The following is a 136,419-nucleotide window of genomic DNA, read 5'->3' as shown; positions in this document are numbered from 1 at the left end:
ACAATTTCACAGACCTTGAGATAACACTTCCACAGGTTCTGAGGTCACACTTCCACAGGTTCTGAGATCACAATTCCACAGACCTTGAGATCACAATTCCACAGACCTTGAGATCACACTTCCACAGATTCTGAGAGCACACTTCCACAGACCCTGAGATCACACTTCCACAGGCCCTGAGATCACATTTCCACAGGTTCTGAGATCACAATTCCACAGGCCCTGAGATCACAATTCTATAGACCCTGGGATCACACTTCCACAGACCCTGAGATCATAATTCCACGGGTTCTGAGATCACACTTCCACAGGTTCTGAGATCACAATTCCACAGACCCTGAGATCACACTTCCACAGGTTCTGAGATCACACTTCCACAGGTTCTGAGATCACAATTCCACAGACCCTGAGATCACACTTCCACAGGTTCTGAGATCACACTTCCACAGGTTCTGAGATCACAATTCCACAGGTTCTGAGATCACAATTCCACAGGCCCTGAGATCACAATTCCACAGGCCCTGAGATCACAATTCTATAGACCCTGGGATCACACTTCCACAGACCCTGAGATCATAATTCCACGGGTTCTGAGATCACACTTCCACAGGTTCTGAGGTCACAATTCCACAGGCCCTGGGATCACAATTCCATAGGCCCTGGGATCACAATTCCACAGCCTCCTGGGTCACAATTCCACAGGCCCTAAGATCACACTTCCACAGGCCCTGAGATCACAATTCCACAGACCCTGAGATCACACTTCCACAGACCCTGAGACCACAATTCCACAGGCCCTGAGATCACACTTCCACAGGCCCTGAGATCACAATTCCACAGACCCTGAGATCACACTTCCACAGACCCTGAGACCACAATTCCACAGGCCCTGAGACCACAATTCCACAGGCCCTGGGATCACAAGTCCACAGGTTCTGAGATCACAATTCCACAGGTTCTGAGATCACAATTCCACAGGCCCTGGGATCACAAGTCCACCTCCTGGGTCACAATTCCACAGATTCTGAGATAACACTGCCACAGACCCTGAGATCACAATTCCCCAAACCCTGAGATCACAATTCCACAGGCTCTGGAGTCACACTGGGTCAAATCATCAGTTCACAGGGAGATACTGGCCAAAAAGAAGAATATCACCTATACAAAGATGAATGGTTGTGCAGGTACCAGTGGCTCACACTTGTGATCCTAGCTACTCACGAGGCTAAATCTAAGGATCAGGGTTCAAAGCCAGATCAGGCAGCAAAGTCCATGAGACTCATCTCTAAATGCAGGAAATGGAGCTGTGGTCCAAGTTGTAGAGTGCCAGCCTGGAGTGAAAAAGCTAAGAGAGAGTCAAGGCCCTGAGTTTGAGCCCCAGGATCGGCGCGCACGCACACACATACACACAACACATACATGCGTGTGCCGGCCCAGCGTGCATGCTGATCCAGTCATGGCCCGCTGAGGGGCTCCAGTCTGCAGGGCTAGCTAGCTGAGTATGCTTCCCTCAGCCTTGCTGCAGCTGAGGTGGACACTCTCCATACCACTCACCCTGAATTCACGACCATCTGCCATCTCCCAGGGAGCAAAGGGCCCCCCCCCTACACACAGCCTCTCAGAACTCCTGCATTCTCCCTTCTGAGGATGACACAGGGTAATGTCCAGTATTACATCCTCTCAGCTGGCCCACCTAGCCCAGTCCAAACTGGAAAACAGAGGGAACCAGGGTCTGTGTTACCACGGCAGCAAGGCAGATATCAGCCACCTGTCCCCACATCCTAGGCCCACAGAGCTTACGTGCCTGCCCAAACTGGCCTCTGCCACCCCATCCCAGGTAGGCCCACCTACCAGGCCACAGCCATAGCCCCTCCATCAACAGTGGCAATCTTTGCTGCCACCCAGTGGCCACTGGAGAACTCACAAACAGAGCCACAGCAGGACCTCCAGGGACTGAGCAGGGAAAGCAGACCTATTGGCCTTGGACTGCCAGGGGCCAGGTCAACTCTGGGTCTGGCCAGGAAGGACAGGGTCACAGAAGCCAGGCTGAGTTCCGTTAACACGACTGCCAGCAGCAGCTCTCCGGAGCACCGCCTGCCTGGGCACTGCCTAGCTGGGCAGTCATGGTTCCCCAAGCTCCCAGTCCTGAGTGCAGGGGACAGCAGACTGCTGTCTGGGCAGAGCTCCTCACTTTCTGCTCAAGGCCCCAGACCAAAGCACGAGGATCGACCTGCAGATGGGGTTCACTGTATCCCCCATATCCCCTGTGGATGGGGTTCACTGTGTCCCCATGTCATCTGTGGATGGGGTTCACTGTGTCCCCATGTCATCTGTGGATGGGGTTCACTGTGTCCCCAGGTCCCCTGTGGATGGGGTTCACTGTGTCCCCCATGTCCCCTGTGGATGGGGTTCACTGTGTCCCCATGTCCTCTGTGGATGGGGTTCACTGTGTCTCCATGTCCCCTGTGGATGGGGTTCACTGTGTCCCCATGTCCTCTGTGGATGGGGTTCACTGTGTCCCCCATATCCCCTGTGGATGGGGTTCACTGTGTCCCCATGTCCCCTGTGGATGGGGTTCACTGTGTCCCCATGTCCTCTGTGGATGGGGTTCACTGTGTCCCCCATGTCCCCTGTGGATGGGGTTCACTGTGTCCCCATGTCCTCTGTGGATGGGGTTCACTGTGTCTCCATGTCCCCTGTGGATGGGGTTCACTGTGTCCCCATGTCATCTGTGGATGGGGTTCACTGTGTCCCCATGTCATCTGTGGATGGGGTTCACTGTGTCCCCATGTCCCCTGTGGATGGGGTTCACTGTGTCCCCATGTCATCTGTGGATGGGGTTCACTGTGTCCCCATGTCATCTGTGGATGGGGTTCACTGTGTCCCCATGTCCCCTGTGGATGGGGTTCACTGTGTCCCCATGTCATCTGTGGATGGGGTTCACTGTGTCCCCAGGTCCCCTGTGGATGGGGTTCACTGTGTCCCCCATGTCCCCTGTGGATGGGGTTCACTGTGTCCCCATGTCATCTGTGGATGGGGTTCACTGTGTCACCATGTCATCTGTGGATGGGGTTCACTGTGTCCCCAGGTCCCCTGTGGATGGGGTTCACTGTGTCCCCCATGTCCCCTGTGGATGGGGTTCACTGTGTCCCCATGTCCTCTGTGGATGGGGTTCACTGTGTCTCCATGTCCCCTGTGGATGGGGTTCACTGTGTCCCCATGTCCTCTGTGGATGGGGTTCACTGTGTCTCCATGTCATCTGTGGATGGGGTTCACTGTGTCCCCATGTCCTCTGTGGATGGGGTTCACTGTGTCCCCATGTCATCTGTGGATGGGGTTCACTGTGTCCCCATGTCATCTGTGGATGGGGTTCACTGTGTCCCCATGTCATCTGTGGATGGGGTTCACTGTGTCCCCATGTCCCCTGTGGATGGGGTTCACTGTGTCCCCATGTCATCTGTGGATGGGGTTCACTGTGTCCCCATGTCCCCTGTGGATGGGGTTCACTGTGTCCCCATGTCATCTGTGGATGGGGTTCACTGTGTCCCCATGTCCCCTGTGGATGGGGTTCACTGTGTCCCCATGTCCTCTGTGGATGGGGTTCACTGTGTCCCCATGTCCCCTGTGGATGGGGTTCACTGTGTCCCCATGTCATCTGTGGATGGGGTTCACTGTGTCCCCATGTCCTCTGTGGATGGGGTTCACTGTGTCTCCATGTCCCCTGTGGATGGGGTTCACTGTGTCCCCATGTCCTCTGTGGATGGGGTTCACTGTGTCTCCATGTCATCTGTGGATGGGGTTCACTGTGTCCCCATGTCCTCTGTGGATGGGGTTCACTGTGTCCCCATGTCATCTGTGGATGGGGTTCACTGTGTCCCCATGTCATCTGTGGATGGGGTTCACTGTGTCCCCATGTCATCTGTGGATGGGGTTCACTGTGTCCCCATGTCCCCTGTGGATGGGGTTCACTGTGTCCCCATGTCATCTGTGGATGGGGTTCACTGTGTCCCCATGTCCCCTGTGGATGGGGTTCACTGTGTCCCCATGTCCTCTGTGGATGGGGTTCACTGTGTCCCCCATGTCCTCTGTGGATGGGGTTCACTGTGTCCCCATGTCCCCTGTGGATGGGGTTCACTGTGTCCCCATGTCATCTGTGGATGGGGTTCACTGTGTCCCCATGTCCTCTGTGGATGGGGTTCACTGTGTCCCCATGTCCCCTGTGGATGGGGTTCACTGTGTCCCCATGTCCCCTGTGGATGGGGTTCACTGTGTCCCCATGTCCTCTGTGGATGGGGTTCACTGTGTCCCCCATGTCATCTGTGGATGGGGTTCACTGTGTCCCCATATCCCCTGTGGATGGGGTTCACTGTGTCCCCATGTCCTCTGTGGATGGGGTTCACTGTGTCCCCATGTCATCTGTGGATGGGGTTCACTGTGTCCCCATGTCCTCTGTGAATGGGGTTCACTGTGTCCCCATGTCATCTGTGGATGGGGTTCACTGTGTCCCCATGTCCTCTGTGGATGGGGTTCACTGTGTCCCCATGTCATCTGTAGATGGGGTTCACTGTGTCCCCATGTCATCTGTGGATGGGGTTCACTGTGTCCCCAGGTCCCCTGTGGATGGGGTTCACTGTGTCCCCCATGTCATCTGTGGATGGGGTTCACTGTGTCCCCAGGTCCCCTGTGGATGGGGTTCACTGTGTCCCCATGTCCTCTGTTTATGGGGTTCACTGTGTCCCCATGTCCTCTGTGGATGGGGTTCACTGTGTCCCCATGTCCTCTGTGGATGGGGTTCACTGTGTCCCCATGTCATCTGTGGATGGGGTTCACTGTGTCCCCATGTCCCCTGTGGATGGGGTTCACTGTGTCCCCATGTCCCCTGTGGATGGGGTTCACTGTGTCCCCATGTCATCTGTGGATGGGGTTCACTGTGTCCCTCATGTCCCCTGTAGATGGGGTTCACTGTGTCCCCATGTCCTCTGTGGATGGGGTTCACTGTGTCCCCATGTCCTCTGTGGATGGGGTTCACTGTGTCCCCATGTCCTCTGTGGATGGGGTTCACTGTGTCCCCAGGTCCCCTGTGGATGGGGTTCACTGTGTCCCCAGGTCCCCTGTGGATGGGGTTCACTGTGTCCCCATGTCCTCTGTGGATGGGGTTCACTGTGTCCCCATGTCCTCTGTGGATGGGGTTCACTGTGTCCCCAGGTCCCCTGTGGATGGGGTTCACTGTGTCCCCATGTCCCCTGTGGATGGGGTTCACTGTGTCCCCATGTCCCCTGTGGATGGGGTTCACTGTGTCCCCATGTCCTCTGTTTATGGGGTTCACTGTGTCCCCATGTCCTCTGTGGATGGGGTTCACTGTGTCCCCATGTCATCTGTGGATGGGGTTCACTGTGTCCCCATGTCCTCTGTGGATGGGGTTCACTGTGTCCCCATGTCCTCTGTGGATGGGGTTCACTGTGTCCCCATGTCATCTGTAGATGGGGTTCACTGTGTCCCCATGTCCTCTGTGGATGGGGTTCACTGTGTCCCCAGGTCCCCTGTGGATGGGGTTCACTGTGTCCCCATGTCCTCTGTTTATGGGGTTCACTGTGTCCCCAGGTCCCCTGTGGATGGGGTTCACTGTGTCCCCATGTCATCTGTGGATGGGGTTCACTGTGTCCCTCATGTCCCCTGTAGATGGGGTTCACTGTGTCCCCATGTCCTCTGTGGATGGGGTTCACTGTGTCCCCATGTCCTCTGTGGATGGGGTTCACTGTGTCCCCATGTCCTCTGTGGATGGGGTTCACTGTGTCCCCAGGTCCCCTGTAGATGGGGTTCACTGTGTCCCCAGGTCCCCTGTGGATGGGGTTCACTGTGTCCCCATGTCCTCTGTGGATGGGGTTCACTGTGTCCCCATGTCCTCTGTGGATGGGGTTCACTGTGTCCCCAGGTCCCCTGTGGATGGGGTTCACTGTGTCCCCATGTCCCCTGTGGATGGGGTTCACTGTGTCCCCATGTCCTCTGTGGATGGGGTTCACTGTGTCCCCATGTCATCTGTAGATGGGGTTCACTGTGTCCCCATGTCCTCTGTGGATGGGGTTCACTGTGTCCCCAGGTCCCCTGTGGATGGGGTTCACTGTGTCCACATGTCCTCTGTTTATGGGGTTCACTGTGTCCCCAGGTCCCCTGTGGATGGGGTTCACTGTGTCCCCATGTCATCTGTGGATGGGGTTCACTGTGTCCCTCATGTCCCCTGTAGATGGGGTTCACTGTGTGCCCATGTCCTCTGTGGATGGGGTTCACTGTGTCCCCATGTCCTCTGTGGATGGGGTTCACTGTGTCCCCATGTCCTCTGTGGATGGGGTTCACTGTGTCCCCAGGTCCCCTGTGGATGGGGTTCACTGTGTCCCCATGTCCTCTGTGGATGGGGTTCACTGTGTCCCCATGTCATCTGTGGATGGGGTTCACTGTGTCCCCATGTCCTCTGTGGATGGGGTTCACTGTGTCCCCATGTCCCCTGTGGATGGGGTTCACTGTGTCCCCCATGTCCCCTGTGGATGGGGTTCACTGTGTCCCCATGTCCCCTGTAGATGGGGTTCACTGTGTCCCCATGTCCTCTGTGGATGGGGTTCACTGTGTCCCCAGGTCCCCTGTGGATGGGGTTCACTGTGTCCTCCCTCTCCTCTGCTTATGGGGTTCACTGATCCCTCCGTGTCCCCTCCAGATGAGCGCTCACCTTCCTGCCACTACTGCAGATGAGCGCTGTCATCTCTTCCTCAGCCTTCTCCCCACTGGAGGTAGGAACTGCTGAGACCCGTTCTGTAGGTCCAGCCCTTCTCAACTTGACCCCACAGGGCCCCTGGCCTCCTCGTGCTCAGGGCAGTCCCAGGTCCGGCAGACGGGTACGACTCATGCTACAGAAGCCCCAAGTCCCACCTCAGGATGGTGTATTGGGGTCCCAGATACCCACCTGAAGGGGCACAGGACCGGCTGACATCCCCACCACACCTGGCCTGACCTCCGCAGCAGGACGTCCCTGCTCAGCTCTGGGACAGGGAGGGCCAGGCCTCAGCACATGCTGGCCCCTCGGGCTGAGAGCCAGCCACCGCTACCAGCTATGGGTTCATGCATGACCCTGGTTTAAATCCATGGCTTTCCTCAGGCAGGCAAGAAGGAGGTGAGAGCAGCGCTCGCCTCTGCCTTCCCTGCTGAGTGGCTGGAAGCCCTGGAAGGACCTGCTGAATGGACTCTTCCTCTCTTCCTGCCAACCTCCGCACAGGCGGCCCCAAGGACGAGGCCAGCTTCTCCCCTTCCCTCCCCACCCCCCCATCTGCCATCCCCTACCTGGCACCCTGGAGACGCCGACCCGGGTCCAGGGAGGGGGCTCCCCAGCTCACTGCCCATCCAGGCTGCCCCAGCCCCGCACCCTGACCCTGACAGCACCAGTTGTCCGCTTAGGAGCACCTGGTGGGCCTCGGGAGGAAAACCCACATTGCTCCCCCTGCTGGTGACTAAGAGAAGAGCAGTGGACACAGCCCAAGAGCTTAAGACCTTTGCTTTAAACAGCCCAGTCGTTTCGATATATAGTAACCTATAAAATTAATACCCCAATTCAGTAAGTTTCCTAGCACTAACAATAAAAAGTGTGTTTCTGACCTGTCATTGCAGCACTCCAATAGTAACAATAGTGGAAGAGGACCACATTGACTTGTGTCCCGTCCGTCCGTCCGTCCCCCCCCTCCCCCCGCCATGCTCCTGCATCAATTTCGCATGGGAGACCCTGAGGTGGGACATGATCTGCCTGCCCCTCTGGTGGAGGGATGAGGCAGCCAGAGGCTTCTCCTAAGAACACAGTCCAAGCACGCGGACTCAACGCAGTGGCCCACGAGGCACTTTCGGCAAAGTAGACTAACCAGAAGGTCCCATACCTGGCTCTGATCCAGTAATGATGGGGTCTCCAGCCTAAGACAATGGCAGGCACAGGAGCCTGGTTTAGACATATGGCCCACCCAGTGCAGGTACAGAAGCCCAGTTCAGACATGCTGCCCGCCCAGTGCAGCCTGGCTCAGGCCCACTGCCCACCCAGAGCAGGCGTGGGTGGCCCAGTGCAGGCATGTATGCATACACAGTGACAGGGGCTATGCATTCTTTACTTTGCAAGCAAAACAGTGAACTGGAGGCTACAAAGAACTGGAAAAGCTGGCTTCTAACAAGCCAGAGATGCCACTGGATCCATGCCTATGCTAGGCAAAGCATGGTGAACACCTGGCAGACTCTCCCTGACCCACTCATTGTGCTCAAAACCCAATACCCACATGCCTAGCACTGCTGCCACCCCCCCCCCCCGCAGAGCCCTGGCAGCGGCTCCGCCTGGGCAGGGTTGCTGTCTTATGGGATCTGTCCATCTCTTTCCAGCAGGTGCTCCCCCATCCAGAATCTTCACCCACCGCAGAACACCATTCCCTAGCCGCACTCATTAAGGAATTCCAGGCAGTCTGGGGCCCAGAAGGAAGATGTGAATAAATACAACAGAACAGCCGGCAGAAGGTTTGGGACAAGAGATGCTGGGGCTTTTTTTTTGTCAGTCATAGGGCTGAACTCTGGGCCTGGGCGCTGTCCCTCAGCTCTTCAGCTCAAGGCTAGCTCCCTATCACTTGAGCCACAGCACCACTTCTGGCTTTTTTCTGCTTATGTGGTGTTGAGGAATCAAACCCAGGGCCTCAAGCATGTGAGGCAAGCACTCTACCACTGAGCCAATTTCCCAGCCCTCTCTATTACTCTTGCAAATTTTTCTTTTGTTGGTTTATTTTTTCAAAATGAAAAAAGAGGCGGTTTTGCCTCCCTTTAAAGTTATTATTTCTAGCTAAGTGTCAGTGGCTCACACTTGTAATCCTAGCACTCAGGAGGTTGAAACCTGAAAATCATGGTTCAAAGCCAACCCCAGCTGGAACATCTGTGAGACCCTTATCTCCAATTAACCACCAAAAAGCCAGAAGTGGAGCTGTGGCTCAAGTGGCAGAGCACAAGCCTTGAGCAAAAAGTTCAGGGACAGCAACCAGGCCCTGAATTCAAGTCTTAGGGCACTCCATACACACACACACACACACACACACACACACACACACACACACACAGAGTTATTATTCCTAATTTTTCTATACTTGGCAATCTAGATTAAGCACCCTTCTTCACAATAACTGAACAATGTTCCTAAACACTAGTTACTTTGTTTACCTTTAACTACCTTCTCTCCAGCCCTTCCTCCCTCATTTCTTCCCTCACCCCTCCTCCTTACTTTTGCTACCTAATTTTTAACTCCTGTGCAAATACTTTTCTCTAACCCCCTAATATACCATGGAACAACAGTAGTCCCGTTCACACATACCACAGCTGGTAGTCAGGCAATGTCTCCAGGGGTTCTCCTTCTGTGCCAATTACTAGGGCTTGCACTCAGGGTCGGGCCACTGTCCCTTAGGCATTTTGTTCTGAGCCTGTGCTCTACCACATGAGTGAGTCATAGCTCCACTTTCAGCTTTGTGGTCCTTAATTGGAGATGGGAGTCTCAAAGACTTTACTACTTGGTCTGTCTTTGAACCTTGATCCTCAGACCTCAGCCTCTTGAGTAGCTGGGATTACAGGCTTGAGCCCCCTGCAGTAAGTTCCATGTAAACATTAGGTACAAAGGCTGGGCTCATGCCTATAATCCTAGCTACTCAGGAGGCTGAGATCTGAGGATCAAGGTTCAAAGACAACCGGGGCAGGAAAGTCCGTAAGGCTCTTATCTCTAATACAGTACTCAGAAAAGGCAGAAAACGGAGCTGTGGCTCAAGTGGAAGAGTGCTAGCCTTGAGCAAAGAAGCTCAAAGACAGTGCCCAGGCCCTGAGTTCTAGCTCCAGGACTGGTAAAAACAAACAAACATTAAGTACCCAGGCCAATGGTGAGAATTGGCATATCAACCCTGGATTACCCAGTCCCACGACACATGAAGAGTAACTCACTAAAAAACTTCAGTGACCAAAGCCCCCAACCAAAAACTTGACCTCAGACGAGCAAATCTCATCATGGAAACACACAAAACATGAACACAAAAGGCCACACAGCACCTTAAAAAGGCAACAATCAGATCACAAAGTATCAAAATACAATTAAAGAAATGAAATACCAGGGCTGGGAAGGTGGCTCAATGGTAGAGCACTTGCCTTGCATGCCTGAAGCCCTGGGTTCAATTCCTCAGCACCACATAAGCAAAAAAAGAAAAAACCCGGAAGTGGCGCTGTGGCTCAAGTGGTAGAGTGCTAGCTTTGAGCTAAAGAGCTGAGGTACAGCGCCCAGGCCCAGAGTTCAAGCCCCACTACCGGACCCAAGAAAAAAAAAAGAAGAAGAAGAAGAAATGAAATACCAAATTTTGAATTCAAAAAAGTTTAAAGAGGACGCACACAAGCACCTCAGTGAGATGAAGGCGAATACAAATGAACGGCTGAGTTCAAAGAGAACACAAACTAACACGAAATGAGCTCAAGCACAATATAACGAGACCACTAAAGGAACACTATAAAAGACAAGGTAATTCTAATAAAAGTTAAATAAAAAAGAATAACAATTCAATTTTTAAAAATTAGGTGACTGCCTCTGCAATAGACTTGATCAAATGGAAGACAGAACATCAGGACTTGAAGACAGGGTAAATAGAGTAGGAAAATCACATAAAAAAATAAAGGAAAGAGCTGGGCACTGGTGGCTTCTGCCTGTAATCCTAGCTACGCAGGAGGCTGAGATCTGAGGATCGTGGTTTAAAGCCAGTTCAGGCAGGAAAGTCCATGGAACTCTTATCTCCAATTAACCACCAGAAAACCAGACGTGGCTCTGTGGCTCAAATGATAGAAAGAGCTTGCCTTGAGCTGAAAAGCTGAGGGACAGCACCTAAGCCCAGAGTTCAAGCCCCACAACCGAGAAGAAAAAAGAAAGAGGGGGTTCAAATGCAGAAGCTTGAATTAGATATTCTAGGATGCCATGAAAAGACTAACCCTGTAAATCCTGAATATAGAAGATGAAGAAGAAGGGCAAGATAAAGGTATAAGAAACATTCAATATATAGCTGAATACTTGCAATCTCAAGAAAAAGGGCACCCATCCAGACACAGGAGGCCTTAAGGCCAGAAGAGAACATCCACATGTCATAGTGTACATAAAACATGAAATGTAGAAAACAAGGAAAGACCAGGAAAGCTGCAAGTGAGATTCTCCAAGTTGCCCATAAAGACAAACCCATCAGGATAGCAGCAGAATCCTCCTGGAAGTATGAAAACCAAGGAGGGCGTGGATTGATGCATTTCAAGCTCTGAAGAAAATAACTACCAACCAAGAATACTCTACCCAGCAAAGCTATGATTCATACGTAAGATGAAGTAAAAACTTTTCATGATAAACTAAAGCAATTTACGACCACTAAGCTAGCCCTGCTGAAGATAATTCAAAGGAATTCTACACAGAGAAGAGAAAGATAAAGGCAACCACAGAAATATGGGAAAAATAAATCTCACCAGACAAGCAGATAAGCAAATGAGAAGGGAAGACCCAAACACTCAAAAAAAAATTCAAAGAATCTAACACTTAAAAGCAAAAAATTCCAACACTCACAAACATACCTTTCTATAATAACGTTCAATAATGTTAACCATCTCAAAGACACAGGCTTCCAGGCTCTGTTGGCTCACAGCTATGAGCCTACTACTCAGAAGGCTGAAGGTTCAAAGCCAACCAGAGCAGAAAAGTCCATCAGAATTTTTATCTCCAATTAAACATCAAAAATCCAAAAGTGGAGGACTGGGAAGGTGGCTCAGTGGTAGAGCGCTTGCCTTGCATGCACGAGGCCCTGGGTTCGATTCCTCAGCACCACATAAGCAAAAAGAAAAAAGCCGGAAGTGGTGCTGTGGCTCAAGTGGTAGAGCGCTAGCCTTGAGCTGAAGAGCTGAGGGACAGTGGCCAGGCCCAGAGTTCAGGCCCCACGACGGGACAAAAAAAATCCAAAAGTGGAGCTGTGGCTCAAGTGGTAGAGCTTTATTTAGCCTTGAGCAAAAATGCTCAGGGATAATGCACAGGTCCTGAGTTCAAACCTCGCAGATTCTCACACACACACACACACACACACACACACACACACAAATAAATAAATAATAAAAACAGACTAGTGGACTAGTCTTAAAAACAAGACGCAATCATTTAGTGCCCATAAGTAACATACTTCACAGCTGGGTACTGGTGGCTCACACTTATAATCCTAGCTACCCAAGAGGCTAAGATCTGAGGATCACAGTTCAAAGCCAGCCTGGGCAAGAAAGTCTGTGAGACTCTTATCTCCAATGAACCACCAGAAAACCAGAGACGTAGTGCTATGGCTCAAAGTGGTAGAGTGCTAGTCATGAGCAATTAGCTCAGGATGGGGCTGGGAATGTGGCTCAGTGGTAGAGTGCTTGCCTTGAATGAGTGTTTGAGTAAAGCCCTGGGCTCGATTCCTCAGTACCACATAAACAGAAAACACTGGAAGTGGTACTATGGCTCAAGTGGTACCTTGCTAGCCTTGAGTAAAAGAAGCTCAGGGACAGTGCCAAGGTCCTAGATCTAAGCCCCGAGACTGAAGGAGAAACACACACACACACACACAAATCAAAATAACTTCCTGTATTTAGTTGGACCACAGTATGATAACACTAGAAATCACTAACAAGAGAAGCTACAGAACATATTTTAACATGTGGAAAGTGAATCCTAGGAACAAATGAAAATAAAAACCCAACCTACCAGAACCTTTGGAACACAACAAAGTGTTGAGAGTTTATAGCCATGAGCACCTACATTAAAAAGTTAGGCACCGGTAGCTCATGCCTGCAATCGTAGCTACTCAGAAAGCTAAAATCTGAGGATCATGGTTCAAAGCCAGCCTGGGCAGGAAAGTCTGTGAGACTCTTCTTCAATTAAGCACCCCCCAAAAAAAACAGAAGTGGAGCTGTGGCTCAAGTGGTAGAGTGCTTGCCTAGAGCTGAAGAGCTCAGGGACAGCGCCCAGGCCTGGAGTTCAAGCCTCATGACCGACCAAAAAAAAAGAATCCATCAGATTTGTCTTCCCAGGCTGACCTCAAACCAGGACCCTCAGATCTTAGCTCCTAAGTAGCTAAGATCACAGGTGTGAATCACAAGCACTCGGCATGGTTTCATATTTTTTTACATAATTGAAGATAGAGTCTGTTAGAATCCAGTGAAACCAGTAGAGTGGGTAATAAGCCACTATTACTCTGTCCATGCAGAAAGACGAAGTGAGAGTAGATACATAGAGGACAATTATGTGAAAACTTGGGGAGAAGATGCCATCACAGGCCACAGCGTGAGACCTGGGGGCGAGCAGAGGCCACTGCAGAAACCACGGAGTGAGACCTGGAGCAAGCGTCTCTGCTGTACTGAATCTCAGACTGCAGCTCCAGAGCTGCAACCTGAGAAGCTGCTACGGAAGCCTAGTTTACAGCATGTAGGGTGGCTGCCCACGCACAGAATAAAGGAGGAACATCATGACCATCACAATAAATAAGGCTATTTAAATTCCTCATCCACATATATAATCTTAGTTATTTGGGAGGCTGAGATTCAAGGATCAAGATTCAAAGCCAACTTAGACAAATCTGTGAGACGCTCACTCTAATTAATCAGCAAAAACCAGAACTGAAAGCATGGCTCAAGTGGTAGAACACTGCTGTGAACAAAAAGGCTGAGTGCAAGCACAAGGCACTGAGTTCAAGCCCCAGTGTCAGCACACACACACACACACACACACACACACCACGATCACCACCAAATTCCACATCCACTCATGATTTTACGTAGGAAACTCAGAATAGAACACTATGTACAAAAAGTCTCCCTAGGCCTTTTCCTAATTGCTTTTCACTCTTAGTGCATGGCTCCCTTTGAGGTTGGAGGGGCCAGGGGGCACAGGGCAAGCCCCCCTCCGATGCAGCTGATGCAAAAGACCCCAGATTCCCAGACAACCCCACAGTGCCAGCCCACTGATGTGCATAAAGGTGCCTTCACCTGACTTTAAGAGCAGCGTGGGCATGGGCACTGTGCACCAGGCAGCGTGGACATAGGCACTGGGCACTGGGCAGTGTGGGCATGGGCGCTGTGCACCGGGCAGTGTGGGCATGGGCACTGTGCACCGGGCAGCGTGGGCATGGGCACTGTGCACTGGGCAGCATGAGAATGGGCACTGTGCAATGGACAGCATGGGCATGGGCACTGTGCAATGGGCAGCATGGGCATGGGCACTGTGCACCGGACAGTGTGGGCATGGGCACTGGGCAATGGGTGGCATGGGCATGGGCACTGTGCACTGGGCAGCACGGGCATGGGCACTGTGCACCGGACAGTGTGAGCATGGGCACTGGGCAATGGGTGGCATGGGCATGGGCACTGTGCACCGGGCAGCATGAGAATGGGCACTGTGCACCGGGCAGCATGAGAATGGGCACTGTGCACTGGGCAGCGTGGGCATGGGCACTGTGCAATGGGCAGCATGGGCAGGGGCACTGTGCAATGGGCAGCATGGGCATGGGCACTGTGCAATGGGCAGCATGGGCATGGGCACTGTGCACCGGGCAGCGTGGGCATGGGCACTGGGCAATGGGCAGCATGGGCATGGGCACTGTGCACCGGGCAGCGTGGGCATGAGCACTGGGCACCAGGCAGCACATGGGCACTGTGCACCGGGCAGTGAGGGAATGGGCACTGTGCAATGGACAGCGTGGGCATGGGCGCTGTGCACCGGGCAGTGTGGGCATGGGCACTGTGCACTGGGCAGCGTGGGCATGGGCACTGTGCACCGGGCAGCATGGGCATGGGCACTGTGCACCGGGCAGCATGGGCACTGTGCACCGGGCAGCATGGGCATAGGCACTGTGCACCGGGCAGTGTGGGCATGGGCACTGTGCACCGGGCAGCATGGGCATAGGCACTGTGCACCGGGCAGCATGGGCATGGGCGCTGTGCACCGGGCACTGTGGGCATGGGCGCTGTGCACTGGGCAGCATGGGCACTGTCCACCGGGCAGTGTGGACAAGGGTACTGTGCACCGAGCAGCATGGGCATGGGCACTGTGCACTGGGCAGCGTGGGCATGGGCACTGTGCACTGGGCAGCGTGGGCATGGGCACTGTGCAATGGGCAGCGTGGACATGGGCACTGTCCACCGGGCAGCATGGGCATGGGCACTGTGCAATGGGAAGCGTAGACATGAGCACTGTGCACCGGGCAGCATGGGCATGGGCACTGTGCAATGGGAAGCGTAGGCATGAGCACTGTGCACCGGGCAGCATGGGCATGGGCACTGTGCAATGGGCAGCGTGGGCAGGGGCACTGTGCACCGGGCAGTGTGGGCATGGGCACTGTGCACCGGGCAGCGTGGTCATGGACACTGTGCAATGGGCAGCGTGGGCATGGGCACTGTGCACCGGGCAGCGTGGGCATGGGCACTGTGCACCGGGCAGCGTGGGCATGGGCACTGTGCAATGGGAAGCGTGGGCATGAGCACTGTGCACCGGGCAGCATGGGCATGGGCACTGTGCAATGGGAAGCGTAGGCATGAGCACTGTGCACCGGGCAGCATGGGCATGGGCACTGTGCAATGGGAAGCGTAGGCATGAGCACTGTGCACCGGGCAGCATGGGCATGGGCACTGTGCAATGGGCAGCGTGGGCAGGGGCACTGTGCACCGGGCAGTGTGGGCATGGGCACTGTGCACCGGGCAGCGTGGTCATGGACACTGTGCAATGGGCAGCGTGGGCATGGGCACTGTGCACCGGGCAGCGTGGGCATGGGCACTGTGCACCGGGCAGCGTGGGCATGGGCACTGTGCACCGGGCAGCGTGGGCATGGGCACTGTGCAATGGGAAGCATGGGCATGAGCACTGTGCACCGGGCAGCGTGGGCATGGGCACTGTCCACCGGGCAGCGTGGGCATGGGAACTGTGCACCGGGCAGCATGGGCATGGGCACTGTGCACCGGGCAGCGTGGGCAGGGACACTGTGCACCGGGCAGCGTGGGCATGGGCACTGTGCACCGGGCAGCGTGGGCATGGGAACTGTGCACCGGGCAGCGTGGGCATGGGCACTGTGCACCGGGCAGCGTGGGCAGGGGCACTGTGCACTGGGCAGTGTGGGCATGGGCACTGTCCACCGGGCAGCGTGGGCAGGGGCACTGTGCACCGGGCAGTGTGGGCATGGGCACTGTCCACCGGGCAGCGTGGGCATGGGCACTGTGCAATGGGCAGCGTGGGCATGGGCACTGTGCACCGGGCAGCGTGGGCATGGGCACTGTGCACCGGGCAGCGTGGGCATGGGCACTGTGCACCGGGCAGTGTGGACATGGGCACTGTGCACCGGGCAGTGTGGGCATGGGCACTGTGCAATGGGCAGCGTGGGCATGGGCACTGTGCAATGGGCAGCGTGGGAATGGGCACTGTGCACTGAGCAGTGTGGGCATGGGCACTGTGCACCGAGCAGCGTGGGCATGGGCACTGTGCACCGAGCAGTGTGGGCAGGGGCACTGTGCACTGGGCAGCGTGGGCAGGGGCACTGTGCACTGGGCAGTGTGGGCATGGGCGCTGTGCACCGGGCAGCGTGGTCATGGGCGCTGTGCACTGGGCAGCGTGGGCATGGGCACTGTCCACCGGGCAGCATGGGCATCGGCACTGTGCAATGGGAAGCGTAGGCATGAGCACTGTGCACCGGGCAGCGTGGGCATGGGCACTGTCCATCGGGCAGTGTGGGCATGGGCACTGTGCAATGGGCAGCGTGGGCATGGGCACTGTGCACTGGGCAGTGTGGACATGGGCACTGTGCACCGGGCAGCATGGGCATGGGCACTGTGCAATGGGCAGCGTGGGCATGGGCACTGTGCACCGGGCAGCGTGGGCATGGGAACTGTGCACCGGGCAGTGTGGGCATGGGCACTGTGCACCGGGCAGCGTGGGCATGGGCACTGTGCACCGGGCAGCGTGGGCAGGGGCAGTGTGCACTGGGCAGCATGGGCATGGGCACTGTGCAATGGGCAGCGTGGGCATGGGCACTGTGCACCGGGCAGCTTGGGCAGGGGCACTGTGCACTGGGCAGCATGGGCATGGGCACTGTGCACTCGGCAGCGTGGGCATGGGCACTGTGCACTGAGCAGTGTGGGCATGGGCACTGTGCACCGGGCAGCGTGGGCAGGGGCACTGTGCACCGGGCAGTGTGGCATGGGCACTGTCCACCGGGCAGCGTGGGCAGGGGCACTGTGCACTGGGCAGTGTGGACATGGGCACTGTGCACCGAGCAGCGTGGGCATGGGCACTGTGCACTGAGCAGCATGGGCATGGGCACTGTGCACTGAGCAGTGTGGGCATGGGCACTGTGCACCGGGCAGCGTGGGCAGGGGCACTGTGCACCGGGCAGTGTGGACATGGGCACTGTCCACCGGGCAGCGTGGGCAGGGGCACTGTGCACTGGGCAGCGTGGACATGGGCACTGTGCACCGAGCAGCGTGGGCATGGGCACTGTGCACCGGGCAGCGTGGGCATGGGCACTGTGCACCGAGCAGCGTGGGCATGGGCACTGTGCACCGGGCAGCGTGGGCATGGGCACTGTGCACCGGGCAGCGTGGGCATGGGCACTGTGCACCGGGCAGCGTGGGCATGGGCACTGTGCACCGGGCAGCGTGGGCAGGGGCACTGTGCACCGGGCAGCGTGGGCAGGGGCACTGTGCACCGGGCAGCGTGGGCAGGGGCACTGTGCACCGGGCAGCGTGGGCATGGGCACTGTGCAATGGGCAGCGTGGGCATGGGCACTGTGCACCGGGCAGCGTGGGCAGGTTACTGTGCACTGGGCAGCATGGGCATGGGCACTGTGCACTGGGCAGCGTGGGCATGGGCACTGTGCACCGAGCAGCGTGGGCATGGGCACTGTGCACCGGGCAGCGTGGGCAGGGGCACTGTGCACCGGGCAGCGTGGACATGGGCACTGTGCACCGAGCAGCGTGGGCATGGGCACTGTGCACTGGGCAGCATGGGCATGGGCACTGTGCACTGGGCAGCATGGGCATGGGCATTGGGCACTGGGCAGCGTGGGCATGGGCACTGTGCACTGAGCAGTGTGGGCATGGGCACTGTGCATCGGGCAGCGTGGGCAGGGGCACTGTGCACCAGGCAGTGTGGACATGGGCACTGTCTACCGGGCAGCGTGGGCAGGAGCACTGTGCACTGGGCAGTGTGGACATGGGCACTGTGCACCGAGCAGCGTGGGCATGGGCACTGTTCACCGAGCAGCGTGGGCATGGGCACTGTGTACCGAGCAGCGTGGGCATGGGCACTGTGCACTGAGCAGTGTGGGCATGGGCACTGTGCACCGGGCAGCGTGGGCATGGGCACTGTGCACTGAGCAGCGTGGGCATGGGCACTGTGCACCGGGCAGTGTGGGCAGGGGCACTGTGCACTGGGCAGCATGGGCATGGGCACTGTGCACTGGGCAGCGTGGGCATGGGCACTGTGCACTGAGCAGTGTGGGCATGGGCACTGTGCACCGAGCAGCGTGGGCATGGGCACTGTGCACCGGGCAGCGTGGGCATGGGCACTGTGCACCGGGCAGCGTGGGCATGGGCACTGTGCACTGAGCAGTGTGGGCATGGGCACTGTGCACTGAGCAGTGTGGGCATGGGCACTGTGCACCGGGCAGCGTGGGCATGGGCACTGTGCACCGGGCAGCATGGGCATGGGCACTGTGCACTGAGCAGTGTGGGCATGGGCACTGTGCACTGAGCAGTGTGGGCATGGGCACTGTGCACCGGGCAGTGTGGGCATGGGCACTGTGCACTGCTGGGACCCAGCTCTCTCTACAGGGATGGGCCTACCACTCCCTAGCAAAGCCCGGACCTGGCAGGCGCTGGTCAAGGGCCAAAGCTGGAATGAGTCTCTTCATCAGCATCCTCTACAGGCAGCTGTCTGTGTTCCCACAATGGAACACATGCCTGAAACCACGAAGTGTACACATGTATACTTGCATATGTGTGTATGCATTTACAGATGCACAGTACAGAGGCATACTTCCAAACCACATGTACACATGCAAGCACACAGATGCATGTGTGCACTTTTGTAGTCATGTGTACGTGTACAATGTAGACTTCTGTACAGACACAAGTAGGCTCATACACCCCATGCTTGCAGGTATAGCTGTGTACATTCGCATGTACACATGTGCAGGGTACGCGTGGTACACATGTGCACAGGTGTTGCTTGTGCATATGTGTGTAGGTACACTCCCGTGTACACACAAGCACACAGCTCTCTACATTCCAAAGTGTAAAATATTTACAAGCCTTTTATTTCAATGAATGCAAGGAAACAAAGTTCATAAACCGATGACTTGGAAATTCAGGGGTGTTGTCCTATCTAACTCCTAGCCCAGAGAGTTAATAAACACAGTGACAGGCAATTTTACAATTACACAAGAAGAGAAACTGCCCGTCCTCCAAGAGGCTTCGGGAGGCGCTGGCAGAGAATTCACGGCCTTAAATGTTTTTATTACTGAGCAAGAGCGACTGAAAATAAATGAACTAAGCATTCGACACAAGGAGGGAAAAACAGAACAATAAAGAAAATCCATGGGAGGCAGGAGGGGCAAAGATAAAGGCGGATTAATGAATTGGAAATGAGAAAAATGGGAGAGTCTGTCAGTAAATCCAAGTGCTGGTTCCTCTAAATAAATAAATAAGTAAAATAAACAAACCTCCAGCCAGTCTAATCAGCAGGGAGAAGAAAACACAAAGGCCCAGGAGGAAAGTCAGAGCAGCCAAGGAGATTGAAAGTGACAAGCAAATACATCTGATGTTCTTGATAAAACTGACAATTTTCTAAGACAACATAAATTACCCAAATTAACTTAAAGACATTTAAAAACCATACTCATAACTGCAGAAAAACAGGACAAGGTGTGTGAGCAGGGTTCTAGCTGGGACTCGCTTTCTGACAAACACCAGATGGAGCCCATGATCAAGGGCAGCTCAGAGACTCTGGGGCTCAGGAACCACTGGAGGACCCAGCAGAGAACCAGGAGGGGCCCAAGTGCAGGAGAGGCAAGGTGGGGTGGGGGCCAGGGAGAGGCTCTGACTAGGAGAGCTTGCAGCCTTCCCCCTGGCTGTCCAGAGCACTCACTGCAGGCTCTGCCTGCCTGTGGCCCCAGCCTTAGGAAGTAGAGGGAGGAGTCCTAGGCTTCTTCGTACAAACAGACAAGTAGAGAAAGAGCAAATGGACAGGGGTCATTGCTGAGATGACCAGCTGAGGCCAGTACCTCGAGTCCCAGTTCCCAGGGCCCCCACAGTCCAGATACCTGAAGGAGGCAGCCAGCCTCCTGACGTTGCTGGCAGGAGCCAATCCTGGTGACTTCAACAGCACAGCCTCCACCATCAGCCTCTTCTAAGCTGGTTTCACGATCAGATTGACTCACGCAGTCCTTTAAGGAGGGTCTTCATTTATCTGTATTATCAGAAACAACCTGTGAAAAGATTGGAACTTCCTCTGACATCTTATGACTTTGCCAATTAAGATCACCCAAGCCACTGCGCTTCTGGGCTGGAAGCCTTCAGTCTACCAATCTACTCTGTTGGTGGCTGTGGGGCGTCTATGGGCTCCTCTTGAGTCAGTTCTGGTGATATCTTTCCTTCCCCTCCGACCTGTGCCACGTTCTCTCGTGACTGCTTTGCCTCCCCAGCTCCGCCCTTCCCTCCATCCTCTTTCACTCAGCTGACTCTGGTTTGTTTCGTTAGTCTAGCGGTCAGAATTTGCAGGTTTTTTCACTGCTGCTTGACAATTAGTTTCACATATTTCTGCCCCCACTTTATTATCTTTCTCCCCTCCTCTTTGGTTTTCTTCTTTCTCTCCCCTTATTCAGGAAAGAAAATGACAGCTGGTGGATTAAGTTTCCTGCCTGTGTCCAGACAGAGCTAAGAGTGCTTTTTGCATTTTTTTTTTTTTTTTTGTCAGTCTGGGCCTGGGCGCTGTCCCTCAGCTCTTCAGCTCAAAGCAAGCGCTCTACCACTTGAGCCACAGCTCCACTTCCAGTTTTTCTGGTAGTTTATTGGAGATAAGAGTCTCACGGCCTTTCCTGCCTGGGCTGGCTTTGAACTGCAATCCTCAGATCTCAGCCTCCTGAGTAGCTAGAATTGCAAGCATAAGCCACCGGCGCCCAGGTGCTTTTCACATTTTTAAAGGGTCACGAAAAAACTGTCTCAGAGACTGTATGTGGCCCTCAAAAGCCATACCAGGTCCTGTGGCCATCCTTGCACTACTAGGACTTGGGGGTCTGAGACAGGAAGACTGCTAGGTAAAGGTCAGTCTGGGCTATTAAATAGCAAAATCCTGCCTTAAAAGCAAACAACAGGAGGTCTGATGATCATTGTTTAGAGATCAATCCAAGCAGAAATTCCATCTCCTAAATTACCAACAAAAAAGCAAGGCTGGAGATATGGCTTAAGAACAGAGTACCAGCCTAGTAAGCACGAGGCCTTTAGTTTAAACCTCAGTACAAAAACAGTAGCAACTAGGCAGTAGTCACAGGGAATCACCGATCTACCAGCCCAGGCAATGGAAAAGCAGCTGTGATTGGTGGTACTGCCTGTCATCCCATCTTTACAGGATGTATAATAGGCCGACCAAGGTCCAGGAGCATGTCTGGGCAGAATGTGAGATCCAGCGTTAAAAAGGAGATAGAGCCCGACGCCTGTAATCCTAGCTACTCAGGAGGCTGAGATCTGAGGATCACAGTTCAAAGCCAGCTTGAGCAGAGAAGTCCCCATGAGACTCTTATCTCCAATAAACCACTCAAAAACCAAGGTGGTACTCAAGTGGTAGAGCACTAGCCTTGAGCACAAAGAAGATTAGGGACAGCTCCCAGACTCTGAGTTCGAACCCCACAACAGACAAAAAAAGGACATGGAGGCATGGCTCAGGCACTTGGTTACCAAGTGTGAAGCTGAGTCCCCAAACACACACACGTTTCTTAAATTGGATGCTTAGCTCTTTTAGTTTTCCACTTTAATTCTAATAAATACGCCATCTAAGGTTATAAATAACTTTTTACGCACAACTATATGTTTTTTTCAGTTTCATGGTGTGTGTAGGGATTTGGACTTGAACTCAGGGCCCTGACATTGGCCCTTAGCATTTTCACTCAAAGCTGGTGCTCTACCACTTGAAACACACCTCCACTTCTGGCTTTTTGGTGGTTAATTTGGAGATTAAAGTCTCATGAACTTTTCTGCCAGGGCTGACTTTAAACTGCCCAGATCTCAGATCTCAGCCTCCTGAATAGTTACAATTATAAGTATAAACCACTGGCACCCAGATAAATTTCACAATTCTTTTTTTTTTTCTGTTGTTGTTGGTCATGGAACTGAACTCGGGAACTAGGTGCTATCCCTGAGCTTTTTTGTCAAGGCAAGCACTCTACCACTTGAGCCACAGCTCCACTTCCAGCTTTTCTGGTGATTAATTGGAGATAAGTCTCACAAACTTTCCTATACAGGCTGGCTTTGACCAGAGATCCTCGATCCTCAGATCTCAACTTCTTGAGCAGCTGGGATTATAGCTATGAACCACCAGTGCCTAACTCACAATTTGAGCTGGGAATGTGGCTCCAGTGGTAGAGTGCTTTCCTTACAAGAGTGAGGTACTGAGTTTAACACCGCAATCCTCTGCTAACACATGGAATTCTGATAACCATCCACTGCTAAGTATTTCCGGTTTGTATTTGCTTGGCTGGAAAGTGGACCCAGGGTCTTAGGGCTCCACCACTGGGGTTACCTAGCCAGCTCTAAGTATTTTCTCACTTCTTTTGACCTCTTCTTTGACCCACGCATTGAAGTGCATTTGTTTTGAATTTTCCAAACGTGTGAGGTCATGTTTGCTATCTGTGTGACTAAGATGTGGTCAGACAGGATCCTGGACAGTACTAGTTTCTGGAAAGTCATATTTACTTTCTCTCTTGCTCATTCACAGTGAAACCTTCATTTTCCAGCTGCTGTAATGACCTTACGCCAAGAAAATCCATGGAGGCACAGACAAAGGTGACAAACCTCAGACTTAGGAGCAGCTGCAACCTCCAGGGGGCGGGATTTTCTCTCTTCCTCCTTCTGCCCTCCCCACAGGCCTCCCCTTGTCCTTCCACCAGCCTCAGGCCTCACCTCAGGCCTTGCCTCTCCACCAGCCTTGCCTTTCTGCAGGTCCCAGCCAGACCCCAGCCAGGCCTCTCCTCAGGTCCCAGCCCTCTCCTCAGGTCCCAGGCCTCTCTGCAGGCCCACCTCTCCTCAGGTCCCAGCCCTCCCCTCCCTCAGGTCCCTGGCCTCCCCTCAGGTCCACCTCTCCTCAGGTCCCAGCCCTCCCCTCCCTCAGGTCCCAGGCCTCTCCGCAGGCCCACCTCTCCTCAGGTCCCAGCCCTCCCCTCAGGTCCCAGCCCTCCCCTCAGGTCCCAGGCCTCTCCGCAGGCCCACCTCTCCTCAGGTCCCAGCCCTCCCCTCAGGTCCCAGCCCTCCCCTCAGGTCCCAGGCCTCTCCGCAGGCCCACCTCTCCTCAGGCCTCACCTCAGGCTTCTGGCCTCTCGCACTGCGCTGCTCTCCCCTGTGGGCAACATCCCTCCTATATATACCAGGTGCCCCCAGCCCGCCCCGCCCCGCCTGCCCCGCCCCGCCCCGCCTGCCCCGCCCCGCCCCGCCCCGCCTGCCCCGCCCTGCCGGCCTCGCCCCACACACCCCACCCCCGGCCTCGCCCCGCCCCCGGCCTCACCCCACCCCCCCTGGCCTCGCCCCGCCCTGCCCCGCCCCGCCTGCCCCGCCCCACCCTGCCCCGTTGGCCTTGCCCCGCCCACACGCCCCGCCTCTAGCCTTGCCCCGCCCCACACGCCCCGCCCCCCGGCCTCGCCCCGCCCCACACGCCCCGCCCCCGGACTCGCCCCGCCCCGCGCATGGGCAGGGTGACCAGCGCAGGCCGGGACCTCCCGCCCACCACCAAGGGCATCGTCCCGGCAGCCAGCCGCTGAAGCTGGCGCACCCGAGGCCGCCGCTGTCCTCCCACGCCTGCGCTGAGGCGCTCCGTGGCTGGGTGGCCCGAGGGAGGCCAGGCTCCAGCCGGAGGGGCCTGCCTGGACCCCAGGCGCGCGGGCGGCGGCTTGGTGAAGCTCACAAGTAGGTCCTGGGACTTTCACCCCACTCACTCACAGCGTAATCTTTTTCCTTTCCTTTGTCGGCCGTGGGGCTTGAACTCGGGCCTGGGCGCTGTCCCTGCGCTCTTCAGCTCAAGGCGAGCGCGCTGCCGCTTGAGCCACAGCGCCACTTCCAGTTTTCTAGTGGTTTACTGGAGATAGGAGTCTCACGGACTTTCCTGCCCGGGCTGGCTTTGAACCGCGATCCTCAGATCTCAGCCTCCTTTGTAGCTAGGGTGACAGGCGTGAGCCACCAGTGCCCAGCCATTTTCATCTTTTTTTTTCACTTTATGATGGCTGAAATAATTTTTCCCATTTCATTTGGTCCACCAATCCCACGCCCTCCACACAAGCCGCCTTGCTGCTCCAACTCGTTTGCTCTTGCTGCAGGTCCTTTGCCCAAACACCAACTTGGGGGTCAAGATCAATGCACCGTGCCCAGGAAACAGCTGATCAACATCCACAGGACCAGCGAGCAAGCACACAGTGTCCTGGCTTCCGTTCTACAGCGGTGTCTGTGCCTCCCCTGCCAGGGTAGGCCAGGGCATGGGCTCAGGATCTGCACCCCCTTGTCTGCCCAATGAGCCCGCCCAGCCCTGAGGCCCCATGGAGACCCAAGACCCGGCCTGTGGCCGGCCTCCATGCTGCTGGGACACGGCACTAGCTCAGCCAAGCTCCTGGTGTCTGGGACTGAGGAGGTTCTTGGAGGGAAACTTGCGGCTGAGCAGGGTCTGGCAGGGGAATGAGCTCCCCAGGACATAATAGCATGGCGGCTGTGCTGTCCAGGAGTTCCCCGAAAACCAGAGCAGGTGGGCTCCGGCTGGACCAACAGCCAAGCAATTCTCTGTCCCTTTAGAGCAAAAAGAGCCACTGTGGCCTGGGGGCTAAACAGCCATCAGGCGCTGTGAAAAGCGGTGAGTGCTCGCTGCCACCCACAGCTCTGAGACTCACAGACAAGTGCTATGCGGTGCCCCTCATGTGAGGCACCCAAAACCCTCACCCAGGGCACAGGGCAGAGCAGGCGGGGGACAGGGGGCAGCAGGTATCAGCTTACACTCTGAAGACAGGACAGACCGCCACAGTGTCTCTAGAGGGAAGAGGAGGCCAGAAAACGGCCTGGAGGTGCTGGCCACATAGACACTGGCAGCCAGCACCTCATCCTGACCTTTCTCTCTCAATACTGGGGGATTGATCCCAGGGCTCCATGCTTAGCATTCTCCTGCTGAGCCACACACACCAGCTGTTTCGTGAGACAAGGTCTAGTTACCTTTGCCCAGGCTGGCCTCAAATTCAAGATCCTCCTACCTTGGCCTCCTGAACAGTTGGGATTACAGGCATCTACCACCATGACCAGATGTCCTGGCCTCCTCGAGGGAAGGTTTGTGGACACCTAGGGAAGGCAGGAGTGGGGACTTCAGGGAGGGGCCCAGGGCAAGGCACAGGCAGAGCAGCTCTTGAGCTCTAGCCTCAGGAGCACCCACAGCAGGGGGGCAGGGACAGCACCAACAATCTGAACCCCGGGAGGCAGGGCAGCCGGGGCCCAGAGCAGGACAATGGAGGCAGAGTGGTGGCATAGGCTGGAAGCCAGGCATGCAGAGGGGCTGCAAGTGGGACCCAGAAGCTTCTATGGGGACCATGCTTTGACCATGGACTAAGAATAGCCATTAGGGAGGGTCTGGAAGGTGGGAGGCTTAGGAGGGGACTCCTTATGCAGAGGCACCAGCCTGGCCATTGCTCAGGCCTGGGCTGAGTAGGCTGTGTGGAGCAGAACAAGGCGGCTGGTCCGTCTGTCCATTCAGAGGGATTTAGGAAGGCAACTATCCAGAGGGTGCTCCAAGCCTGTGTGGGGGTGGCTGCCAGCTGAGCGGCTGAGCTGGAAGCCAATGGGCCAGATCCTGAGAGGCCTGGAGGACACCGAGCAGCCCCGGTCTTCCTCTGCTACAGAGTGGGGCTTTGCCTAGACAGCGAGCAGTTCTCAGCACAGGTCTCCGGACCGGCCTGGCCTGGGGCAAGGATGTGTACCAATGCTCTTGGTCTCCCAGGCAATGCTCCCAAAACCGTCACCCCGTGACCCAGACAGGACACCAGCTGCTCAGCGGGTGCAGAGATGCAGACACAGTCCCATGGCTCAAGCCAGGCCCAGGAGGCATCCTGACCAGCCAGCCTCATGGGATATTGCTCGCAGTCAAGGTTGGAGTTGACCTCTGCAAGTATCAGGGCCTCCTGCAGCAGCCCAGGTTCTAGCAAAAAAAAAAAATATTCCCTGGACATGAATGAGAGTTACAGCCACATCGATCATGTGTATAAATACGTCAGCTCAGATGCCACTGGACATGGACACCCGTGGGTGCAAGCCACGTGCCGCCAGCCCACTGCCCAGCAGGGAGCCCCCTGGCCTCCAACCACCATGACCTGCACCCCAGACAGCCAGAAGATGGGGACTGAACCTATCACCTCTCACAAGGGTAGACTGAACTTGTCACCTCTCACAAGGGGGACCGGGAGGTCTGAGCTTGCCACTCTCACAGGGGGTTTTCTAGAGATGACTGCGTTGCCTGCTTCACACTCTCCTTCCTCCGCAGAGTGCTCCTTATGAGAGGTCTGGGAAGACTCCGTCGGCTGAAATGCGGCAAGCTGCCGGGCCCTCAGGCCTGGGAGTGAAGGGGAAGGGGTCAGTGCAGAGCACGGAGCTCACTGACAGGCACTGATGGTGCTGCTCTGGGTCACTCTGGGAGCCTCCTCGCAGCCCAGGGCAGAGCATGTGTTCCAGGGAACCTCCTGCACCAGCCCCTTGGTGCCACCATCACTGGAAAGCCTGGGGTTCAAGCCTGCAGGTCACCAGCACCATGTGACATAAGCCAAGGACAGAAAATGCCCCGAACACCAGGAACTCTCCGCAGGGGCAGGGAGTGGGGGTGGAGAGGCAAACACACCACTGGCGGCTGCAGCGTGCCACTCCTGCCAACTCTGGCAGAGTCGCATTTAATAGAATGCCCTTCTGAAAACTCATTCCAAAATAGAGACGCTCTCCCCAACTGTAAAAGCCATAAAAATGCAAAATACTTCTTTAGGAAAAATTGAATCAAAACGATGCCTCCACTGTACAAAATACCCAGGCTGCTCTGCCAGCCGGTCCTGGGCAGCGGGGGTCCTGGGCAGCGGGGGTCCTGGGCAGCGGGGGTCCTGGGCAGCGGGGGTCCTGGGCAGCGGGGGTCCTGGGCAGCGGGGGTCCTGGGCAGCGGGGGTCAGTTGTTCTCAATCTGCTCCAGATCCAGGTCACTGCCATCCCGAGGGAGGGCGCCCTCCTCCCCGGCACGGCCCCAGTCCCCGCTGCCCCTGCCCTCACGCTGGCCCGAGGACTGCTCCCTGGAGGCCCACGGGCTGGGGCTGGGGCTGGGCGTGACCAGGCCCACGAGGTCCTGCGAGTCACAGGGAGAGGACACGACAGTCTTTGCCTGGGGGTCGTCCTCATCGTCATCTTCGTAGTCCAGGGAGCAAAGGCTCATCGAGTTTTTCAAAGTCTGAAAGAGAAGAGCCATGGCTGAAAGCATTTCTAGTCACACAGGTGCCCCACACCCACCAGGGCACCCCCAGTCACAGAGCACCAGGCCTTGCCTGCATGTCAGCACTTGGCTGCTCACCTGCCCTCGGCCTTACCAGCACCAAGGCCCCCCGGGCCCCTCCAGTGCCAGCTAGGCCCGACAGAGGATGCCGTGTCTGTGGGTGCCTGATGCCTGGTGAGCCCCAGGCACACGGGGTCTGGCTGAGGGCCTCAGGCCAGAGCCTCCGTCTCGTCCTAGGCAAGTGGACAAGGCCGGGAGAGCCCTGCTCAGCGGCCCCCCACACCCACCAGGCCCACTCAGCGCTGTAGAGACCTCAGGCAGCTGGACCTCACCCTCCCGCACACCACGCCGCCAGGCTTGCTCCCTGCCCACCTCCTTCCTCACAGGCAGACGAGGACCACCTGACAGAAGAGCTCCCCCACCCCACCCCAATTCAGCCTGGTCCAGCCCTGTCCAGGGCCCAGGCCGCCTGGCACCCACAACACAGACAGTGCTCGGGACCTGCCCGGAGGCCACACTGGACAGATGGACGGATGCTGTCCTCTCTCTTTGCTCAGGCCCAGTCAGCTCAAGCTCCAATCCAACCCAGACAGAGCTCCCCGCTGACTGCAGACAGACCCCATCCACTCTAGCAACTCCTCCTGGTCCCTCCACGTCCACAGCACTTCATGGCTGCAGCCAGCCGTGAGCTTGGCCAGGCCTTGTGTCCCCATGCCGCTGAATGGCAGCCCTCACGCTCCCTTCGGCAACACCCACTCCCACTCACCATACCCCATATCTGCCTCTCTGCCACCTGCTCAGGGTCAGCCACGCTGGCCTGGGACATGGCCCCACATGGCTGTGGCCACCAGAGGGAGGGTGGCAACGGTGACACAGGTAACGGCACACAGACCGCACGTGTGGCAAGGCTGGATGGGAGCAACAGTGGCCACCTGGAGGACACGTGCTAACCAGCACTTATGACTGAACACTTCTCTAAGCAGCAAATGCCTCCCCTCATAGAAAATCTACTTCCTGGCTAGCTCTCCTGGAAACATCTCCACAGCAGATTGAGGTGAACAAATAGACACACCCCTGGCCAGGACCAGTGGCTCACACCTATAATCCTAGCTACACGGGAGGCTGAGATCTGAGCATCGCAGTTGGAAGCCGGCCCAAGCAGGAAAGACATGAGGCTCTTATCTCCAATTAAGGCCAGAAATGGAGCTGTGGCTCAAGTGGTAGAGTGCTAGCCTTGAACAAAAGAGCTCATGGCCAATGTTCAGGCCCTGGGTTCAAGTCCCAGCACCAGCACTCATGTGCCTACACTCTCTCTCTCTCTCTCTTCTCTTTCTCTCTCTCTCTCCCTCTCTGTCTCTCAAATAAACAGACATATCCCTTGGGACAGCAGATCTATTTGAAATTAGTACTTTGAAGGAAGTTTTTTTTGTCTCCACAGGACAAACTGACATGCATCTTGTATTTGTTGTCCAATTGTGAAAAGTAAATCTGGAGCCAGACAACAGTGCTCCAGCTCATAAGCCTAGCTACTCAGGAGCTGGAAGATTATGGTGCTCAAAGACAGCCCAGGCAGAAAAAGGCTCCATTTCCAATTAGTCAACAAAAAATACTGGGAATGTGGTAGAGTGCTTGCCCAGCATGCATGAAGCCCTGGGTTCAATTCCTCAGTACCACATAAACAGAAAAATCCGTAAGTGGTGCCGTGGCTCAAGTGTTAGAGCACTAGACTTGAATAAAAGAATATCAGGGACAGTGCCCAGGCCCTGAATTCAAACCCCAGGACTGGCAAAAAAAAAATAGACTGAGGGGCTGAGAAGGTAGTTCAGTGGTAGAGTGCATGCCTTGCAAGCATGAGGCCCTGGGTTCGATTCCTCAGCACCACATAAACAGAAAAAGCCGGAAGTGGCACTGTGGCTCCAGTGATAGAGCACTAGCCTTGAGCTGAAGAGCTGAGGGACAGCGCCCAGACCCAGAGTTCAGGCCCCATGACCGGCAAAAATAAATAAATAAATAATAGACTGAGGCATGACTCAAGTGGCAGAGTGCTCTTGGTAATCAGGAAAGCTAGTGAGTGCCAAACTGTGGCCCCATCCCGGGCACTAGAACAAATAAACAGATCTGGGCAGGCAGAGGGCTCAACACTCAGGAGGCCCAGCAGGAGGACTGCAGGGCTGAGACCAGTTACCTGACAAAACCCTGTCTCAAAACAGCAACAAAAATAAGTGACTCTGGGAAGAAATGTGCTAAAGAACCTATTTCTTAAAAATATGAGTGGCTGGGTACTGGTGGCTCACGCCTGTAATCCCAGCTATGAGGCTGAAATCTGAGGATCATCATTTGAAGACAGCCCCAGCAGGAAAGTTTGTGAGACTCTTTTTTTTTTTTGAATTGTACTTGAAAGGACTACCTAATGTGGTTCTTTAGTTATGTAGTCCCTGAAAGGAAACAGCATTTACCTACCTACTTTGTTTTTTCTGTCAGTCGTGGGGCCTGAACTCTGGGCCTGCGTGCTATCCCTGAGCTCTTCAGCTCAAGGTTAGTGCTCTACCACTTGAGTCACAGCACCACTTCTGGGTTTTTCTGCTTATGTGGTGGTGAGGAATTGAACTCAGGGCCTCATGCATGCAAGGCAAGCACTTTACCACTGAGCCACCGTCCCAGCCGGTTTGTGAGACTCTTATCTCCAATTAACTACTCAGAAAAAGCCAGAAGTGGCACTATGGCTCAAGTGGTAGAGCACTAGCCTGGAACCAAAGAAGCTCAGGGACAGAGTCTAGGCCCAGAGTTCAAGCCCCAGGTGGCCACATCTTGGTCAAACAGTGTTGTAATGTTGCCTCCTTGTAAGTCCGGGGCAGTGAGGGGAGGGGAAGTGCCCAGAATAAGGACCAGGGTGAGGAGGGACTGCACTGTACAATTCCTTTACCATCAGGCTTCACGACCCCCGGCAACGTCTCCCACACTGGGGGTCAGAGGTCAGCCTCAGGTGCTCCAGAGGGGTGCCAAGTCACAGGGTTCCGTGAACAACTCTCTCCCCCAAAATAAACCCTAAGGTTAAAAAGAGGGGTCACCTCTCACAGATACAGTACCTAAAACAAATGGAAAGTGAACCTGAAAACCCTCATCAATTTGCACAAACAGGTTTAAATCTGGGCCAGGCCCAGGTGGCCTTTTGGCAATTCCCCAAACATCCAGGGAACAGACAGACCCTGATTCCCGCTCACTGTAACACTGGGTGTCTGTCAGAAAGAGGCCCCACCCAGGGAGGATGAGTGGCGCTGAGACTAAAACCACACACGAGATGAAAGTGGTCAGCCAGCCTCACCATCACAGCACTAACGCCAGCACGGCTCACACTCGCAGCACACACACATGGCCCGCACACGCAGCACACAGAGCACACATGAGGAAAACAATGGAATCACGCCTGCCCCTATTCTGTAAGATCTGAATGCAGTGGAGCAAAGCGTGTGGTTGGCTGTGTGGGTGCAGACGGGCACCTGCGGGTGTCCCATGTGGAAACCAGTGTGCCATCCAGACAGCCCACCGCGAGAGGCGCTCCCCAGCAGGGAGGCGGCGGTGGAGATATCACACATCCCTGAGGACTCAGTGGGCCACACTCCAGCTGCTCCCTCCTGGAGCCACGGGGTGTGCCATTCACGGGAGGAGAGGCGCCTGGAGACATGGTGAGTGGTGGGAAGTCAGGGTACAGCCGCCTCCACCAGTCGCCAAGCAGACACACCCCGCTGCTTCCCCAACTCCAGCTCAGCCAGCTCCTCCCCCATCAACCCCGCGCGCTCCCCCAGCTCCTCTCTACTTCCCGGGACCCAGGCCAAAGCCACCCCCAGTCAGCGTGCAGGGCTCTGTCCAGGTGCAAGCGTGCCGAGGCCAGACCTGCCACACGCACTCCCACCTTCGTCCGCCTCGCCCCTCGCCCTGAGGCCCACCCCCTCTCCACCTGCTCCCCAGGCACTCAGAAAGCCCAGCGCAGCCTCACCCGCGTCATTTTGAGGAAGTCCAAGGACGGGCGTGTCCACCTGGCACCCTCCCGCTGCCTCTTGCGCCGGCTTCTCCTTCCGCTGAGCACACAGGGCTGCGAGCGGCACCGGGGCAGGCCGTGGCGCCGGCCTAGCTCAGGCGAGGAAGTTGGGGTGATGCTGGCAGAAAGCAGGTGAGCACCCGTATCTGCAAGGTGTTCCTGGGAGAGCGACAGGCGGCGCCTGGAGAGCCAGCCAGGCTGCTCAGGGCAGGGGGGGGCCAAGGCCGGGCCGCCCTCGCTGCTCTCGACCACGCCGCTGCTGGGAGAGGCAGGCCGGGGCACCAGGGGCGAGGTGGGGCTCCTGGGCAGGCCCAAGCTCCCAAGGCTGCCGCCTCCGCCGCGCCGCAGCGTGGCGCTCCCACCGCTGTTGCAGCGCCTCTTGGAGACTGGAGTCCAGACCTTGGAGCCACTGGGCCGCCATGGGGAGCGGCAGCGAGCCAGCTCCTCAGGCTCTGACAGGGACCGGCAGTGCCGCTTAGTCGGTGGTGCCACGGGGGGCCCTGTATTCTCACAGAGGTCCAAAGTGCTGCCCGGTCCTGGGCATGGGCCTGGCAACTCTGGCCTCCACTGGACACCGTCTGCATGAGCCACAGCACACGGGGCTGGCAGGAAAGGGCACGCAGAGCCTGTAGCCCCGGGGCTCCCAACAGGCGGTCCTCCACGCAAGGCTGGCCAGGGGCTCTTCTCTCCTAGGGAAACACAAGGGGCAGCAAAGGTAGCAGCTGGGGCCACCCCCCAGCCTGCAGGGCACCACGCACACAGCCCTGGCAGCCACACCGTGTGGCCGGGCACGGTGGCCGGGTCGACGCAGGGCGCAAGACACAGACGCGTCGGAGCCTTCCTGCCAAGCTGCTGTTGCGCTTGGCTCATCTTTGCAGAAAACCCCTGGTTTTAGGAGGTAAGTCAGCGCCTCCTCAGCAGAGCTGTTTCCTAAAAATAACAGCCCAACTCCTTCCCAAGACACCCTGAATCAGCAGACTGCTTCCCACCAGAGCCACTTCCTCAAACAGCCATGGTCCTTAGTGCGAGGGGAGGCGGCCTGGGCCTGGGCCAGAGAGGCCCGCAGAGACAGCAGCCTGCCCCGCCCACAGCCACACAGGGCCTGCGGACCAGGGCAGAGACACTGGCATCTCTAGTTTCCAACACTGGTGACGGCGGTTCTGTGGGACACTTGCCCCACAGTGTGAGCAGAGTGGATGGGGGAGCCCCCTCTGACCCCTGCAGCCCTGTGGGCATCTGAGCAGTAGCTCACAAGCCTCAGTGCCTCAAGCTCTGATCTCCCCATCCCCCATTACAGACCCACTTCCTCCCGTGTACCAGCTCTGGCACCCAGCCCAGCATTCACACCCCCTTGGTCAGGCTCTTGGTCATAAGGGCCCAATGTAGCTCTTTCAATGAGGATTCAATGATTTGATTCCAAGTACATAAAACCAGTAGGGGATGAGGTGAGGAAGCTGGGTGTGAGTGACTTCTTCCAGCCATCCTGGGCCCCTTGCTGAGTGGAGGGAGTTCTCCACCCAGTCCCAGACAGCCTAGAGGTGAGAGAGGCCACCCACTGAATGCAGATGCCTAGCTCTAGGTGAACTGGGGAGATCTGCTTCAGAGAAATACAGATGTCACTGCCTCAGGAAAGCCTCACATAGAGAATGCTCTGATTCTGCCTCTCCTTGAATGACTTGAATCACCCGCCTCTCAGAAGGCCTCTAAGACTTCCCCTATATGGAAGGTTGAGGCATGGCTTCCCTAGATGGAAAAGTTTGATTGGTACCTGAGCTTGTACCTGAGTGTGTCCCGATACGGTCTGATCTTGCTTAGCCCCCACCCCAAGCATGAGGTCTTTGTCTTTAAAGACTGTGTAAGCTGTGCAAGGCTGCAGATCTCTGAGGCAGGAGTCCCTCTGTAGTCGCCAGCCTCCAATAAAGACTCCAAATTTGATCTCTCAAAATGTGGCTTCTCTATGTTTTCCTGACCACGAAAGGCACTGTGGGAGACACCAGTCCACTCTGAGGAAAGGCACGTGCAAGAGCCCTGCTTGTGACCCAGTGGAAAGCAGGCGGGGACAAGGCGTCATGTGGAGGACAGGCCCAGGGTGCCAAGATGCAATGAGGAGGATGCAGAGCAGGAGCAGAGGATGGAGACCAGCTAGGGCCTCCCAGGGTGGAAATGGCAGCCAGCTCTGCATGGCGTGGGCACTGCGCACTGTACCAACCACTGCATCCGGGGCTGACAGGGGTGACCCGGTTCTCAGATGGGCTGGAGTGGGCGCACCACAAATTCCTCGGATGCCCCCTCTGAGTGGCGAGGGGAAGCCAGGGCGAGCATGGGCAGATCCGTGGTTGGCAAAGCTGCAGCACGGCAACAGGTGACTATCTCTAGCGGCTAAAGGATGCTACAAGCGTGGCCATTACCTCCAAGGAAAGTGGAGGCCGCCTTCTGGATGCTACAAGCGTGGCCATTACCTCCAAGGAAAGTGGAGGCCGCCTTCTGGATGCTACAAGCGTGGCCATTACCTCCAAGGAAAGTGGAGGCCGCCTTCTGGCTGCACCCCAACGCCAAACGGCCTCCAGCAGGGAAGGGTAAGGCCTTACTGGGGGCTGACCCTGGCCGGCCCTGCTCCAATGACTACATGCAAGACACACACACACACACACACACACACACACACACACACACACACACACACAAGCTTCCCCTGGGCCTAACCACCCTGCTCATCCATGTATTATCCAGCCCCAAAGACTTTGTCAGGACTTTTGAGACACTTACCACCAACCTCCAAAGGGAACAAATGGCCACTTCTGTTCAGTTTCTCAGCAGAATACTGAAAGTGGTAAGAGAGAGGTTTCAGTACTGCAGCTAACACAAGAATAGAAAGGAGAAATAGTCATATGCTTACATCACTACAATAAACTATTTCTCCCTACACTTCCTTTCTGAGAATTAATGCAAGGAGCATTGATATATGGAACACATTAACTGGGTGAAGATGCATTTTTTTGTGAGGGGGGGGGGGGCGCGGGGGGCGTCCGGTCGTGGGCCTGAACTCTGGGCCTGGGCGCTGTCCCTCAGCTCTTCAGCTCAAGGCGAGCGCTCTACCACTTGAGCCACAGCGCCACTTCTGGCTTTTTTTTCTCCTTATGTGGTGCTGAGGAATCGAACCCAGGGCCTCAGGCATACAAGGCAAGCGCTCTACCACTGAGCCACCTTCCCAGCCCTGAAGATGCATTTTGCTCCAAGCTGCAAGCCTGCTTCATTCGCAGCACTCTCCTGAAGCTCTGACATCTTTCCTCGGGGCAGCTCTGAGCTGCACTCATCTTTCAACCTCACCACTTCCTTACTTTTCAGCAAGAAGGTCCTGAGGCAGGCCCATGGGGCCCTTCCCACTTGTGATCCCTTCATCATGAGAAGGAGCCTCAGGTCGGAGTGCCCTGGTCTTAGAACGTGTAGCCACCACTGGACACACAGGCCAGACCAGAGTATGGGAGGTCAGAGTGCCCTGGTCTTAGAACGTGTAGCCACCACTGGACACACAGGCCAGACCAGAGTATGGGAGGTCACAGTGGCCCTGGTGGTGGAGAGGGTAGCCCCACTGGACACACAGGCCAGACCAGAGTATGGGAGGTCAGAATGCTCTGGTCTTGAAGAGGGTAGCCCCACTGGACACACAGGCCAGACCAGAGTACGGGAGGTCGGAGTGCTCTGGTGGTGGAGAGGGTAGCCCCACTGGACACACAGGCCAGACCAGAGTATGGGAGGTCAGAATGCTCTGGTCGTGGAGAGGGTAGCCCCACTGGACACACAGGCCAGACCAGAGTACGGGAGGTCGGAGTGCCCTGGTGGTGGAGAGGGTAGCCCCACTGGACACACAGGCCAGACCAGAGTATGGGAGGTCAGAGTGGCCCTGGTCTTGGAGAGGGTAGCCCCACTGGACACACAGGCCAGACCAGAGTACGGGAGGTCGGAGTGCCCTGGTGGTGGAGAGGGTAGCCCCACTGGACACACAGGCCAGACCAGAGTATGGGAGGTCAGAATGCTCTGGTCGTGGAGAGGGTAGCCCCACTGGACACACAGGCCAGACCAGAGTATGGGAGGTCAGAGTGGCCCTGGTCTTGGAGAGGGTAGCCCCACTGGACACACAGGCCAGACCAGAGTATGGGAGGTCGGAGTGCCCTGGTGGTGGAGAGGGTAGCCCCACTGGACACACAGGCAGGACTGGATGTGGTGGGGAGGCACTGTGGCAAGCTCCATGAAGTCTCAGGAACTGTGCGGTTTCCATAGAGAGAGGCCAAACCTGGGATCTCAGTACTCAGGAAAGTTGGTTTCTGGGGCCATGCCTGGGGATTCTAGCTGGCAGAGGCCAGCTTAGGGAAAGAAAGAAAATCCATAAATGGAGTAAATTGAAAGCTGGGGTTTGTGATCTCTAGAAAGATGCTTATCAACAGACAGGATGTCATATAAACAGAAAGTTCTGGGCACGGGCTGCACCCCTAATAGCACAGCTGGAAAACACATGTCCACAATGGACCTGGGGTCTTGCAAGAACCAGGAGGCAGAGCAGGAAGGGCCGGATGTGCCTCAGGCACAAGGTGTAAAACCAGGGCTTTAGGGAAGGGGCCTTGGGACTGGGGAAAGGGAACAAGGACAGGCTGCTGGGAGGAGCGGGGACCGGGAAGCTGGTGAAGACAGGGAAGACACAGTTCTTCTAGAGGATGTGGACCAGCAGGTGCAGGCAGCCTCGCCAGGCACACGTGAGTAATGGGTCCCGATAAACAGCACTGCCATCCCTGACAAAGACCCCGGCCCCGGTGCAGCCCCGGCACTTCCCAGCAGTCTGCCACACCTGAACCCCAGTGGCGGCACACCAGGTGCAAGGACCCTCAAGCTGCCCACCCAGCACCCAGCAGTGCGCAGGGGCTACACAAATGACACGGGCTGGCAGGCAATGTGGCTACAGCAATGGAGGCGCTAAATGTTTCATGACTTATAGTTTTAAGTTAAGTATTTAAATTTATTTTGAAAACTGATACTTCAATTACTCAATGATCTTTAAGGAAAGCTAGACACCAGTGGTATTTGCCAGTAATCCTACCTACTCGGGAGACTAAGCAGTTCAAAGCCTGAGCAGAAAAGTCTGTGAGAGACTCTTAACTCCAATTAACCAACAAAAACCTAAATGTAGAGCTATGGCTTAAATGGTAAGAGTGCCAGCTTTGAACAAAAAGCTGAGGGACAGGGTTCAGGCCCCAAGACCAGGCCCCAGCACCAGCACAAAAAATAAATCTTTAAGGGTGTGTGTTTAGGACAACTTCAATATGTGAATCTACATTTTCAAGTGTAATTTTTGTTTTTGTTAATTGTGAGGCTTGAACTCTGGGCCTGAGCACTGTCCCTGAGTCTCTTTTTTTTTTGTTTTTTTTTTAGTCAGTTGTAGGACCTGAACTTTGGTCCTGGGTACTGTCCTTCAGCTCTTTAGCTTAAGGCAAATGCTCTACCACTTGAGTCACAGCACCACTTCCGGTTTTCTGGTGGTTTATTGGAGATAAAGAGTTTCACAGATTTTCCTGCCTGGGCTGGCTTTGAACCACGATCCTCAGACCTCAGCCTCCTGAGTAGCTAGGATTACAGGCGTGAGCCACCGGTGCCCGGCTGGCAATTTCTTCAATGAAGATGCTCAAGGGAAAAGATCTGCCATCGTTAGTCACTAAGAGCTGCACATGAAAGTCACAGGGAGGTGCCTTCACACCAGGATGGCTGTGACCCTAACCCTGACAACAGTGCTCATGTGAATGGAGACATGAGTCCTCAGCCCTGCCAGAGAAGATAAAACAATGTGGTCTGGCTCTTCTCGATGTTGAACACAAGCTACTGTAAGACCCTGGCCCTCCCCCCTAGGTATACACCCACAGAACATCCACTCAGGTCTGCACAAAAACTCATGTGAGAATGTTCACAGCAGCATCATTCTGAGCACACAAAAGTCCAAGCAGCCCAAATGTCATCTGCTCAGGTGACAGGAGGGAAGCTCCGAGGACCCCACCCCACAAAGACCCTCCAAGCACGGTGCCTGTGCTGTGTGTTGGCTGGATGCTGGAGACCAGTCACTTCCTCCTGCACCGACAGCTTAACTGGCCAACGGGTCCTGAAGGTGACATGTCAAGTTCACTTTACCACGGTGGTGAGAAAATGAACGGGTCCACATCAAGTTCAGGTGTGGGGAAACTAATCTGGTGAGGAAAATCCAAGACAGACTCAACTGCCCTGATCCAAACGGATGACGCTCGTCCAGATGAGTGTGAAGATGACAGGCAACAGGTACACTTGCACTCACCACTCTCAAAGTCTCTGCAGGTCCCTTTCATCAAGCTGGGAGAAGCTGGGACTATAAGTACTCTGTGCTGGTCAGACACCCAGCCAGGCCGTCAGCTCATGACAGGAGGCTCCCCCTCTAGCACAGCCATCCCCCAGGACACCACAGTAGACAGTGCCCTGCTGTGGTCCCAAAGCTAACTTACGTACCGGGCCAGCCTGGAGGACCCTGCGGCTGAGGTCATCCAGCCTCTGGTTCTGCAGCTTCTCAGTGATGAGTGTGACCATGGTCAGAGCCTCTCTGTCCACACCAACAGGTGCTGGAGTTCCACAACATCAGATGTCAGAAGGCCCAGGCCATTGTGGGTCTGAGCTAAATCTCAGGGCTAGGTCTCCATTTTACAGATGAACAACCCATTTCTACAGGCTCCTCGGGGATGTGTGTCTCTGTAAAGAGAAATCACCATGTGACTGAAGGTAGATGTGGAGTCCCGTGTGCACAGACTGTTTCTGGTGTCTCTGACTGACCAACGCCGTCCCACATTCGAAACTACCAAGTACATTCTCTCCTAAAACCTCTAGTAATGGGATCTTTTGGATAATGGGCCAAGGGTGAGGTGCACATTAGAACTGGCCCCTTCCAGAGCCTGGTCTGAAACAGAAGGAAAATATCTCCAGGCCCTGCTCTCAAAAGGGCAATCAACTTGGGCAGAGCCAGTGACAGCGGGAAGTTCCAGCTGTGAGTTCCAGCCTCAGCAGAATGCCCTGGCCCCCAGCCCCATGCCTGCTCCAGTTACAGAGGCCCTTCCCTCCCATTCTGGCCCCTGAAGCTGGGGTTCCCACTGAGGGAGGTCAGGCAGGGAGAGCTCCGTGAGCTCTGCACCAGGCCAGCCAGATGCAAGCGGTCAGGCTGACAAAAGGGGATTCGTGGTCCTGGCTCTGCAGCCCAGCGAGGGCCCACACCCTTCACGCAGCTGCTGCCTACCTCCCACGCTCAGACCTCACTACTGAGGGTGAGCTGCTGCCCAGGGCTGCCAGTCAGGAAGCAAGAGAGGTGGGAAAACACAAGCGGCAAACCGGGGAAAACCAACATAAGACGGGAAACCCTCCACTTGTGGTGGGTCTTGCCCTCACCTGACAAGGTACACAAGACTGGAACAAGCATGTGAAAACAGAACTCTTGGATGCTCAGAGAGCCAAGAGAAGAACCACCACCGAAGCAAGTGGGGCTTATCCGTCCAGGCAAGGCAGGGGCACGCTAGGGCTCCTGGACACAAGCCCTGCCTCCATCCACTGAGGCAGCCTGAAAAGCGATCATGACTCATACCCACAGCACCACTTCTGGCTTTTTCTGTTTATGTGGTGCTGAGGAATCGAACCCAGGGCCTCATACATGCAAGGGAAGCCCTCTACCACTGAGCCACCTTCCCAGGCCAAGGTACATCCAACTTTACAAATCTGTCACCAAGGGCTGGGAAGGTGGCTCAGAGGCAGAGTGCTCACCTTGCATGCCTGAGGCCCTGGGTTCGATTCCTCAGCACCACATAAGCAAAAAGAAAAAAGCCGGAGGTGGCACTGTGGCTCAAGTGGTAGAGTGCTAGCCTTGAGCTGAAGAGCTGAGGGACAGTGCCCAGGCCCAGAGTTCAGGCCCCACGACCAGACCAAAACAAACAAACAAAAAAAAAATCTGTCACCAAAATAAGATCAACCGATCTAAGAAGAACATATGAACACTGTCATAGACGCCAGGATGATTTCAACAAGATTCAACACTTCTCATTCTTACATATATACAAAGCTGGGCGCCAAGTGACTCACACCTATAATCCTAGTTATTAAGGAGGCTGAGAATGGAGGATCTTGGTTCCAAGCCAGCCAGGGCAGAAAGTCCAGAAGACTTCTCTAACCAGCAAAAAGCTGGAACTGGGCGTAGGGCTCAAGTGGCAGAGCACTAGTTGTGAGTAGAAAAAGTTGAGCAAGAACAGGAGGCCCTGAGTTCAAGCATCTGGTCAGCTTATGCTCTAACACCTGAGCCAAGCCTGTAACTCAAAACACGTCTGAAAGTGGAGCACAGTGACATATGCTACTCAGGCCACTGGTGCAGGAGAACTGCAGAGTCCATGAGCAGGGGCGACCTGGACAACAGAAGGAGATATATGGTTTTTTTTTTCTCTAGTAGTGGAGATTGACTCCCAGGGCCTCATACATGCTATGCAAATCGCTCTACCACTAGAGCCATGCCCCAACTCATCCCTTAACTAAGTCACTTGACCAATGACTAATGCCCTGTCGCACATCAGTTATCGGCTATCAGTTATGAGCATGGTGTTGTCAGAACATACTTGAAAAGGCCATGACACTCCCCTCATGGGAGGATGCAATCTAATTCCCAACTTGGCAGTGAAAGGAAGGAAGCTGGGGACAGACTCCAGAGGAAACAATGCTGTAACTGCGTAAGTCTTCCAGGACACACCCCAGGTGTGCCAGGCCAGGCCCAGGATCCCCTACTGCTCTTGTGTGCAAAGCCCAAGGACCAGGCACAGCATGGACCACACTAGGCTGAGCTGCTTGAGAATTAGACCCCAGGAAGCATAAACAATAATAACTTGCCATTGCTGTTTGGAAAACAAAAACAAAAAATGATGGTGCTTCCAACTCCCATCCTTGGAGGTAATTAACTACACTGCTAATTGAGAACCCCAAGGGTACAGATCCGGAGAAGGGAGCCACATCCCTCCTTGCCACTGCTGGCGGCGGTCATCCCCCCTGCAGGAGGTAGAGGGTACTGCAGTGTCACACTCCACACACTGCAGGAAGACACATCCCACGACACTGATCGCTACTTAACTAGCAGGGAAAAAAGGCTCAAAGGTAGATGCCAAATGTGACAGAAAAAGCTAAGTAAGAGTGTAAGGCTCTGTGTTCAAGCCCAATACTACCAGCACAACATATGAAAATAAAAGATTTTATTTATACATATATAAAGGGTAAAGTCTGCTGTCAACTACAGACTTTGGGTGATAATGTTAGCAAAGATTCTCAGCCACAAAATGTACCACTCTGGTGGCTATGTCAGACAATGGGTGTGCAAGAGCAGGGGAAGGGGGAGTATTTCTATGCAATTTGTGGCAGGGCTAAAACTGCTCTCAAAAATAAAAGCGCTGTGGGCAATACCAACACTTGGGAGGCTGAGACAGGAGGATCCTAGTTTGAAGCCAGTCTGGGCTACATAATGAGATCTTGTCTCAAAAAAATAAATGCCCTTTATTTTTCTTTTTGGCAGTACTAGAGTTTGAACCTGAGGCCACACTTGCTAGGCAAGCACACTACTACTTCTTAACTTTTTAAGGTTTTCAATGTTTCAGAAAGAAAACTCGGACTGAGAATGTGGCTCAGCAGTAGAGTGTTTGCGTAGCACGCATGAAGCACTGGGTTCGATTCCTCAGTACCACACACACAGAAAAAGCCAGAATTGGCACTGTGGCTCAAGTGGTAGAGTGCTAGCCTTGAGCAAAAGAAGCTCAGGGACAGTGTCCAGGCCCTGAGTTTAAGCTCCAAGACTGGCAAAAAAAAAAAAAAAAAAGGAAAAAAAGAAAACTTTTAAAATACATATACATAAACCTAAGGTTTCCTGTTCTATGTACCAGTAGAATTGTTTTCTCTCAGACTGGCGTCTGTGCACACCACACGTATGTAAGCACATGTCTCTACAACTTGGAAGTTCCCAATGCATACACTCAAAAAAAAAAAACTTACTCTGGCATTTTCTCCATCTCCAATAAAACTTGTCCTTTCTGTGGTCCCCAAATCTAACCTGAATCAAGAAAGGTGGCGGTCCACTCGAGGGGCGCCCTGGCCTTGGCTGGCTGGTGGTCCGTTAGAGGGGCGCCCTGGCCTGGGCTGGCTGTCCACTCGAGGGGCAGCCTGGCCTGGCTGGCAGTCCACTCGAGGGGCTGCCTGGCCTGGTCTGAGTTGGCTGGCAGTCCACTCCAGGGGTGGCCTGGCCTGGACTGGCTGGCGGTCTGCTAGAGGGGCGGCCTGGCCTGGACTGGGCTGGCTGGCAGTCAGCTTGAGGGGTGGCCTGGCCTGGGCTGGGCTGGCTGGCGGTCCGCTCGAAGGGTGGCCTGGGCTGGGCTGGCTGGCAGTCAGTAGAGGGGTGGCCTGGCCTGGGCTGGCTGGCCGTCTGCTAGAGGAGCGGACTGGCCTGGGCTGGGCTGGGCTGGCGGTCCGCTCAAAGGGCGCCCTGGCCTGGGCTGGGCTGGCTGACAGTCCACTCAAGGGGCGCCCTGGGTTGGGCTGGGCTGGCTGGCGGTCCACTCGAGGGGCACCCTGGGCTGGGCTGGGCTGGGCTAGGCTAGGCTAGACTGGTGGTCTGCTCGAGGAGTGGGCTGGGCTGGGCTGGCTGGCGGTCCGCTGGAGGGGCGGCCTGGGCTGGGCTGGCTGGCTGGCTGGCAGTCCGCTCCAGGGGTGCTCTGGGCTTGGCTGGGCTGGACTGGCTGGCGGTCCGCTCGAAGGGCGCCCTGGCCTGGGCTGGGCTGGCTGACAGTCCACTCAAGGGGCGCCCTGGGTTGGGCTGGGCTGGCTGGCGGTCCACTTGACGGGCACCCTGGGCTGGGCTGGGCTAGGCTGGACTGGTGGTCTGCTCGAGGGGCGGGCTGGGCTGGGCTGGCTGGCGGTCCGCTCAAGGGGCACTCTGGGCTGGGCTGGGCTGGGCTGGCTGGCGGTCCGCTCGAGGGGTGGCCTGGGCTGGGCTGGGCTGGGCTGGGCTGGCTGGTGGTCTGCTCGAGGGGCGGCCTGGGCTGGGCTGGGCTAGGCTGGGCTGGGCTGGCTGGCGGTCCGCTCGAGGGGCGGCCTGGGCTAGGCTGGGCTGGGCTGGCTGGCGGTCCGCTCCAGGGGCGGCCTGGCCTGGGCTGGCTGGACTGGTGGTCTGCTCGAGGGGCGGCCTGGGCTGGGCTGGGCTGGCTGGCGGTCCGCTCAAGGGGCGCTCTGGGCTGGGCTGGGCTGGGCTGGCTGGCGATCCGCTCGAGGGGTGGCCTGGGCTGGGCTGGGCTGGCTGGCAGTCTGCTCAAGGGGCGGCCTGGGCTGGGCTGGGCTGGCTGGCGGTCTGCTCGAGGGGCGCCCGGGGCTGGGCTGGGCTGGCTGGTGGTCCGCTCGAGGGGCACTCTAGGCTGGGCTGGGCTGGCTGGCGGTCCGCTCGAGGGGTGCCCGGGGCTGGGCTGGGCTGGGCTGGCTGGTGGTCCGCTCGAGGGGCGGCCTAGGCTGGCTGGCGGTCCGCTCAAGGGGCGCTCTGGGCTGGGCTGGGCTGGGCTGGCTGGCGGTCCGCTCGAGGGGCGCTCTGGGCTGGGCTGGGCTGGGCTGGCTGGCGGTCCGCTCGAGGGGCGCTCTGGGCTGGGCTGGGCTGGGCTGGCTGGCGGTCCGCTCGAGGGGTGCCCGGGGCTGGGCTGGGCTGGGCTGGGCTGGCTGGCGGTCCGCTCGAGGGGTGCCCGGGGCTGGGCTGGGCTGGCTGGCGGTCCGCTCGAGGGGTGCCCGGGGCTGGGCTGGGCTGGGCTGGGCTGGCTGGCGGTCCGCTCGAGGGGTGCCCGGGGCTGGGCTGGGCTGGCTGGCGGTCCGCTCGAGGGGTGCCCGGGGCTGGGCTGGGCTGGGCTGGGCTGGCTGGCGGTCCGCTCGAGGGGCGGCCTGGGCTGGGCTGGGCTGGGCTGGCTGGCGGTCCGCTCAAGGGGCGCTCTGAGCTGGGCTGGCTGGCGGTCCGCTCGAGGGGTGCCCGGGGCTGGGCTGGGCTGGCTGGCGGTCCGCTCGAGGGGCGCTCTGGGCTGGGCTGGGCTGGGCTGGCTGGCGGTCCGCTCGAGGGGTGCCCGGGGCTGGGCTGGGCTGGGCTGGGCTGGCTGGCGGTCCGCTCGAGGGGCGCTCTGGGCTGGGCTGGGCTGGGCTGGCTGGCGGTCCGCTCGAGGGGTGCCCGGGGCTGGGCTGGGCTGGGCTGGGCTGGCTGGCGGTCCGCTCGAGGGGTGCCCGGGGCTGGGCTGGGCTGGGCTGGGCTGGCTGGCGGTCCGCTCGAGGGGCGGCGGCGCTGCGGGCCCTCCTGAGCAAGCCAGGGCACAGCAGCGGGCAGGCCGGGGAGGGCCGTCCAGCAGGCCGCGACGGCCGAGCGGGCTCCCAGCCCACAGCGGCCGGCACCCCGCGCGGCCCCTGCACCGACCCCCTAGAGAAAGCACTCCTCCTGCGCCTGTGCGGGGTCCACTTGGGACGGGAGCGTCCGCGGGCCTGGGTGCCCGCCCGGGGAGCCCGGGCCACGGAGGCCGCCGCGGCGCGGGGGGCGGCTCGGGTCCCGAGCTCTGGGAGGGCGAGGGCGAGACGAAGCCGGGCTCAACAGCGCGCGGAGCCCCAGCCGGGCCCCTCGGGCCGGGGCGGCCGAGCCGCGGGCCTGCCCTCGGCCGGGACTTACACCACCGCGGTCCACGCCGCTCCGGAGCCGGCTCCCGGGCGCGCGCCCGCCGCCCCGGCCCCCGGCGCCGCCCCGCCGGGCTCCCGGGCCCACGGGCGGCGGCGCGCGCCGGCGGGACGCGGCCCGGGCCGGGCGCGGGGGGCGCCGGGGCCTCGCGACGCGCGGAGGTCACGCGCGGGCGCTGACAGCGCGCGGCAACCGGGCCCCGCCGGCCCGAGGGCGCTCGCGGCCCCGCGCGTGGCGGGCGGGCGGACGCCGGGCTGGGTACCTGCGGCCGGGCGACAGGCTGAGGCCGGGCGGGGCGGGGGCGCCGGCCGCGCAGGCCGCGGTCCGCGCATGGGGACGCCGCGCCTCAGCCGCGGCGGAACAAAACCGCGGCCGCCGCCCCGCCCACCGCGACCGCCCTCATTGGCCGTCGCCGCGGCCGCCGTCGCCGCCGCGAGCCGTCAGCCGCCCGCCCTCCCGCGCGTCGCCGCCGCCGTCGCCGCCTGCGTACCTCGGCCGCGCAGCCGGGAGGGGCGACGCCGGCGGGTGGGAGGAGCGACGTCGGTGGGCGGGGAAACGCCTGCGTGGGGGCGGGCACGGGGGCGACGCCAGCGGGAGGAGCGACGCCGACCTAGGTCGGGCACGCGAGGGGCCTATTGAACCCCGCCCACTACCTGGGAGCGCGTGTCGTTGGGCCCGCCCTCCGCACAAGCCCCGCCCACGCGGAAGCGTGCTTGGGAGGCGCTAGGTGAGGGAAAACCCGGGCTCTGGGCTCGGGCCTAAGGGGACAAGAGTAGGGCTGGGAAGGTGGCTCCCGGGAGAGGGCTGGCCTGGCAGACATGAGGCCCTGGGTTCGATTCCTCGGTACCAGACACAGGAAAAGCTGGAAGTGGCTCCAGAGCGCTAGCCTTGAGCACAAGCAGCGCAGGGCCTCGGAGTTCAACCCCAGGACTGGCAACGAATAAACACACCATCATACTAGCAGCCGTCTGAAGATTGCCCACTCCCTTCAGAGCCCTCGAGCAAAAGTTAGCCACCAGCTCTTCTAATCCGCGGTATCGGCCTCTGGCTCCCCTGATGTTCCCCCTGGTCGGCCCCTCCCAAAGCCTGACCTCACATCACCCCTCACCCCAGGTGCGTGCTGGAATCTCAAAGTGTCGGCCTGTCTCTTGGCCACAAATACAGCCTTCCAAAGCTCAAGCTTTGGCCTGCTAGGGCGAGCAGGCTTCCTTCTGTCTTGGTAAGTCCTGGGAGGGCCGTGGGGTCCATTCCTGTTTCTCTCTTAGCACCTGGGACTGAGTTCGCCGAGTGAGCGTCCCACAGCCTACCTCCCACATCCCAGCGCCACTCGCACACCCGGTGTCCCGCAGAGTACCGCAGACGTGTTGCTCTCCGGTGCATGCCAGAAATCCTCTTCCTTTCCATGAAGGGCGCCCTGGGAACAGCCGGTGGGATCCTGAGGATCATTTCCCACTGCCCCTCAACCCCTGGGGTGTTTCTGCCCGTGTAACGTCCCAAAGCCTTGTCTGAGCCTTATGATGTTCATTCCTCAGGGCCACTCCCACCAAAACCTGCCTGCCCCTGTCTAAGCTTCAGGGGAGCCCTAGTGTTTACTAGGGCTCTTAGGCCCACCCTTAGCCCGAGTAGGGATCCTGGCTTCTTGGTAGACCTCCAGATTTTTTTTTTGGGGGGGGGGGTTGGTCATGGGACCTGAACTCTGGGCCTGGGCGCTGCCACTCAGCTCTTCAGCTCAAGGCTAGCGCTCTACTACCACTTGAGCCACAGCACCACTTCCGGCTTTTTCTGCTTATGTGGTGCTGAGGAATCGAACCCAGGGCCTCATGCAAGGAAAGCACTCTACCACTGAGCTACCTTTCCGGCCTGACCTCCAGATTTTATCTTTGCTTAAAACCCATTTCACTTCAGACTTACTTGATAATATTCAAACCCACTCCTGGCCTGCCTGTTCAGTAGTCTCACACCAGCATTCTAGAAAGAGCACAAAGCAGGATACTGTGCCTAGCCCAGAAAACGCTTGGCTTTATTACCCAGCTCCTCAAGCATTCACCAACCACTTCCTAGCCTCTTTAACATTTTAGGGCAGGCTGGAAACTACTCGAACATAGCCGCCAGTCTACCTCCTGCAAAAAACAAACATCACTTTCCAAGTCAGTGACAGGTGGTCATGGCGGTGGGTTAGTTCTATCATGTCTGTGGACAGAGCTGCCAGAGTCCAAGGGCCCAGCCAGGGAGGGCAGGCTATGGACAGAACGTCCCTCAAGACTCAGCCCATGGCTGGGTCTCCATTCTCTGTCACCCCAAGTGCTGATGAATAAGGATCAGACCTCAGTCCAGTCGGCATCTGTGCTGTCAGTCTGCTGAGCACCCAAAGCAGCCAGGCTATACAGTGATACATAACCAGGCTGCTGAGTCAAGGGTCCTCCCACGATGTGGTGGGCAAGAACTAAGACTGATGGTGTCTGTGCCTATCCACCACTTAACATCTCCAGACACAACTGTCACCAAAGCCCACACCTCCCCAAGGCTGTATGTGTCAGGAGCTAGAGAAAGAGGCTTACTGAATCACCCCACATGTCCCATCTACCAACAGTACAAATCAGTTACAGAAGGTGCTTTTTATTTTTTTCAACATCATTCCATACAAAAGCAATAGAAATGCAAGTTTTGACAAGTTTACAATTGAATACCTGAACAGAAAATCTATACACATTATCATTTACAGCAATTTTACATGGTAAATTAACTGAAATATGTTCTAAATATGATCTAAATGCCTTAACTCTTGATATTAAGATCTTGCAACTATTTACAAGTTCCAAATTAAGACTGCATAGCTAATATAAAACCCACTAATTTAACAATTCGATTTAACTGACTTTTCAGAGCTCTGTAAGGGGGAGGGGGGATTACAAGGCCAGAAAATAGTCTTCAAAATCACTGTAACTGTCTGACTCAGAATTGTCAGATACCTGTAAAAGAAACTGACTCCAGACTGGTCCCATGAATACATGGTTGAATCAGCAAGCAACCATATGACAAGAGACAACTTGAAATCTAAGACACTTAAGGAAACCAGATGAAGCACGCTTGGCAGTCTGACTTGGACAACATTAGCATTAGATTTGTTGCAATATTAGTTCCTGGTTCGATTCTTCTTGGCTTTAACTCCATTTACAATTTAAAACATGCAAAACATACTATAAATAAAAATTAACATTTCTTAAAAAAATAAGGCAAAAATAACAAGTGATCATGAGATAATGAACTATTAACAGACCATTAAGTACAAATGCACAGCACATGCTTCTCCAGCCTTGACCTGGCCAGGGGGAGGAAACTTTCTCATGGTGGCTGCCAGATGGCAGTTAGCTCATGGCTGAGAATTCTTTCAAGGGTTCAGTTAAACAAGCTTCCAAATCAAATTCATCCTCCACTTGACAGTCCAGATGTCTAACTTTGGTAGGTGTGCCAGAATACACATCCTAGAAAACAGAAGCATGGGTCATGTCTATATCCATCAGATACACAGGTTTTTTCTGTATGTGTTTGTGTGTATAGGCATTCATGCATGTGTCAGTTCTGGAGCTTGAACTCAGGGCCTGAACACTGTTCCTGAGCTTTTTGCTCAAGGTGAGCACTCTACCACTTGAGCCACAGCTCCTCTGCCTACTCTTTGGTGATTAACTGGAATTAGGAGTTTTGTGGATTTTCCTGCCTAGACTGGCTTCTAATTGGGATCCTCAGATGGCAGCCTCCTGAGTAGCTAGTATTACAGGCGTGAACTACCAGCACCTGGCTTCTACATTTGCTTTTAATGATGCTTAGCCCAGGTTGACTCTCTTGCCTGAGGGACTTCAGTACATGTTTAGGTATCCAAGAATATGGCAGGGCCCAAACAAACTGATCATGACCAATGACAGTCCCATGAACACAAAAATATAACAAAACAGTTCAAAATATTAGCTAACTGATGCTCATGCCTGGAGGTTTCAAATTCCTACTTACGTTAACTAAGTAGGAATTAACCCTGTCAATTACAAACTAGCAAGCATAGATGGCTCAAATCTATAATCCTAGCTACTTAGGAGGCTGAGATCTGAGGATCAAGGTTCTGAAGCCAGCCCAGTCAGGAAAGTCTGTGAGACTCATCTCCAATTAACCACCAAAAACAAAGCCAGAAGTGGAGTTGTGGCTCGAATGGTAGAGCAACTAGCCTTAAGTGGAAAAGGCTAAATAAAGGACAGAACCTGGCCCAGAGTTCAATCCCTAATACTAGCACAACAAAAAACAGTTACAGAGCATGAACACCAATAGAGGACAATACAGTGTTGGCAGCACTGCAGACTCACTCAGAGCAGTTTCAGTGCCCACACATGTGTGCTGATATGAAGGCTTGAATTCAGAGCTTTGCACTCTCAGCCTTTTCTGGTCAAGGCTGGCATATTGCTACTTACAGCCACATTTCTACTCCTGGCTTTCTGCTGGCTAATTAGGTAAGGGCCTAGATTGGATTTGTTTCCCTGGATTGGCTTCAAACTTGATCCTCAGATCTCAGCCTTCTGAGTAGCCAAGATTATAGAAGTGAGCCTCCAGTGTCCAGTAGTCTTTTTCCCATCCCACAGTGAAGAATGATCCCAGGACTTGCACAAGACTTCTCACACTGAGCTACAACCCTTAGCTCTTTCTATCTTCAGAGGGTCTTACAAGTTGCCAGATAGGCCTCAAACTTGTCAATTACCTCTCAGCCTCCTAAGTAGCTAGAATTACAAGTGTATTAGCACCATGACCAACAACTTACCAGTCTTCACAACATGAAGAGGCAGGCACATTCCTTAAGAGATAAGCATCTTGCTATTCCTACACTGGACATTCGTTTAACACTGCCACAACAGTTGACACTGCCACAACAGTGGCATGCAAATGTCAACAAGCCTAAATGACAAGCACTGGGTTCCCCAAGAGTAATACAGTGGGAAGAAAAGTTCAGATATGATTCAGGAACTTACAGACAGCACTAACAACAACAAAGACTTATGCTTTTTAGTCTTTTTACCTGCTTTTTCACTTATGCTTAGATATGCCCACATGGAAATACTGTATTGTTTCCCTTATAAAATAGCAAGTTTTTCATTATAAACTGCACACATATATAAGTCTTAAAGAATGTGTTCCTGGACACTAACTACAGAATTAAAGAGATGAGGCAATTTTTTTTGGGGGGGGGGGGGGGGGGGGAGGTCAGTCATGGGGGCTGAACTCTGGACATGGGCACTGTCGCTGAGCTCTTCAGCTCAAGGAAAGAGCTCTACAGCACCACTTCCAGTTTTCTGCCCAGGCTGGCTTCGAACTGCAATCCTCAGATCTCAGCCTCCTGAGTAGCTAGGATTACAGGTGTGAGCCACCAACACCCAACTTTCCTCGAGACTCCTATCTCCAATTAAGCACCAGAAAACCAGAAGTGGCGCTATGGCTCTAGTGGTAGAGTGCTAGTGGAGCTGAAAAGCTCAGGGACAGCGCCCAGGCCCCAGAATTCAAGACCCATGACCACCACCACCAACAACAAAAAAAGGTTCCTACACCACCAGCCCACCAGAACGAACCATGCATGGCTTACAAGTGGGCACTAATAAGTGGATATGGAGGTGATAGATGCAGGAAAAAGGCCTTTTACTACCAAATGAAAATGTTGGAGACTCACTAGTTGGGCTGAATCAAATGCCAAACTAAAAGTCACTCTCTCAGAATTCAATCTTAGGATCAACCTGATATCACAATGATGGGAAACAGAACCCCTTTTCCATAAGCATCAGTATCAGAATCTAACATCAGTATGTTAAGTGGCATATGCTCCCAACAATTAATTTGCCTAAAACATCCAGGCTGAGAAATATAACAAGAACTACTTACAAAGTTATCCTGTGAGCTTGTTTGGGATTCAGAGCTGCTTTCTATGGATTCTGTCTCCATTTCTCCGAGGTCTACAGGGTGTCTGTGAAAATCCAACAGGCATCAAAGTTACCAGAGTTTGAAAGCCAAGAAACCCAGAGAGTAGTGAGACTCTTCCCAATACAAGCCTTCTCACTGAAAACAACCTGATCTACAAAGTGCTGCAGAGACCTCTAAGTTCCCCAGAGTCAGTCTTCAGTGCTTCCTGACCCCTACACTCCACCCTGCTCAATCAATCCAACACAGAAAGCAGACAGTAATCAAAGGCAAAGATTTGCCTATCACAGTATGCCAAGATCTGCCATTCTCAACAGTGGTGGAATCGTATGTTCACATCCACAAGTAGTATCGATATCACAAGCCCAATTTTGGAGAAGGAATCAAACACTTCAACAAATCTTATTACATATACTTTTCCAATTTCCCTTTCAGATAATGGTACAATAGTGTGCATATTGGGCAGGAGGGAATCCGTGAAGCCAATCTTGGAAAGCCATGTTAAAACATTAATTCCAGCACACAGGTTTCTAATAAATTTCCCAGCACAAAGGTACTCAAATATGTGCTCAATGAATGTGTCTGAGGAAGCAAAAGGTCTGGACCAGAAGTTGCCAGGAGATTAAAAAAAAACAGAAGAGCAGAGAATCATACTACTCTCACTTCCAGTTGAGTACCAATTCTGAACATGTAGCAAAAGTTCAGATATATGGTATTTTCAACTAGGCACATGTTTAAAACCCAATGGGAAAGCCAGTGGCTCACACCCTAATCCTAGCTTCTCAGGAGCCTGACATCTGAGGATCAAGATTTTGTATTTTTTTTTTTTGTCAGTCATGGGGAAGATCATGATTCTAAGCCTGAGCAGTCAAGTCTGTGAGACTCTTGTCTCCAATTAACCATCAAAAAAGCCATTAAAGCCAGGTGCCAGTGACTCACGCCTGTAATCTTGGCTACTCAGGAGGCTGAGATCTGAGGACACAGTTCAAAACCAGCCCGGGCAGAAAAGTCCATGAGACTCTTATCTCCAATAAACCACTAGAAAACCAGAAGTGGCGCTGTGGCTCAAGTGGTAGAGCACTTGCCTTGAGCTGAAGAACTGAGGGATAGCGCCCAAGCCCAGAGTTCAAGCCCCACGACCGACCAAAAAAAAAAAAAAAGCCATTAAATGGAATGTGGTTTAAATGGCAAGAGCACTAGCCTTGAGCAAAAAAGTACAGGGACAATGCCCATGCCCTAAGTTCAAGCCCCAAGACCAGCATACACGTGCCTGAGTGCACACACATGCATGTGCATACACAAAGGGAAATAGATTAAAAAAAAAAAAAAGCAAGCCCTCCTTTTCATTAAAATTGGACCTTTTCAGCCCGGCACCAGTGCCTATAATCCTAGCTACTCAGGAGGCTGATAAGGATCATGGTTGGAAGCCTGCCTAGGCAATATGTGAGACTCCTGTTTTCTACTTAGCCACCAAAAAACCTGAAAGTGGACCTATGGCTCAAGTGTTTCAACGCCTTGAGCAAAAAAACTCAGGGACACCACCCAGGGCCTGAGATCAAGTCCCAGGACCGCCATTTAGAAAAGTCTCATAGTTAACTATAAGTGACTCAAATACTTTTCAGGATATTTATCTTTCAGGGTTTTTTTCCTTATTCAAGTCCTAGACTTGAACTCAGGACTTAGGTGCTGTCCCTGAGCTTTGCTCAAGACTAGAGCTCTAACACGGGCCACAGCTCCACTTCCTGCTTCTTGGCAGTTAATTGGAGCTAAGAGTCTCACAGACTAGTAGCTAGGATTACAGATATGACCAACACCAGGTGGCTTACGATGTTTATCTTTTAAACCAAGTAAGCTAAGCCAGTTGCCAGTGGCTCATGCTTGTAAATCTATTTACTTGGGAAGCTGAGATTGGGAAGATTTCTGTGCAAGGAGAGCCTAGGCAGAAAAGTTCTTGAGACCCCTTTTCTCAACCCATAGCTAGACATGGTGGCACATGCCTGTGATCCCAATAATGACAAGGTAGATTATAGCTCAAATTATCTGTGAAAAACAGGGCTGGAGGCATAGTTCAGCAGTTTCATGCCAGCTTATCAACTTATCAACTGCAAAGCAAAGCTGTGAATTCAACCTCCTGGTACTACCTGCGCCCCAACCCCCCCCCACCCACCCACACCCACACCCACACACACGTCATCCTAACTATCTTGAGAAGGCAGAGATAGGAGATCAAGGCTCAATACAGCCCAGGCAAAAGTCTGAGATTCCATCTCAACCAAGGGCAGACCAAATGTGGTAGCACATGCTTTAGAAATCCCAGTGGTGATGGTGGGGGGAGGCGAGGACTGCAGTTTGAAGACAAGCCTGGCTTGGTCTGGCAGTAAAGTCTGTGAGATTCTCATCTCCAAAAAGGCCAAAATAAAACCAGAAATGCAACTGTGGCTCAATTCAAGTCTGTGAGGCCCTTATTTCCAATTAACTACCAAAAAAGCCATTAAGTGGAGCCTTGAGCTCAAAGCTAAAGGACAGTGTTCAGGCCCTGAGTTAAAGCCCCAATACTGGCACAAGGAAAAACACACACACACACACACACAAAACAAACCAGGGCTCACAGAATGGCTCAAGTGGTAGATCACCTGCCTTACAAGAGGCCCCAAATTCAACCTTACTACTACCACCTTAGACAAAACCATTATGACACTGAGCTCTCTACTGAACTGTAGACTTACTGAGCTCTCTTTTCTAGCTCCAGAAGGTAAATCTAACCCAGAATTCCCCCACCATCCTACATATGTGTGTGCACCTACCTCTGCACACATACACGTAATACACATATACACACATACACACACAAAACCAAGAGCTGGCTGCTGTTTCTGATAACTTCTAGTATGACCTGTTACAAGTGACACACAGTTGTTTCAATATGTCAACAAGAGAAGAATGAAAATAAACACATACATGTCTTGCAAATCACATCCTTCTTCAGCTGGAGGGTCCCAAAAATGCAGTGCCACCTTCCAGAGTTTGATCTGCTGGTCCCAAGACCGCCGGGAATACTTCTTAAATTTGTTGGGAGTCTTAGGATGGACACCAGGTTGTCGAAGGTGTCTATAAGAAAAGAGCAGGATCAGTAGTTAGAAGGCTAAGCAATCTAGAACTATGGCTCAAGTGGTAGAGTGCCAGCCTTGAGTAAAAAAGATAAAGAGACAGAGCTCAGGCCTTGAATTCAAGCCCCAGTACTGGCACAAAAAAGAGGGAAGGGTTGACATTGTCTAAAATGACATATACTCTCTACATGACTTATGTAATTGTAACCCTTCTGTACATCACCCTTATAATAATTTAAAAAGTTAAAGAAAAAAATTTTAGGGGCTGGGAAGGTGGCTTAGTGGTAGAGCGCTTGCCTTGCATGCATGAGGCCCTGGGCTCGATTCCTCAGCACCACATAAGCAAAAAGAAAAAAAGCCAGAAGTGGCGCTGTGGCTCAAGTGGTAGAGCACTAGCCTTGAGCTGAGGGACAGCGACCAGGCCCAGAGTTCAGGCCCCATGACCGGACCCAAAAAAAAAAAAAAAGAAAAGAGCAAAGAAAAAAATTTTCATCAGTGACAGTCTCCAAAATGAAAACGACTTCTTCAGGGCTACAGGCATTGCTCATGTAGGTGCCAAGCCCTGGGTTCAAGGTCCAAAACTACTCCACAAAAAATAATTAAAATCAATGCCACTTCACCAGTAATGGCATGTCTACAAACCCAGAATTCAGTAGGCTGAAGCAAGAAGACCATTAGTTTTGAGGCAGCCTGGGCTAAGACCCTAACTTAAGGACGCTCTATGTTTGAACCTTACCCTTCTTTTACAGTCTGTGCGCTCAATCTTGCAAAGCAGTAAGATCCAGAAAATGATCCTCAGATCTCAGCCTTCTAAGTAGCTAGGATTACAGGCATTGAGCCACCAGTGCCACCTCCTGAGATTCTTATCTCCAATTAATCACCAGAAAACTGGAGGTAGAGCTATGGACACAGGAAAATGGTAAACTGCTAGCCTTGAGCAAAAAAAGCTCAGGGACAGGCCCTGAGTTCAAGCCCCAAAACACTACAACCCCCATACCTCCACCCCCAACACACACACACACACAAACACACACACACACACACACACACACACACACACACACACACAAAAGGTGACACCAATTTTCTTTCCAATTATCTTTAAGGTTCTTTTGCTGTGTATTTTGGTAACTGTATATAATTGTTGTGTCCTACGAATGAAATGTTAAGCCGGGCGCTGGTAGCTCACGCCTGTAATCCTAGCTACTCAGGAGGCTGAGATCTGAGGATCATGGTTCAAAGCCAGCCCGGGCAGGAGAGACCGTGAGACTCCCATCTCCAATAAACCACCAGAAAACCGGAAGTAGTGCTGTAGCTCAAGTGCTCCACCACTTGAGCCTCATGACCAACCAAAAAAAAAGAATGAAATGTTATATAACACCTAAGATTATAAACATGACTTTTTTTTACTGGCATTAATGGCTCATTCATGTAATTCTAGCTACTCAGAAGACTGAGTTCTAAGGATGGGGGTTCAGAGCCACCAAGAAAGCCCATCAGACTTATCTCTAATTAATCAACAAAAAGCATTAAGTAGAGCTGTGGTAAAGTGATAGAACACTCAGCTTGAGCAAAAAAGCTCAGAGACAACACACAAAACCCTGAGTTCAAAACCTAAAACGGGCATGCACACAAGCAGGAATACACTATTTATCTTCACATCTGATTTTGCAGACACTCTTGTCTTGTTTTGCACTTAAGCTCCTGTGAGTCTCTAATAAATTAAGATACTTCCTGACAGGTTTGTCTCATATAAACAACTCCGCACAAGTGCAATGCCACAGGGTTGGTTCAGAACATCCAGTGAGATGCTACCTGGGGACCGCTTTAATATAGCGATCATAGGCAATGGTGTTTTTTCCATAGTTGATTTGCTTCTGTCTTCTCATCAAGACACATTCATCTGTCTCAACATCAGCCGGAACTGCAGACGTGGACTCCTTTGAATCAGAACTGCAAAATCCAATATACAACAAATACAATTATTTCAAGTCAGTGAAGAACAGACTAACCAATAAATGCTACTGGGATAATCAGATTTCTCAATCACAATTTCTCTCATTAGCAAATTACAAAGAAATATTTGCACAGCAGATACCTTCCTGATGATGATTTTCTCTCTCTCCCAAAGTCATTGATGAGGAGTTTTCTTTTATATCTGAGAACAAAATAATTGCTGTTTTTAAAAACATTAAAAAAAAAAACAAACACAATGTTTCCAAGAGCTAAAAGCTGACAGGAATGAATGCTTTTGTTTTGTTTTGTTTTTGTCGGTCGCGGGGTTGAACTCTGGGCTTGGGCGCTGTCCCTCAGCTCTTCAGCTCAAGGCAAGCGCTCTACCACTTGAGCCAAAGCGCCACTTCCAGTTTTCTAGTGGTTTATTGGAGATGAGTCTGACGGACTTTCTTGCCCGGGCCGGCTTTGAACCGTGATCCTCAGATCTCAGCCTCCTGAATAGCTAGGATTACAGGCGTGAGCCACCGGCGCCCGGCTAGGAATGAAGGCTTTTTGAGTACTGTGGTTTGGGTTATTTTTAACAACTCCCAAATTGTTTTATTTTTATAAAAGATTATTTGCCAAGATCGTAATAGCCTGTTTAAAGCAAACCAGTTAGGAGCAAACTGCTTTTGTGCCTTCATACACCACATCTTATGTCCTAGAAAGATTCCTCAGGGAAGAAGAAATCCTAAGAATGCTAGGAGACCTAAATATCTAAGAGGACAGCTAATCCTGCTTCCCTTAATACCATGAGGAACAGGAATTGATAAAGAGATCTTGTGCCATCTGCCAGCCACTTGACAACTACAGAAAAGTTCCTGACTAGCATATGTGAAGGAGGGGGGAAGTTAAAGACAGAAAAGAGGGGTCAAGCAAGCAAGCAAACCAGCACCCTGATAGGTCTCTGCATTCCATGGCACCACTTCTAACCTAACTCCACTGAAGGATTGTCCCTAAGGGTAGTCCTCAAACTGAGAACAGACTCACTTGGAAGGCTTAGAAGGATGACTAGGCCCCACTCACAGGGAGCACCTTCTTCCCAAGAGGTACTGATGCTACTAGTCTGGTTTTTATCCCCCATGAGGGACTAGACATCAAATTCAAAGCTAATGCACTGCAGACAAATACTCTACCACTGAACTACAACCTCTGATCCTAGAGACCATTTTTTTCTTTTTAATCATTAAGACAAAACTAGGATTTAGTACGTAATTGGGGCATTGGGGAAGGAACCAAAAAATCAGAAAACATTTCAAGGTGGTCCAAAATGGGTACCTTGCAATTTCTTTGTTAACTCTGGTCCTCATTTCATCTTCTTCAACTGCACCTGCCCAGTCTGAACATCTAGTATGGGGCTTAGGGCCTTCAGGAGTGGTAAAGCTACAATAAAGTAAAAATGCACATTTGAACCATCCATCGGATTACTTTCAGTTTCCTTTCAAATCATTTAGAAAATAATCACAAACTGTTTAAGCAAATACCAAGGAAGTAGACTTTGCTTCACACTTTTTCTTTTAACTTCACTGAGTTTGGGCATTCTTAAAGCCTTTCTGACTTCATTAGACAACCTCTACTCACCTGCCCCGGTTCAGTCTCATTAATCAGGGACACAGCCCACTGACTACAACTAGTTCTGTTTTTTCAGGATTTACAAGATTTTTAACACAGGATTAGTATAAAGAACAGTGACCAACATACAGTGGCCCCAGGGTTTACCTCTTAGATGCTCAAAAGTCAGAACATGGGCTATATTCATCACAACTACCATAAAGATGTAAAAAAAAAAAAAAAAAAGATGTGAATGCCGCGTCAAGTGTCCTTGCTGCATTACAAAGCATAATGGTACATCCCCTACAGCTAGGCTAAATTTCAGTCTAATCCAGGAATTTAGTTCTACTTCAAAGTCAAGCAACTGTTTGAGGGTTTTTTGGGGGGAGGGGGGTAGGTATGGGATTTGAACTCCACCTGGGTGCTATCTACCACTTTGAGCCACAGCTCCCCTTCCAGTTTTTTGGTGATTAATATGAGTCTCATAGACATTCCTGCCCAGACTGGCATCACACTGTGATCCTCAGATCTCAGCCTCCAGAATAGCTAGGATTATAGGCGTGAGCCACCAGCACTCAGCTGAAAAAATCTTTAGCCACAATCAAGCAATTTAGCCACAGGTGATGTCATACACTTGCAACCTCAGCACTCAAGAGGCTGAGGCAGGCTGGACTTCAGTGGCTCAAGCGTGTAATCCTAGCTACCCAGGGGTCTGGATCTGAGGATTATGGTTCAAACCCAGCCCAAGCAGGAAAGTACGTCAGACTCTTATCTCCAATCAACTATCAAAAAGCCAGAAATGGCGCTGTGGCAGAATATTTACTCTGAGCACAAAAGCTCAGAGACAACGCCCAGGCCCTGAGTTCAAGGCCCTGACAAAGACTGAGTCAGGAGGATCATGAGTTTGAGGCCAGCATGGGTTACTTAATAAGGGATGGGAAGGTGGCTCAGTGGTAGAGTGCTTGCCTTGCATGCATGAGGCCCTGGGTTCGATTCCTTAGCACCACATAAACAGAAAAAAAAGCCAGAAGTGGCACTGTGGCTAAGGGACAGTGCCGAGGCCCAGAACTCAGACTCCACTACTGGACAAAAATATAAATGAGTAAATAAATGAGACAACAAGTTTTTTAAAAGAAAAATAAAAGTTATTCCCACTACTTGAAAACTCAGAACTTCAGGTCAGGACTGGGAAGGTGGCTCAGTGGTAGAGTGCTTGCCTAGCATGCATCAAGCCCTAGGTTCAATTCCTCAATACCACATACACAGAAAAAGCCAGAAGGAACGCTGTGGCTCAAGTGGTAGAGTGCTAGTTTAAGCAAAAGAAGCTCAAGGACAGTGCCCAGGCCCTGAGTTCGAGCCCCAGGGATGGAGAAAAAGAAAAAGCCAACTTGAGGCCAAAACTTCTGGCAATTAAAATTGCTAACCTGATTTCTGCTTGCAGACTAGATGTAAATACATGTAGATTGCATTATTCCTCACCATTTTCCTATTAGACACCACCGGTCCATCAAAACTAAATTCACTACAACAAATAAACAACTTTATGTATTCTAACTGACTCAAATGGTGTGCTTTGAAAACACAGGTGCAGTAACAAATGAATAAATACTTGTAACTTTGTTCCTTCAGACATAGCACACAGAAACATACACTTGATTTCTAAAGTAAATTTCAAGGTAATTGTAGTGGTGCAACTCTAATCCCTGCTCTATGGAGGCCGAAGCAGTAGGATCAAGAAGGTGGCCTGCACTGCAAAGACCTTGTCCCAGTAAGCCAAAAAAAAAAGTTGGTGTTTTTTTTTTGGGTCCGGTTGTGGGGCCTGAACTCTGGGTCTGGGCGCTGTCCCTCAGCTCTTCAGCTCAAGGATAGCGCTCTACCATGAGCCACAGCGCCACTTCCGGCTTTTTTCTTTTTGCTTATGTGGTGCTGAGGAATAGAACCCAGGGCCTCATGCATGCAAGGCAAGCGCTCTACCACTGAGCCACCTTCCCAGCCCCCAAAAAAAGTATTTTAAAGTAAGCTTTATATGAAATCTTTAAAAGTAAAGCTGATCCAACAATTGTGTAACCAGTGGAGAGTGAAGCCATGGAGCTGGGAATGTGGCTTAGGGGTAGAGCGCTTGCCTAGCATGTAGGAAGCCCTGGGCTTGAGTCCTCACTACTATATAAACAGAAAAAGCCAGAAATGGTGCCGTGGCTCAAGGGGCACAGAGTGCTAGCCTTGAGCAAAAGAAGTCCATTGACAGTGCCCAGGCCATGAGTTCAAGCCCCAGAGTTTCCCCCTGCCCCCCCCCCCCCGAAAAGTGGAGCCACAAGAAAGTGTAGCCAGGACTGGAGCACCCCACTCGGCACCAGAAGTTCTGCTCTAGACCTCCTCACAACAGAGGCCGGCCTACTTCTACTTTGACAACCTGTTTCTTAGGCACTTGCAGCGTTCCTGCCTCTTCACAGTCGGCACGAACATGTGCAGATACGGAGGGTTCAGGTCAGCAAGCTCCCTGCACCCCACCAGGCACAGGCAAGGACAAAGCCCGGAGCAGAAGCGCTCCTGCCATAAAGGAATGAGGCTGGGGCACCAGCTGTGAGAGAGCTGCGCCCAGTCGAGGCCCTTCCACTCTCAGTCCGCGTCTCTACCGCAGCCCGCAGCCCGCAGCCGATCCTCTCCACGGTCGGCACCGGGGCCCCCAACTGCCCACAAGCCCTGCGCCCCAAACCTTGAGTGGCCCACGTCCTCAGCGGCCCCGTCTGGCTAGGCCCGCCCGCCGTCCACGGAGCCCGGCGACAGCCACTCAGAACCAGCGCTGGCTAGCCCGTCCTCCTCTCAGCCTCCACTAGGGCCCGCACGATGGTCAGCCGACTCCCGCCCCGCCCCGGCCTCGCCGGCCTCGCCGCGCTCTCCCCTCCGCCGCGGCCCCGGCGCCCCTGCACCCACCCGCGGGCCCCGCGCCCCCCGCTCCCGAGTGCCCGCCGCGCCCCGGGTCCCCTCAGCCCCGGATCCCCTCAGCACGGTCCCCGCCGCGCCCCGGGTCCCCTCAGCCCGGGTCCCCTCAGCCCCGGATCCCCTCAGCCAGGGTCCCCTCAGCCCGGTCCCCTCAGCCCGGGTCCCCTCAGCCCGGTCCCCTCAGCCCTGGGTCCCCGCCGCGCCCCGGGTCCCCTCAGCCCGGGTCCCCTCAGCCCCGGATCCCCTCAGCCCGGGTCCCCTCAGCCCGGGTCCCCTCAGCCCGGGTCCCCTCAGCCCGGGTCCCCTCAGCCCCGGATCCCCTCAGCCCGGGTCCCCTCAGCCCGGATCCCCTCAGCCCCGGGTCCCCTCAGCCCCGGTCCCCTCAGCCAGGGTCCCCTCAGCCCCGGGTCCCCTCAGCCCCGGTCCCCTCAGCCAGGGTCCCCTCAGCCCCGGGTCCCCTCAGCCAGGGTCCCCTCAGCCAGGGTCCCCTCCGCCCGGGTCCCCTCCGCGCCCCGGGTCCCCTCAGCCCGGATCCCCTCAGCCCGGTCCCCTCAGCCCCGGATCCCCTCAGCCCCGGATCCCCTCAGCCCGGGTCCCCTCCGCGCCTCTCGCCACGCCCCGCCCCGCCCCGGCGGCCCCTCCCGGACCCACCTCTGGGGTCTGCGGTCCGCGGCCGGGAGTTCGCCCTCCTCGGCGTCTTCGGGCCTGCGGTGCCTCCCGTCGGCCCTGCGCTTGCGTCCAAGGCTCCATCTCCCGGAAGACAGCGGACTGCGAAGAGACGGCGGTGAGCGGGCGGACCCCGGCGCGAGGCCCCCGCCCGGCCCGGGCCTGCCCCTCGCACGCCCGCCCCGCGAACCCCGCCGCGGGCGCCCCACAGGACGACGACGGCCGCGTGGCCGGCTCACCTGGCACCGCCTTCGCGGCGGCTCTCAAACCGGGGCGGGCTTCGCGGCCGGCAGGCCATGGCGGCGGCGTCAGGAAGGACGACGACGGCGGAAGGAGACGCGGACACCTCGGCGCGGTGCTGACGGCTGCGCGCGCGCCCCGCCCTAACCGCCCTTAAGTAGGCGGCGGCCACGCCCCCAACCGCCTTAGGCGGGCGGAGGCCACGCCCCCGGAGCTCCCGCGCGCGGGACGGGCTAGGCGGGGGCGGGGCGCGGCCTGGCTGCGCGCGCCTCGCGGGCGAGGAGAGGGGAAGGGGAGACTGGCGGACGTGTCAGGCCTTAACCCAGGGACGGCGCCGTTCAGATCTGCCACCTGCGCTGCGGTCCGACGTCGTCAGCTCCGCGGCGGGAGGCATAAGGACCGGAACCCCCTCCGCCACGAGGGGGGATGGGGGGGAAGGAGAGGGCCGCCGCGGCCACTCAGCGCTGATTGGCTGCACGCTCCCAGGCAGCGTGTGTTGGCGGGAGTTTCTGCGCGCGCGCGCCCAGCTTTTCGCGGAAGGCGCTCCTGATTGGCCCGGCCCGCAGAGCCCGCCTCCGATTGGCTCCGCCTAGAAAGGGGCGGTCGCTGACGGCGCGGTCTCGGCCGACTAGCTCCTTCCTCCCGGTCGGGCCGGGACCGCTGGGCTGCGCGGTGGCTATGTCCCGCCTCGAGCCGGCCGCGAACTCGTGACCACGGAGCCTCACAAGCCCTAGGCCTGGTGTGCGGGAGTCCGCCCCGGGAGGGCGGGGGCAGGCTGCGGGCCCTGCTTGAGGCCATTGGCTGGACGGCCAATGGGCCGGGCCCGGGCTGAACCGAACACCCCGCCGCCGCCGCCGCGGCCCCCCGCCCCCTCCCCCCCAAGCCTGATCCTGCTTTCAAGGTTTTCCCAGCGGCCTCCAACACTCGCTGCCCCGTGTCATCAGGTAAAGCAAAGGCATGGCGCTTTAAATTAACATTTTATTAAATAACTGTCGACCTCTTCTGCATTCACCTTTAAAAAACTAGTTTTCCTTCGTGGTTAAAAAGAACACCAAGACCCCTCTGGGTAGCCCTGGAAACACCCCCACACTCCCCCCAGAACTGCTGGCTACCAACCCCTGGGTTGGGTACGGCCCGAGTTGAGTAGGCTGGCTGGGGTGCCAGCACTGCTAGGACATCTAGGTAGAGGAGCTTTGGGGCCACAGCCTCCCACCGCAGCCATACTTGAACCCGAGCCATGCCTGGGCCTCAGGCCTCTCCCCCTCCCACTGTGAGGCCCTTGGCAGCTTGCCTGTCTGGATTACCAGTGTCCTCTCCTGAGCCAGGCACACCAGGGGGCAGTGGATGGCTCTGCCCTACAGGTCTGTTGGGTTTGCTTTCTGGATGTCACTGTCCTTGACTCCCCACAACCCTCTTCCTGGGGCCAGGAGTCTGAGGCCGCAGCCCTCCCTGGACCTCAGGCCCCATGACTAACAAGGGTCACCCGGGCCTGACCTGGGTCATTCTCCTTCCTCCTCACCCTGCACTAGTACGTTGACCACAGCCACCAGGAGCCCTACGCCAAATGCAACACTACATTGGCAACCCATTCTCCCCTCTACTGCTAAGGCTCTACCCTGAGTCCTCCAAGCAGCACCTGCCCAGCACTGAGAAGGTCTCAACACCACAGAGCCCAGTGCTCAGTGCTGGGACAAGAGACAATGTGAGCTTGGGGACACGTGGGCGAGGCTTATGAGGCAGAGTTAAGGCAGAGTGACCAGGTGAAGGCTGCTAGGCAGACCCCAGCATGCTCTCCATGTGGAGTACCTGCCCCCAAACAGAGAAAGGTGGCAGGAGGAGAAAGTGCTGAAGGCCCTGAGATAGGGTGTTTCAGTAAGATTTTCTTTTAAACAAAGTCCCCAAACTACCACAGGCTCAGGGCAGAGTGGCTGTAGATTGTGTGCTTTTTGAGTTGAGCTCTTTGCCAAGGCCAGAGAAGTCTAGCCACTCCCTCCAAGTGGCTGGTAGAGGCACAGATCCTTCCAGGTTGCTCAGCGCACAGTGCACACATCAAGGATGCAGAAGCGGGCGCGGCAAGTAGGGCAGGGCACGCGGCTAGCCAGCCAGGTGTAGGGGCGCTGTGGGTCCTGGCGGCTGGCAAACCACTTGCCCATGCAGGTGATACACCACATGGGGCGGCAGTAGCACTGTTGGCACTCGCCCACTGCAGGCTCCTGGCAAGTCTTCACCAGCTTCACGCTGGCATGTGTTTGCATGCAGCCAATGCAGGCCTCAAGCTCCTGCAGAAAGAGAGGTGGGTAGTGCAGAAAGGGTTTCACAAGCCCCACAAGATGGTCTGGGGGGTGAGGGGGAAGGGGTCACCCATCCGTCCCCTGGGGCTGGCTCCCACCTGGCTGGGGGGTAGTACAGAAAGGGTTTCACAAGCCCCGCAGGATGGGGCGGGGGGGGGAGGGGTCACCCATCTGTCCCCTGGGGCTGGCTCCCACCTGGCTTCTGGGCATTGAGTAGGCTGGGTTGACCTCCACCAGGGAGGCAAATGTCTCCAAGAATAGGTCACCCAGACTCTGGTGGATGACCACGTTGGCTGCGCTGCGGATTGGGGCCTGGAGCTTCTCACACAATTCGCCGTACTCTGCTGAGTTCAGCCTGCAAGAGGCATGACCTGCTAGGTGGGCCACAGAAGCCTGACAACCTCAAAGGGTTCCCAGAACCGTGGCCAGTAGAGATAGCCCTAAGGAAAAAGCTGGCAACCCCAGTGATAACGCACCCTGAGGGAGAGGAGAGTAAGAGCTAGGAGCTAAGTTACCATGATCATCCAGGCATGTCCTGCAATGCTGTGAGGGCAACTCGGCTGCGGTGAGAAGGGGCAGCATGGGAGGAAACAGGGTAACCAAGGGCAGCACTGAGGAAGCCAGTTGACTATCATTACACAGACCCTACCCCACCTCCAACACCTGAGCAAAGGCGGTGCCAACATCACACACAGGAGCTTACTGGATGTCAAAGGGCTGCACTGCAGGGCTGGTGCTGGCCACACGGATGGTAAGGAGCTGCACAGGCAGGTTCGAGTCTGGGGAGAGTTCGTGCTGCCGAGACTCTGTTACCGTCAGGTGCACATCCTGTTGCTGGGCCACATGCACACGGTATGTGGCCACCTTCATCACCCACGTGTCTGTCACAACCACACGTGCACCAGGCACCCCAGTAGCAAACTTGTCAATCCGCCTGAATTCTGTGTTGATCGAAGAGGCAACTGCTTGCCAGCCAGACTGTGGAAGGGAGTAAAGGGCCAGGGTCCGGGCTAGTGGGTGTCGGGCCCACCGGTCCTGGGACCAATAGTAGATCAGGGCACAGGCAACAGAAGGGAGGATTAAAGCCAGTAGAAGGAAGAGCTGCCAGGCCTCTGGGGCCTGGCTGGGGGAGTAGAGCTGCTTTTCTGAGGCCGCAAAGCACATGCCCACGTAGTAGCCTGCAAAGGAGAAGAAGGCCCCTCAGGTGTGTGGGCTGCCAGCTGCCACCTTCCTCCCACAGTGACCCGTCTATAGTCCATGGTGCTGAAGGAAGAGAGAAGCCACTTCTTGCACCACTAACCCAGAGGCCTGGCCCTCTGCCCTGGTCACCTGGGTTCTGGTGGGCTCCCCGCAGATAAGCCTCACAGGCTACGTGTCTTGGCTCTGTCCTTGGCCATGGCAGCTGTACTACGTGCTTAGAGGAAAACACCTTCAACTTATTACTTTAGTTCTACACAAGTAGCACGTGAGTACTGAAAACTATAAAAGAAATCACAAAGCCTTAAAAAATCAACACAGTATCCTAGTGTCACCTGACACAGAACTGACAGCCGGCTAAAGGCAGCTCCTTAGACCAGACCTTCTGCCGCCTCTGAGGAAGCAGATCCAAAGCGGCCCCTCCAGAGGTGGGACACTGAAAAAGACTAAACAAGAACTCCAACAGTGATGTGGCTTGAAAGACAAGGGAGCTGGCTTTGGGGTCCTGCTGGCCAAATCAGCAAAATGGTAAAGTAGTGAGGAACTGTATAGAGAGGCCCCAACTTGCAAAAACAGAAATCTAGGGCTGGGAAGGTGGCTCAGTGGTAGACCACTTGCCTTGCATGCCTGAGGCCCTGGGTTCGATTCCTCAGCACCACATAAGCAAAAAGAAAAAAGCCGGAAGTGGTGCTGTGGCTCAAGTGGTAGAGCGCTAGCCTTGAGCTGAATTGCTGAGGGACAGCGCCCAGGCCCAGAGTTCAGGCCCCACGACCGGACCCCCCAAAAAAAGAAAAAAAACAAAAACAAATCTACTCCCCAGTCACTACAAGGTAGTTCGTCATGTGGTAATAGCTACATCTTTAAAACTTGGAAGCTTCTCAAAAATTAAAGAAAAAAAAAAAACCAGGGTGAGAAGACACTGGGCTTGTGCAAGGCCAGGTCCACTCGCTGCCCTAGACATGCTATCCATGAATGACTGGTGTGCTCCAAGCTGGAGTTTCCCACTGTCAGGATGAAGTGCCCAAGGGAAGAGTGTACCTAGAGGCTCCAGAAACCCACCACACCGCCTGCAGGGAAGCATTCTGGCCCGGGAGCCTGCCTAATCCCTACTTTCTCATTTTCCTCACAGGGCGCTGAGTCCTCAAGCCAAACCACCGGCTGGCTTTGCCAGCTCCATCTCCGTTCCCACCCCCACCCCATGGTCCTTTCAGACTTTCCCCTCCAGCTCTCCTATGCGCAAGCTGCTGGGTACTCATGTTCACAGACCAGCAGATGTGAAAGACCTGTCTCTTCTCACCTGAGAGGCCTGGCACAGAGTCTGCATCACCGTGCCTGGCCTCCCACCACTCCCTCCCCGCGGCCCTTTCCCCCTTCCAGGGCCGGTCAACAGGAGCCCCTTCCGGGGCAGCTGCCCTCCAGACAAGGCGCGCCCGGGCTGCGGCGACGGGCCGGGGGGGCGAGCGCGCCGGCCGGCCGGGCGCCCGAGGCTCACCCAGGGGCAGCAGCGAGTGGCACAGCAGCGTGGCGGCCGTGCGGCGCAGGTGGTAGGGCACGAAGGCGGCGTCCTCGCTGCCCAGCCAGCCCGACAGCAAGTTCTGCACCGTGAGTCCGGCCGAGTGGAACTCGTTAGGAGTGAACACGAAGCACACGGTGAAGACCAGGTAGGCCAGCGTGAAGGTCACCTCGGGGCTGTCCATCGCGCCGCGGCTCTGGAAGCCGGGAAGAGACCCGAGCGAGCGCCGCGTCCGGGCAGCGAGGGGGTGGTGGGCCGTGGCAGCCAGGCCACCCGCGCGGCCCTCTGGGAAATCGAGTCCCCGGCCACGGTGCTCGCGGGGCCCTCTGGGAGACGGAGTCCTTTGTCAGGCCACCGCAAGGCCCTCTGGGAAATCGAGTCCTCTTTGGCCGGCCGCGAGGCACCCTGGGAGACAGTTCCAAGCTGATCGCCGGGACTCTGGGAGCCGGTTTCTAGTCTGGCAGCCCTCGGGGACCGGAAGACTCTCGCTCTCCCCTCCCCGGCCCCCGGCCCCCGGCCCCCGGCCCCGTGCACACTGTAGTTGGTCCTCACTAAGGAGGCGCCGCTCCTGATCCCATTTGACAGTTGACGAAACACGATCCCGCGGCCACTGCCCACCCACCAACTCGGGAGGCGTTCCCGAGCCGGCTGGGTCCTCAGCCCCGGGCGCGCCCAGCTGCCCTCGGTCCCGGAAGCAGAATGCAGACGCGAAAGGGCGGGCTTGGGCGGCTTCCATTGGCCGCCGGCGCCCTAAGACCCGCCCGGGCCGCGCACTGATTGGCCGCCTACGCCCTGCGCTGATTGGCCGCGTGGCGCCAAGCGACCGTATTTGAATCTGTGGGCGCGGCGGCCGGCGGTTGCGGCCTAGGCCGGCGACGACCATTTGTGTTCTGTCGGGCTACGCGGCTCGGCCGGCGCGGAACCGGCGTTCCCTCCTCCCCTGCGGTGGACGGTGGCGCGGACCCAGCGCCCGCAGACGTCGGCAGGTGAGTGGCGAAGGCCTGTGGCCCTCCGGACCGGGGTGGGGCCGCCCCCCGCCGCCGGGGCCGCCCCGCCCTGGCGGGCCCCCGCGCCGGCGCTGCGCCTCCCGGCGGCTCTGGCCCGGCGCCTGCGGGGCCCCGCGTGCGAGCCGGCCTCTCCCCCGGCCCGGCGCGCGGCGTGCGGGGACGGCCCACCCGCGCCGCCCGCCCTTCCCCGGGATCGCCCGCTTCTCGGGGACGCCCGGGCTCCGCTGCGCCCGGAATCCAGCCCTTGCCGTACCCCACGTTCGCCTTCCTCCCCTCGGCCTTTGTGTCGGCCTCCTCATGGCTGCTCTGGGAAACAGGATCGGTCTGCCCGCGTTCCTGTCGCCTTTGTAATGTCCTCTTCCAGGACGTGTGTGGGTCTTGGTCCCTCGGGGCGCAGATCGTGCCTCGTCCTCAACGCTGCCACCGGGGCGACCTTGTCTGCCGTGAGCCCCAGTGCCCGTTTGCACTAACTAGCGCTTGACCTCCAACACCTGGCACTCGCTGCTCCTCCCAGGTGGATGGCGTTAGGCAGTCTCGGATCCACAGTGGCTGCTTTGTCCGTGGGGAAGGGAGCGGGCCTCTCTCCTTCCTGTAATTACTACCTGAAGGGTTACCATAACTCCATCTTACCACCTGCCATGGACATCTGGACCTCTTCTCCCACAGACAAGGCTGGTATAGTAGAAAACACTCAGAGCATAGCACTCGATTGTGCACACACACCCAGACCTTTTTGCTTTATTTGTCAGATAAGATCTTTCACTATTGTCACAGCTACTTCTGCCTCCCAAAGAGCTTGGATTATAAAGTGTGAGCGCTATGTGCACCACAGCGGACTTGTCAAGTTGAGTCAGCAACAGCCTGGGCGCCTTTGTGCTGACTTCTTCCCCAGTAACTCCCACCCCCCACAGCCTTTTCAACCTGAATTCCCAGGGCTTCACCAAGTACCCACAGGGTTCCATTGAGCATGTCAGTGCTCTGCAGTGCATAGTGGGTGAGTGGTGCTGTGAGTGGGAAAGTGATCAGATCTGGGGACCAGCATGAATACCTGGTGAGTGAGAATGGAGTCACTCTAGATCCTGAGCTTGCCAAGAGGGCCTGTGTAGATTCTTCCTGACATCCACTGAATACTGGGGGGTCTCCATAGCTTGCCTTCTCTCAGCTTCTCTGGGCTTCCTCCCTGCAGGCACCCTGGCCAGTCCCATTCCTCACTCGGTAGGAGGGATGCGGACTAGAATCACTGTCTTCCATTCCAATTCCATGAACGAGGCCTCAGCTGCCTGCTGTGCTTTATACCATGTGGAAGGGGCCATGTGGACCCATTTGGCCCATATGTGACTTCCTCTGGCTCTTTTGTGTTCTGACAGCCAGCATTTTTCTGCCTCCCGTAGTGTAGTGCAACAGTAAGTGTGAGTGTCAGATTCTCTGTCTCAGCCTAAATTCTTTTAGCTCTCGGTCCAAGAGGTTCCAATGCAGCCTGAAGCAGGACAAGCATTCTAAGGCTTTTTCTGCTTTGCCTCACAGAGGCTACTTACATGAGAAGTGAGCTTCAGTGTGCTGACCAGATATACAGATGTTCTGTGCAAGACTAGGACATCTCTGTCGCTGTGGATCAGCTCTGCTGATGTGCTGGTGACTACGATGCCACATAATTGTCCGCACACTGACAAGAGCATGTTCTGCTTTTTCCAGAATGAGTCTGCAGTTCTTCAACGACGAAAATATCGCCAGTGAAAAAAATGCAGAAAATTGTGACTTCCTGTTTTCACCACCAGAACTTACCGGAAGATCATCTGTTCTTCGTCTGTCGCAGAAAGAAAATGTGCCACCCAGGAACCAAGCAAAAGCTTCAAAGGTAAGTGTGAGCTGTAATGTCTGCCTTCTCTGGAGACCTCTGATTGAGTGGCATTGTATGCTTATGAACACTTGTGTCATGGAATAGATGCTCCCTCCTTAATCTCCTCCAACAGGTGACTTTCCAGACACCTCTGCGGGATCCACAGACACACAGGATCTTAAGTCCTAGCATGTCCAGCAAACATGAGGCTCTTTTTCCTCTGGATAACAGTGTTGGGTTAGAAAACTACTGTTTCTGGACACAGAAAGACAAGTGAGTATTGGAACCACTTAACGTCTTACAACTCTACCCTTTCAGAGTCCTGGAAGGAGTGCACAGGGCTATCCCATCTGGACAGGCTTTCTCTTGATCTTTGTCTTGAGTTTATGTAGGGTCTAGTCAGTTAGTGGAGAGTTAATCATCAGCTACTTGGAATTCATTTTAATTGCATACTTACACTGCTTTACTGTGCCCTTGCCATCTTTGCTTCTGTAATGACAAAATGTTGGAGTATTGTCCTCTGATGTGACCAAGGTTGCAGTCCTGAAGGTCAGTGCTGCCCAGTTGTCATCTAGGAGGGAGGAGAGCAGCTCTGAGCAGTCTCGTAAGCAGGGAATTCCTTACCTCAACTTCCTTGATTTTTTTTTTTTTCATTAAACATTTCTAAACTAGGAGAAAAGAGCAGGGCTATGAACATAAGGTTCCCTTCATTTGAGTCACTGAAATGGCAAGCTGAGGTATGTGACATTGGCCTGTTCCAGCAATCTGAAGATCAAGTGACATTTGCACCAAACAAAGCAGTATGTACTTTCTCACTGCTCTCTAATTCCCAGCCCTGCTCTGCCCTCCTGCTGTCCAGCAGGGTTTCTTATCTGGCTGAGGCTGTGGCTTTGTCTTTTGGCCTCCCTGTGGTGTTGGTCTGAGGCACCACTGGGTTAGAGTCTGCAGCGGAATGGGTAATGTGGGGTCTGAAGGCAGCATTCGTACAGGCAGAGACTGTCCTGGCCATGTAGCTGTGGTCTGTGGGCTAAAGAGTAAAGTAAAATAAGCTTGCCAAGATACACACTGGGGTTTGTCGTGCCTCTGTCTGCATTGTCTCTCAGAGACTGCATGACCCACATGCCACCAGCACTGACCTGTGTTCAGTAGGCTTTAATCAAGAGTATGGTGTTGACTAAAAACTCTTGTTTTTCCATCTTTACCTAATGTTTTCACATGAGCTGGAATCTAATTGAAAAGTTCATAGATTCCTTAGTATTAACTCCACTTGTTTCTAAAAAGCCAACAGTTCACCACGGAAGTAGATGCCAGAGCTACCAATGGATTTCTCGAGAAAGAAGCAGTGGCCAATGCTGACTCTCCTCCAAGGGACACAAGCTCAGCTTTTGGAGAGGATGGTTCCCAGGAGCCTGGCTCAGCCCCCGTGGCTGATACAAGTTCCTCAGGCTCTTCCCAGAACCCGGGAAGTCCTAAAATCTGCACGACCTCACCCAAAATGTCTGGCAGCCCTAGGCAAGCCTTCAAGGGAAATGCTAGCTCTTATTCATTAGATGAAAGCTTACCGTCTACTTCAGAGATCCTAGAAGACACCCCTGGAGAGACAGCTTTGGAACCCAAGGCAGAGACCCCTCCCGGAGCCTCAGAAGAAAGCACCCACTGTGCTGTCTCGGTCATGGCTGCTTCACCTGGCACAAGCTCTGAAGACCTGCATGGAGGAGCACCCCCCAGAGACCCAACTAGTGAGGTCCTAGCCTGTCCCGAGGCTGTGGGCACCCCTGAGCTAACAGCTCAGGCCTCATCCCCACCTCAAGTGTGCTTATCTGGTTCTGAGAACTCAGCCCCAGCCAGCCTTCTGCCACCTATGGAGGCCAAAAATCCAAGCCTTAGGGAAGAAGAAGCCACCAGCCAACTGGATGTTCCTTCAGGGTGTAACTCCTTGAGGCTAGAATTTGACTTCTCAGATGGTACCAGCACTAAAAGCATTCCTCCTCCACTAAGGAGATTAGCCAAAAGACCTGGCCTCCAGCCTCCCGTGAGGTCAGAGGCTAGGCAGGAGCTAGTCCCCAAGGAGCCAGAAGAGAAACCTGGAATGAGCATGGAGGAGGACAGCCCCAGGCCTGCTTCCTGGAGCTCTACCCACATTGACTGGGACCAGCTGGATGACCCAAATTCCTGTCTGCACGGTGGTGACTCCAAATCTGGTTGCCAACAGGCCCAGCCCCCAGAAAGCCCCAAGATGACATCAGTGCATCCAGCGGTCCAGCCACTGAGCCCAGGGCCTCTGGCTCCTGAGAACTCACCGCCAAGCCAGTAAGTGGGCAGAGAACAGGGCTGTGTCAAGGACAGCCCTCCCGTGGCGTGATCCAGGGTCTGAGTCCCCCAGTGGACAGTCTGCATTCCCTCAGCCTTTGCACATAGGACTGAGGCTGGAGGCAGATCTGCCGGCCAGCCTGGGACCGTGGGACGCAGTCTGCAGTTCCCTCAGCTATTGTGAAACAGCAAGGTGTGATGCGCTCTGGGCACTGAGGAGGCTAAGACAGAGATCTCAAGTTCATAGCCAGCTTAGGCAAATAGACCCCGTCTCAAAGGCGTAGTACAAACAGGCACAATGCCAGGCGCCAGGAGCTCACACCTGCCATCCTAGCTACTCAGGAGGCTCAAAGCCAGCCCGGGGAAGGAAAGTCCATGAGACTCTTACCTCCATTCACCACCAGAAAACCAGAAGTGGCATTGTGGCTCAAGTGGTAGAGCACTAGCCTTGAGCCAAAGAGCTGAGAGACAGCACCCAGGCCCAGGAAACAATGTAGCTGGCACTGTGGTAAGGTAGTGCCCCAGACATGTCACCAAGCGGTGACCCAAGCTGGGGACTGTCATTCCAGAAGCCAAGCATAGCATGTTAGCACTAGGGTAACTGGCCTGGGTACTGTCCCTGAGCTGCTTTTTGCTCATGGCTAGCGCTCTACCACTTGAGCAACACCGCCACTTCCAGGTTTTTCTGCTTATGTGGTGCTGAGGAATCAAACCCAGGGCCTCATCTATGCTAGGCAAGCGCTCTACTCCTGAGCCACCTTCCCAGTCCGTGTTTCATGTACTTTCACGTACCTTTTAGCGTGGCCATCTCAGGTGAAGCAGCACGGAAGGAGATGTGTGGCAGCTTAGTAGCAACAGATGTGGGGTTGACACAAGCCTCTCCTGACCCCATCTTTCTAGGCAGCTGCATTCAGCCCACGAAGATGACCCCCCTGTGCCGCAGGTGGCACCTGAGGCGCCGAGAGCAGAAGGCAAGGTGTGGAGCGGGGGTCTGTCTGCCGGCGCGCGCACGCGTGCACACACACGCGCACACACGCGTGCACACACACGCGCACACACATGTGCACACACATGCGCACACACACGCGCACACACACGTGCACACACAGACGCACACACATGTGCACACACATGCGCACACACGTGCACACACGTGTGCACACACAGACGCACACACATGTGCACACACATGCGCACACACGCGCGCACACATGCGCGCACACACACGCACACACACGCGCACACACATGCGCACACGCGCGCACACACAGACGCAGCCTTTTGCTGCCACCTCTGTTGTCCATTATGTAGAAAAGGCCACCAGCCATCTGGTGATGGGTGGGGAGCACCCATGCCTTCTTCCCTTCTCCAGGGCAACTTTCTCCTCTGGGCTTATTTTAAGGCAACTGGGTAAGGCAGCACCCTGCCCAGGAGTTCTCCACTGTATATAGTTAATTGGCCTTCCTTCTAGGAGGGAATCCTGACTTCCTCAAGCACTTTGGTTCCCACAAGCCACGTGGACAGTGAGCTGATTGCCCATCCTGCCGAGCCAGTACCTGGGTCTCCTCAGCAGGAGCTGAAGGATGAGAGCTTCAGAGACCCAGCTGAGGGTAAGTGAGCCTGAGGTGTCCCTATCAGTGCACCTGAAAACGCCCATGAGCATTTGTGTTCTGTTCTTGGTTGAGCTGTTGTCAGCAGGTAATAATTCTTCAGACTGCTTTGTTACACCAGTAAATGACTTAATAGGAACTTCTACTCCATCAAAAGATGAATAACTTAGGAGCTGGGCACTGGTGGCTCACGCCTGTAATCCTAGCTACTCATTAAGCTGAGATCTGAGGATCATGGTTCAAAGCCAGCCCGGGCAAGGAAAAATCCATGAGACTCTTCAATTAACCACCAGAAAACTGGAAGTGGTGCTGTGGCTCAAGTGGTAGAGTGCTCTCCTTGAGCTGAAGAGCTGTGGGACAGCCCAGGCCCAGAGTTCTAGCCCCACAACCAACAGAGAGAGAGAGAGGAATAACTTTGGTAGAACAGAACTGCTGCCTTTACTGCAGAGAAGATGGGAAAGTGTAGACGCCCTTAGGAAAACCAGGCAAAAGATGTGGGTAGGAGATGCAAATACAAGCAAAGGCAGAGTAAACAACAAGGTGCTACCAGTACCAGAGAAATACTGTGATAATGTGAGCTCATTGAGAACTGAGTTAAACTGAGTTAAAGGATATTAAGTGACTTGATAAGCTCTCAATTTTGGTTACTTACACATTTAATCAACTTTATGTGTGTGTGTGCGCGCGCGTGCGTGTGTGTGTGTGTGTGTGTGCGTGTGTGTGTGTGTGTGCGTGTGTGTGTGTGTGTGCGTGTGTGTGTGTGTGTGTGTCGCGCGCGCACACACATATGTACCTGTACTGAGGACCTAAGCACTGTCCCTTGGGTTTTTTGCTCAAGACTAGTGCTCTACCACTTGAGCCACAGCTCTACTTCCAACATCTTGGTGGTCGATTGGAGATAAGAGTCTCACAGACTTTCCTGTCCAGGCTGGCTTTAGATCATGGTCCTCAGATCTCAGCCTCCTGAGTAGCTAGGATTACAGGTGTGAGCCACCAGAGCCCAACTCACTTGACGTTTTCACACATGACTGAGTCAAAACTCCACTTCTGGGCTGGGAATGTGGCTAGTGGTAGAGTGCTTACCCAGCATTCACAAAGCCCCAGGTTCGATTCCTCAGTACCACATAAACAGAAAAAGCTGATCGCCAGGCACCGGTGGCTCACGCCTGTAATCCTAGCTACTCAGGAGGCTGAGATCTGAGGATTGCGGTTCAAAGCCAGCCCGGGCAGGAAAGTCTGTGAGACTCTTATCTCCAATAAAGCACTAGAAAACCTGAAGTGGCACTATGGCTCAAGCGGTAGAGCACTCACCTTGAGCTGTAGAGCACAAGGACAACACCCAAGCCCAGAGTTCAAGCCCCACGACGACCAACAAATAAATAAAACAGAAAAGGCTGGAAATGGCCCCGTGGCTCTAGTGGTAGAGTGCTAGCTTTGAGCAAAAGAAGCTCAGGGACAGTGCCCAGGCCCTGAGTTCAAGCCCCATGACTGGAGGGGAAAAAAACTCCACTTCTAGCCTTTCTCTGATTATTGGAGATAAAAAGTCTTTGAGATTAGTCTGCCTGGACTAGCTTTAAACTGCAATTCTCAAATCTCAGCCTCCTGAATAGGATTATAAGGGCAAGCTACTGGTGCTCTTTGTATTTACTTATTTATTTTTGATCTAATTATCCCTTTGTAGCCCAGACTGGGCCTCGAGCTTAACAATCTTTGAGTATCTTTGAGTTTGTGATCTTTTTTTTTTTTAATTGTGAAAATACTGTACAGAGGGGTTATAATTACATGGACAAGATAATGAGTACATTTCTTATCAAGCATTGTAGCCTCCTCCTTTGTTTCCCCTTTTCATCCCTTCCCATCCTCTCCCCACCCTTAGTTTGTGATCTTTGAATATCTTTGAGCTATATATTTGCTCCAGCGCACGTGTGCATGTGCATGTGCGTGCACTTGTTCGCACATACATACATATACTCACTATTAAGAGTTTGAACTTTGTTTGTTTTTTGGGTCCGGTCATGGGGTCTGAACTCTGGGCCTGGGCGCTGTCCCTCAGCTCTTCAGCTCAAGGCTAGCGCTCTACCACTTGAGCCACAGCACCACTTCTGGCTTTTTTCTTTTTGCTTATGTGGTGCTGAGGAATCGAACCCAGGGCCTCAGGCATGCAAGGCAAGCGCTCTACCACTGAGCCACCTTCCCAGCCCAAGAGTTTGAACTTTTGAACTCAGGGTGTCAAGCTTGCTAGACAGGTACTGTACTCTTTGAGCCAACTGTCCGGCCCCTTTTGCCTTTTTTTAAGTTAGGCTATTTTTTTCCTTAGGGCATTATAAGAGGCAAGTCTCTAATCAGACATAAGACCAGAAAATACAGCTGGCCCAAGCATTCCTGAACACCACATTCTTAGATTCCGTTTTGGATAGGAATTTTTTTTTTTAAAGCATTTACTTGGGAACTGGTAGCTCTCACCTGATCATGGCTCAAAGCCAGCTTGGTCAGAGAGAATCTAAGAACAAGTGAGTTTTGAACAGAGCCAAGAGATTTTATCTTCAATAAATGAGCAAAAGAAGCTAGAACTAGGGGCTGGGAAGGTGGCTCAGTGGTAGAGTCCTTGTTTTGCATGCATGAGGCCCTGGGTTTGATTCTTCGGCACCACATAAGCAGAAAAGGCTAGAAGTGGTGCTGTGGCTCAAGTGATAGAGTGCTCGCCTTGAGCTGAAGAGCTGAGACACAGCTCCCAGGCCCAGAGCTCAAGCCCCACGACCGGACCCAAAAAAAAAAAAAAAAAAAAGACTAAGGTGGTAGGGCACCAGGTAGGAGAATAAGGCCTAGTTCAGAGCCGTGATACTCAGTTAATGAAGGAGAGCGGTCACTCCTGTGTGTGCAGCTGGGGGCCGGGCCAGAGCCCCCACAAGGGCAGGGATCTCCTGCCCGTATTTCAAAGAGCTGAGCGCTCGAGAGCGCTGGCATGTATCTGTCGGAGCCCAGGGCCCAGAGGAGGTGACGGCAGCTGTGACTCCCCCGTTTCAGTTCTAGGCACCTGTGCCGAGGTGGATTATCTGGAGCAGTTTGGAACTAACTCGGTAGGTACCCAGCAACCTCACACCTATGTATCCCGTTCCTGGTCCAGGCTCTAGTGCACTCAGCAGCCCTGGGGCTTGACAGCTAGAATACCCGCAGAGCCGCTGTCGGGAATGGCATCCTGTGATCCTCGCAGAGTCCTGACCCAGGCGCCTGCCCTGAGTGGCAAGAGTAGGCACCCTGGTGCCAGCAGCACAGTGTACTGTGGCTTCCCAGGGTCCTTTGCCCAACAAGATCACCCAGCTTCTGGAACTGCCTGATGTCTGTTGGGACAGCAGTGATCCCTGCCAACCACGGGCAGCCCCCGTCCCCAGCCCTTCATCCCAAGCTTAAGCTAACTGCCCCTCCCCTGTCCCCTACCCTTTACCCTTAGTTTAAGGAGTCAGCTTGGAGGAAACAGTCTTTGTACCTGAAGTTTGACCCACTCCTGAAAGACAGCCCTCTTCGGCCATTGTCCGTGGTCCGGGAAATAAACAGGTATGTCCCCTCCTCTGTGAAACTACTGGCTCGAGCAAGGAAGTCAGGTGGCTGTTAGTTGGTGCCCTGATTGGCCTGGGGCTGGTCTAAACTAGAAATAAACCACTGTGGCGAGTGAGCAGGACAGAACAGGCTGTGGAGCTGCTGTGTAACAGGCAACTGGCCCTCCCGTAAAAAGAGACCCTGGTGCTTGACATGCACACCAGCCTGGGCGGGCAACACCTCCGCATGCACAGCCGACCTCAGCACACTAACTGGCCGGGTGTACGCAGTGGTTTGTTTTCATAAGTAAAACTGCCCATCACTATGCCTGACCCTTCACAAATGGTCTGTGGTGAGCTGACTTCAAAGACAGCCTGACAGCATCAGGGTTCGATGTGAGAAGCAAGGCTGGCCCTGCCCTGGAAGGAAAGGGGTGTGTTTATGTAATATGAGAGAGTGCATGCCAAGCATGGCGTCAAACCCCCAAAGCCAAGGAAGGCATGGTGTGGGCCCCCGCTGAGGCCTCAGCTGTGCAGAGCACCTCACAGTGGCTCAGGCTGATGGCAGGGAGGAGGGAGGTGGGGGCTGGGGCCCGTGGAGGCATCAGGCCTGACATACCATTCTGCATTTTCTGTTTCCAACCACTATGGGATATAGTAGTGCAGGTCTGTAATCACAGCCCTCAGGAAGCTGAGGCAGGAGAATCACAGGTTTGTGGCCAATGTGGACTACATAGCAAGACCTTTTCAAATAGATATAAATCTGGACACGGGCCTCATTAAGACTGGGTGCCTCTGTCCCTGTGCCCTGCTCCCTGCAAGTGCATGAGGTGAGCCAGCCGCTGTCTTATCTTCAGCCCGCAGGATGCAGACAGGCCCGCCTCCAGAAACCCACTGGAAGCCAAGCTTGTGGAGTTGGACTTTTTGGGCGCTCTGGATGTTCCTGTAAGCACTTCACCTCTTCGGAGCAATCTTTGTGTGGCCGAGGGCGGGAGCGGTGGTCTTGAGGGCCGGTGGTTTCACCCCAGCAGGTTCCTGGCCCGTCCCCTCGTGGCCTTGGCCTTGGAGAGCCGTCCACTGGGCCCATCGTGGAGGTGCTGCAGTACAGCCAGAGGGACCTGGATGCGGCGGTGAGGACGCAGGCTGCCTGGGGGCAGTAAGAAGTAGGCCCCAGGAAGTGGCACTGGGGCTCAAGTGGTAGAATGCCCACCTTGAGCTGAAGAGCTGAGGGACAGCACCCAGGCCCAGAGTTCAAGCCCCTTAACCACACACACACGAAAAAAGGTCCCAATGGTCTAAGCACAGCCTTGGTGTGGCTCCCTCCCCACAGCCCAGACATCTTGGCAGCTCTGCACATGCCAGCCGGCAGCCCAGATTCAGCCATCCATCCCATGGGGAAATGGCGGCAGTGTGGGTCTCTGGGGGAATCTCATGGGTGGCCAGTGGCTTGCGATGGCGCTTGGAGCTACAAGCCTGAGGACAGTCTGCTACCTGCCCGCGCTGTCTGCAGAGTCCAGGTCTTCACAGTGCTCAGGTCTGAGCCCCACGCTGCACCCCGTCCTCGTTAGGCCCCGTGGCCCAGCCTGTCTTAAGAGGCTCCAGAGCCTTCTCAGGGACGTGTGCACTGATGGAGCAGGGGGCCATCTGCCCTCCAACAGCCAATGGTGGCCCCCAACCGCGTGTTCCCTCCGGGCCTGTGACGTGGCGCGCCCCGTCGATCCCGGGTGCCTGTGGGAACGTCGGCACCCATCCCACCCCTGTCAGGACCCCATGATATTCCAGGACAAGCCCAGAAGCCCACACAAGTCCTCTGTACTTCAAGTCTGGCTTTCCCTCCGCGGCTGGCCTTCTGCCAACTGGAGGCCCACACTTGACCTGTGTCTCTGACAGGAAGACCCTCTGGGGTACTCGCGTCGGAGGCCCTGAGGCTTCCATGGCAGGCGGCCCACATCTCCTGGTGACACTGGGCCGGCGGGGGAGGCACCTCGGGCTGGCGGGGCTGGCAGTGCTGACAGGCATGTGCTTTGGCAGGTGAGCGCGATTCACCAGGAGAACCTGGAGCTGAAAAGCAAGTGCGAGGAGCTCCACGTGAAGTACCTGGAGATGGGGTAAGGCTGCTGCGCAGCAACCCTGGCCCGGGCCTGTCCTGGTGACCAGCCACAGACCCTCACCAGGCCTCTCCCCACAGGAAGATCGTGGACGGGTTTGAAGCGATCGTGCACCACTCAATGGGTAAAACACCAGCTACTTCTTCCTGTGTCCTCAGGTGTGGTCAGCCCTGCCCTAGCTGGGCCCCTGCTGTGTTACGCCTCCCACGGTCCCCTTACAGAGGGCCACTGAGGGTGGGATGGGGTTAGGTGGGCCACCCATGTGGCTGGAACCCACCCGGACCCCAAGCTGACAGGACCATGGGACCTTTGCTCCACCATGCCCTGCCCACACGAGAAGGCCCTGTCCAGGGGCCTCTGCAGGAACGCAGGGGCCCGACCCATGGAGGGGTCCCCATGAGGGTCCAGGCTAGGTCGAGCAGAGACAAAGCAGGTGACGCCTGGCCTGTCTCACTGGGATGTCCTGCCCCACCCTCTCTGGGCTCCCTGTGGGGCAGACATGGAAGGGGCACACGGAAAGGGAGGCTTGTCACCTTGTGGCCTGGAGGGGCCACGTCTTGAGATCCCTATTCCAAGCCGCCGGCCTCTCCCGCTGCCCCTCCCGGCCCCTCCCGCTGCCCCTCCCGGCCCTCTCCCGCTGCCCCTCCCGGCCCTCTCCCGCTGCCCCTCCCGGCCCTCTCCCGCTGCCCCTCCCGGCCCTCGTTCTCTGGGCCGCCTCTGGCACCCTGCATGGCAGCTGCTCCTAATCTCACATGTCGCCTCTCTTTAAGAGGAGACCCAGAAACAGAAGGACCTTGCCCAAGACAAAATCCAGAAGGTTCTTAAGGAGAGAGACCAGCTTACTGCAGACCTGAACTCCATGGAGAAGTCATTCTCCGACCTCTTCAAGCGATTTGAGAAGCAGAAGGAGGTGATTGAAGGCTACCGCAAGGTGCGTGGTGCGCTGTGCTGTGGGCCCGGCGTCGCAGCACCGTCCCCGCACCGGGCCGTGTCCCCTCTGCGGTCTCTGCCTGTCCCGCTCCCCGACCCCAGGTGGCCCCGAACCCCATAGACTCTGGAAAGGGGAGAGCAGGCTGAGGGGTAGAACCCCGCAGAGGAGCCAGGGCTGTGGCTGCTTGGCAAAGCACTTGTCTGGCACACGTATGGCTCTGAATTTGATCCCCAGAGGCACAAAAAAACCCTCAGCGAGGACTCGTGTCATGAGGAGCACGGTGTGCACACAGCCAGTGGTGACCAAGCCGGTGGGGGTGGGGCAGCAGTGCCCGTCTGGGGTGAACTCGGGGCCTGGGCGTTATCCCCGAGCCTCTTTGTGTTCAAGGCTAGTGCTCTACCACGTGAGCCATGGCTCCATCCCCAGCTTTTTGGTAAGTAACTGGAGGTAAGGGTCTGGTGGACTTTACTGCCTGGGCTGGCTTCGAACCATGACCTTCAGATCTCAGCCTCCTTAAGTAGCTAAGATTCCAGCACCAAGCAGCACTGAGCCTTTTGGTATGGACTTGGGGTGTTTGCGGAGTGCGTTGTGGGAGGAAGGCCACAGGAGGGCGTGGCGTAGGCTGCATGCCCCACCGCCCCCCATCCAAGCTTAACACCCAGCAGTGCAAGCGCTGGGGGTCAGCCTAGGAGGGTACGAAGAGACGCTTTCCAAAAGGAAAATGGGAAACGTGTGTCACTACTGTCCCCAGGCAGCATTGCAGCCTGCACCTGGGCTCAGTGCCCACGTGGTGTGATAGAACGGCACACCACCAACCATTGTGTGTGCTCCTTCCTAAAGAATGAAGACTCCCTAAAGAAGTGTGTGGAAGAGTACATAGCGAGGATTGAGAAGGAGGGCCAGCGGTACCGGGTGCTAAAGGTCCACGCAGAGGAGAAGCTCAAACTGTGAGTGCGGCACAGACCCCAGACTGTGGGAGGGAGGGAGGGAGAGAGGGAGGGAGGCAGGCTGGCTTCTGAACGGAGCCCACCTTTGTCTCCGCCCCCACCCCTACAGAGCAAATGAGGAGATCACGCAGGTCCGAAGCAAGGCCCAAGCAGAGGCCTTGGCCTTCCAAGCCAGCCTGAGGAAGGCACAGATGCAGATTCAGTCTCTGGAGAAGACTGTGGAGCAGAAGGTGGGGCACAGGGCCCTCCGGCCTGCCGTGGAGGCCGGCCTTGGGATAGAGGGGCTCCCCCGATCATCGTCAGACACAGTGCCCCTTTTTCCCTTCAGACTAAAGAAAACGAGGAGCTATCCAAGATCTGTGATGACCTCATCTCCAAGATGGAAAAGATCTGAGCACAGCCAGCCCTCCCGTCTCTCCGTCCACCTGTCCAGTCTTCTCTCTCATCTCCAAGAGGGTCAAGATCTGAGCTCAGACAGCCCTCTCCTGTCTGTCCGTCCATCTGTCCATTCTCCTGTCTCATCTCCAAGATGGACAAGGTCTGACCACAGTCTGCCTTCCCCTCTGTGCACTTGTCTGTTCTACGTCTGTCTGACTTGTCTTAGTTTTGAGTTCTTGTTACCTCAACTTACTTTTAAACTAGATTGATTTTTAAAAGAAGTCTAAATAAAGTTTCTCTACATTCAAACTGAACTCACCACCTGGTCTTGTTTTGTTTAGTTCCTTTTTGGAAGGTCCTGGAAATCCCCTATCTCCCTGGGGCGATGCTGGGCTGCAGCCCTGCCACCCCTGCCTAGCTGTGCCACCATGACCAGCTAACATTTGCTTTTTCGTTGTTTGGCAGTCCTGGGGCTTGAACTTAGCCTTGTACTTAGCTTGCTTGCCTGGCTGGTTTTCTATCACTTGAGACACAACTTCCAGCCTATCTCTTTGCTGTTTTGGAGATGGAGTCTGGGCTTTTTGCCTAGGCTGACTTCAAACCATGATCCCCTGGGTCTCAGCCTCTTGGATAACTAGTATTACAGGTATGAGCCACCAGCAGCTTGCTGGTGTTTTTGTTATGTTCGGTAGAGTTTGAACTCTACCACCTGAGCCACACCTCTACTTCCGGCCATGTTTATTCTGGTCCTGGGGCATGAGCTTGGCTTTTGTGTTCAAGGCCCACTCTCTACCACTTGAGCCACAGCTCCACTTGCAGTTTTTTTGGATGGGTTTTTGGGTAGTTTTTAATCCTTTTATTTCTTGTGCTTGCAAGATGCTAAGATGATAACTTTTGTACACTTAAGTTGCTGCCTATTTATGCAACTTTGAATTTTATCTTTGTGGAACTTGGAATCGGAAAACTGGGTCTGGCCAAGTGCTGGTGATTCACACCTTTATTCCTAACTACTCAGGAGATTGAGATATGAGGATCTTGGTTCAAAGCTGGCGCAGGGCAGAAAAGGCCCTTATCTCCAATTAACCATCAGAAAACCAGAAGTGGTACTGTGACTCATGTGGTCAGCCACCTAGAGCCTTGAGCACAGGGACAAACCATCACCAACAAAAAATAAACTGGGCCTGTTGGTCTAATTGGTTTCAATAGTAGGACCTATATATACAGAACAAATCATTCTGACAGGTTTAATAACTACATGTAGAGACTAATACAGGTAAAGGTTTGTAAAATGGACAAATGAAACCATGTAGAGAAGCATGTGAAAATAAAAAACAGAGGGATGAAGGCGCCACGCCCTGGTGGCTCACACCTGTGATCCTAGCTCCTTGGGAGGCTGGGCATGGGAAGGCGGCAGTTAGAGGCTAATGTGGTTTTCAAGGCCCTTCTCAACCCACAGCTGAATACAGTGGTAAATTCTTAATAACGTGGGAGACTGAGACTGGGAAGAGTACAGTTCAAGGCTTGTCTGGGCAAAAAAGTCCATGGGGCTCCCATCTAAATGGCAGAAAGACAAACATGGTGTCCTGTGCCTCTCAGCAACAACAGGAAGCCCAAAATAGGTGGATTACAATCCTAACGTGCTTCCAGGTAAAAGTGAGACCCTATCAAAAATAACCAGCACTGAGAAGGGCTGGAAGTCGGATATGGTTCAGGTAGGGGGCCTGCTTAGCAAGCATGAGGCCCTATGCTCAAAACTCACAAAAAAACAAGAAGGCCTTTTCTGTGTAGTTCATGTCCCCTGAAACAGACTCACTGGCCAAGCATGGCAGCAGGGGCTCAGACCCGAGCATCGGCGCGCACACACACAATCCTTAGTGTCTAAGATTAATTTTGAAGTTTGTCTCATTAGCTCCTTTGTATGTGGGTGGGGATTAAATGTAGTAAGACACCCACGACATTCAGAGATAAAAGGTTATTTTAAAGGAACTGCTTGCTTCCATGTTAAAAGTTAATTTTTATTAGCTGGGCACTGGTGGCTTATACTGTAATCCTAGATACTCAGGAGGCTGAGATCTGAGGAGCACAGTTTGAAGCCAGCCCCGGTAGGAAAGTTTATGAAGTTTTTATTAAACTGAGTATCACAATATATATTGTTCCTTGCACTACCACTTCCAGCTTTCTGATGGCTAATTGAAGAGTCTCACAGTCTCCGTCCCAAGCTGACTTTGAACCATGATCCTTAGATCTCAGCCTCCTGAGTAGGATTACAGGTGTGAGCCACCAGCACTGGGCTTTTTGCTGAGTAGGCAGGAGCTGCCCAGCCCTTGTTTGCTTCGGTTATGTCTTTCTGACTCTTGGACCACAATTCTGCCTATGACTCCCACATAGCCAAGACCACGGTACACACCATCACTCCTGACGTGTTTTTGAGATAAGTCTTGCTAACTTTTTACCAGGCCTGATCTCAAACCATGATATTCCTTTTTTTTTTTTTTTTTCTGGTCCAGTCGTGGGGCCTGAACTCTGGGCCTGGGCGCTCTCCCTCAGCTCTTCAGCTCAAGGCTAGCGCTCTACCACTTGAGCCACAGCGCCACTTCCGGCTTTTTTCTTTTTGCTTATGTGGTGCTGAGGAATTGAACCCAGGACCTCAGGCATGCAAGGCAAGCGCTCTACCACTGAGCCACCTTCCTAGCCCATCAAACCATGATATTCTTAATCTTGTGCCCTAGGATTACAGGCATGAACTACCACACCTGGCCTAGACAAGGTTTTCTGGCAGTATTGGGCACATGCTCTCTTATGATCTACACATACTTACTCTTGGCCACAGCTCAAGGCCTAAGGCTGGGTGCTGGTGGCTCACCCGTAAGCTCAGCTGCTCAGGAGGCTGAGATCTGAGGATCAAGGTTCAAAGCCAACTCCAAGCAGAAGAGCTCACAAGACTCATCACCAATCACCACAAAGCTGGGTATGGAGCTGTGACTCAAAGTAATGAGAGTGCTAGCCATGAGCATAAAAGCACAGGGGCAGTATTCAAGCCCCAGAACCAGCAAAAAACGAGAAGACATCCACCTCACGGTCTAACAGAAAGTAACCTCTGAAGGCGCCCAGCCCCTGAGCTGATGCTGGTCCACGGCAGGAAGGCCAATCCCACACAGCGCCGACCCTGTGCTACAGAGGGGATCCCTGGGGCCTGGCGGGGCTACACAGCCAGCCACAACCCTTCTGGACAGGCAGTAGCAAGGCCTGCCTGTGCACCTGAACCCTTGGCCCTGGACCCTGCCTGGCCTCCCCCACCATCTGGCCTGGGTCGGGGGAGGGAGGGGTGGAGGGCAGAGGAGGAGTTTGTACTGCAGGTCTCAGAGCATAGTGCCCAGAAACAGGCAGAGGGCAGCCTATGGAATCGCAGGACTTCCCCCCTGTGGGGCAGCAGCCAGCTCCCAAGGGCCTGGGAGGCCCTATGGCCTGGTACGCCCCCCGCCACTGCAGCTGAGCACCGTCAACCAAGATCACAGTCCCAGGACCTACTGCCATGGGTCTCACGGGATGCACCTCGAAAGGGCCGCCAGCAGGCAGCGGCTATACATCTGCCTGCCACCAGGGGGCAATGCCAGCCTGGACCACAGCGTCTAGAAGATGAGTGTGATGTCCACTGTTGGGAGCTAGAGGGGCCGCTGCAGAGGCTGGGGGACCGTCAGCCTAAGCAGCCCCTGGACTCCAGGAGGTCTGAGGAGGACTAGTTTGTGCTCAGCCCATTCTGAGAACAGTGCCTGTCTGGGAGCAGAAGCCCCAGTGTCTGGGGCTTAACAGGGCAGATCGGTGACAAGCCTCACAGAGTCCTGGGGCATGCAGCCCTGGGCATGCTGCTCCGGACTCCCCCCTGCCCTTCCACACTCTTCCAGGTCTACAGAACCCAAGGTGCTATCCCGACACCACCCTGCTGACAAACAGCATCTTACCCCATTCCTGACGAGCGCCCTTCCACCTAAGGGAGACACAGCCGCTAGGAGCCGGCCGCCAGCCTGCCAGGCTGCTTGGCAGTTGCCACAGGGACATGGCACTGGCCAGGGGAGGCTGCCAGACGGCGTGGGCCGTACCTCCCCTCGGCATGAAGCAGACAGGCTGCCCAGCTCTTCCTCATCTGCCGGTGGGCCAGGCAGCCATGGAGATCAGAGCTGCTCTGTTAAGACCAGCTCCACAAAGAAGGCTGCGGCCAAGCCTCTTCCTCAACAACTCTGCCCGCCTGGCTTTTCCCAGCCCCTCCAAGCGATGCCCAGGGCCCTGTCCCCACACCCGAGCCTCTCCAAGCCAAGACCAGAGTCCATCCAAGAAGACCCTGTGGGGCCACGACGTGCTGGGGCAGCCGTGCTGGCCTGGGGCCATGCCGAGGACACCGCCGCCGGGCAGTGTCCTGGCTGGGGCCCCTCCCCAGGACAAAGAGGCCTTATGTGGCTGAATGGGCATTCATCCTGGAGCTTGTGTTAACGGGGTGGTGAGGCCAGGCCGGGGCCCTGGCAGCAGCCCTCCGTGGGTAAACATGACCCCAGCTGGGCACACAGCAGCCCAGGAGTCTGGACTTCCGCAGCTCTGTGCCTCCTGACAGGACACAGCGCCCCTCAAGTGAGCTTCCTGCCAGGGCAGGACGGGAGGGCAGGGAGGGGCAGGGAGGGGCTCGAGCTGGTGGAGGGAGGAGGGGTGAGCAGCAGGGAAGGTGAGGTCACAGAAATCCGCCACGGAATGGCGGCAGAGCCCCTGGATGATGCAAAGTTGGAGTCCCTCCACTCGGACGCTCAGGTCCACACCCAGAGAGCAATGCAGGGCAGCAGAGGAAGTGACAGGGACTTCCAATCATGAAGCTGGCCCCCGGGGCGGAGTTCAAGTCCTGCTACCTGAGGACATACTTCGGAGCGGGCTGTTGGCGGGCTGGGAAAGCTTCCTGACAGGAAGACGGCTGCCCGGCTCTGGGGGGTTTGTTCTGACAGCCCTCCGAGGGGCCATCTGGCCCCCCGTGCCCTCCCTGCCCTCCAGCAGGCACGGCTACAGGCCTCCAGGGAGAGGTCCAGGGCCTCTGTGGCTCCCTCAGACCCTGCACCTGGGCCACACGATGGTCTCTAGGCTAGCCAGAACGGACAGGCCCGGGAGGAGTGCGCACACACACAGGCCGGGCTTGCCAACACTGCCGTGCCCTCAGCTCCGGGCAAACCCAAAGCACCTCTGCCTGCCAAAGCTCCATCCAGAAGGGTCCATCCTCAGGCCAGTCACCACCCGCTGGCAGGGCTCCATGTGGGCTGTGTCCAGCGTGATGGGGTACCAGCCGCTGAGGACACAGGAACACACTTGGCAGTGGGCAGCACAGCCCCACAGAGCAGGGGACAAGAGGACCTGCAACCTGCACTGGTCCTTAGGGCAGTCCCAGTGTCCAGTGTGCCTGCAGGAGAGCGTGCTCATGGGGCACTGCACGGGGGGCAGGAGCCTGTGTCCCCTCATGGCTCCTGGAGCCCCTGACCTCCCCCCGCCCCCCACCAGGCACAGAACCAGGCAGCCTGCAGGGGGCGCAGTGGGGCCAGCCTGAGCAAGCCGGGCCGACCACAGCCAAGCCCAGTCCCCTGTACGGGGTCTCCAGACCAGCACCCTGGGGCGCTGAGGGCCCTCTTGGCCCCTGTCAGACCCTGGACATGTGTCTTGGGTTCCAAAGTGGCTTTGCCCGCCCACGGCTCCCTCTGTCCCAAGGGCCCTGGACACAGGCAGGGGGCTGAAGGGGCTTGGGGCAGAGGTAGTCATAGCATCGCCGCTCTGCGGAACAGGTGTCCACTGCGCAGCGCACCCCGTGGTGAGCGGACACGGATGCTGGGCCCCTGGCCCCCGGCCCGAGCCTAGGCACCTCCTCCTCGCTCTGTCCCCTGGAGTTTTCAGGTCCGCCCCTCAATTCAGCTCTGCAATTCTGCAGGGGTGGGTGGGACTCCTCCAAAAATTTCCCCAACCTGCCGCCACACCACAGACCTCGCAGAGGGAGGGAGGGGGGACAGGTACCCAGGACCTCCACCTCTGCAGCCCTGCCTTCACTCCCACTCAGGCCTCCAGGCTAGCAGGGGTGAGTCAAGAGCACGGGGTCCCAGGGGAAGGCCAGCTCCCTGGTACAGGGGGCCCCGCTGGCAATGGCAGCCCCAGGCTGGGCCACAGGGGCAGCAGAGCCCCCTCCACGGGGGGAGAGGGGCTGGAGTGTGGGCAAGGCACGGCAGCCCCCTCACACCAAGAAGGGTCCCATGCGTGCGGCGGTGTGCCCTGTGGCAGAGCGGACTGCTGCCTCTCTAGGTGTCTCCAGGGCCCTGTGTCTATTGGTTCCTGAGGAGCCAGGGACTTGCAGGGCATGGTGGCCGGTGCTGCCCGGCTTCGGCTGGCCAGAGGCCTGCCGGACAGGGCCTCCCGGGGGTGGAGCTGTGTGCTTCTGAGGCCCCTAGAACGGGAGGGTGGGCAACTCAGGGCAAGAGCTGGGCTCCCTGGGGGCACTCTCCAGTGTGGCCCGGCCTGGACATGTGGCTCAGGCTGTCCCTGTGAGGTCAGCTCAGGAGAATGAGAACTTCAGGGTCGCCAGGCAGAGCGAGAGGGGCGATGGAGCCAATGGGGCCCAGTGCCTCTGCCAGGTCTGCGGGCCCTGGAGCTGCTGGCACCTGCCCAGGACCTCCGCCCACTGCCCAGCCCCTGGCCCAGGTCTAGCCCTCCAGTGCCCAGTGCTGTAGGTGCCAAACACAAGGCTGGCTCTAGAGGCGGATGCCAGCCGTGCCAGCCCCCAGGACCACTGGGTCATTGGCCAGACTGGGAAGACCTCCCACCTGAACCCAGGGCCCAATCAGAGAGATCCTACACACTCCCCAGTCCCGTGTCCAGTGGGCTGAGTTTGGGGTCCTGAGTCTCATGTCCCATGTGCTTAGTCCCGTGCCCCTAGCCCCATACCCCATGTCCCCAGTCCCATGTCCAGTGGGCTGAGTTTGGGGTCCTGAGTCTCATGTCCTACGTGCTTAGTCCTGTGCCCCTGGCCCCATACCCCATGTCCCCAGTCCCGTGTCCCGTGTTGCTGGGTCCCAAGTCCTGGGCCTCATGTCCCATGTCCTGTCTGCCGAGTCCTGTGTCCTGTGTCCTCTGCTCAGGCCCTGGTGAGTGTGGAGGGGGCAGACTTGCCACCTAGCAGGTGCCCCCGCAGGGCAGGGGGTGGGAAGGAAGGGATGTGGGCATCTTAGGTGTGCTCCATACAAGGTGCCACGGGCCAGAGCGTATCCTGGAGGCCAGCAGGACTGGGTTCTGGGCTCTGTGGACCTCAGATTCCTCTAACCCTGAAAAGTGGCCAGGCCACTCCTGGGCCTACCCTATTTGTGCAACAGGGTCCCGCACAGCCCGGCGGCCCTAGAGGGGCCTCTGAGTGGCTCCTGGGCCCGGCCTGGCCAGGCGGCCCAGCCCCAGGGAGCACGCGGCAGAGCGTCTCTCACACTGAGGAATCAGAAACACATGCTCTCCAGACCCGCCCCCCCCCACGGCCCGAGGGCGGCTCACCCACAGAGCTGGATGGGCGGGCGGGGCCTGGGACAGGGGCTGCAGGCCACACAGTGAACACCGCCCACTCCGCAGGAGGCTTGCTCCTGCTGGGCACCGAAGGCTTCAGGACCAGCCAAAGAGCCCTGTCCTGAAGCAGCCCACAGGGATGGCTCACCCCTCTCTGGCACCACGTGGGCCAGCCCAGGGTGGGCGGGGCCTCCTGCCACGTGGGCGGCCTCCGGAGGGGGAGGGGCCTGCACCTCCGGACCCGCTCCCAGCCCAGGACGTGAATCCCCGTCAGTGCACAATCTGCCTAACCCCTGGGCTGCCGGGAGTGTCCTCAGTGTCCCTAGGAGGCCCAGCCCGCCGGCCCCGGGCCTGGCCTGGGCCGGCGGGCTGGGCAGGATGCACGCCGCCCCAACGTGCCCGCGGTGCAGCTCGCTCTCCACCAGCCCTCTGCGGGGCAGCATGGCTGCCAGGCCCATGAGCTCACCTCAGCCCTGCGGCTTACCAGCTGTAAGCCATCCTCCCTCCCCCCCCAGGGACACAGCTGTCCCCAGGACGCGACGACACCACCACAGCGGCCCCTCACCCGCCTGGCCTCTCACCCCTGTAGCTCCTACAGTACCCCAGAGCCCTGCACCTGCTGGCCCCTCCCAGGCCACCCCTGGCCGCGCCAGCCAGGGCAGAAGGTCTGGCAGGGCAGTGGGCAGACAGGCAGAGGCCCAGCAGAGGCTCCGGGCACAGGCACTGCTGCTCAGGCACCAGAGGACTCAGACACAGGACATCTGTCAAAGACAGGGGTCCAGGGTCTGTTAAAGGGGACCCCAGGTCCCAGCAGGCTGTGGGAGGGCTACGTGAGCAAGCACTTCTGTTGTTGACACGTTCCTCCCAGGCTGGCCAAGCAGGAAGTGCCGGGGGCTCCCCCTCTTCGGCTTCTGGGAACCCCCACCACTCCCAGAAGGCAGGAATGTGCCCTTGCCCCAGCCCGGGCTTGTCTGACTCCAGGCACCCCAGCAAGCCAGCTGACATACCCCTTCCTCAGGCTGGAACAACTGGGGGAGGCTGGAGCCTCCAGACCCAGGGGGAGGCCAGGAGAGACCCATTCACCAAGGGGCAGAGGAGTCTGGGACCAGGTGGCCACTGCTGGGTGACCCTGGCTGGGAACACCACCTGTCCTTCTCTGCCCCATCGTCCCACTGGTGTCCCCAAATTCAAGCCTGAAAACCCATGCCCCCAACCTTGACTGCAAGGAGTATTTGGCTTCTAGGCCCAAGTGGTCAGTCTAACTGGGGACCCAAGTCTGGACCAAGTGCCAGGCACTGGTTGGGGACGCAGCAGCCCTCTGGCTGGGCCACACACGGTGGCCCTTGGGGCCTGGCTCTTGGGATGGCTTCAGGAAGCAGCGGGAGGAGTCAGAGGCAGCCACTCTGGGGGGCTAGGCCACCAGGCTCTGAGCCTCAACACTGGCAGGGTCCAGCCCCAGCCACAGGCCCTGCAGGGAAGCGGTGGGTCCTGGGACAGGAGTGCCCAGCACAGCACCACCCCAGCATCCCCTGCCAGAGACCATCCAGAATTCTGTTACTGCCGGGGCGGGACCCTGCCCACCCCCCAGGAGGAGGAGCTGCAGGGTCCCAGGCAGGGGTGCTGAGAGAGCGTCAGCTGGGCACATAGCCGGCACTCACCTTTGTACACAGGGAGGTTTACTGGGGCGCTCAGGAGGTGCCCAGCAGGAGCCAGGCCTGGGCAGTGCGTCTCCACGGTGCTGACTGAGGCACTGGAACCAAGACAGCCCAGAGTCAAAGACAGGTGCCCTTGAATCAGAGCTGAGCGTGGGGTGCTGGCACCCTGGAGGAGGTGGTCTCTGCGGAGCAGCCTGGGGTGGATGTCGCACCCGGGCAAGGAGGCCAGGCCAGGCCCAGGCTGGGCAGAGAGCCACTGTGCCATCCCACGCCCTGCCTGGGCCTTGTGAGTGTCCAGCATTCACTCTACACCGGAGCCCAGTTCCTAGGAGAAGAACCAGGAGAGAAAAAGGCAGAGGGGGGAGGAACCTGGAGTGTTGGGTCGGCCTCCCACAGGGGTACCGTGCTGCCCCCGCGCGGCTGCTCCCACAGGGGTACCGTGCTGCCCCCGCGCGGCTGCTCCCACAGGGGTACCGTGCTGCCCTGCACGGCTGCTCCCGGGGTACCATGCTGCCCGTGCATGGCTGCTCCCACAGGGGTACCGTGCTGCCCCTGCACGACTGCTCCTGGGGTACCGTGCTGCCCCGCACCGCTGCTCCCACAGGGGTACCGTGCTGCCCCCGCGCGGCTGCTCCCACAGGGGTACCGTGCTGCCCTGCACGGCTGCTCCCACAGGGGTACCGTGCTGCCCTGCACGGCTGCTCCCGGGGTACCGTGCTGCCCCCGTGCATGGCTGCTCCCACAGGGGTACCGTGCTGCCCCGCGCGGCTGCTCCCACAGGGGTACCGTGCTGCCCCGCGCGGCTGCTCCCACAGGGGTACCGTGCTGCCCCGCGCGGCTGCTCCCACAGGGGTACCGTGCTGCCCCCGTGCAGCTGCCCCGCGCGGCTGCTCCCACAGGGGTACCATGCTGCCCCGCGCGGCTGCTCCCACAGGGGTACCGTGCTGCCCCCGCGCGGCTGCTCCCGGGGTACCGTGCTGCCCGTGCATGGCTGCTCCCACAGGGGTACCGTGCTGCCCCCGCGCGGCTGCTCCCACAGGGGTACCGTGCTGCCCCGCACGGCTGCTCCTGGGGTACCGTGCTGCCCCTGCACGGCTGCCCCTGCACGGCTGCTCCTGCACACATCTCCTTCCTCGGCCCACTCACAGACAGGCAACGGTGGGAGCTGGACCTGGCGGTTCTCCCAGGAGGCCCCGGCCCTGCTGCCCACTGGATTGGGGCTCTCCAGTCTGGGTGCCGAGCCCAGCGTCAGCACAATCCGATTTCATAACCAGCTTGGATTCTACCTCAGCCAGGGCAGTGCGTGTTAATTATATCTGTGAGGACCACAAATGCAATTGTTTCCAGATGGGGCCCTGGTCAGGCGTCCTGCCCACAGGGCCCGGGGTGGGGACGCGGGAGCGCAGACCACAGACCCGCTCCAGGCCGGCCATGGCTGCCTGGCAGGGGACTCGCCACCTCGCGTTTGTGAGGAGCCGGCGCCGGTGGAGAGGCTGCTCTTTGGTTATGCCTTCCCTTTGACAGATGGGAAAATGAAGGCTCAGGGAAACAGACTTATATGGGCAGCACAGTAAGACCAGAGATCTCCAGCATGAACTGAGCTGGACCCCAGAACAGCGATGGGCTAGGACTCCAGGGCGTTGGGAGAGGCCCTGACCGCACCAACTGCACCCTGCACCACCAGAGAGGTCCTTCCCTTCCCTTCCCGCCAGGCCAGGCCAGGCTGCTGCTTCCACAAGGCCCCAGGGCAGAAACCTCAGGCTACTGAGCATCTGGCCCAAGGCACGTGTAGGCCAGCCTCCAGAACCCCTGTGAGGCTCTGGAATGACCCCTGCCCTGGCCGGGCCTCCCACGCCCCCAGGGGCTCCCCCCAGCCCTGCCAGTGGGCACACAGCCAGGCTGGGATGAAGGCAGAGGCTCTACCTGCCTCGAGCCTGACGGAAGCGGGGCTCTGAACCACGTGCTCAGGAGGCCAAGGTCCTGGCACGGGGGCTCCAACTCAAGTTGGGTGTCCTCCGCTCCATACTGGGTGTCCGCAGGGAGGAAGGGCACCGGGCAGTCCACAACGGGGACTCCGGAAGTCTGCCAGCAAATAAGATTCACCCGCTGGGAGCCCTCCTGCCAGTGCCCCCCAGCCATCAGGCCCAGACTCCAGCCCTGGCCCGGCTCCTCCCCAGCCCCCACCGGAGGCCTAGGGAAGAGAGATGCGCCTCACTGTGCCGGCGCTGACAACCGGCTCGGAGACGGCCAGGCTGCCCAGGTAGAGGGCGAAGCCTCTGGTCAGATCGGTGCTGGCAAGGGGGGGTGCTCTTCTACCCTCCTCGCGGTGCCTTGCCAGCCTGGTGACTCCGATAGGACCCGAGTGGAGGCTGTCAGGGGTCAGAGTGCAGGCCGGGGCCCGGCCGGCTGGCTGCCAGGCCGCGGCACCCATGGCAGACGTGACCTCATCCTCCGGCCTCATGCCCACTCGGAGCAGGAGGGGCACCCCAGGCCCACCTAGCTGGGCGTGGGTGCTCCTTCACAGGAGCTCTCCGGGCAAATGACTCACCCCTCCCTGCCCACGGACGGCCCCAGCTCTCAGCACCAGGCAGGGGAGCTAGAGGCAGTCCACCTGCATCAGGTACCCCCAGCCAGACCCCAACTCCAGGGCCTTCTCTGGGGTGGAGTCCACCCTACTAAGACCAGGGGCACAGGAGAGCAGGACAGGCTGCACAGGGGCCGAGCAGGGGCCAGCCTGCCCCCGGGGCTGGCACTGCCAGCAGCCCAGAAACCACACACCCCAGTGCCAGCTCCCAGCTCCTGGGAGAGCCAAGCCCCTCCCACTCCCTCCTCCCCACTCTACGCCCTGCTCCTGCCCCTCCCCTCTGCCTCGCCTTCTCCATCCCCTGTATCCCATGAGCCTCCAGGACACCAGTCACACTCCCGCGGGCTGCTGGGTGACTCAACACGGAGTCTGCCCACCGCCACCTCCCCTCGTCCCCAGGGCTGCAGCCTGCCATGCGCTGAACGTCCTTCCCCAGACATCTGCATCCCAGGACCCTAGCCGGATACACGGCGAGTCTTCCCTCCACCATCACCCCCACCTGCTCCCATCAGCGCCTCTCCTCTGCCCACCTGTCTCCCAGGCCGCATCTCTCACTGCATGTTTGCCCAGCACTGTTGGGGTTCTCAGCAAGTGAACCAAGTGAAGTCATCACCAGCTGGCGGTGACAGTGTCCCGGTGACCACTGGTGCGGTGACAGGGAGCTGGAGGGGACAGCAGGGGCCAGCACCCGCAGACGCGTGACCGGAGTGCTGCGGGCAGTCAGGAGCACCTGCTGCGTAGCAAGAGGCCGGGGTCCTGAGCAGCTCGGGGGGCCAGGAAGAAGCCACGGGGAGCACAGGGGCTGCCTGGAGGCCCTGTTAGAGGGGACCCACACCCCTTGCCTGGCCCAGAAGGGCCTCGGCAGGCTCAGGAGCACACTCCCGCGCTGCCTGCCCAGCCGGGGGGCCACGGCCTGACATCTTCATTGCCCTCTCTCCAGCTGACTCTTCAGCTTGGGCTCTGTACAGAGAGGACCCACAAGATCCCCACCATTTCCTCCGCCAATAGCTCACTGAAGTCTGCCATGGGTGGCCTTCTGGCCTGGCCATGAGGAGTTCTGTGTCTCAGGACCCTGGTTTAGAGAGCCCCTCTCTCGGGGCCATGGCCACCACTGCTGGCTGCCCCCTCCCGGGACCAGGCCTGTGAGCAGAGCCAGGGGGAGCCTGCAGGACAGGGGCCTCTGCGGTGGGAGGAGCCACAACCTGGGGTCTGCCAGGTGGAGGCTGGTCCATCTCACACCCGTGGCCCTGCCAGGGTGGTTTTGGGGACACTGATGCTCCTGGGCCCTGGCCAGAAGTCAAAGCTGTGGGAAGAGGGGCTTAAAGGTCAGGTAGGGCTTGGGGAAAAGGCGGAGAGGGTCACAGGGCACCACTCTGGCACTGGATGTGGTCAGTGGCCGGAGCAGGGACAACCATGGAGGGAACCAGATGCTGGAGCTGGACGCTGGAGCTATCTGTGACCCTGCGCTGAGGCACCCATGCCGGACGCAGGTGCGGGCCTCCTTCCAGTAAGGGGCCCCCAGGCCAGCCTAGATGGAGCTGGGAAGAGACATTTCAACCAAGGACAGCTCAAGAGCACCCTTCCTCTGGCTGGGCCTTGCCGGCTAGGGAAGAGCTATGGGAACGGAGGGCCCCAGAGAGGGAAGTGGGGTTCGGCCAGGCCCACCACACCCCTCTCAATGAGCACAGGAGGTAGGCCCGGGATGCCATCCATCACCTGCACCTGCTCCGGGCTCCCTAGTCATGTCCACCAGGCCCAGGGAACAGGGCAGGTTCCACCCACCTACCCCCTGGGGGCAGGGCCAGTGCAGCGGCAGGCCCTCGAGGGGCCTGGGTTCTCTGCAGGAGGGTGGAGCCTGGGGAGAAAGGTCTGATTCAGTCCCCCACAGGCCTAGAGGCCCTGGAGACCCTCCCTACCCACCCCCACCCCACCCCGCCAGGACTCAGGCCGGAAGACAGACTCAGAGATAAGTTCTGCCAGAGAAGGAAAGAGAAGCCCATTAGCTGCAAATCCCAGGAAGTTTCCACCCCATCCTGAAACCCCATCTCCTCAGTGCAGCACCATAATCCTACCTGTCTCCCTCCCAAATTGCCCTGCACAGGCCTTCCCACGAGGGGGCATGGTGCCGGCGGGCAGGGCCATCCACCACCAGAAATAGCCCCTGAGGCCAGGAGCCGCCCTGCCCACATTGGTTCTAAGACATGCAAGAGCCCCCGGCCTGCTGACGACGGCCAGTCCTGTGTGGTGGGGGCCCCCGGGAGCTCCCTGACCAGGGAAGCATCCTGAGACAGAGCATTTTCCAGGCCCCTTTCCCACCCAGGGCAGCTACACGGGCTTCACCTGGCCCTGCTGAGGCGGCAGGAGAGGCCACAGCTCTCGGGGTGGACCCCCTGGGAGGTCCTGGGGAGAACGGAGCACCCACTGGGTCAGGAGGACTCCTGGCCATTCTCGTGACAGCATGGCTGCCTGCCCCAGCCAGATCCTGCCCTGAAGCTCAGGGACCGGGATGGCAGAGAGCGAGTCCCAGGTCAAGCCTCTGCGGTTCCCCAGCCCAGGCTGCCCTGCGAACAGCAGCCAAGCTGAGGGGCAGCAGAGGCCATGGGGACATGGTAGGGGCAGATACCCTGGCAGAGGGGCAGGCAGGAGATTGCACTGGCCAAAGGTGTGGGCAGGCCTGGCCCCGGGCTGGCCGGGCAGTGTGCATGGCCACGTTGAGCAGATGACTTAATCACAGGCGGGCTTTGTCCCCAGGCACTCTCACACACACATGCCCCCGGATTCTCCACCGCAGGCTGCCCCCCCCCCCCCCCGGCTCCTAGCAACCTGCAGCCAAGCATGGGTAAATGAGAGGAGGCTGGGGGCTCTGGCTGCCTCCGGGCCTGGGAACAGCGCGGGGGTGGCCGAGAGGTGCAGCCAGGGCAGATTCGTCCTCTGCTGGGCCCGGGGACACCCGCCCAGCCTGGCCCGTGCCAGCCCCCAGGACGGCTGGCATGCTGGCATGGGAGGCGCCAGGCCCGGGCACGGGGGTGGGGAGTGGGGCGGGGGCTTTGTGCGCTTCGGCCCCTCTCCTCCTGGGACCCCACCCACCTGACCCTGTCAGAGCCTTGGAAAGCAAGACAAAGGCCCTGGGCGGCCCGGAGGCCTGGATACGGGCAGAAGAGCGAGCAGAGGCGGTGCTGCCCCGTCGGGCCCGCACTCGGGACCACCCCGTGCCCACGTCGCCCCTTCCAGCCCTCCTGCTGCTCACCACCGACCAAACGAGACTCGGCTGATGAGGGGCAAACCTCTTCTCCAAAGGACCGGACTGAGGGTCCCTAGCCCGTCCCTGGCTCCTGGCGGGGCCTGGTAGGCTGCAGGGCTGGGTGTGGTCGTGGCCGGGCGCCTGCTGGGAACACCCCGGGCTCACACCCGTTGTAATCACTTCCCCTCTGTTCTCTCAGTTTTCCCGTTTCCTGACATTGGAACGCGGCTGAGTGTCAACAGCTGGGCGAGAGCCTGGCTCCTCAGCCTCTCACAAGAGCTGCCTCCCGGGGGGAGTGTATGTGGAGACCTTTGTGGCCCCAGAACTGGGAGTGAGGGAAGTACAGAGGCACCAGCAACCAAGTTCATTTCTCTGCCTCAGTTTCCCATCTAAGAGAAGGGTGTAGGTAGAGAGAGGCTGAGCATGAACAGGTTTCTCAAGGCTCTGGGCTCAGGTGAGGGGAACGTACCATCCTAGATCCCAGGCAGGAAGGCACAAGAGGCCGTATGGAGGGGATGTGTGTGCACGTGTGTGTGTGTGCGCATGTGTGCGCGCGCATGCATGCATGTGTACACACACATATACATGTGCGCCATTCCTGGGGCTTAAACTTTGAACTCAGGGCCTGAGTGCTGTCCATAAGTTTTTGTTTTTGTTTTTAATTATCTCAAGGCTAGCACTCTACCCTATGAACCACAGCTCCACTAACAACTTTTTGGTGGCTAATTGTTGATAGGAGTTTTATGGATTCTCCTGCCCAGGCTGGCTTTGAACCATGATCCTCAGATCTCAGCCTCCTGAGTAGCTGGGATCACAGGCGTGAGCCGTCAGTGTCCGGCTAGCACGGAGGATGGTTCTCATAAAAGGAAAGTAGGTAGGCACAGCTAGAAGGTGCCCATCAGACGCAGGCAGGCAGTGAGGTGTTGGCGACTGGGTCCAAGTGCACATCCCCTGCAAGACATCTGTCTGGGCCTGTGTGGCTGTTCAGTTTGCCCATGTGCCCTGACACAGCAGGGCCTGTGGCTGCCTGGTCACCAGGAGCCCCGCACGGCTGGGCCACAGCTGCGTGGTCACTGGGGCCTCGGTGCTGTGCCCTGATGCCCAGGCACGCCTCGTGCCCCTGAGCAGCCACGCTGAGAAGCAGGGCTTCTCCCAAGGGCCTCCTGCATTCTGCCCACCACAGCACCCTGCCTGCAAGTGCCAGCAGACCCTGCCGTCTAAGAAGGGGGCCTGGCCTGGGGATGTGGCCTAGCGGTAGAGTGCTCGCCTGGCATGCACGAAGCCCTCGTACCACATACACACAAAAGGCTGGAAGTAGGCTGTGGCTCAAGTGGTAGAGTGCCAGCCTTGAGCAGAAAGCTCAGGCCCTGAGTCCAAGCTCCATGAGTGGGAAGGAAGAGGAGGAGGAGGAGGAGGAGGAGGAGGAGGAATGAGAAGGAAGAGGAGAAGGAGGAGGAGGGGGAGGAGAAGGAGGAGGAGGAGGAGGAGGAGGAGGAAGGGGAGGAGGAGGAGGAGGAGGCGGAGGAGGAGGAGGAAGGGGCCTGGTGCCGAGACCTCCTTCTTGGTGGGTTCAATGCCATCCCCACTGGGCATCAGGCCCCAAGCCTGCTGCGTGCTTGCCTGGAAGGTGACAGGCTCTGGAGGGCCCGCCTGGGTCTACCCGTCTCCCGAGGCTCTGAAGGCTGGGGGGCCTGGGGCCAAGAGGGGCAGCAGGCCCGGTGGGTGAAGGGAGAAGCTGCCCACTGCCAAGGCACAGACAGCGGGTTTGTTTGCACCTATGGGTTCCAAAGTCCTGACTGAGGAGCGTGCGTGGTGAATGGAGCCTGTGAGGCCTGCGGGCCGGGGGCCGGGATAAAGGGCCCCAGTCATGCCGCCAGGCTGGCCCGGCGCGAGTGTGCTAAGTTGAAGCTATAAATTACCCGCGGCCAGGGCCAGCGCCACCGCAGGGCGGCGGGAGGCCGGGAGGGGGCGCGGGCTCCGTAAATCGGCCCTTTCACCGCTGGAGGCCTCGTACGAAAGAAAAACTTTGTTTTATTAAAGCAACATCAGGGTTGTGGCCGCCCCGGCCGAGAGGCGCCGACAGTGGGGCTGGGCCCCGGGCGGGGGCTCCCGCCGCACCCGGGCCGCACAGAAAGGTCCTTCAGGAAGAGCTGGTTCCAGGCGCCAGGGCAGGCGGGGTCTCCCGGCTGCCCCCAGTCCCAGAGACCCACAGGCTCACTGTCGCCCCCACACTGGGAGCTTGTGTGGGCCCTCCAGAGCCTGGGAGCCTGGAGGCAGGGTCCTGGCAGCACCACCTCATGCGGGAGCCGCTTCCCATCCAGTCTGGTTAGTGCTGCAACCGCAGCGGGACAGGACCCCGGACCGAGTGTGAGCTCGGTGGGCCTAGGTCCTGTCTAGTGGGGCAGCCTTTGGCTGTGGGTCCTCAGACAGACAGGCCTCGGTATCACCCCTGCCTGGAACACACACACACACACACACACACACACACACACACACACACGTCGGCAGGCGGCTGGAGCAGACCCTAGGACATTTGGAGAATTTAGGTGGAAATGCGTGGGAATGCCCCCACCCCACCCAGGAGCTGGAGCCTGGGACTGGCTGGGCAGGAGCCTCCCGCCTGCACCCCACCCGCATTCAGGCCCTTGATGGCCTCTTGGAAGTGACCCCCTCAGAGGAACCTCCTTCCTCGGTGCCCCTGGGGGCCGCACCCCAGCCCCACAGCTGGCCCCAGGCCGGTCCCCCTCTGGCGCTTACTGTTAGTTGCTTCCAGGCAGGCCTGAGACTCTTCTGACCTTGCAGGGCCTCGGCAGACCCCAGACACTCAGGACCTGGGGTGGGGAGCCGGCAGGGAGGTGGCACTGGCTTCTCCGATGCGGAGCAGCTGGGTCCCCGGTACACCCCGCCGGGAACCAGAGCCCGACACCAGCCCTGGCCTTGGCCCAGCTGAGCCCTTCTCTCTCAGAAGCCCCTCTTCCGGCTTGCCGCGCCCCCTCGCTCCCTGCAGGCTGCGACGCGTCCTGCCCCCCACCCTGCCTCGGGCTGGCTCTTGAATGGGTGGCGGCAGGTTGGAGCTGGGCCTGGGGGAAGGAAGGTGTGCCCAGAGAGACCGTGTGTGCCCAGGCAGCTCCTTGTCCCCAGGCCCCGGGGCCGCCCTGGAGGCACTACCTCTGCTGCTTGGGCCTCCTCCGCCTTCCCTCACCTGCCTTTGTTCTACTCCCCTTCCAGCCTAGCCAGCCCCATTCCCCTCCACTCCAGGCCAGAGAAAAGCTCCTACCTTGGCCAAGCCTGAGTCGGCACCATGGCTCTCTGTACCTCGGCTCCCTCTGGCCTGGCCCCTGTCTCTGCTCCCAGGAGATGGTAGAGTACAGCCGCTGTGCAGGTGTGGGCGCTCCCTGGGCTGCCCCCCACGCCCAGGCTTCCTCACAGGGGCTAGCTGCGTCCCGATGCCCTGGCCTGTCTGCTGGGTCCACACCTCGTCTGTACAGCCTCGGGCACAGAGGGTCAAGAACTGAGCCCCAGCGAGGACATAAGTTCAAGCTCCCAGGCCAGGCCTTGTGCTGGGATGGAGATCCTCATTCTGGGGTGGGGGCCCCTATGCCAGTCCCTGCCAAGATCGGACCACAGAGTGTAAGATGTAGTAATGAGAGGACAGAGGAGCCAAGGAGGGGGATGTGGGGGTCCAGGGCCGGCTTCTGGGGGAAGACCCAGACCTGAGGGTAAGACAGAGCTGGGCCTGACTGGTGTGGGCTGTCCCAGACCCAGTTAGGAGGCAGCAGGGCTGTGGGACGCTCAGCAACATGTACCCCAGGGACTTGGGTTGGCACTCAGTGCCCAGAGGGCTCCACGCACACGCACTGGCTGTGTGGGGACGGGAAGGACCCTGGCTGCGAGGGGCGGCCAGGTGCCACAGCGGGCATCAAGACCCCACTCAGGGCTGGCTCAAGGCCTGACATGGGAAGACCTCCAGGCTCTGCACATCAGCCCTGCACTCAGGTACTAAGGCTTAAACCTTCTCGCCCAGGCAGAGGTGTGTGTGTGTGTGGTATTATTAACAGTGCCCTGGAGGGCAGGGCCTGGAGGTGGCTGAGCCCCTGGGGATCACCAAGCACCACCCAGGAGATGAAAAGTCCCTGCTCCTCATCCCCCAGGGCCCCACAGGGCCCTTTGAAGGCTGTGGGAATGCCCGCAGGCAGGCCAGTTCCAGGCGGCAGGAGGGGAGATGCCAGCTGACAGAGGGGCCAGGCAGGAAGCACCGCCCTCTCTGACCTAGCCACAAACAGCAAGCCAGTGCCTCCTCCCTCTCCTCTCCATGGCTGGTACGGACTGGAGCCAGGGCCACCCCAGTGTGGCCCCCAGGGGAAGCAGGCCCAGAAGCCCCATGACTACTGCTGACAGTCTGGGTACAGAGCACCCAACTTTCCAGGCCAGCCCGGTGTGTGGGGATGGGGGGGGGGATGCTCTGCTCCACAAGCCACTCCCCTGCTTCAGGCCCGGCTTGAAGGCCTGCACCCTGCACCCTGACCATGGCGGGGGGGGGGGGGGGGGGGTCCCGGGCCTGCAGACCAGTCAGGGGAGGGGCTGGAGTGTTTGCACTGTTTGCTTGAGCGTGTGTGCATGCAGGTGTGCATGTGTGTGTGTATTCGTGTGTGCACATGAGCTTGGCCCTTTTTTTTGTCAGTCGTGGGGCCTGAACTCTGGGCCTGGGCGCTGTCCCTCAGCTCTTCAGCTCAAGGCTAGCTCTCTACCACTTGAACCATAGCACCACTTCCAGCTTTTTCTGCTTATGTGGTGCTGAGGAATTGAACCCAAGGCCTCATGCATGCAAAGCAAGCGCTCTACCACTGAGCCACCTTCCCAGCCCTTTTTGTTTGTCTGAGTTTTGTGGATTTTTTAGCTGTATTTTTTTTCTTTTTTTTTTTTTGGTACTGGGGATCGAACCCAGGACGTTGCACTTGCCTAGCAAGTAAGTGCCCCTGAGCTACATCCCAGCCCAGCCTTCGTCTCGAGGGTGCACCAGCCTAGTGGGTCTTCAGCTCAGTCAGAGGTGGAGGGGACCCCAGGCCTGAGGCCCAGCCTCCCTGCCAATCCCACCCGTCCCACCGGGGCTTCATGGACAGTGCGGAGATTATGCAAATCCCTGTCGGCTCCTTAATTAAATCCCTAACGAGGCGTTGGGGCCGGCCAGGGGTGGCGCTGAAAGCCGGGGTCACGCTCCAGAGGGGCCCAGCCTCCAGGCCTCCCTGGCTCATGGGCTCCCGGGCCTCACAGGGCCACCCCGCACCCGGGGTCCCTCAGGATGGTGCTGGCGGGCGGGCAGGCGGGCGGGCAGGCCAGGGAGGCCACGGGCAGGGAGGCCGCGGGCAGGGCCTCCCACGCCCTGCGCTACCCTTTCACTCGCCTGTTGTTGGCCCAACAGCCGGGCCGCGGCGCCTGAAAGGCCGGGATTAGCGAACATTAGCGGCCTTTGAGCGGCGCCCCAGGCGCCCCTTCCCAGCCACGCCCGCACCGGCTCTGCCCACTTGAGGCTCCCGCCCCGAGCGCCTGGCCACCCCAGCCCTGCTCCCGCTCGGGGCCCCGTGGGCTCCAGGTGGCCACGGTGGCCACTGCCCACTAGGCCACCCTGGGCACAGTCTCAGCCCAGCCCCAAAAACTACCCACCGGCAGCCTTCTCCAGCCCTGGCTGGCTCAGGCCTCGCTCCCTGTGCGGCCCCCATCTGGGGAACATGGGCAGCCCCACCCCCACGGGCCTCCCTCTTCCCTCTCAAGCGCTTTCTGGATTCAGGCTCGTGGCGCCCACGGGCTCAGGAGAGGGGTCACTTGGGAGAGGACACTGCCCCCAGATCCAGGGACAACACATTTGCTGAACACCGCCTGCACACTGTTCGAGACCCTGATCTGGACCCCGACTCGGAATAAGTTACAGAAAGGTGCTGTTATGACTCCTCTTTTACACCCACAGTGAAGCCTTGCAGGCCTGTGCCTCAGTGGGGCTGGCCCACCGTGGGGCTGGAACCTGACCCCACACCCAGGGCCTGTTCCTATCCCCACCGGCTCCCGCCCCCCCGGCCACCCAGGACCTGTCTTCAGCGACCGACGGGCACAATCCCATGCACACATGCCCCCGCATGCCCCCGCATGCACAATCACCGTGCAAGTGCCCCCACCCCAGGAGAGTAAACATCTTCATCAGAGGAAGCAGGAGGCTCTGCTGAAAAAATGTGGCCAAACCTGACCCAGGCAGCCTGTGGGGAACCCGGGCCAGGAGGCCCCGCTCCTGCCTGCAGCCCAGTCACACTGGCCTCTAGAGCTTCGTGGTAACACATGGATGGTCCTCCAACCTCCACCCAGGGCCAGGGCCCGGGCCAGGGGGCATCAGCGGCCGAGGCCGCACTCGCAGTTCCTTCTGCAGGCTCCGACGGAGCCAGGAATCTGGCGGCCCAGCTCCCCACCCGCCCTGCAGTCTTGCCCACCCATCCACGAGGTGTCAGGCTGGCCAGGCCTAGGCGGAAGGCAGGCCGGGGACACCCCTGGCTAGGCACCCCACAGGGCCCTCCCCCCGCCCATGGCAGGGCCCCCTGGTCCCAAGGAACTGAGCAGCGCCCAGCCCAGGATGGCACCCGCCCTTCTGTCCAGCACAACGACAGGCCCAGCCAGAGCAGGACCGATGGGGCTCACTTCAAGAAATCCGGTCAGGTCGTGATAAGGCTGGCCTGGGGCGGACCCTGGCCCACGGGGGCCTGTCGACAGCCAGGGACCACGCCGTCCCCACTGGGCACGGACATCAGCACGGCCCAAGACCCCCCAGCCTGGCCACCTTCCTCTCTTAGCCAGTCTACTTCCCCATCCAGAACATTCTAAACTTCTAGTTTGGCTGGACCTGCCCTTCTGAACCACCACAGGAGAGGTGCGGGCCATGGGGGCACTTGCCTTTTGCATGCTCAGCCTGCTCTTGTCCGAGGGCCGCTAGGCCCCTCTTTCTTGGTCAGGGGAGGGCTGAGACCATAGGAGGCCAGGTGACAGAAAAGGGAAGACCACCCCAAAGGTGCAGCCCCTCCCCCTCCCCGCTCCCAGGTGGGGCCTGCTGGGGTCTAGGGAAGACTGGGTCAGGCCAGGCGTCCCTCACCCAGCCTGGCTGCAGCCGAGGCCCCCGAGGCCCAGGAGCCAGTGCAGAGCGCTGTGGGGTCTCCCAGGTTTCTGATCACACCCCAGCTCCCATCACAACACAGGATTTGTTCCTGCGCCTAACAGTGAGCTGTGCCCAGGCCACCACGTAGCCTAACTTTCAGAGGGGACCGTGAGGGCTGTAGCTCAGTCACCTTGGCCGTGAGGGGGAGGGCGCGTGGGAGGGAGGGGCAGCCGGGGCTTCCCAGGGCCTGTGGGCACAAGACACACCGTGGCGGCCCCGCCAAGTGGGTTTGGGGTGGGACTGGGGCCGGTGCCAGAGCCCCCCTGGGCCGCCGCAGCCCGGGCGGGCAGTTTTAATCACCACTCGCTGGGCCCATTGAGCTTCTTGCTAATCTGGGGCCCGCTGCCACGGGCAGCTCAGGCAGGCGCTCCCCCCTCCCCCCCACCCCGCGCCGGGCACGGGGTCCCCAGGTTCTCACGTCCCGCCGGCCCCAATTAAAGCGAGCTCTGCAGGGCTGCTGCGCGCTAATGAGCTCTGCGGGTTGCTGGGCTTGCAGCCAGGGAGGGGGGTGAGCAGGGCAGGGGGGCGGAGTCAGCCCAGGAAGGGTGACTTGGGTGCATTCCCGGGGAGAGAGGCCCAGAGGACCCCCCCCCACTTTGCCCACCTGGCAGGCCAAACTCTGTGTGCCCCCCAGGCATGAAGGCCTGCCTGGATGAGCCCAGTGCCCAGCCAGCCCTCAGGCTGGGCAGGGAGGCAGGACTGGGTTTCCTGGCGGCTGTGAGGCAGGCCAGGGGCCGGGGCATTGTGGTGGGCAGCCGAGGCTGGCGAGGTCAGGCTGGGGGCCTCCCATCTAGCCAATAGCACCTGTCCCGTGATGCTGGGGACAGGGGTGGGGTGGGGAGGGCTGGCACTCTGTAGGGGTGAGGTACAGGCCACCCTGGGCCTTTCACCCAGAGAAGCAGCCCAGGCCACAGCAGAAGGTGGCGTGCTAGACTGGAGGGCCCGGGTCTCTGGCACTCTGGGCTCAGCTCTGGGTGTCCACGGGGCTGGGGCAGGACCAAGGGACATGCCCGGAACTTCTCAGGCTCACCAAGGTGCCCAGCCTGAGGCTGGAGGTCCCTGGGGAGCTCTGCTGGCTTTGAAAACGTCCTCCAAAGCCGGGCCTCCGGGTCACTCAGAGCCGGTGGCCTGGGCCCAGGCCTGGGCCACAGCTGAGCCCCTCTGGAGAGGGGCCCTGGCACGGCCTTTGTGACCCACAGAACTTGGGAACTGGAGTGCCACTGACCGGACGGCCGGGGTGCCCGGGAGAAGGCTGTGCACACAAGGTCTGGGGGTAACCACGCCCCCCTGCCCGCTCTGCCTCCGGGTGGCTGCCCCCCCCCATCAGACCTGAGGGATGAGCACTGCAGCCAGGAGTCCTCGTCCCCCAACTCCCCAAGCCTGCCTTTTGCCCACATTTGGACGGTGGTGCCATCTCCCTGTCTGCGCCAGTTATGAACTTCAGCTTTGGATGGCTTTGGCAGAGACCCTAAGGGGAACATAGGAGATTCTGGGAGACTCCTGGAGGGCATGAGGATGGCTGAGAGCGCAGGCCCCACTCCTGGGTGCCAGCGATGCCCTGACTGCCCGGACCCGCTCAGAGCATACTCAAGGCCTTGAGTCTGCCCCGGGGGGTCTGCCAGTGCCGGTAGCCTGGCCCCTCCCCACACCATGCATGGTGGGGGCGGGGTGTGCCCACTGGTGGTGGGGGCGGGCACAGGCATGAACACAGCCCCGAGCAAGCCCGGGTCCCCGCTCTCTGCTGCAGCAGGGTTGGGGCTCAGCAGATATTTGTGGTGTGTGGGAGGAGGCAGTCTGTGCTGGGGACCCAGGCCACAGGATGACCTCGTTACTGGAGTTCCAGAGCGGGGGCAGAGCAGGGGGTTGACCAGAGCCAGCTCAGGACCATGCCCAGGCCCGGGTGCTGGACACCCGAGACCCTGAGCTGACAGGGGACCCGCGGGGAAGCCTGTCCCCTGCTTCTCCACCACCCTGCCCCAGGCTGGGAAAGTGAGAGAGTGGAAGATGCCACAGTCACAAACACCACGGTCCCCTCCCCCCAGGGCCCAGACAGTGGCGGAGGGAGGACCGGGGCTCCATGTGGGCCCCTGCCACCCTCCGTAGCCTCCATCTGAGAAGGAGAGCTCCTGGGTGCGGGGGTTTTGTGTTCTGGAGAGGACGGTGTCTCTTTCTCTCCCTCTGGGTCCCCTGGACGGGGGAGCACAGGGAGGGGCATGGGACCCTCCAGAGACAGGAGCCCTCTGGAGCTCTGAGTAGCTATTGGGAGACAGGAAGGGGAGTGGCTTCTCACTTGCAGCCGCCTTCACTCCCCAGGCCCAGTCCTCTGTACCTGCTCCCTGTCCAGCTGGAGCCCAGTGCCAGCCCTTGTTCCCCGGACAGCCGGTGAGCGCTGGAGGTGTTATCTCCCACGCAGTAGAAAGGATGTGTCTCGCCCAAAGCAGGTGTCGGCGCCTGGGAAGGGGCCAACTAGAAACCCAACCTGCTGGCAGCACACCTGGAGGCTGTCCCCAGAGGCGAGATTAGCCTGACCCTCGTCCCGCCCCTCCCCAAGCCGACCTGCCCCAGATCCGGGCAGGGACCCTGGATGTGGGGCCCGCAGGGCTTGGTCACCCCACCTGCAGCTCTGCAACCTGGGCCCTTCCTGCCCAGGAGGCAGCGGATCTAGGGCAAGGCCAGAATGAAGGCAGCTGGCGTTGCATACCTGGCTGCCCCACACTGACTCCCTCTGGGTGTCCTGCATCCAGACTGTCCCCAGGACCAGCCTGACAGGCCAGCTTGTGGGCCGCCAGGCCTCTGCCCAGTGAGAGCCTCCCATCCCGACCCTCTGCCCCACATGCCTCTCCTCATTCAGACCCAGCCCAGCCCTGTTGTGCTACGGGAGCCCGTTAGGTTCTCATGCCGGGAGTGGCACGACCGGACCCCTGGGAGCTCTCAGGGCCGCCCAGCCTCGGGTTTGGGGGCATGGGGTGTCTGGATGGGGAGCCATCTACGCTCTGATCCTCTCTGCCAGAGCGCAGGCCTGGGTTGGGAGCGGAGGGAAGACACGGAGGCCCAGGCCCAAGGTAGCTAACCTTACTGGAGACACAAAACCCAACTGGTTCTCACCTGGGGCCCTTGGGAGCAGACTGGGTGCCAGAGGCTCCGGAACTCTCCGCTGGGCCCTGGTCCCAGGCCTTCCGCTTGTGCCCTGAAATGTCCCTGCCCTCCTAGCTATGTCCACACCCAACCCTGGCCTCCCCCCTCCCATCCCCTCTTTTCTTTTACTGTTGAGGTGAGGTCTCACTGTGTTATCAGGATGGTCTTAAATGCTGCCACCTCCGTGTGTGGGAGAGCCTGTGCACCCCGCCTCTGCTCTCCCCCACCCCAGTCAACGCTCTGAGGGCTGGGTCTCGGTCTCCCCACCCGGCTGTGCCGGCCCTGAGCTCTGCCCAAGGCTCCCTCCCCTCCTCTCTTCAACCTGAGCTGAGGGACCTGCAGGAGCCCCAGTTCAGGGGCAGAGGCTGACCCCCGGCGGGGTTGGTGTTTCCAGCCTCGGGGGTTAGCTGCAGGGCTGTGGCCTGTGGCGTCTAGCCATGGGGGTCTGTGGCTGCATCAGGCTGTCAGGGCAAGTGTTGGCTGAGCAGTGGTGAACAGAGTGCCTGGCCCCACTGAGGGGCACAGAGGGAAGAAGGCAGGTGGGTCCCCCCGGCAGTGTGGCCCACGCTGCCCCAGCCTCAGGTCTTACTTGCGCATTGCCCAGTGGGCCATGGCAAGCAGCAGCAGAGCAAGTACCCCTGGACATCGGGCTCGCCAGCCACACCGCACATTCTGTATGTGGCAGCACACAGCCAATCAGAGGCGGACTACAGATGCTAGACAGATCCATGCAGCCAATCAGAGGTGGACTACAGATGCTGGACAGATCCATGCAGCCAATCAGAGTGGACATAGAGACACTGGACAGATAGATGCCTGTGGATGGGCCCTGTGTATGTCTGAAGCAGAGGTGGAGACCAGGCCAGTGTAGTCCGTGCTGGGTCAGCAATGCCCGGCCAGGAAGCAGGCAGGAAGCCTGCCCCACCCCTCTGGCACGAGTGGAGGCCTCACGATGCCTAGGAGGGACATGGGCTGGCCTGGGAGGTCACTCTGTGCAGGCCTTCCGTCGCAGCACACTCCACGGGAAGCCCTCCACGAGCACCTCTGCCTCTGCCTCCCCGTGCCATCCAACAGTTCTGGGGTCCTTCCATGGACACAGGCGGGGCCTGCTGGCAGAGACTGCGCTCTGTGAGGTGGCTGGGGGTCAGCGTGGGGGTCAGCATGGGGTCAATGTGGGGGTCAGCGTGGGGGTCAGCGTGGGGGTCAGCGTGAGGTGGCTGGGGGGGGTCAGCGTGGGGGGGTCAGCATGGGGTCAGTGTGGGGGGTCAGCGTGGGGGTCAGCATGGGGGTCAGCGTGAGGTGGCTGGGGGGGTCAGCGTGGGGGTCAGCATGGGGTCAACGTGGAGGTCAGCGTGGGGGTCAACGTGGGGGGTCAGCGTGGGGGTCAGCGTGAGGTGGCTGGGGGGGTCAGCGTGGGGGGGTCAGCATGGGGTCAGTGTGGGGGTCAGCGTGGGGGTCAGCATGGGGGTCAGCATGGGGGTCAGCATGGGGTCAACATGGGGGTCAGCGTGGGGGTCAACGTGGGGGGTCAGCATGGGGTCAACATGGGGGTCAGCATGGGGGTCAGCGTGAGGTGGCTGGGGGGGTCAGCGTGGGGGGGTCAGCATGGGGTCAGTGTGGGGGTCAGCGTGGGGGTCAGCATGGGGGTCAGCATGGGGGTCAGCATGGGGTCAACATGGGGGTCAGCGTGGGGGTCAACGTGGGGGGTCAGCATGGGGTCAACATGGGGGTCAGCGTGGGGGTCAGCATGGGGGTCAGCGTGAGGTGGCTGGGGGGGTCAGCGTGGAGGGGTCAGCATGGGGTCAATGTGGGGGTCAGCATGGGGTCAGTGTGAGGTGGTTGGGGGTCAGTGTGGGGGTCAGTGTGGGAGGTCAGCGTGGGGGGGGTCAGTGTAGGAGGTCAGCATGGGGGTCAGTGTGGAAGGTCAGCGTGGGGTCAGCGTGAAGTGGCTGGGGGGGGTCAGTGTGGGGGGTCAGAGTGCAGGGTCAGCATGGGGGTCAGCGTGAGGTAGACCCTTTCCTGGATGGCCGGACCAAACCCCAATCCTGCTCCAGCCAAGAAAAACCAGTCTAAATAATTTTTTTTTTTTTTTTTTTTTTTTGCTGGTCATGGGGCCTGAACTCTGGGCCTGGGCGCTGTCCCTCAGCTCTTCAGCTCAAGGCCAGTGCCCTACCACTGAGCCACCTTCCCAGCCCCAATAAAATTTTAAGGGTATACATGCTCTTGGTTTATAAGACAAAACAACAATAAAAAAAAAAAAAAAAGCTGGCATGGGTGGCTCATATTGCTAATCCTAGCTACTCAGGAGTCTGAGATCTGAGAATCTCTGTTCAGAGCCAAAAAACCAGAAGTATAGGTGTGGCTCAAGGAGGAGAGCTATGTCCCAGAGCAAATATGCTAAGAGCATGAGGTCCTGAGTTCAAGCCCTAGCACTGGCACAAAACAAACAAACACATACATCTGTATTCTAACATGTCTAGACCTTCCTGGCCCCTCTGCTGTCCCTCTGTCTTAATAGGCCCTGGTCTTAGAGGTCTCCAACTCAAAATTCTTTTTTTTTTTTTTTTTTGGTCCGGTCGTGGGGCTTGAACTCTGGGCCTGGGCACTGTCCCTCAGCTCTTCAGCTCAAGGCTAGCGCTCTACCACTTGAGCCACAGCACCACTTCCAGCTTTTTTCTTTTTGCTTATGTGGTGCTGAGGAATCGAACCCAGGGCCTCTGGCATGCAAGGCAAGCACTCTACCACTGAGCCACCTTCCCAGCCTCCAACTCACAATTCTTTGAAAAACCTTAGTTAGGTCATCCCTCTTCAGCCCGCTCCTGGGGAGGGAGGGCACTTCTGTCTTACTCCAATAAAAATCCTAAGTGAAACTTGTGTGTGTGTGTGCGCGTGCGCGCGTGCACGTGCATATGTGAGCCAGTACTGGGGTTTGGACTCAGGGCCTGGGCACTGTACCTCCCTGATCTCTTTTGCTTAAGGCTGAGCACTCTACCATTTGAGCCCCAGCTCCACTTATAGTTTTTTGCTGGTTAAGTGGAAATAAAAGTCTTGTGGACTATCCTGCCTGGGCTGGCTTTGAACCTAGATCCTCAGATCTTAATCTCTTGAGTAGCTAGGATTCGGCGCCTAGCTCACTGCAACTCTTGGTTGTGTTCTTTCTGTATTCCTGGTAGTTCTAACTTGCCAGCGGTGCCCAGCCTCGGGTCCTTACCAGAACTGTTTCCTAAGCCTTAAGCCCTCTCCCCACACATCAGGACTCAGGACCTGTCTATAGCGCAGCCCTGACTCTCCTCTCCTCTCCTCTCGCTGTGAGCGTGGAGTCCAGACATTGGGAATTTTCTGTCACTCACACTTGGGACATATCCGGCAGGGACTGGATCTGGGTCCCCGCTCACTTGTGGTGGTCTCTCCCGCTCTCCTGGAAGGCCCACAGCTTGGGGACGGGAGGCCCCGGCACGCCCCCCTCGGTGGGCCCCTCACCGGCTGGCTTCCTATCTCCAGCCTGGACCACTCTCCCCCCCCCCCCCACCAGACTTTGCTCAAACACAGCTCCCTTTCCATTTGTGCTGTTGATTGTCTGCTCAGACAAAGGCTCCTTTCAGGGACATCAGAGGTTCAGCAAATAAATAAATGAATGAAGTCGTGGTGGAGGAAGAAGAGGTGGCAGGGCTGGGGCTCAGGCCCGCTTCCCGTCAGCTGGCCCAGCCTGGGAGGGCCTGGGTACCAGAGGGAGCAACAGGCAGCCCGGGGCTTCTGCTGCGTTTGGGGTGGGGTGCATGGCCAGTGGGCAGGGTGCCCCTGCAGGGGGACCCCGGGAGGCAGGGGCTGTCACAGGCTGTCCTAGTCTCCTCAGAGTGCAGGAGGAGTGCTCTGGGCTAGGCACGGCTGGGTGGAGACTGCGTGCAGGTCCCTGTGTGACTGGGTCAGGCACACACTCCCCGTGTGTGCTTCCTCGCGCCCCTGGCTTGCACATGGTCAGGGCGATGCGTCCCCCCCGCCCCGCCCCCCGCAGACCTGGCTCTGAGGGGCTAGCAGGACTGGCTGGCATCTCCCTCGGTAATCTTCCAGGGAGTCAGGACTCACCCTTTCTCCTACAACCCCTGCTCTGTAGCACAGAGGTTAGGGGACACAGCTGAGCACAGGAGGCCAGCCCTGAGTGGCTAGTCCAGGGCCCTGCTGCCCGCAGGGAGCTTCCTGAAGGCCCAGTGCCACCACGGTCCCGAAAACAAGCCCAGATGGGTCACACTCCGCCCAACCCCTCCAGCGGGGGCCATCGAAGGTGGAGGCGGCCTTGCTTGTGGGCGTGAACTCCTCTGTCTTCTCCTCCCGGGTCCCTAGTGCCTGGACAGGGTGAGAGGCCGGCAGGGCCTTGGGCTGTGCGGTCAGGGTCAGGCCCACACCCTGGCCAGCGCTGTGTGGGACACTGGTCAGGTGGAGCCAGGACTGGAGCTGCGGGGTGGAATGGCTGGAGACACCCGGAGGGCTCCCTGGAGGAGAGGCCAGGAAAAGCCCACAGGACAGAAGTGGCTGGGTCTGAGGGGGCGCTCCAGCTGGCTGGCCAGGTTGGCTGGCCACTCCAGCCCAGGCCTGGCCAAGCCCCTGGGCAGCGCTGACTCCTGGCCATCCTGAGGACCACAGAGGCCGGCATTTAAATTCCGATTGAGTCAGCCAGAGTGGCCTGGGGCGTGAGAACAGGAGCCCCACCCCCGCCCCAGCCCCGCCTGCCGCATTCCTGCCTCCCCGGAGATGGCTGCGGCCAGGCGGTCGCCAGGGGGCCGGAATGCGGCGCTCAATGGAAATGGACAAGGGCCCATTGAGCAGTGACGGGCAGGATTGAGCCGTCAGCACCCCGGCTCGGGACCCCTTCTCCGCCCCACCCCCTACCCCAGCACGCCTGATGTCAGCCGTGGACACCGCTGGCCCTCCCGCTGGCCCCAAGGCCGTGTCCCGAGCAGGTGTGGCTGTCCCTTGACTGCGGTGCCCTGACCAAGGGCTGGCCACTGGCTCTGGTCTCCTCTCCCTGCAGCCTTAATCCTGTCCTGTCCGCTGCTGCCCCTGGCCAGAGGAATTAACCCCTCTCAGCCTCAGGGCAGGGGCCACTCCCCCCCTTGCCTTGCCTGTTCTGCTGTCTGATCTGGTCCTGTCTGGTTTTCCCCAGCGGTTCTGGACCCCCTTCCCCTGCTCTGCTCAGCAGCTGTGGGGAGCCACACAGGCTTGGGTTAGCGGGCGGCATGGCCAGGGCCCTGTCCCGGATCCTGGGTCCCGGAGCTCCAGGAAGCCCATGAGGCCGCAAGTCAGTTATGCTGGAGGGAGTGATGGGGTGGCAGCGCTGCCCTGGCCTCCTCGAGTTCTGAGGACGGAGGCCCATTCAGTGAGGGCACCTGGAGGCCCTAAGAGCTCCATCTCTCTACTTTGTGGCCTGTTCTTGGTTGTCTGCCCACTGGGGCCGTGATGGACAGCTGTGGGTCTGAGCAGTCTCTACCAGCATCCCCTCCTGCCGGGCAGGGCCCGTTGCAGGCCTGGTTCAATCAGTTCAATGGGCTCTGCCCACCTGTGGGCCTGGCGGGGGGGGGGGTACCCAGGGGTGAGGAGAGCTGCACCCCCCAGCCACTGCCGGGCCCCAACACTGCCTGCTTACACAGCGTCCAGAGCCCAGCTGTGGCCGCTCGCCACCATCCATTCTGGGAAGGACAGGACCTGTTCTGCTCGGATGAGCTCCAGGGCCGTGCACAACGCTGTGCCCACAGAAAGGGCTGCCATGGTTGTAGATGAGAGAGAGGAGTAGGAAAGACAGCGTGCAGAGGAGTCAGAGAGTGAGTGATCTCAGAGGGAAAGGGGTCAGGTGGGGAAACGGAAGATGGGAGGTGGCCCTGCTCATGGGAGTGGATTCATTACTGACCGAAGTCACTGTGACCCTCTGTGCATCACCCTTACCATAAAAACAAAACAAAAAAAACAAGGGCTGGGAAGGTGGCTCAGTGGTGGAGCGCTGGCCTCGCATGCGTGAGGCCCTGGGCTCGATTCCTCAGCACCACACACACTGAAAAAGCTGGAAGTGGCGCTGTGGCTCAAGTGGTAGAGCACTAGCCTTGAGCTGAGGGACAGCTCCTAGGCCCCAAGACCAACAAAAAAGTGAAAAATAAAGAGAATGAGTAAATGAATGAGTGAGAAATAAGTGAATGAGCCACGGCTGCGTGGACACAGGGCTGATTCCAAGTGGACAGGCGTGGAGCTTAGGGGGTATCCGTGGGGGCGGGGCTGAACCGCCGGCCACGGGGGGCCTGGGGCTGGCCACGCACCCCGGCCAGTGAGGCCTCTGCTCAGTATGGCTGACAGAGCAGCTCTAGGCTCCCAGAGCTGGTTGGGCCTCCGGGAGTGGTGTCGGCAGGCGGGGGGCTCCTGGGAGGCCGGGGCTCTGTGCCGGCTTCTGTCCTGCTCCCCTCATCAGCCAGGCTGGCCGGGGCGGGGGTGGCACCGTGCAGCCTGTCGCAGAAGACGCGCTGCAGGCGGCCACTCCAGGAGCTGCATCTCAGGACGCCCACCATGCCCAGGGGTGCTCAAGCTCCCAGGCTATCCAGCGGGGGCCGCCTAAGAGCCGAGGCCAGCTATGGACCCAGGCTATGGGGTCCCTTCAGAGTCCCATGCCTTAGCATGGGAGGCACACTGGAGGGATGGACGGTCTCAGGCTTGGGCCCCAGGGCCACACGTGACCACAGAAGCCTCCCAGAGGGGACAGGCAGGGCACAGGGACTGAGCAGGATGGAGCTCTGAGAGAGAACCCCTAGCAAAGGCCCTGAGGCAAAGAACACACGTGTCTGAGGAAGCACAGTGTGAAGGGGAGCTAAGGTGGACTAAGAGAAAGTTCTAGAGGCCTTGGCTGTGAGCACAGTCCAGGAGCCACCAGGCTGTGATGTTCCTACCTGGATGCACAGGGCTCTGGCCACCTGCGCGCGGCGCCCGGCTGAGGGAGGTTCCGTCCCGGACTCGTCAGAGCCAGCCACGCCCACACGGCACCTCTGCCGCTGCAGTCCCCCAGGCGGGGCTCAGGGCCCAGGTGGAGAGGGGGCCCAGGTGCTGCCCACAGGGCCTGCGGCCCCGCTCCCGGTGGACAGACCAAGGCTGTCTCTCTCCCTGCCCAGGGCTCTGAGACACTTTTGTTTTCTTGTCCTGCACGAGGCGGATGTGTAAAGCCTACGCCTTCGAGTGGCTGCGCGGGGCCGTGTCTGCTTTCCATCCGGACACTTCCGATGTCGCAGCCCGGGGCCAGGCGGGGCACAGCTGCCCCACCCCACAGCCCCGGACGACCGGGGCCAGGACCCAGCCTGGCCAGTGTGTGCGCACGACCTGTGTTTGCACAGCGAGCACACACACACACACACTACTTGCTGGACGTGGATTCCGTCCACCTCAAAGGTGAGGGCACTTATCTGAGCCCCAGGCTGCACCCCAAGAGCGTCCCAGATGTTGGCAGAGCTGCAATGGCAGGAGCGGGGGTGGGGCATGGCAGGGTTGAGGGAGCCGTGGGGGCGGGCACGGGGTGTGGGGCACTGCGGGACCGGGGGAGTCCCTGGGAGCAGGCACAGGCCGCGAGGCGCTGCGGGGGTGCGGAGGCCACGCATGCCCCGCACGGGCCCCTCCGAGTGGGGGGGCGGGCACCTGGATGTGGGTGTCAGGGGGTGCGGAGGCCTCAGCCCCTTGGCTTCGCTCACTGAGTCCTCTCGCAGTCCCCCGCCCCCCCCACGCCTTGTGGGCCGGCCCCAGCTCCAGCTGGCAACAGCTGGCAGCATCTGGAGGCCGTGCAGCCCTGGTGTCAGCGCCTGCGCTGGCGCCTACCACAAGACTGCGGCTGGGCCTGTGCCCCCTGCGCTCTGTGCCCGGCGGATGTCCTTGGGGTGCAGCTGGGCGGGGCCGGGGGACACTGGTGAGGCTGTCCCCACCTGCTCCAGGACTGGAAGCTGGCCCTGAGTCTTCTGTCTCCGTTTGGACCCCCTCCGTGGGCTTCAAAACACCCCTAAAATGCTGGGCCTCGCTGTCCCCAGACCGTAGACCCTGACTGCCCCATGTCACTAAGGGGCCAGGGGCCAGAGCTGGAAGCAGAGCCCCCGGGAGCCGCCCTGAGGCCAGGCTGTGGGGGGGAGGGCTGGCACCCACAGCGGCCACCTTGCTGGCTAGCTTGTGGCCCTGGGGTCACCCAGGAAGAGCCAACCTTGGGCTCCAGCCCATTCTGAACCAAGCCGCGGCTTCTGACACCCTAACCTCACCTCCCCTTCCTACAGGGTCTGAGAGTCCCTGAGAAAGCCCAGCCACGGTGGAGAGGAAGGGCGCTGAGCAGCAGCCCTCCCCTCGCTCGCTCCAGGGCCCTGGCAGCCCAGCTGTCGCAGAGCGGAGGGTGGCGGGATCACAGGCCCCACAAGCCTTCCTGGAGGCCCATCCTCATGATCACAAGTGATGTTGTTGCTCAGGGCCAGACCCAGGCTGGGTGCAGGAGGGCGCTGAGCCCACAAGGAGCTTGGTGGTGGGGGAGCATGCGGGGCAGGGCGCCGGGGACCCCGACATCCAAGGCCGGCAGCGCCCAGTGCTCTCCACACGGAGGCCTCCAGAGATGTGCCCAGCACCCTTCTGAACCTGCCCGAGTCGGGCTGGCCATCCTCACCCCGGGGTGGGGGCAGGGGTGCAGAGCCAGCCAGGAGAACCTGCACGGCAGGGCCCTGGGGAGCCGGGGGCGCGGCCCATCGAGTCTCCACCTGCCCGACCAGCCCAGTTCCGGCATTACCTGTTCTGTGAGCTCAGTAGCAGTCAGTGGAAGCCTTTAAGCCCTTGACAAGAAGAACACGGTGTCTTGTGTGTGTTGTGCGTGTGTAGTGTGTGTGTGAGGGGAGCCCAGCGCCCCCCTCGGCCCAGTCCTGCAGGGCAGGGTGGGGGAGGGGATGTGCTCCTGAGAGTGGACGCGAGCTCGGGTGGGAGGAGGCCGCACCTCTGGGCGGCCAAGGCCCCGGCAGGACGTGAGGGGGCAGGGGTCCCCGGGTCCCGGTGGGAAGAGGCACCCCCACACTTGGCAGTCCAGCAACCCTTCCCAGCAGCCCTGCGGGTGGGCAGGCCAGCAAGCCCACACCTGTCAGATGGTGGCCCCAAGACAGGGCTCCGAGCGGGCCAGACACAGGGGCGTGACTCTAGGGAAGGGCGCCAGACAGGAGAGCCCCCCTGCCCTGTGCACACTTCCCTAACCCTGAGCCCGCGGCCCAGCCCTGAGGGCTTCACAGCCAGAAGGGTAAACTGATCCTAGGGAAGCCACCAAGTGGGGCTGGCCCCGGGACCACAGGGACAGTCCTTGGGGAGTGCCGGAGGAATCCGTGGGGGGAGATAAGCCCGGTGTGTGTGAGGGGTCACGATGGGGGAAGGCCACTGGACAGACACCCTGGGGGTGGCCCTTCTGCTCCTGCCGCATGCCTCCAGCTCAGTCTACCAGCGCTCGCTCACCTCCGAACCCAAAGGGCACAGGTCCTGGGAGGGAGGCCGTTCGTGAGCTAACCAGGTAACCCGGTTTCCCACGGGGAACCTGGCTAGCCTGGACAGGGCGCTGGGCACGGTTGTCCCGAGCCAGGTCAGCGGTGTGGAGTAGGGGTCCCAGAGGCTTCAGCTGAGCCACATTGCCCTCAAGGTGACCACACATGAGCACACACACGCGTGCACGCACACGTGCAGGCGGGTGCCGCCCGGCTGCCCGAGTGGAGGCCCGGCCCGCCACAGGCTGTGTTTGGTGGGGTGAGGCCAGGCTGGGTGCTGGCAGAGGGCTTGCCCAGCCTTGCTCTGACCCAGTTTTCCAGGCGCGGCGCGGCCCCCATGCCTGGGCGGGGGGGCGGCCAGCGCTGGCCGTGGGGCTCCCCCAGCTTCTCTGGGGCTCTGGGCCCACCGTGGCCAGCCCCCCTTGGCGCCGGTCTCCGTATAGACAGGGCAGACTCCCTCCCGGGACTTGGCTGCCCCTGACCCCCCCGACCCCCCCAGCCCCCTGACCCCCCCTGACCTCCCCTCAGCCGTGAGCCCTCTCCTGTATCCGCGGCAGCCATTCCCTGCCCTGTCCTGTCACTCCGGAGGCTGGGACCCTGGGGTGGAGGGTGGGTCTGGGGAGACGCACAGAGCCGTCAGGTGAGATGACCACGAGGCCCTCCCCGAGGGAGGGTGGGAGGGTCTGGGGAGGGCAGAGACACTAAAAGGGCAAAGCCTGCTGGGAGAAAGGGGGAGAGGGCCGAGGGGCGTGGGAAGCCGGCCCTTGCCCAGCCAGCTTGATAAGCTTTTTGATCCACACTGAAGCAACACAGACCCTGAGCTCGAGACAGCTTGGCCTGGGAACCTGGCTCTGGCTCCGGCTGCCCTCCCAGCCCCCCTGCCCTGACCCTGGCGGTCCACAATTCTCAGGGCAGGCTCTCCTGGAGTCTGGGGGCCCTCTGTGGACGTGCGGGGGTCAGGGAAGGGAGGCGCGTGAGCCGCCTCAGGCCGGCCTGGTCCTCACTGGCTCCGGGTGGAGCTCAGTGTGTCCGACTGGGAAGGCCGTCCCGCCTCTCACACTCCCACCTTCACCGAGCCTTGGGGGCACCGGGCCTGCGCCCTCGCCCTCACCTCACCGGACCTGTCCCAGGGCCTGGCCAGCCCTGCCCACCAGCACTGGAGACCCGCGGGCCAGTGCTGGCTGCGCGCTGCCCAGGAACACCCCCGACACAACTCTGCCCTGCCGGTGGTCAGCAGGCCCCACGCCCAGGGCTGCCACAGTCCCACCCGCAGCCCCTTGTCTGTCCAGGCCCAGGGACAACAAAGCTGTCACCAGCCAGGACCAAGAGCAGAGGGGTGTGGCTTGGGGGAAGGACCTAGACATCTCTATTAGGGACTTTAGACTGTGTCTTTCTATCCTGACCAACACTGGGACCTCAGGGGTGGAGACTGGGGTCGCTCGGGAGCTGGGGTGCAATCCTCAGGCTCAGGACAGGTGGACACTTGCAGCCCACCAGCCGCTCAGCATACAGATCGAGCGTGGGGGCATCCAGGCGTGGTGTTGGTGAGCGTCAGTTCAAGACGGAGCCACGTGGGGCCTGGCTGCCGGGAGCAGCCACACGGCACGGGGCGTGCCGATCCTCAAAGGCTGCCCTTGCTGATGGTGAGCAGAAGCTGGGGTTCAGGGGCCTCCCCGGAGCCCGCGGGAGCTCAGACGGGGCTGCGACTGGCAGAACACAGCACCACCGGGGATGCTGGGACTGGAGGCCTCCACGGCCAGGCGGCTGAGACTCCACGGCCGGCAGGGAGTCCACGGGCCCTCGACAGTCTGGGGTGCTGTAGAGTCCCCATCCCTGGAGCTGGGTCTGTCTCTGGGACCCGCCACCCTATTCCTCTTTCCCTGTGATGCCCCCTGCTCCCCTCAGCCCTGCCCAGCGGGGGTCGATGGAGGCCTTGGAAGGGAGGCGGAGGTCCTAAGTGGGCACACCAGGCAGGCAGGGGAGTGGGGCTTGGCCTCAGACCCCCAAACCTCCCTCCGCTCCACTTGGAGGCCAGGTGCTGCTTGGCACCTCACCGGCCTGGCCCGGGGAGCTGCACCTGCCGCGTCCCATGGCCGGACTGTCATGCCCCACAGGAGGAGCCCCGAGCTCCCAAAGCACGGGGCTCCAGGCACGCCAGCACCCGCCACCCAGAGCAGACTGTACTCGCTGTGCTGCAGGTGCCTGGCTGGGGTTGAGGGACTTGTTGGCTCCTGGAGAACCCTAAGCACTGCAGAGGGCACCCCAACATTTCCAAGCCCGGCTGAAGTCCCTGGGAGGAGGGCGGATGCTTGTGGGCACTGAGTGCCAGGCTGCCTGCAGCCCAGCCCCATCCAGTGGGGCTGGGGGAGGCTGGGTGTGGGTTCTTACACAGGATGCTACGTCCGTCCTGAGCTGTCCGTGAGATGGCTGGTCCTGGGCGGGCCCGGACCAGACATGGACAACTGCTTCAAGGGCAGAGGTTGAGCACCCATCAGGCGCCCCCTAGACCCCCGGGCACTCTGGGCTCCCCGCTCCGCCGGGGCTCAGAAGGCCGAGGGCGGCTGAGTGAACTCCGGGCCAAAGCTGGCACAAGGGCAGTCGGGAGGTGGGGGTCCCAGAGGAAGAGTCAGAGGGGGAGGGGCAGAGGCCGGCAGTGGGGGAGGGGGGCCCAGCCAGGGCGGCCTGGGGCCTGAGCAGTCCCAGCTTGTTTATTCTTGGCTGAAAGGCTGGTGCAGGGGAGGGGCGGGGAAGGGGAGGGGGAGGGAGGCCTTTCAAAAATAATAATAATAAAAACGTTCATTTAGAAGGCTCCCAAGACGTGCTGAACTCCAAAAGGGTCCTGGAAAAAATGCTGAGAGGGTTTAAGTGTAAATGGACCAAAACTCCATAATTAAATTTCCCTTCAATTTACCAGAGTTTGGGGTCAAAGAAAAAATAAGACTTAGGGAAAATACACTTGAGGTTTCAGGCAAATGCCAAGAGCTTAGGAAAATAGATTTCTGAGCTGCTCAGCGGCTACCGGCCTGGCCAGCTAGCCCAGGAGCTGAGCGCTGGAGGCTTTAACCCTCCCTGCTCAGCTCCGGCCCCGGCCTCGTACCCAGCCCAGGGCGCTCATGGTGCCCTGGCTGAGCAGCCCTTTGGCACCAGGCTGGGGCGGACGCTGGGACCCCAGCCCAACGAGGCCCTACGCCTCCCTTCTGTGTCTGCTAAGTGGGGAGCCCTGCTCTCCATTCTCAGCTCACCTGAGGTCAGCTACTTCTCTCCAGTTGGGCCTTGAGGTTTAGCAGTCTGAGTGAATCAAGAACAAGAACAAAAAGGGCAGAAAGCTTGGACCCAGACCATGATGGCACATCCAGGCTCTCAATAGCTCATGATTCATGGTGTTGTCCTTTTTGCTTGGCCTGCCAGGAAGCTCAGGGCTAAAATTATGGATCTTGTATAGTAGCTAGTGTTGGCTGAGGGATTTTGAAATATTTTCTTTCTCCATGTCCTTTAAAATTCCACTTCTGTTAATAATGAGCAAATCAAATGTGCCTTTTATTTTACTCTTCCTCACATTCTCAGAATAAGTTTAAAAGGTAGAATTCACCCACCATCCCTCCAGGACACAGCCCCACTCAAACCTTCTGCTCTCCTTGGGGGAGGGAGCCAGCCCGGCTCCGAGGCTTACTGAGAGGCCTTGCTGTGTAGCCTGAATCCTGAGCACACAGGGCAGTGGGGTGCCACAGGAGGTGGGGGATGGGAGCAGAGAGAACAGCTCTGGAACCCAAGAGTTTGTCAGCGATGGCCGACCTGGCCTCAGTTTCCCCTATGCCTCCACTGAGCTAAATGGTAGGGCCAAAAGGACTTCCGAGCATCATGAGGGAGCCCCCAGGCCAGGTGGACTCCCAAGGATGAGCAGGGCAGGGACTCCCCAGGGCTTCCAGCCTGGGCTTCAGGCTGGCTTTGGCCCGTGGCACCACTGCCTGCCAGGAGCCCTGCGGTTGGAAGCGGTTAGAAGTGGCTGTGGATTGGGGTCCGTGCCAGGATCACCAGCTCTGCTGGCGGCAGGAGCCTCACCGCCATTGCCTGGCCTGGTGGGCAAGGGGCAGACGTGGAGCTGGCCACGCCAGCCTGCGGGAACCACGGCCTGGGCACGGCTAGCCCCTCCATGTCACCCTCCCTGCTGCTGGGCCCAGCGGGGACTCATGGGACTGGGCTGGGCCTCTGCCCCCCTCTGGCTGCTCTGGGGACCCCGTGGGTACAGGCCTTGCCAACCGGCTGCGACTCAGTGGGGCGGGCAGCAAGGTGTCTATGTGGGGTGGGCTCCGGCATCCGAAGTGCCACCTTCCCCACTGTCCCCTGCATCTCCACCCAGCCCTCCTCTCCTGCTCGCCTGCCCCACAGACCCTGTCAGAGCTGGGAGGACGGGGCCTGTGGTTTTGGCTGTGGAGAGGCTCTGTGGAGTGCTGACACTGCAGCTGATTCTGAGGAAGAGCCAGCAAATTGGGGAATGGGGGTGACCTGGTGCGGGGCGGGCACCGGACAGGCGTCTGGCCACACAGGAACCCGGCTGAGCAGAACTGCTGGTGTGCGGCAAGGGTCCACTCACAGAACAGCAGGTTGACAACAGCGGGCTGGCGGGGGGGGGGGGGGGGGGGGGCAGACCGGCACAACTTGTGGACAGAGGGGAGTGTGGCTGCCCTTTGACCCACAGCCACCTGCAGTGCCACCAAGCCCACAGGGCCTGTCACAAAGGGGCCACCTCTGAGGTGGAGGTTGCCACAGGGCCCTGCCGCCCTTGGGCCAAGAATGGTCTTCAGGGCACTCATGCCCATTCCTAGGGACCGGGGGTGTGGCATGTCTGGAATGGGGATCTTTGCAGGATGTCGGTAGGGAGCTTGAGGTGAGGAGTCACCATCGTGGGAAGGCCGCATTGATGCAGGCAGGAGGAGAGCCACGTGGAGACGGAGAAGGAAGTGGAGGGACTATGCCGCAGGCCCAGGACGGCGGGCGGCCCGGCGCTGGAAGGGGCAGGAAGGGGTCTCCCCGGGAAGGACGCTGCCGCAGGCCCAGGACGGCGGGCGGCCCGGCGCTGGAAGGGGCAGGAAGGGGTCTCCCCGGGAAGGGGCAGGGCAGCTGCACTTCACACTCAGACTCTTGTAGCCAGGACTGTGGGCGTGAACTAGAGCCCACCAGGTGTGCTAACGGGCACTGGCAGCCCGAGGAAATGCACACGGGTGTGACGCACTCTGCCCAGTGCTGTGGAAACGGAGCTGAGCACCCAGGCTGCAGGAGCTGGGGTCCGGGACCCTGCCCGGCTGTGGGGCCTGCAGGAGGAAGCCAAGAACTACAAGGGTGTGCTCCCCACTGCTCCAACTTGCCCAGAAGCTGGCAGCTAGAGAGCCTCAAAGATGTGGTCCATGAGCCAGCCCTGGGACACAGATGGGAGAGGAGTGGGGAAGAGAGAGAACATCCCAGAAATAAAACAGGGGCTGGGAAGGTGGCCTAGTGGTAGAGCGCATGCCTTGCATGCCTGAGGCCCTGGGTTCGATTCCTCAGCACCACATAAGCAAAAAGAAAAAAAGCCAGAAGTGGTGCTGTGGCTCAAGTGGTAGAGCGCTAGCCTTGAGCTGAAGAGCTGAGGGACAGCGCCCAGGCCCAGAGTTCAGGCCCCACAACTAGACTCCCCCCCCAAAAAATGGAGCGGGGCACCGGTGGCTCACAGCTGTCATCCCAGCTACTCAGGAGGCTGAGATCTGAGGATCATGGTTCAAAGCCAGCCCAGGCAGGAAAGTCCGTGAGACTCTTACTTCCAATAAACCACCCAGAAAACCAGAAGTGGCGCTGTGGCTCAAGTGGTAGAGTGCTGGCCTTCAGCTGAAGAGCTCAAGGCCAGCGCCCAGACCCAGAGTTCAAGCCCCACAACCAAACACAACAAAACCAAAAGCTGCTGGATGGCAGGTACAGGCCCAGGGGAGATGGTCTTGTGTGGCCATTACCTGAGGGGGTTGGACTATCCCTCTTGGGCTGCAGTCTGGAGGGACCTGGGCTTGGCCCTTGCCCAGCTCCCACGGCCCCAGGACCTGCCCAGCATAGGGCAGAGGTGCTGAGCTGGCAGGGGGATCCCTGGGGGACCCTGAGCCAGCCAGACACGCCCAGTCTGTGGCAGCGCAGGTGAGCTCTGCTCATGCTGAGCTGGGGGGGACAGGGGGTGTCTGTGGTCCACTTTCTTGACGACCAAATCCAGGCTCCAAAGCCACAGGCTGGGTCAGGAGTAAGCACCAGCCTAGGCTGCGCCTTCCTCGCTCCTCCAGGAGTCCCTGGACTCCCTCCTTGCCTGAAAACGAGACAGGATATGTTAGCCCCGCGCAGTGGACCCGCGCAGTCCCAGAGCGTTCTCCAGGATGGCACCTGCCTTCACCCGCCGGCGGGGGACCTCGGCTGGGCGCTTCCTGGACCTGGACCGTCAGCCCCGCCCTCCCCATGGCGATCGATCCTGCCCATCCTGCGTCCCCCAGGCCCTGCTGGCACCTCCCCACATGGCTCCCTCCCTGGGCAGTGTCCCCTCACCCCCACTTCCATCCTGAGGCTCAATGAGCAGCCACCTCCAAACGCTCTCCATCCGGGAGTGGGGGAAAGATACGGGAGCCCTGTCCTCTGAGGGGCTCTCCCTCCCTCTCCCTCCCTGCCTCTCACAGCTCATGTCCCCCGCCTCTCACACCTCATGTCTGTCTTCTGGGACAGGTCAGGTTCCCTTCCTGCTGAGGGCTGCTCACTCCCACACCCTGCTTCCCAAGAGGATGCTTGGTGATCCTGCCCCCCCCCTCCCGCTGACCCCCCCACAGGTCCCCCGCTGATCCTCCCAGGTCCCCTGCTGACCCCTCCAGGTCCCCCGCTGACCCCCAGGTCTCCCGCTGACCCCCCCCAGGTCCCCCGCTGACCCCCAGGTCCCCCGCTGACCCCCCCAGGTCCCCCGCTGACCCCCCCAGGTCCTCCCGCTGACCCCCCAGGTCCTCCCGCTGACCCCCCCAGGTCCTCCCGCTGACCCCTCCAGGTCCTCCCGCTGACCCCCCAGGTCCTCCCGCTGACCCCCCCAGGTCCTCCCGCTGACCCCTCCAGGTCCTCCCGCTGATCCCCCCAGGTCCTCCCGCTGACCCCCCCAGGTCCTCCCGCTGACCCCTCCAGGTCCTCCCGCTGATCCCCCCAGGTCCTCCCGCTGACCCCTCCCAGGTCCTCCCGCTGACCCCCCAGGTCCCCCGCTGACCCCCCCAGGTCCTCCCGCTGACCCCCCCACAGGTGCCCCGCTGACCCCCCAGGTCCTCCCGCTGACCCCTCCAGGTCCCCCGCTGACCCCTCCAGCGCAGCCCCAGCCAGCCCAGCGGGATAAGAGGTAGGGAGGGGCCGGCCTCGCCCCCGCCGGCCCGGGTCCCACGCCCTCCGGGTCCGCGCCCGCCCCCGCTCGGCCGCCCCTGGCCCCGCCCCCGACCGCCCCGGAGGGCGTGGCCTGGGCGTGGCCGCCGCGGCCCGTCCCCCCCGGCTGCGGAGCGCCCGGCGGCCCCAGACCAGTGCGCGGCGGCGGCGGCAGCGGCAGCGGCGGCGGCGCGGGCGGCGGGCGGCGCGCGGTCCGGGGCGGGCGCTCGGGCGGGCGCACGGCCGCGGGGACGGGGCGGACAGCGGGCGGGCGGGCCGCGGCGGGCGCCGCGCGTGGGGAGCCGGGCCAGGTGGGTGCGAGGGGCGCGGCGGGCGCGGCGGGCTCGACCCGAGCGGGGGCCGGGCGCGGGTTTCCCTTTCGGGAGAGTTCGCCGCCGACGCCCCGCGAGGGCTCGGCGCCGCCGGGGAGGGCCCGCGGCGGGGCGGGGGCGGCCGGCGCCAGGCGGCCCGGGAGCCCGGGGCGGCGGCGGGCGGGCGGGCGGGGCGCCCGGGGGCCGGGGCCGGGGTCGGGCCGCGCGCCCCGCTCGGCGGCCCCGGTAACGCCGGCCCCTCCCGCAGACGCCGCGCTGGGCCGCGGGGCGGCATGCCCGCGCGCGTCGCCTGAGGACGCCGCGGCCCGCGCCGGCCATGGGCGCCCCAGCCCGCGCGCGGGCGCTCTGCGCGGCCGTGGCCGTGGCGGTGGTCGCGGTGGCCGTGGCCGCGGTGGCCGGCGTCCCCTCCGAGCGCCCCGGCGCGGAGCAGCGCGCGGTGCGGAGAGCGGCAGGTAAGGAGGAGCGGGCGGGCGCGGGGCCCGCAGACGCCGCCGTCGAGGCGCCCGCGCGGGCTCCGGCCGTCGTGGGTCCTGGGGCCCTCGCGGGCGGGACGTTCCTGCTGCGGGGTCCGCCGTCCCCGGGACGCGGGTTCGTGCGTGCCCGGGGGACGGGCTCCCCGCGGGGCGGGCGGCACCGGGCTGCGCTCCGGGGTCGGGGGTCGGGGTCCGGGGGGCGGCCGGGCCGGGAGGGGGCCGCGCGGAGCCCCCGCGAGCTCGGCGGCGCCTGGCACCCGGCCGGCCGGCCGCAGGCGCGAGGCCCTCCCCGGGGAGCCGCCGCCCGCCCGGGCCGGGCCCGAACAGCCGCCCCTTTGTGCCCGGCGGGGCGGTGCGGGCCGCGGTGGCCGCGGCGGGCCGGGCAGATGGCGGCCGCCCCTCCCCGGCCCCTGCTCCGGCGGCGGCCGCGGCCTCCCGAACAATGTCATTTTTTTATGAATGAAAGTGGGCCCGGCGCCTGAATGCGCGTGTCATTCAGCGGCGTGACAGGGGCCGGCCCGGGGTCAGCGCGCGCTTTGAGCGCGGGCCGCCTGGGCGCGGGGCGGGGGGCGCATTAGCATGCGCCTGCGGGGGGGGCGCTGGGGGCCTGGGGGAGGCCGGCGGGGAGGGGGCTGGGGGCCTGGGGGAGGCCGGCGGGGGGGGGAGGCCGGCGGGGGGGAGGGGGCTGGGGACCTGGGGGAGGCCGGCGGGGGGGGGGAGGGGGCTGGGGGCCTGGGGGAGGCCGGCGGGGGGGGGGCTGGGGGCCTGGGGGAGGCCGGCGGGGGGGGGAGGGGACTGGGGGGTCTGGGGGAGGGGGAGGGGGTTGGGGGCCTGGGGGAGGCCGGCGGGGAGGGGGCTGGGGGCCTGGGGGAGGCCGGCGGGGGGGGGGGGGAGGCCGGCGGGGGGGGAGGGGGCTGGGGACCTGGGGGAGCCGGCGGGGGGGGGGGGGGAGGCCGGGCGGGGAGGGGGGAGGCCGGTGGTGGAGGGGGCTGGGCGCCTGGGGAGGCCGGCGGGGGCGGGGGGGGGGGGGGGAGGCCGGCGGGGAGGGGCCTGGGGGAGGGCTGGGGGGGAGGGGGCTAGGGACCTGGGGGAGGCCGGCGGGGTGGGGGGGAGGGGGAGGGGGTTGGGGACCTGGGGGAGGCCGGTGGGGAGGGGGCTGGGGACCTGGAGGAGGCCGGCAGGCTGGGGGCGGGGGGGGGGGGGGGGGGGGGGGCTGGGGGTCAGGGGGGGGGTTGGGGGCCTGGGGGAGGCTGGCGGATGGGGGGGTGGCTGGGAGACTCTGGCGGCGCGGGCGGGGGACCGGCCCCGGGGTGTGCGGCATTGCCCCCCACGTCCCCCAAGCTAGTGAAGTAGGTAGGGAGTTGATAGGTCAATAAACTTAATCCGGTTCCTTAACGAGATGGGCCGGGCAGTAAAAATACAAAGATCTCGTGAAATTTACAGAGGCCCTGGTTGGCACTTTCCCCAGGAACATAAATTATGGGGCGGGCGGGAGGAGCTGGCCAGGGTCAAGAGCAGGAGAGGGGTACTTTGGCCCCATCTGCTCAGGCCACCCTAGGCCCACAGGGGCAGCTTCTGTCCTAGCTTCACTTGGGCAGTGTTTTCGGTAGGAGGAAGGGGCAGCCACCAGAGGCCTGCAGGTTCCCTACACCAGGAGGAGGACCTGGGGAAGGCTGGGCCTCTCCCCTCCCAGGGCTTGGCTGCGGCCTCCCCTCACCCCTTGTGGGCAGGGCTGGACTTTGAGCCCTGCTGTCCTCGGGTGGTTCATTAACCTCTGCTGCTCCTGGGCCTCTGTCCTCTCTGAGCCTCGGAGCCCCTCCTCATCCTCCTCCCTGTCGGCGCAGGACTGGAACTGGCGGCCTTGGCCTCGGCCTCTCTTTTTTTACTGTGCGGTCTCCAGGGGCTTCGGGGCTTCACAGAGGTGCCCGTAGTTTGGCCCAGAGGTGGATTTTGGAGAAGGCCCAGGGTTCTTAGGTCGAAAGAAGGCCCTGGTGCTAGGGCAGAAAGGCTTACAAGTGAACAACTGTTCTGTGAGCTGCCCCTGTACGGTAGGCTTGCGGGCTGCGGTTGCCTGCGGGGCTTGAGCTGTCTCCCGGAACCCAGTCTGTTACCTGAGGGACGGGAGGGAGAGGACTGAAGATGGTCAGTTGTTTGGAGGATTAGGTTTGATAATCCCTGTAAGCCCTCATTAGGCTCTCGGCCTCCGGTGGAGCCCCCCCCCCCCCCATTTTGTTACGAAACTTTCCTTTGGAATGTCTTTTGGAGGTGGAAATGCAGGAAGGCTAGACCCTGAAACATGGCTTCAGGCCTCCTCCTCTCAGGCCATTCAGCCATACACCTGGCGCCACCCCACACCCTGCCTGCCGAGAGTGGCTTGTTCTAAACCACAGTGCTTTGTTCCCTGAGACCAGGACCGTCTTGCTCCCAAACCCAAACACTTAGTCTGAACTTGGTGCTTATTCTGTGAGCAGCACTGGAGCCTCCGCCGGAGTGACCCCAAACTGGGGGCCCGGTACCCCTAGCCAGGCATGCGGCCATCCCCCAGTCTGTGTCCTGGGGCACATCCAAGCCCACTGCTCTTGCTCATTACCAAGTGAAGTGGTCTTTCTGGATCCCAGACCTCCTGAGCGGGTTTTAATGGGGGAACTGAGCCCCGGCTCAGCGCCGGCCCCCTTTCTTTGCCTGTGCCAGAGGCTGCCCATGACGTGTACCCCGTACCCTCTGGGCTCCAGGTGGGGGTCAGAAACAGGAATGGGGCCACTCCCTCCCAAGTAGGCAACAGTCCCCCAACCCCGGTGACCAGGAAGGGACGCCCCCGGGGGCTGGGGACTGGGCCCCGGGAGCTGTGCACCCACCCCTCAAGTGGCAGGCCTGCCCTCCAGAGCCCGCTTGGCACAGGTCCACACCACACTTCCTTTCTTGCCCCCAGCCTAACTATCTTCAAGCTCCCTCAGGCCTCTGGACTCTGGGATGGCATCACGAGAAGCAGTCACTGCTGCCTAAGGCCACCTGAAGTCCAGGAGTCTCTGACCCTGCTGGCATCTAGCAGCCAGGGTGGGTGGACAGGTCAAGGGTCCACCCTTGACCCTTGACTAGGGATGGTCAGTATGAGATCAGTTCTCCCCAGTCCACACCCTGCCAGACACGGTAGCCTGGGGGCTGTTCTGTATGTCTGTGCCTGTGCCTGTGAGTGTCTGTGTGTCCATGTGTCCTTGTGTCCCACCCCTTCCTTCACTGGACCAGACTGAAGCAAATACTTGTGCAGATGGCTTGACCTGTTGTCCCTGCCCAGACCAAACCGGAACCAACAAGCTGTTGCCTTTGGGCTGGGGCCTGGAGCTGAGGCTACCAAGACTGGTCTGGCCTTTCCTGGCTCTGGGGCGGGAGGTGGGGGGGGAGGGCTGGGAGGGGTCTCAGGCACTCCCCGGCACTGGGTGGTCCCCACAGGCCGTGACCAGTATTGGAGAGCCAGAGATGAGGCCAGGAGCCCCTCTGAGTGGACCCATCCTGGGCCAAGTTCCACGCTGTGGGTCCCTATGGGACGTAAGCCCTGTGGGTACCTCTGGGGACAAGGGTGAACCCTTCTGAGTGGCGGCTTCTGGTGGACCCTGGGCATGCTGGACTGGTGTAGTTGGGACAGACAGAATTGGGCCTGGCCAGGGAGCCAGTGTAGACAGCTGGGCCTCGAATCTAGGCCGTGCGTCCGCAGAATGACAAGTAATAGGGCAGCCAGTCCAGCTGGATGTGGGAAGGAGGCCTGACCAGCAGGACCACCCACCCATGTCCCGGGCCCCAAGCCCAGCAACCCATGCCTGACACCGCTCCTGGCAAGAAGGCCTGGGTAGCGGTCAGCTTTGCTGGTAGTGGGGGGTCTTGGGTCTCAGGCCTTTGGACCCTCAGAAGCTGGGCAGCATCTAGGCAGGGGAGAGGCCAGACAGACCTGTGTCTGTTTGCCCTAACTTCTCAGCTCTCAGGTTGAGACTCTGTGGCTCTAGTGCTAAACCACTCACCTGGTGACTGACAGCTTCCTCCCTGGGCCTGGACCTCATCCGGAAAGGTGGGGTCCTAGGCCCCCGGCCCCTTGTGAGCTTACCTGAGCCTCTCCTGGCCCAGCTGGGGGCCTTCTGCAGTTTGGTCTTGTTTCTGCTGTGTGGAGCCGGCACACACGCTGCATAGACCACTCACGCTCAGACCCTGAGGCCCGTCCAGGCGTGGCTCAGCTCCCACAAAGGCCAGCTTGCTCACCTCACTAACTGGCCCTTGTGTGGCTGGGCCGGGTATGTCGGTCCCCTGGCTTAACGCCTGTAAAGAGAGGAGGTCGGGTGCTGAGAGAGGATCCTGCCATCTCCTTCAGCCATGGGCCAGCAAGATGCAGCCCACCTGTCATCGAGATGGATCTTTATGTTTATATTTCCAAATGGAAATGTCAACGGAAGAATAATACTTTGTGACTGGGGTGGGGGCAGTGCTAGAAGCAAACCCAGCCTTGTGCGTGCTGGGCGGGCACCTGCCTCTGCATCACCTGCAGCAGTGTGCGCGCGCGCGTACATGCACACAAACCCACACGCCAGTCCTTCAGGCTTGAACTTGGGGCCCAGGCGCTGTCCCTGAGCTTCTTCACTCAAGTCTGGCACTCTATCACTATTCTTACCGCCGCTCCACTTCTCGGTGTATAGTGGGAGCCAAGAGTCTCATGGACTTTGCCTGGGCTGGCTGTAAACTGCAGTTCTCAGATCTCAGCCTCCTAAAGTCTCTAGGACTGCAGCGTAAGCCCTCAGCGCCCAGCTCTTCCTGGCATTTTGAATGGCCTTGAAGTCCTAGTTTTCATACTCAGACCACAGTGAGGCTCGGGGCAGAGCAGGAAAATGCCCAGGCTCAGGCTCTTTGGGAACAGCCCCTCCCTGGTTTGAGCAGTGTGTGGAGGCCCGCAGGCCCGCTGTGTGTTGGCAAAGTGGGGGTGCGGGGTGCGGCTTGGGCGCTTGCCTCACGTCTACCCATTTCACCCACAGAGGTCCTGGGGCCCGAGCCTGGCCAGCAGGAGCAGGTGACCTTTGGCAGTGGTGATGCCCTGGAGCTGAGCTGCCGCTCACCGGGGGGTGGCCCCATGGGCCCCACTGTCTGGGTCAAGGACGGCATGGGTCTGGTGTCTTCCCCCCGGATCCTGGTGGGGCCCCAGCGGCTGCAGGTGCTGAACGCCTCCCAGGATGACGCTGGGACCTACAGCTGCCGGCAGCGGCTCACGCAGCGAGTGCTGTGCCGCTTCAGCGTGCGCATGACAGGTAAGCACCCGCAGGCCAGGGCCCTCCCCCCAGCATGGCCCCCAGGGTCACTCTGGCTCCAGGCAGAGTGGAGAGTCCTCCAAGGAAGTGCTGTCTGAATAATTGGCCTGTGCGGGCCACGTGGGGTCCCCTTGGGGTGAGTAGGGTCCCTAAGGCCAGGATGTGTCAGGCCCTGGCCATGGGCCTACCCCAGGGTCACAAACACACCTGCATTGCAGAGACTCCATCCTCAGGCGATGATGAAGATGGGGAAGACATGACCGAAGACACGGGTGAGTGAGCAGAGCCCAGGCTGGGGCGGGGCTGCCTGCCGCGGCTGGGAGGCCTGGGCATGGGGCAGCCAGGCTGGCCTGAGGGACTGTGGTGTGGACATGAGTGGGTGGGGGGGCCAGGGACTGAGAAGCCAGGGAGTAGCCCCTGGTACTAGGAGGAGAGGGTGGCGGCTCCAGGTGGGGCACTTAGAGGCTGGGATGGCCCCCGGATGAGCAGCAGGCATGGTGGAATGGTCAGGGGAGGACACCAGGCCCTATGGTCTGGCCCAGGGCCTTGGCACCATGGGCTTGGCTGACTGGAGGGGCCAGCTGCAAAGTGGGGTTCTGACTTTGAGGCAGCTGAGTTTGAGGTGTTGAGAGAGGCGCACGTGGCGGATAGTGAGGGTCAGGTGCGTAGTGAGGGTCAGGTGCGGTGCTCACGGCGGGGTCTGTGGTGCAGTGGGAGGTGCTAGGTGGACAGGTAAGGAGTTGAGCAGAGCCGCCGGGGTGACTTGGGGAGAGCCTGGGACGGGGCCCGGAGAGGCCTAGGTGGGGCTGTGGAGCCAAGCTCTGTCCTGAGCTGCGGCTTCTGCTTTCCCTTCCATGGCTGTCAGTATGTGCAGAGCAAAATTCTCAGTTCAGTTGCCCCCAGCCCCAGCCCCACAGACCCAGGAGCTCCTGGGACCTCCACCCCAAAGGCCTTTGTGGGCAGTGCTTGGTGTTTGTGGCCTTTGTGCCCTGAACCAGTCACTGCAGGGTGCCTGTCAGGAACTGGCTGCTAGGGGGCAGCATGGAGTCACTGAAGCCTTGCCAGTGTGTGTGTGTGTGTTGGGCAGGGGGCTGTGTTGTTCACACCCACCTGGGGGTCTCTATGCCAACCCCAGGAGGTCCAGGGTGACTCAGAGGGGTAGAAACTGGGCCCTGGGCCCAAATACGGCTGCATGCTTCAGAGAGCTGCGGCGCCAGGCCGCCACTCCTGTGGGCAGCCTGGCCAGCATGGCCAGTCCCTCCTGGGAGGGGCTTGCTGGGACACACCCGGGCGGGGTAGAGCACCCTGATGAGGCCCAGCTCTTGAGAGGGTCTGGGAGAGGAGGAAGCAGAGGGGGGCAGGCCCCCCCTCCCCCCTGCCGGTTCCTTCATGCGGACCTCCACCCAGGGGCCCCTTACTGGACCCGGCCCGAGCGGATGGAGAAGAAGCTGCTGGCCGTGCCTGCTGCCAACACAGTTCGTTTCCGCTGCCCGGCCGCTGGCAACCCCACACCGACCATCTCCTGGCTGAAGAACGGCAAGGAGTTCCGCGGGGAGCACCGCATAGGCGGCATCAAGGTGGGCCTGGCGGGCGGGCGGGCGGGAGGGCGGGCGGGCGGGCGGGCGGGCCTGGAAGGGAGCCGCACTCACCCCCCCCCCCCCCACAGCTGCGGCACCAGCAGTGGAGTCTGGTCATGGAGAGCGTGGTGCCCTCCGACCGCGGTAACTACACCTGCGTGGTGGAGAACAAGTTCGGCAGCATCCGGCAGACGTACACCCTGGACGTGCTGGGTGAGGGCAGGGCTGGCCGGGCGGGGGGGGGGGGGGCCTGGGGAGGGCTGTGCCTGACCCTGACCTTGCCCCCCCTCCACAGAGCGCTCCCCACACCGGCCCATCCTGCAGGCGGGGCTGCCCGCGAACCAGACCGCGGTGCTGGGCAGCGACGTGGAGTTCCACTGCAAGGTGTACAGCGACGCCCAGCCGCACATCCAGTGGCTGAAGCACGTGGAGGTGAACGGCAGCAAGGTGGGCCCGGATGGCACGCCCTACGTCACCGTGCTCAAGGTGGGCGCCATGAGGGGGGGCGGGGAGCTACAAGGGAGAGAAGGGTTGGAGGCAGCTATGGGGGGAAGGGCAGGGGAGCTGCGCTCCAGCACTCCACCCCTGCTCTGCGCTGCACGCAGCTCCGAGCCGTGCCTCTCGAGGTAGGATGCATTTCCCTCTTTGCCCTGAAGGCGGCGCCACAGCCCCGGGGGTGGCTAAGCACTGGGTGGTGCTGGCTCTCTGCCAGTGGCTTTGTCCACGGCCACGGGAGGTCCTGAGTTGGGACAGCTGGAACAGGGAAAGCAGAGACAAGTGGTCAGGTGGTGGGGAACGGCACAGAGGGAGTCACGGGAGGCCACGTGGAGGCCCTGCCCGTGCCTCCCGCCACCCCCGGGCTGCGCTGGCCGGACCCCGGCGGTGGGTGGGGCCTGTCGAGGCCCGCCTCAGGGCTTGGGGCTTGGTTGTGAGGGTGGACAGGAGGAAGCTCACCCCTTGAAGCCACGCCTGCCACCACCCTGCCGTGTCCCTGTGCCTGGCGCCCAGCCGGCCCTCCGGCGGGTCCCCAGGCCTGCCTTCCCCGCCGGGCCGGCTCGAGGGCCTGCCTGAGCCGGGTCTCTTGTCCCCGCAGTCCTGGATCAGTGAGCATGTGGAGGCCGATGCGCGCCTCCGCCTGGCCAATGTGTCGGAGCGGGACGGGGGCGAGTACCTCTGTCGGGCCACCAATTTCATAGGCGTGTCTGAGAAGGCCTTTTGGCTGCGCGTTCACGGGCCCCGCGCAGGTAACCACTCTGTCCCATGCCTGCTTGGCAGCCGAGCTCCGCGCCAGCGCCGGCTGTGTGTCTGCCTGCACGCTGCACGCCCCGCACGTCCCTCCCGCCAGCTCCCGCCTGCCTCCCGCTCCTCCGCGGCCGCCTGGCAGCACTGAGAGCCCTGCCCACCACTGTGACCGCCTGCTTCCGGCTCGGGCCGGCGCCCGCCCCCCCTGCACCCCGTGGGCATTCCCGCAAGGCCCCAGGGCCACTAGGGGCTGAGCCCACGCCACCTGCTGTCTGAGCATCCGCCTCCCGCCCCTCCCCTGCCGTGGACTCTGCTCCCTGCTCACCTCCCACCCGCCCCTCCGTCCCCACCCTCCCTCACCCTTCTCCACTAACCTGCATGCCGCCTGGGCTGGCACGTGCTGCCCGCGCACCTCGCGCTCACCCGGGACAGAGGACTCGCCGGTGGAGGGGCCGGCTTCAGGCTGGGGGCCCATGCACGCGGCAGGGCCCTGGCCCACTGGACCAGCGGCCGCGCGCGCCAGGGCCCGTGGTGGCGGCCGAGGTGGTGGTGGCGGCGGCGTTTTCCTTACAGCCTGGCTGGATCCTCAGCATGCGGACTGTGCCGCGGCGCCCGGGAGCTGCGGCGCTCGCCTAGCGCGCTCTGTCCTCTCTTGTAGACCGCGGGCGCTAACACCACCGACAAGGAGCTAGAGGTTCTGTCCTTGCACAATGTCACCTTTGAGGATGCGGGGGAGTACACCTGCCTGGCGGGCAATTCTATCGGGTTTTCCCATCACTCTGCGTGGCTGGTGGTGCTGCCAGGTACTGGCTCCTGCTGCTGCTTGTTCTGCACCTGTCCTCTCGGGGTGCTGGCTCAGGATCTGCCGAAGCTGCCAGGAGGGCCAGGGAACCCCACCGCTCCTGTCTGCTGTGGGCACACGACCGCCCCTAGCCTGGTCCTGCGGGGTCTTCCTTCCCGCTCCCGGCAGCCCCACGGCTCCCCTGCGGCTCTGGCATCTCCTGGCATTGGGTGTTGGTGTGGGTGCTGTTGGCTCTGCTGGCTCCTTCTTTCCTGGGTCTGGCTCCTCCTGACTGACGTGTCTGAAGCACCAGGGTGACCAGGGGTGCTGAGGCAAAGGCACCCACTCTGAGCCCCCCGGCCTCCTTCCCCTGCCGGTGCCTGCGGCTCTGGCCCCGGGCTCCACCGGAGAGGCTGACGGGCCTCAACGCCCTGTCTTTGCAGCAGAGGAGCTGGTGGAGGCGGACGAGGCTGGCAGCGTGTACGCGGGTATCCTCAGCTACGGGGTGGGTTTCTTCCTCTTCATCTTGCTGGTGGCCACCGTGACGCTCTGCCGCCTGCGCACCCCCCCGAAGAAAGGCCTGGGCTCCCCGGCCCTGCACAAGGTTGCCCGCTTCCCGCTCAAGCGACAGGTAACAGAAAGTAGATACCAGGTTTCGAGTGCCCTGTCTGCCTGCCCGGGCCTCCCCCGCCCCTTCTCCCCCCCCCCCCCCCGCCCCCCCCCCCCCACCACCCCGTCCCCACTCCATCCTTGCCTTGGGTCCTTCAAGGTGAGGGGGAACCGTGGCGTCCAGGGCCGAGGCTCTGCCAGATGCCTTCTCTGCTGTCTAGTGTCCCCCCCCCCCCCCCGCCCCCCATTGTGTTTTCCACATGCAGCCTAAGTAACTGGGCAACGTGGCGTGTTGGAGCAGGCCTGGTGCCCGCCCGGCCGTGGGGCTGCTGTCTTTGGGGGTCTCCCCGCCCTGCACCCATTGCATGGCACCAACCTTTCCCTGCCGACCCAAGCAGGTGTCCTTGGAGTCCAGCTCGTCCATGAACTCGAACACGCCACTGGTCCGCATCGCCCGGCTGTCCTCAGGAGAGGGCCCCGTGCTGGCCAACGTCTCTGAGCTCGAGCTGCCTGCTGACCCCAAGTGGGAGCTGTCCCGGGCCCAGTGAGTGAGCCCTGCGGAGGGACAGGAGGGGGCCCAGGCGGCGGCGGCAGGAGCAACGGTCCCATGGGCTCTAGATGGAAACTGGGTGGGGTTGAGGGCCTTGGGAGACACAGCCCTCCTCCGGGGGCCTGTCCCGAGGGCACGGCACCCGGGCACCAGACCTGGGGCCGCCCTCAACCTGTGAGCAAGCGCACGGGGCCGGCCTGGGGGGCTTCCTGCTTGGCGAGGCTGACCTTCAGCCACTGCCCCCGTCCAGGCTGACCCTCGGCAAGCCTCTCGGGGAGGGCTGCTTTGGCCAGGTGGTCATGGCGGAGGCCATCGGCATTGACAAGGACCGCGCTGCCAAGCCCGTCACGGTGGCCGTGAAGATGCTGAAGGGTGAGTGGGAAGCCTGCGTGGGGCACTGGATGGGCTCAGGGTCCCAGCTGACACCCACTCTCTGCACAGATGACGCCACGGACAAGGACCTATCGGACCTGGTGTCTGAGATGGAGATGATGAAGATGATCGGCAAGCACAAGAACATCATCAACCTGCTGGGGGCCTGCACGCAGGGAGGTAGGCGCGGGCCCGCTGGACAGCCGGGCAGCCCCTGGGCACCGGTGCCCCTCTAAGCCACCTGTGTCCCTAGGGCCCCTGTACGTGCTGGTGGAGTATGCGGCCAAGGGCAACCTGCGGGAGTTCCTGCGGGCGCGGCGGCCCCCGGGCATGGACTACTCGTTTGACGCCTGCCGGCTGCCTGAGGAGCAGCTCACCTTCAAAGATCTGGTGTCCTGCGCCTACCAGGTGGCCCGGGGCATGGAGTATCTGGCCTCCCAGAAGGTGAGTGACGGGACCGGGGGGGGGGGCGGGCGCCGGGGTCTGGTGGGGCGGGCTCAGCTGTGGCCTCTGCTCTCCCAGTGTATCCACAGGGACCTGGCCGCCCGGAATGTGCTGGTGACCGAGGACACCGTGATGAAGATCGCGGACTTTGGCCTGGCCCGCGATGTGCACAATCTTGATTACTACAAGAAGACTACCAACGTGAGCCCCGGCCCGGGCGGGCGGGCGGGCGGGCCCCAGCTGGGGGACGTGGCCACCAACGTGCCCCACTCTCACCCCCAGGGCCGGCTGCCTGTCAAGTGGATGGCACCAGAGGCCCTATTTGACCGTGTCTACACCCACCAGAGTGATGTGTACGTGTCCCATGCGGGGTGGGCACTCGAGGCACCGTGGGGGGCAGGGCGGTGCTGCCCTGGCACCGAGGGCCGCAGCCTCCCTGGCCCCACCGCACCCACAGTGGACAGCGTGTCCTGCGGGGGAGGGGGGCCGGAGGGAGCCGCCGGTGCCAGCCGCATGACCTTGCTTGTGCACTGCAGCTGGTCCTTCGGGGTCCTGCTGTGGGAGATCTTCACGCTGGGCGGCTCTCCGTACCCGGGGATCCCCGTGGAGGAGCTGTTCAAGCTCCTGAAGGAGGGCCACCGCATGGACAAGCCAGCCAACTGCACGCACGACCTGTGAGCAGGCCTGCCGCCCTGGGGCCCCTGCCCCTGCCCCTGCCCCTGCCCCTGCCCCTGCCCCGTGGTAGACCCACCAAAGCGGGTGTGGGGGGGCAGCAGCCTCGGGCCAGCCACACCTGAGCACCCCCGCCGCCAGGTACATGATCATGCGGGAGTGCTGGCACGCTGCGCCCTCGCAGAGGCCTACCTTCAAGCAGCTGGTGGAGGACCTGGACCGTATCCTCACCGTTACCTCCACCGACGTGAGTGCTGCCAGCCTGTCGCGCCCCCCCACGGCCATCCCCAGGTCCCTGGGGCCCCCGGGGTCCCTGGGGCAGGCCCTCGGGCACCGCCGGGCCCTCACCAGCCCACTGCCCACAGGAATACCTGGACCTGTCGGTGCCCTTCGAGCAGTACTCACCAGGTGGCCAAGATACCCCCAGCTCCAGCTCCTCGGGAGACGACTCTGTCTTCACCCATGACCTGCTGTCCCCAGCGCCACCCAGCAGCGGGGGCCCTCAGACGTGAAGGGCCGGTCCTGCAGGCCGAGCCCCCCCACTGTGAGATTGCTGCTGGTGTGAACGGGCCGCTGGCCCGAGCCTGGCACCGACAGGCAGGCCAGGCTGTGCCCCGTGCCTGCACACACGTGTTCCGGCGTTGGGTGCACATGCCCCCGGAGCCTCTGCTGCTGTCCAGTAGCCTCCTGACTGGCCAGAGCCAGGAGCCCCGGGGGCCCTAATTCTAGGGGCACCAAACGTAGAATGTGCCATCCTTGGGGGCCCTGGCCCTCACGGCCCACCCTGGGGAGGGCCGGGCTCTGTGTCCAAGGTGGACCTCGGCCCTCCAGTGCCCAAAGCTGAGCCTGCAGGGGGACCCATGCGCTGTGAGCCTCCCGCCTGCACGCAGCACCTGCGCCAGGAAGCGAGTCTCAGGATGCACCTCCCGGCCTCCCCGCTGCCCACCCCGCCCCTCAGAGACTGAAATTACGGGTACCTGGAGGAAGGCTTTACCTTCTGAAAGGTTTATTCCAGAAGCAAGTGTACATTTATATAAATAGATGTGTATATGATGGATATATATATACATGCCCATATATATATATATAATATGTATTATATATATATATAAAGAGTGTCTATGTGGAAGAGGCTG

At 59.0% G+C, this 136,419-nt stretch overlaps 6 protein-coding genes across 16 annotated transcripts in view; 2 read left to right on the top strand and 4 right to left on the bottom strand.

Moving 5' to 3' along the window:
• Positions 1-27,211: 27,211 nt before the first annotated feature.
• Fam53a (family with sequence similarity 53 member A) lies at positions 27,212-44,600 on the bottom strand. Of its 3 annotated transcripts, none has more exons than XM_042671031.1 (5): positions 44,590-44,600; positions 38,361-38,597; positions 34,611-34,665; positions 31,803-32,533; positions 27,212-27,766 (listed from the first exon to the last, which is right to left on the bottom strand). In XM_042671031.1, exons 2-5 carry the CDS (start codon positions 38,436-38,438, stop codon positions 27,491-27,493), a joined length of 1,140 nt encoding a protein of 379 aa, XP_042526965.1. In that variant the 5' UTR covers positions 38,439-38,597; positions 44,590-44,600; the 3' UTR covers positions 27,212-27,490. The 3 variants fall into 3 exon arrangements, with proteins under 3 accessions (XP_042526965.1, XP_042526966.1, XP_042526964.1); XM_042671032.1 differs by lacking the exon at positions 44,590-44,600 and adding an exon at positions 41,965-42,193 and having other exon boundaries at positions 34,611-34,653; XM_042671030.1 differs by lacking the exon at positions 44,590-44,600 and adding an exon at positions 41,965-42,190.
• Positions 44,601-47,195: 2,595 nt separating this feature from the next.
• Positions 47,196-61,165, bottom strand: LOC122100681 (stem-loop binding protein). Of its 2 annotated transcripts, XM_042671025.1 has the most exons (8): positions 61,037-61,165; positions 60,783-60,899; positions 56,919-57,023; positions 55,744-55,803; positions 55,461-55,598; positions 53,497-53,646; positions 50,503-50,584; positions 47,196-48,077 (listed from the first exon to the last, which is right to left on the bottom strand). In XM_042671025.1, exons 1-8 carry the CDS (start codon positions 61,093-61,095, stop codon positions 47,961-47,963), a joined length of 828 nt encoding a protein of 275 aa, XP_042526959.1. In that variant the 5' UTR covers positions 61,096-61,165; the 3' UTR covers positions 47,196-47,960. The 2 variants fall into 2 exon arrangements, with proteins under 2 accessions (XP_042526959.1, XP_042526960.1); XM_042671026.1 differs by lacking the exon at positions 56,919-57,023.
• Positions 61,166-61,995: 830 nt separating this feature from the next.
• Positions 61,996-66,319, bottom strand: Tmem129 (transmembrane protein 129, E3 ubiquitin ligase). Its single transcript, XM_042671029.1, has 4 exons — positions 66,018-66,319; positions 64,032-64,506; positions 63,524-63,683; positions 61,996-63,316 (listed from the first exon to the last, which is right to left on the bottom strand). Exons 1-4 carry the CDS (start codon positions 66,220-66,222, stop codon positions 63,068-63,070), a joined length of 1,089 nt encoding a protein of 362 aa, XP_042526963.1. The 5' UTR covers positions 66,223-66,319; the 3' UTR covers positions 61,996-63,067.
• Positions 66,320-66,823: 504 nt separating this feature from the next.
• Positions 66,824-68,721, bottom strand: LOC122100673 (proline-rich proteoglycan 2-like). The gene is made up of 2 exons (XM_042671008.1): positions 68,581-68,721; positions 66,824-67,351 (listed from the first exon to the last, which is right to left on the bottom strand). Exons 1-2 carry the CDS (start codon positions 68,719-68,721, stop codon positions 66,824-66,826), a joined length of 669 nt encoding a protein of 222 aa, XP_042526942.1.
• Tacc3 (transforming acidic coiled-coil containing protein 3) lies at positions 66,922-81,013 on the top strand. 3 transcript variants are annotated; one of them, XM_042671023.1, is made up of 16 exons: positions 66,922-67,024; positions 68,738-68,900; positions 69,016-69,155; positions 70,164-71,192; positions 72,093-72,168; positions 72,664-72,802; positions 75,827-75,879; positions 76,251-76,354; positions 77,193-77,280; positions 77,367-77,465; positions 78,367-78,443; positions 78,524-78,567; positions 79,214-79,374; positions 80,215-80,321; positions 80,431-80,551; positions 80,650-81,013. In XM_042671023.1, the coding sequence occupies exons 2-16, from the start codon at positions 68,739-68,741 to the stop codon at positions 80,713-80,715; spliced, it is 2,466 nt and encodes an 821-aa protein (XP_042526957.1). In that variant the 5' UTR covers positions 66,922-67,024; position 68,738; the 3' UTR covers positions 80,716-81,013. The 3 variants fall into 3 exon arrangements, with proteins under 3 accessions (XP_042526957.1, XP_042526956.1, XP_042526958.1); XM_042671022.1 differs by having other exon boundaries at positions 77,364-77,465; XM_042671024.1 differs by lacking the exon at positions 77,367-77,465 and having other exon boundaries at positions 66,923-67,024.
• Positions 81,014-123,666: 42,653 nt separating this feature from the next.
• Positions 123,667-136,419, top strand: part of Fgfr3 (fibroblast growth factor receptor 3) — a 13,572-nt gene continuing 819 nt past the window's right edge. Inside the window, exons 1-17 of one of the 6 annotated variants that reach the window (XM_042671051.1) lie at positions 123,667-123,736; positions 128,767-129,036; positions 129,255-129,308; positions 130,444-130,613; positions 130,703-130,826; positions 130,909-131,099; positions 132,514-132,658; positions 133,080-133,267; positions 133,644-133,789; positions 134,046-134,167; positions 134,237-134,347; positions 134,421-134,611; positions 134,690-134,812; positions 134,894-134,964; positions 135,148-135,285; positions 135,425-135,530; positions 135,649-136,419. The exon at positions 135,649-136,419 is cut by the window's right edge and continues 819 nt beyond it. In XM_042671051.1, coding sequence (XP_042526985.1) covers positions 128,862-129,036; positions 129,255-129,308; positions 130,444-130,613; positions 130,703-130,826; positions 130,909-131,099; positions 132,514-132,658; positions 133,080-133,267; positions 133,644-133,789; positions 134,046-134,167; positions 134,237-134,347; positions 134,421-134,611; positions 134,690-134,812; positions 134,894-134,964; positions 135,148-135,285; positions 135,425-135,530; positions 135,649-135,795 — 2,202 coding nt within the window. In that variant the 5' untranslated portion in view covers positions 123,667-123,736; positions 128,767-128,861 and the 3' untranslated portion in view covers positions 135,796-136,419. Of the gene's footprint in view, positions 123,737-128,766; positions 129,037-129,254; positions 129,309-130,443; positions 130,614-130,702; positions 130,827-130,908; positions 131,100-131,706; positions 131,858-132,513; positions 132,659-133,079; positions 133,274-133,640; positions 133,790-134,045; positions 134,168-134,236; positions 134,348-134,420; positions 134,612-134,689; positions 134,813-134,893; positions 134,965-135,147; positions 135,286-135,424; positions 135,531-135,648 lie in introns of those variants that run through there. The other 5 variants (XM_042671050.1, XM_042671049.1, XM_042671048.1 and 2 more) reach the window with 5 other exon arrangements.

This window comes from Dipodomys spectabilis, unplaced genomic scaffold (assembly GCF_019054845.1).
Source record: "Dipodomys spectabilis isolate Male_0828 unplaced genomic scaffold, ASM1905484v1 ptg000594l, whole genome shotgun sequence".
Lineage (NCBI taxonomy): Eukaryota > Metazoa > Chordata > Mammalia > Rodentia > Heteromyidae > Dipodomys > Dipodomys spectabilis.
This window is presented reverse-complemented; position numbering and strand designations above follow the sequence as displayed.

Excerpts from the sequence above, each read along its gene's own strand:
- Fam53a (XM_042671031.1), bottom strand. The coding sequence starts at position 38,438 with ATGGTCACACTCATCACTGAGAAGCTGCAGAACCAGAGGCTGGATGAC. Across the intron at positions 34,666-38,360 it reads GGGTCCTCCAGGCTGGCCCG|TATTCTGCTGAGAAACTGAA; the intron begins GTACGTAAGTTA and ends TACCACTTTCAG. Across the intron at positions 32,534-34,610 it reads GTTCCCTTTGGAGGTTGGTG|GAGAGAAGAGCCCCTGGCCA; the intron begins GTAAGTGTCTCA and ends GTGTTTCCCTAG.
- LOC122100681 (XM_042671025.1), bottom strand. The coding sequence starts at position 61,095 with ATGGCCTGCCGGCCGCGAAGCCCGCCCCGGTTTGAGAGCCGCCGCGAA. Across the intron at positions 55,804-56,918 it reads GTTAACAAAGAAATTGCAAG|ATATAAAAGAAAACTCCTCA; the intron begins GTACCCATTTTG and ends TTTTGTTCTCAG. Across the intron at positions 53,647-55,460 it reads TATATTAAAGCGGTCCCCAG|ACACCTTCGACAACCTGGTG; the intron begins GTAGCATCTCAC and ends CTTTTCTTATAG.
- Tmem129 (XM_042671029.1), bottom strand. The coding sequence starts at position 66,222 with ATGGACAGCCCCGAGGTGACCTTCACGCTGGCCTACCTGGTCTTCACC. Across the intron at positions 63,684-64,031 it reads GTGCAGCCCTTTGACATCCA|GCTGAACTCAGCAGAGTACG; the intron begins GTAAGCTCCTGT and ends TGCCTCTTGCAG. Across the intron at positions 63,317-63,523 it reads ACTCAATGCCCAGAAGCCAG|GAGCTTGAGGCCTGCATTGG; the intron begins GTGGGAGCCAGC and ends CTCTTTCTGCAG.
- LOC122100673 (XM_042671008.1), bottom strand. The coding sequence starts at position 68,721 with ATGCTCTTGTCAGTGTGCGGACAATTATGTGGCATCGTAGTCACCAGC. Across the intron at positions 67,352-68,580 it reads CACTGAAGCTCACTTCTCAT|AGCAGCCATGAGGAGGCCGA; the intron begins GTAAGTAGCCTC and ends CCTGTTTCCCAG.
- Tacc3 (XM_042671022.1), top strand. The coding sequence starts at position 68,739 with ATGAGTCTGCAGTTCTTCAACGACGAAAATATCGCCAGTGAAAAAAAT. Across the intron at positions 78,444-78,523 it reads GTGAAGTACCTGGAGATGGG|GAAGATCGTGGACGGGTTTG; the intron begins GTAAGGCTGCTG and ends CTCTCCCCACAG. Across the intron at positions 80,322-80,430 it reads GCAGAGGAGAAGCTCAAACT|AGCAAATGAGGAGATCACGC; the intron begins GTGAGTGCGGCA and ends CCACCCCTACAG.